The sequence below is a fragment of the Gobio gobio genome (assembly GCF_949357685.1).
Source record: "Gobio gobio genome assembly, chromosome: 14".
Taxonomy (NCBI): domain Eukaryota; kingdom Metazoa; phylum Chordata; class Actinopteri; order Cypriniformes; family Gobionidae; genus Gobio; species Gobio gobio.
In genome coordinates this window covers 46,209,943-46,323,166 of record NC_137107.1, presented here as the reverse complement: position 1 = coordinate 46,323,166, position 113,224 = coordinate 46,209,943, and the positions used below count along the sequence as shown (strand labels likewise).

At 39.9% G+C, this 113,224-nt stretch overlaps 3 protein-coding genes across 3 annotated transcripts; all 3 read right to left on the bottom strand.

The window, feature by feature from the left end:
• Positions 1–16,310: 16,310 nt before the first annotated feature.
• On the bottom strand, positions 16,311–37,878 carry LOC307137130 (uncharacterized protein; the record flags this gene model as incomplete). Its single annotated transcript, XM_079834612.1, has 11 exons — positions 16,311–17,452; positions 18,530–18,641; positions 18,962–19,015; positions 20,302–20,376; positions 21,631–21,738; positions 24,887–25,165; positions 25,379–25,732; positions 30,543–30,634; positions 33,605–33,662; positions 37,652–37,705; positions 37,791–37,878. The coding sequence occupies 11 exons, from the start codon at positions 37,876–37,878 to the stop codon at positions 16,954–16,956; spliced, it is 1,773 nt and encodes a 590-aa protein (XP_079690738.1). The 3' UTR covers positions 16,311–16,953.
• A 13,933-nt stretch (positions 37,879–51,811) lies between these two features.
• Positions 51,812–56,784, bottom strand: LOC307137176 (uncharacterized protein). The gene is made up of 5 exons (XM_079834674.1): positions 56,579–56,784; positions 55,100–56,359; positions 52,930–53,043; positions 52,642–52,702; positions 51,812–52,569 (listed from the first exon to the last, which is right to left on the bottom strand). The coding sequence occupies exons 1-4, from the start codon at positions 56,601–56,603 to the stop codon at positions 52,686–52,688; spliced, it is 1,416 nt and encodes a 471-aa protein (XP_079690800.1). The 5' UTR covers positions 56,604–56,784; the 3' UTR covers positions 51,812–52,569; positions 52,642–52,685.
• An 11,687-nt stretch (positions 56,785–68,471) lies between these two features.
• LOC307137422 (uncharacterized protein) lies at positions 68,472–89,867 on the bottom strand. Its single transcript, XM_079835056.1, has 3 exons — positions 88,844–89,867; positions 74,917–74,994; positions 68,472–68,551 (listed from the first exon to the last, which is right to left on the bottom strand). Exons 1-2 carry the CDS (start codon positions 89,859–89,861, stop codon positions 74,945–74,947), a joined length of 1,068 nt encoding a protein of 355 aa, XP_079691182.1. The 5' UTR covers positions 89,862–89,867; the 3' UTR covers positions 68,472–68,551; positions 74,917–74,944.
• Positions 89,868–113,224: the final 23,357 nt, after the last annotated feature.

Below are 113,224 nucleotides of genomic sequence, written 5' to 3'. Positions count from 1 at the left end.
ATATCAAATTATAGACACAAATGTTTATTGCCAGCATACAGAAGTTATTACACGACCATTAACAAGGACAACTTCAGCCGAAGCTGTCAAAAGGCTACATCATGAAGAACATGTTTATGTTGTTAGAATAATGATGAAATTGATTCTTTTATTCCCAATATATATCCAGGGATAAGGCCTAATATAAAGAGGTCTTACTCCCAATATGTAACCAAGAATAATGCCAAATGTAAAGAGGCATATGTTAACCACACAAGTATGTTATGCATGGTTTTATGATGTTGAAACTATATAGAAAATATAGTGGAGGTTTTATAGAGAACCTTTATGTCAGACTTTATAAGAGTCTTACAGAAAATATAGTGGAGGTTTTATAGAGAACCTTTATCGTGGACTTTATAAGAGCCACAAGTAGAATAGAAATAGCAAAGTGAAGTAAAGAGTTGTTTATGTGGCCGAGAAACTTTTATAAGAAGTTTTTATTTTTCACAACTTTTATGTATTAGCTGTTTATAAGGCCGAAAAGCCTAAAGAAGGTTTTTCTTATACAACTTTCATAAATGACTTTGTAAGCATGGGAAAACACAGAAACATAATGTTGTACAAATGTTTAGCTTTGGTTCAAGTGAATACATGACACAAGATTCTGTAAAAATGTTTTATTTGGTTTTATAGTAAAGACACGGAAGCAAAGACTTTTTCTAAAAATGCTTTATTTGGTTTTATAGTAAAAGCTCAAGAGACATTGTTTGGTAAAAAGTATTTTATTAGGGTTGGTGTAAAAACCACACTAAGACATGTTTTGTAAAATATGTTTTATTGAAGAGATAAAGAAAGACAGTGAGCCATATGTATGAAGGTCATTTATTCATGTAAAAAGAACAAGCAAATGAAATGTAACCTGTATAAGCATGCAAGCATGTAACAAAGTATTAAACGAAGAAATAGGTTTTACCCAGGATGATATCTTGCAGACAAGACGAAGGAGGAGATTAAGGATCCAAGCCAGAAGAAGAAGAATGAAAGAGTACAGAGCATTATATACTAAAATGTTGAAGGAATTCAGGGAGTTGACAATGGTTCAAAATCTGGGATTGGATGAACTGTACCTATGTGATTGAATATGTAATGAAGAGGTGTGATGATTAAAAAGTATATAAGGTCATGATCTCTGTATGACCATCAGAAGCTGAGAGCGACAAGCTGCTTCTCCATTGCTTGATGATGCGAGCCTAACATCTGCTGGTGACTTTTGTGTACTGACATTTTGAAACTTAAAACTTTTCTTTTTGTTACTTTTATTGATTGTATGTAAAACTTTTGTTAATGGAAAAATAAATCTACTTATAATTGATTTATAAAAGAAAACGTTTGCCACGTCTCTGCTTTCTAAACGAGTTGATCTGAACCAGACACGGAGGGGGTCTGTTCTTCTAGAGAGTAAGTAGGCCTATAAATTTATATTTATGATCTAGTTAAGGATTTGACCTGCTTTACCTAGCCTGAGAATATAAACTAAAACTAGGTAGAAGGTGTGTGGGATCTAGATAGATTGTACACCGAATAACAATGTATACTTATCATCTCTATGAGGCACATTCAGTTCTGTCCCCTTTTGAAAAATACTGTTCAATAGAACTGCTTGTGCTTGGTTTGTTACCACAGTTATCTGCGTGCTTCCTCAGCGATGAAGTTCCACATTTGCGGCTATCTTTTCTTCAACTCCTCAGGATCTCGACGACGGCAGTGCAGGCAGATCGTGCAGGCGCGATTGTGATTCTCCTGGGAGGGCGCGCGTGCGCCGCGCAGGCACAAATAAACTGATATGGATTTTAAATTATTTTATCAACTTGAAATACAGGCAAGGCATATTTTTGTAGATGTGTTCCTAAAAATATGCATATATATTTTAGGAACACATCTACAATATACATGCATATATTTTTATACATATTTGTTTGCACGTGACTGTTTTAAACCCGTGTTTAGACCCGTGCTTCTCCCTTGTTCGACCCGACCCGCACCTGTATCCGACACAGATAGGATGTTTTTCACCCGTTTCAGCAATATTTTACCCAATGGGTGACCTGCGGGTACCCGCACCCGTGCAGGACTCTGCTTTGAGCAACATCACACACTAACTAAAGTTAAAAAAGTGAAATCATAATAAACCACCGGATGCGGACACAACTGATAAGGACACATAACCATGTTCTTCATGATGTAGCCTTTTACAGCTTCGGCTGAAGTTATCCTTGTTAATGGTCGTGTAATAACTTCTGTATGCTGGCAATAAACATTTGTGTCTATAATGTGATATGCTAAACTGATTTTATTTCGGGTGCGGGTCTGGTGTCGGTTCTATTTTAAGCGGGTCGGGTGTGGATTTTAATTAGTGCTGCTGTCGGAAAACGGGTCGGATGCGGTTTTAAGCACTGCGGGTACGGGCAGGTGCGGATTTACAAAATCGTAGCTTCACGGAACTTCACGGAGCGGCGCCAGGCAAGCAGTAAATCATGCACTCTTTAGATGCAAGGTTCACATTTTTCGATTTGATTTCACCCTGCAACTCAGGCTGGAAACCTGTACATTCATTTCTACTGCTTCTGTTACACTTTTGCGGGAACCAATCACAGACTGGCTTATCCACCGGGCGCGCTATTGGCGGGTTTAAAGGGATAGTTCACCCAAAAATGAAAATTAGCCCATAATTTCCTCACCCTCAAGTCATCCTAGGTGTATATGACATTCTTCTTTCAGACGAATAAAATCTGAGTTATATTACAAAAGTCCAGGCTAATACAAGCATTAGAATTGCAGTAATAGTTGCTCTGTTTTTGAAGTCCATAAAAAGTGCATCTGTCCGTCAAATAACTGCTCCACGCGGCTCCGGGGTGTTAAAAAAGGCCTTCTGAAGCGAATCGATGCGTTTGTGTAAGAAAAATATCCATATTTAAAACTTTATCAAGAAACCTTTTTATGGACTTCAAAAACAGAGCAACTATGAATCAAATTCTAATGCTTGGATTAGCCTGGACTTGCAATATAACTCCAGTTTTATTTGTCTGAAAGAAGAATGTCATATACACCTATGATGACTTGAGGGTGAGGAAATTATGGGCTAATTTTAATTTTTGGGTGAACTATCCCTTTAAGGTGGGCTGTTGCCTGTTGATCACGCCTCTTGTGGTCTGATTGGTTGAAGAAGTATCCAATTGCGTAGAGAGTCATTTAATTTATGCTCGTTTATCACATCTTGTGCAGTAGTCTTGTGCAGTAGAAAATACAGAGCAGACTCGCCAGACCAATGTTCAATCTTAAATTGATCTTGGTCTGGTGATAGCCAGACAGCTCCTCTGTAATATATTTTGAAAATCAGCCCGTGGGGGCGTTGACGCTTAATGTTTACATGGACGGTCCTTTAGCGTTTAATTTAACCCTTTCCTCTCTGGTGTATTTATTGCAAAAACAAGTTCAGAACATGAATCTTGAGTGTTTTAGCTTTCAAATGATGCATAGTTTGTGATAGTTGATTGAATATTTTGTATAAAACAAAAGTAAATAAAAGTACACACACGCCCACTTCCGTCAACCCCCCCGCCCACGATCCGATGCGGGTTAAGAAGTTAAGACATAGTGGATATGTATTAATCTAAAGGATCTTTAGAAATATATATATTCTAAAATGCAAGAAAATTTTTAATTTACACAAAACAATTTAGGCTATGTGTGAGAGATCTCAGATCTGTTCAAAGAGAACTTTGGTGATGTAGGTGCACTGTTCAACCACGAGATGGCAGCAGCGCACGATACATCTACTGTACGTCACAGTTTTTCTCAGTCGCTTTGGTACATTTCTCAGATCAGAATTGAAATTCTCAAAACCACCTGTTCAGTCTTCACATCATTGTGTCACTTTTTCTCATTTCTTTGAACAAGTTGCAAATGCTTTGGTACATCCATGCAAATGATTATGTACAATTCTCTGCTGTTCAATTATGTGTTATACTGGGTCTCTGTTGAATAGTCTCACCCCCCACAACATTTACATTTACATTTATGCATTTGGCAGACGCTTTTATCCAAAGCGACTTACAGTGCCCTTATTACAGGGACAATCCCCCTGGAGCAACATGGAGTAAAGTGCCTTGCTCAAGGCACTTTACTCCACTTTACTCCACTTTACTCCATGATGATGCCTAATCATTTAGGCATTAGTTCATAGCATAAGTCTTTACATGCAAAATGGTTGAACATAATATGTCAAGCATATTTCTATACATTTCCAGTAGACTTTTTTTCTAAAGATATTTGTTGTGATGTGGATGAGAATTTGTGGCCCAAAAGACAGGAACGTCAGGAAGACTGAACTGTAATTCCTACAGCACTGCATGTACAGGTTTCCTTAAAGGGTTAGTTCACCCAAAAATGAAAATTCTGTCTTTAATTACTTACCCTCATGTCGGTCGACACCCGTAAGACCTCCGTTCATCTTCGGAACACAAATGAAGATATTTTAGTTGAAATCTGATGGCTCTGAAAGGCCTCCATTGGCACACTTTACACTCTCAAGACCCTTAAAAGGTACTAAAGACGTCGTTACAAAGTCCATCTCACTACAGTGGTTCTAAAATAACTTTATGAATCGGCGACAATAGTTTTTGTGCGCAAAAAAAACCCTAAATAACGACTTACATAGTGATGACGATTTCAAAACAAGGCATCATGAAGCTTCGAAGCGTTATGAATCAGCGAGGCGAATCAGCGGTTTGAATCGCCAAATTTCAGCAGTTTGGCGGTTTGACACGCGATCCGAATCATGAATCGACTCACTGATTCATAACGCTTCGAAGCTTCATGATGCCTTGTTTTGAAATCGTCATCACTCTGTAAGTCGTTATTTAGGGTTTTTTTGCGCACAAAAACTATTGTCGCCGATTCATAAAGTTATTTTAGAACCACTGTAGTGAGATGGACTTTGTAACGACGTCTTTAGTGCCTTTTATGGGTCTTGAGAGTGTAAAGTGCCATTGTGCCAATGGAGGCCTTTCAGAGCCATCAGATTTCAACTAAAATATCTTCATTTCTGTTCCGAAGATGAACGGAGGTCTGACGGGTGTCGAACTACATGAGGGTAAGTAATTAATGACAGAATTTTAATTTTTGGGTGAACTAACCCTTTAAGGAGACTGTCCTATGTTCACTTTTCTACTTTAGTTTTTTTCTTTGTTTTCTTGGTGCTATGCAGTGCTGTCTTTCCCTTTCTGTATCGCAATGACATGGTCTGTCAATAAATTACAGTACAAACAGTAAATGTGAATCTTGCCCAGTCTCTTGCAATCAAACTCCCACACACACTAAAGTGTAACCAACAATTTACAATAATTGTCATCAAAACTTTCGCCCATGGTTTACATCAAAACATCCCTCCAGAGTACACGGTTATATTGACAACATGACTAAGTAATATGACTGTGTTATCCGTACACAATGACACAAGCACTTGTCATTCTGATGGCACTGACATGTTCATTGACACTCATTTTACTTTTGATTTTGAGTAAGAGACTGGCGTTTGCAGGTAATCCATGGGGTTTTGCTATTTGTACGAATTGTTTTGAGAAATGCACTTACTGTTTTGCCAAAATCGAGGATGATTTGAGAAATGCGCCAAAGCGACTGAGAAAAACTGGTGAAGCGTCAGAGCAGCTTTTTTATATTACAAACAGTATTTAATGTGGAAACGGAAAACTAGCTCACAGAAAAGTCGCTGTATGTATGAATTGCATTTTTTTTGTGGATAAACTAAATCAGCTTCACACCATTGCCCCATGCATGTTCTCTGTGTAGTTCTGTGCACCTATGATTTTAAGCACGTGCTGTCTTGTTTTGTTTATTCACTTCCTTCTCTGAATGTTTATGATTATACAGTATAGAGAGGAAGATAAAACATGTCCCACTTCCTGTGTTCTCGCAGGAGAGAGGGAGGAAGTCAATCGCTTTCCCTTTTATTGAGTAGAAAGGCATACAATGGGGTCCAAAAGTCTGAAGTGTTTTTATCTTGCTGCCTTACAATATGTTTGTGACAAATTATATGACTATCCTGTTTTTGTGTGCTTTAGTGACAGCAGCCCTCAAGCCTTGAATAGAACAGAACAATAAACAGGACAATAAATAGATATTATTTCTTAAAAGTTCACCAGGAAGTGAAGAGATAACCTCAGGGAGGTTTCCAGGCAGCAGCACTTTTATGATCACCTTCAAATTAGTGTTGGTCAGTTTCCTTGTTCCTTGTTTATTCACTCAAAGGATCAGCCCCATCGGCAGAGCTGTATACCAAGCTCATTTTTGACTTTGTAATAGTTTGAGAAGGGCTGGACATATTTCTCATAAACAGGACATTAATCTTCCTCATTAAGACAAAGTGTTTATGATCCTTTAGTGAACATGAGCTCTGCTGGGAAAATTTCCTCTAATCCTCCCTCTATCAAAGCATGACTAGGCGTTTTGGGACAAAAACAACTTACAAAATGAGTTGAGTGTGTATATATATACATAATAATTATACACAGTACACACACATACATGTATATTATGTAAGCACAAACTTTTCTTTTGAACGTGATTAATCACGATTCATCGGTTTGACAGCACTAATATGTAATATGTACTGGAGATGCATTTCTCTCTTTACTTTTAAGTATATTCCTTTGAATGCATTTGAACATTTTAATACACACATCTACACTATATTTCCAAAGGTTTTGGGACGCCTGCCTTTATATGCACATAAACTTTAATAACATCCCATTCTTAATCCGTAGGGTTTAATATGGAGTTGGCCCACCCTTTGCAGCTATAACAGCTTCAGCTCTTCTGGGAAGGCTTTCCACAAGGTTTAGGGGTGTGTTTCTGGGAATCTTTGACCATTCTTCTAGAAGCGCATTTGTGAGGTCAGGCACTGATGTTGGACGAGAAGGCCTGGCTCTCAGTCTCCGCTCTAATTCATCCCAAAGGTGTTCAATCGGGTTGAGCTCAGGACTCTGTGCAGGCCAGTCAAGTTCCTCCACACCAAACTCGCTCATCCATGTCTTCATGCTGGTCATGCTGGAACAGGAAGGCCATCCCCAAACTGTTCCCACAAAGTTGGGAGCATGAAATTGTCCAAAATGTCTTGGTATGCTGAAGCATTAAGAGTTCCTTTCACTGGAACTAAGGAGCGAAGCCCAACCCCTGAAAAACAACCCCCACACCATAATCACCCCTCCACCAAACTTTACACTTGGCACAATGCAGTCAAGCAAGTACCGTTCTCCTGGCAACCGCCAAACCCAGACTCGTCTATGGAATTGCCAGACAGAGAAGCGTGATTGGTCACTCCAGAGAACACGTCTCCACTGCTCTAGAGTCCAGTGGCGGCGTGCTTTACCCCACTGCATCCCACGCTTTGCATTGCACTTGGTGATGTAAGGCTTGGATGAGCTGCTCGGCCATGGAAACCCATTCATGAAGCTCTACACACTGTTCTTGAGCTAATCTGAAGACCACACAAAGTTTGGAGGTCTGTAGCTATTGACTTGGCGACTTCTGCACATTGTGACCCTCAGCATGCGCTGACCCCGCTCTGTGGTTTTACGAGTTGCTGTTGTTCCCAATTGCTTCCATATATACCACTAACAGTTGACCGTGGAATATTTAGTAGTGAGGAAATTTCACGAATGGACTTATGGCAAGCCCCGGACAGCACGCCTAATACTCTTTTACTCTGTCTAATCATTTGTACGCGTGAACTTGTGGATCTAATCGCAATTCGTGTCTTTATCCTGCGTGCTGAAATGCTTCACTGTTTGCATTGCATTACTGCAGCCGCCTGTCCTGCAAAAAAACTCCTTGTGTTAAATAATGCATGGAAATACAAGTACATGTGTGTCGTGTGGATCATTTCCAATCAAGCTGTAATTTTGCCAAATTATGCAAGAAGTGTGAAAATATTATTAAATCATGCATATGGAGTGTGACTTTCAGAAAAAATAGAATCTTTATGTGATGTATGAATGTCCACTGTTGGGGATTGGCAGTTGGTTAATAAAACTAGTGCAAACTAGTTTCAGTTTGAAAAGATTTTCTAAAAGTCCACACTGCCAAAAGTGGCCCTTTTGAAGAAACAGTTATGTTTTTAATTCCCCCTTGTGAACGTGTCTGTGGTCTGTGTGTCCAGCAGAGGTTACCAGAGGTCAGAATCGAGTCTGGAAAGCACCGTTCTGTCCAGTCTGGCTGTAAACAGGCCTGAGGTTATACATGTGTGACCACTGAGTACTTTAAGCACACACATAGATGTTGGCCAGCAATAGCTTCACAAAAATCGAATTCAAGTGTAGATGTGAGGCGGCGAGAAAGAAGGAAGTGGACTGAAGAAATAGAAATAGCACATTCTTATCTGCAAATTCATCAACAACGATGACTCATTTTACATTTAATATGAAAGTAAACACATTGAACGATTAACTTTGGCTCAATGCATTTGTTATCTGTGTGTTTAAACATGTTCTCTATTCTTTTTACAGGACTGACAGCTGCATTTTACAAATGAATCTGCTACCAACAAAATGCACGACCTGGAGTCACTCCTGAATTCTGTACACACACAATTTAATTGTCAATCCTAAAAGTTTGCATGCAGAAAATCTTATATCACAATATGGGTAATTTTATTTCATGATAGTTATATATAGATCACAATATAGTTATTTTTGCTTGAAATAAGGTTTGCATGGGATGCAAAGAATGCACGGTTGCATTTAGACAAATCTGCTGAAACATTCATTCAGTTAATAACTCTGTGAGTTTGGGAGATTTATCCATTGCGAACCTCTGCAGCATATAATGTGGTTTTAGGATAGCATAGCTTGAATCAGAAAGAACAACAAAAGCAGAATTCGTTCCTTTTTTTGGTCTTGTTTTTTAAGTCTCATTGAAATAGGAATAAGGAAATACCAGTGTTTAGGAGCCACGGGGAATCACTCGGTGCCCACACACTTCTGTCTTGCGTAATCCAGTTTGGTTGTATTGCATTGTTTGTCACGTAAGCCTGAAATATGCTTTAAGTGGTAACATCTAAACGACTTGAGTCAAAGGATAATGTAATATGACTGAATAGGCCTAACTACATTAGGTTACAGCTTTTAGGGTCAGATCAGGTAGATATTACAGTGAACAGATCCTTAAAAACTATCCTGGATGTGACGTTACATTCAAACCATCTTTGTTAATAATGACATTTGACACTTAATCCCACGACTGTCCTGATAACATAACACAGTCTGTTTTGTTCCGCAACATGCCTAGGGGAGTGAAAATGTAGATGTAGATGTAGATGTAGTTGTCTGTCCTTACAATAACAGACCTGTATGCAATTCATTCAAGTGTAAAAGTTTACGTTGTCCAAGTTTATATGGCAAAAAAAGTGCACATACTTTTTGAAATCCAGCGTTTAGTTGATCCTGATAAGCGCTCATTGTCACAGTTGTAAACACAACGGCTTCTTTTTTCCATAAGGGGGTTTGGCATCATGACGGCTTTGTTTCCAGACGGACGGTTAAAGACAGCGACGCACATGTCTCCCGGAAATCAGATGACGACTTCGAAAGTGTTTCCCATTTTGTGTGCCTTATGTATCAGACGTTCAGCCAACAGTGTGTAGGTGTTACAGCTGAGACTGAGAACAGTAATGCACAATATGTATATACCAGTGGCGGCTACTGGTCTGTCAGAGAGGGGAAGCTCATTTTCGGCCTACATCATAAAATTGTCTATTTATTTAAAAGTAAATTCTGCCCTACGTTCCTTTTCAAGAAAATGATCTGTGACCCTGTCGTACCAACTAGGAGTCTTTTCAAGTGACTTGACCAGTGTCCTCTCAATGGCCAGCAGAGCTAGGCTGCTTAAACGGCCTTGGCCCATTGTGTTTCGGGTGTAGGACTTGAGTCGCTTTAAACAGGAGAAGCTCCTTTCTACACCTGCAGATGTAGCTCCAATTGTTGCCACTAATGAGAACAGTTTGTAAAGCTGAGGCATTGCACAGTCCAACTCCATGTCTTTAAGGAACACCAAGTAATCACACAGCTTTCCCGTTACCCTGAAAGTCCTGATCTGAATACAGGACTTGAAGTTCTACTAACGTTATATGAATGAATGAATGAATGAATGAACGATCTAAAAAAAAATATTAATAGCGAAAATACGAATAGCTTCAGTGATTCCTTATAGTACAGAATCGCTGTCAGTCAAAAGGAGATGCAGTCTTTCGACAGACCCTCCAATCATCACGCAGAAGCTCGGAGTCTGGGCCAGCCCACTCCCCATTCACCCCCAGAGACGCTGAGCGTCCGTGGGCGGGACATAATCGCAGCGTTTATCCAATGACCGTCTAGTTTCGAAGCGCTGAAAAAAAACGTTCAAAGCAGCCCCATTGAAGTCAATGGACGCTGGGCTTCAATAGGGAAATGCACTGTGACGCTGCGGGAATGTATGAGAAGGAAATCGAGTCAGCCGACCTGCTATATGTAACTGATTCTGAACGAACTCGTCTTTGAGATGAACGTTTTCTAACGCATTTTTAGTCAATAAAATGTTAATACAATAGTACATATTTGACCATTAATTTTGTGACATTATAAGGGAAGCCGAGCTTCCCTTGCAGTCTTAAAGAAATCGCCACTGGTATATACACTATATTGCCAAAAGTATTGGGACACCCCTCCAAATCATCGTTTCAATCACTTCCATGGCCACAGGTGTATAAATCAAGCACTAGGCATGCAGACGCTTCTACAAACATCTGTGAAAGAATGGGCCGCTCTCAGGAGCTCAGTGAACTCAAGCTTGGTACCGTGATAGATACAATAAGTCCATTCGTGAAATGTCCCCACGCTCAACTATTAGTGGTGTTATAACAAAGTGGAAGCAATTGGGAACAACAGCAACTCAGCCATGAAGTGGTAGGCCACGTAAAATCACAGAGCGGGGTCAGCGCATGCGGGTCACAGTGTGCAGAAGTCGCCAACTTTCTGCAGAGTCAATAGCTACAGACCTCCAAACTTCGTGTGGTCTTCAGATTAGCTCAAGAACAGTGTGTAGAGCTTCATGAATGGGTTTCCATGGCCGAGCAGCTCATCCAAGCCTTACATCACCAAGTGCAATGCAAAGCGTGGGATGCAGTGGGGTAAAGCACGCCGCCACTGGACTCTAAAGCAGTGGAGATCCCACTTCTCTGTCTGGCAATCCCATGGACGAGCCTGGGTTTGGTGAAAGGTTTTTAATGCTTCAGCATACTAAGACATTTTGGACAATTTCATGCTCCCAACTTTGTGGGAACAGTTCCAACCTGACTGCGCACCAGTGCACAAAGCGTCGGTCCATAAAGACATGGATGAGTAAGTTTGGTGTGGATGAACTTGAGTCCTGACCTCAACCCAATAGAAGACCTTTGTGATGAATTAGAGATCAGCTTTTATTACGTATATATTTCATGACTGAACTTAATGACCATCCAAAACAATGCTGTATTCTAGGCTAAATGCGCTCATTATTTGTGCATCAGCTGAGAACTTGTGAAGAGATTATAAAATGTGTAAAGGAGTCAAAACAGCGGCAGGAATCCCTCCGTCACACACACACAAACGAGGATCTGCTGCGAGGAGACGCGGTTCTGATGCCTGTACCGAACTGTGATGGGCAAACTCGCGACTATCCGTGAGCATTCTGTCCTTTTTAGGGTCTCATCTTCCTTCTTGTCTTTGGTCCACGTTGCATTTATATTTCAATCGAACCGCACAAGAGTTGGTTTGGAAGCGGACAGACACCCATCTTTTCAGTGGTCTCGGTCTACTTGTTTTGCAGTAACAGAAAAGTGCTTTCACACCTGAGCATTTGTTTCGAAACCTGGTGAGTTTTCCCCCGTGGGTCGGTTCGTATAGGCATATGTGAACACGGCAATCTTGCTCGGATCCACACCAAAACAATCACTCTGAGGGTGCGTTCACACTTGTCATGTTTGGTTGGATTGAAACGAACCCTGGTGCGATTGCTCGGTTAGTGCGGTTCATTTGAACATATGTGAACGCTGCCATACGAACCCTGGTGCGCACCAAACAAGCGGACCGAGACGCTAAAAACATGAGTCTCTGTCCGCTTCCAAACCAACTCTGGTGCGGTTCGACTGATATATGAGCGCAACGCAGACCAAAGACATGTAAACAAACCAAAAACAGGACGTGATGTCACAAGATGCAACGCTACAAGTCAGCTGATTTGACGACGTGGAACGATCAGTGTATCCAAAGTGAGTAGAGGGCAAACGTGGAGCAACGAGGAGGTAAAGTGCCTCAGATCTTCGTTTCTGCACAACGGAGGAAATCCTGCTGCTGTTTTGAATGTTTTGAACGTTTTATGAGCTCTTCGTGAGTTCTCAGCAGGTAAAAATAAAACCATATGTACATAAAATGATGGCGTTTAATCCAGCACACAGCACTGTTTTGAATGTTCGGTAAGCGAGCTCCGTCGCGAAATATATATGTCATAAAAGCTGACCAATCAGGTTGTGACCGTATCGCTATGCCTTTGGTTCGGTAACTTTAGGCTCGCTGTTAAAAATGCCAGTGTGAACGCTAAGCGGACTTGGGGGCGTATTACAGAAACATCTTAACTTTAGAATCCAATCTTATCTGTTTGGTAACCATGGCAGTTTCAGTTAGGACCACATTTAGGACAAACGCTATTACAGAATGACACTTCTTAAGTGCATAATCTTATCTTAACTATGGACATTTGCATTTACATTTTACATTTAGTCATTTAGCAGACGCTTTTATCCAAAGCGACTTTCAAATGAGGGCAATAGAAGCAACTAGAACAGTCAAGGGCAACAATATGCAAGTGCTGTAACAAGTCTCAGTTAATCTAGCACAGAACAGAATTTTTTTTTTTTTTTTATAAATTAGACAGACAGACAGACAATGAATAGAATGATAAGTGCTATTCTTGATTGGTCAGGTGCTGCTGGAAGAGATGTGTCTTTAGATGTTTTTTGAAAATGGCTACAGACTCGGCCACACAAATTGAGATAGGCAGGTCATTCCACCAGGTGGGAACGATTTCATTCCTCTCTGGTATGGCACCACAAGGCGTCGTTCACTGGCAGAACGTAAGCTCCTGGAGGGTGTGTAAGTCTGAACAAGCGAGTTTAGGTATATTGGTGCAGAGCCAGTGGTTGCTTTGAAGGCGAGCACCAGTGCCTTGAATTTGATGCGAGCGGCTATTGGCAGCCAGTGCAGACTGATGAAGAGAGGCGTGACGTGCGCTCTCTTCGGCTCATTAAAGACCAACCTCGCCGCTGCATTCTGGATCAGTTGCAGGGGTTTTATAGTGCATGCCGGAAGGCCCGCTAGAAGAGCATTACAGTAGTCCAGTCTGGAGAGAACAAGAGCTTGGACCAGGAGTTGTGTGGCCTGCTCTGATAGGAAGGGTCTAATCTTCCTAATGTTGAATAGTGCAAATCTGCAGGACCGGTTTGTTGCAGTAATGTGGTCAGTGAATTTTAGCTGATCATCAATCACAACCCCAAGGTTCCTGGCTGTCCTGGACGGAGTTATGGTTGATGAACCTAGCTGAATGGAGAGATTGTGATGAAGTGCTGGGTTGGCTGAGACCACAAGCAGTTCTGGAATTAAAACTATGAATAGAAAACGGTAACAGTAAAAAATCCTTTTTCGAGAGAGCATTACATTTAATAATGATATAAGATGAAGAGCAGCGACATTTGAGGGTGGAGAGACCTTTGGAGACCGTGCTGTGCTTTGATGATAAAATATTTGTAAATGAATACAGACTCCCACGACACAATTTTGCAGTTAGTTGATTAATTGCGACCAACATTACAGAGGCCAACGAGCCGTCACGGAGCATTACCGGTCGTTCTTCACTGGCATAAAGTTGGTTCGGCGATGGAAGTTCGATAGGCTTTGCGCAAATTTAGGGACCGTCAGAAACAAAAATTTTGATAAGCTCCGTTGAAAAGTGAAAGCCTGTTTTATAAATCGCCTTTGGCACACAAAAAAAGGCGCTTGGTGTTATTAGACGTTCGATATGCGAAAATTTAAGGACCGTCTCTAAAGTTACATACGACATTGGAACCTACACATTTCTAACTTCAATAGCATTTGAACGGAATATGTAAAATGTGTTTATCATAGCGGACACCTAGATGAACACTTTACAGTTGATACTATAAATCATTCCGTTCAAATGCTATTGAAGTTAGAAATGTGTATACCAATGTCGTATGTAACTTTAGAGACGGTCCTTAAATGTGCGCATATTGAACGTCTAATAACACCAAACGCTTTTTTTTTTTTGCAAAAGGCGATTTATAAAACAGGCTTTAACTTTTCAACGGAGCTTATCAAAATATAAATTTCTGCCGCGCTGGAATTAAAAGCACGCCGTTGTTTCTCCATTTTGATTTTAGGTTTACCTCAGAAGCAGTTTGCACGTTGTTGGTTGCTTGGTAACAGACCCGACAGTTGATTACCGAACTCGATGGAACGGTTTCAGATTTCCCAACTTCAGATAAGATGAGATTTTGTAAGATAGGATAAGAATCCTAAATCAAGTTAAGATTTGCTTCTGTAATACGAAATTGTGAAAAATCCTAAATGAACTTATTAACTTAGACCTAGGATTGAACAGTAATACGTAATACGACCCCAGGACTATATGTTTTGTTTTTGTTTTTTGGTCCGGACCAAATTAACCAAACTAGAAGTGTGAACGCACCCTGAAGGTCTGTTCACACCGGGACGATTTTCGCACGTGTTTATCGCCGACGTTTAACGCCTCGGGACTAAACAAAGGGCGCCAATGTGATTGTGCACACCGACGCGCAAAACGGCAGGCGTAAAAGCGTCATAAAAAAAAAAACGCCTCGGGTTTGTTTTTTTATTTTGACGCGGCGCGTTAAAAACTGGCCAACCAATGAGATCGGCGCTTTTGTTCACGTGCCTGGAGCTGCTGAAGTGACATTAAAACACTCAAGCACAAAACGGTCTCGCCGAGCACACATTGATACAACGAAGAAGTAGTAAGTAGACAAAGAAGAATATGAGCTGCTAATGCTTCTTGCCAGTTAGTAAAAAGTGTGTGAATGGTTTTGGCAAGCACGTAAATACTGTCTCTCTTCTTCTCCTGCGTGACAAGCGAGTGTCAGAAGCGTAAAGTGCCGCAGCACCACCTTGTGTACCGGGAGCACTATCTACTGAATGTGCACGTTCACTCTGCGCATCGCCAGTGAAAATCGCTTGGGTGTGAACACTCAAGACGCGCCGAAAAACGTCATGAAAAACGCTGGCGATAAGCGCGCCCGATATTCGTCCCGGTGTGTACAGGCCTTGAGACCGCCTGAACGAGGTGGTATCGGCCCAATTGCAAACAAACTCTGGGGCGGTTCGCTTGAGGTGTGAGAGCAATCCGACCCAACGGACCAACAAACCAAATAGTATAATAATTTGTAACTATGTGCTATTAAATTGTGTCGGATTCTGTGAGCGAGCACATTAGTAATCACAGTTGAAAACCAAAAGAGTCCCTCTTCATCTTAAAATACTGTGTAATTGTGCTTCTATTTGCGCGTGTCTTGAAACACAATAAGCTCATGGAGCGAACCTGTCAATCATCTTGACAGATATAAGAGGACAGTTGTACTTACATAAACATTTTGATACGCTTTGAAAGGTTGCCTTGTGAAAGCGGAAGAAAATGCTAAATTAAATCCCTGTTCCGGAACAAAACAAAAGATCTACAGGTGTGAAAACACCCTAACAGAACAATCGCAACAAGGTTTGTTTTAATCAAGCCAAACATGCCAAGTGTGAAGTACACCTCAGCCTCAGGTGATTTTTGCATTCATTACATTTGTAACGGAATTTTCCCTGTCTGTTCATCTAATGCTGTTACAAAAGCGTTAAATGTTGCTCAATTAAATGCTTCCATAATGTTGTCATAGTAGTTCAAAATGTTTGGCGTCCTGCACTAGTGCAATAGCTGAAAGTGCATCCAGATGACCTTCAGGCATTTTTTTATAGCCTCCCTTTGCGGGAAACATGCACTTCTCTTTTTTGCCGCTGCCAGTTAAGACGGAGTGCATTTTCTCAGAAATGGAAGTTAAGCCTGTCAAAGCATAACGAAAGTGAAAGGAACAACGCTGTGTGTGTGTGTGTGTGTGTGTGTGTGAGAAAAAGCTTTCTGTGAAGCTGAAAGAGTATAAAAAAAAGTCGTTTTTTACTCATTTCACATCAATAAATGAAACTATAACATACAACATATAGCTAACACAGTACAAAATATGACTCTATATAAACAAAATAAACAAGTATAATAGTGCAACTGTTGTTATGGAAAGTTTGAAGACTAACAGAGAAGTTGTTCTTGCACAATCAGCTTTTGATCTAATGATCCGACAGATAAAACAGTAGTTATGGTTAGTTTGTAATTATATTTTGTTGAAAACATACAAATCAGATCTGCTTTCCTCCTGTAACGGTTAAACCACATGTATACATGCCCCAGACATGGAGCAGAGATACACTGGCAAAATCTAAATTAACTGGTTTTATCCAAGCCAAAAATGATATTAAACAGCACTGAATCAACTGAAAACATTAATTTATGCGAAGAAATCAGCTCAGGATAACTTTATTATCGTGATCCCATTTCTCTTTTCCTGTACTTGGTCTTTGTAAATATAACTGAATTCAAGTATTGCGAAACGGTTTGATCTCCAGCCAGAGTCTTTACCAAAAGTCTGAGGGAAAAAAAAAAGAAACGTTTCCAGAGAAGCGAAAGGCAGATCCATCATCCGGGACAATGCTGTAACATGAAATTGCAGGATCACTGTCAATGCTAATATGAAATGTACCCGATTTCCTCCAGACTCTCCCGGTCTGTGAATGAGTTGAGCAACACTGTCCTAACGGTTTTCTCCAGGGCTGGACATTGTCCTGGACGCGACGTCACTAACACCCTGCACGCCTGCCGCTCTGTTAGAAACCCCTCGAGAGTTTCATCCAAGTCCTTATTTCCCTCCTGATAACCGTCCAGGATGAGCAAACAATCCGCCGGCCCCAGAAGCGTCTCTCTGAGGTCAGACACGTCCAATGGTTTTTCATAATTAACGCTGGACTCTACCACCTGGAAAAAGTCTCCTTCCGCTCCGCTGCAGTCCACCAGCACGATCAGATGGAGCGGGGGAATGTTGAAGGTGTCTGCCGTAATGCCTCGAGCCCAGCAGGACGATAGGATTTGGGCCACGGTGGTTTTCCCGCTGCCTGGTTCTCCAAGCAGAAGGATCGTTTGCCTCTTGTCGGGCAGGACGGAGCTGATGTTTAGCGACTGGCCATCTCTGGGATTGAGAGGAAGAGATGACATGGATTAAAAATGGAAATCAATGAGAAATGTGTGTTTGTTGTGGTACAGTGCTGTGTTTTTCAGCAGTTCACTGGAAACAGTTACGCCTTCCCTCACATTTTTTCTTCAGTTTTTCTTTTTTTTTTATACAAATAAAAATCAACACAATTCCTCGACCCTCACCAACCATTAAAAGATGGAATATTGGGGGAAGATAATTCAATTAATAAATTAATTTTAACATACACATACATATACATATATATATATCTACATACACAATAAATAATTTATAAAAATAAAATAATAAATTGATAAGTCAAAGAAAAATGTATTAATCAATTAATTAATACATAAAATATAAATAATTTAAAATGTAAATGCTTAAATACTAAAAAGATAAATATTTAAAATGTTAAAGAAAGAAAGAAAACAAAATGTAAAATATATACTGCATATAAATATATTATAATGTGTATATAAAACATCTACAGTATTTAACAGTTTATCAGAGATACTCTGTCAATAATAAGGCTTTTTTTTTACAACAATCAATAATTTTCGGAGGTTAGAGGAAACTCTCATAGGTTGCTCTCTCAGAGTTCTCGGTTAAGTTTCACTTAAAGGAACAGCGTAATAAAAAGTTATTTACACTACTATTTGTTATGTATGATCTTTGTCTCAGATGCATTTTTAGCTCTATATAAGGGACATTAAGAGGTCTATAGCAGCTCGGATCATTCGATATGTGAGATGAAGCTGAGATCTGAGAGACACGTGAGACTTTCCTCAGGAGAAACCATGTTATCACATTGCTATAATAAATGCCAATGTCATTTTGCTTCTATGTATCTTGATTCATGAGTGTTTTTACAGTAAAATACGAAAATAAGACTTTCTGTGCAAGTTCATTAATCAGGGTGTGTGTGTGTGCGCGTGTCCTTAAGAACAATAATTTGCCGATGTTTCTAAGGACGTGTCCTGTCATGTTGTGACTAAGCAGAAACACACGAGTAACTCTCTGCATGGTTCACTGAGTCAGACTCTTATTTCCCTCACATCAATCACTCACTTGCTGTGAAGTGCATATGACTCAAGTCTCTTTTCCATCTCCGTGTGTGTGTCGAGCTGTGAATACTGTTGTGTTAGTACAGCTCTCAGAGATGGAGGTTTTTCTGCAGGTTCTGCACAAATCAGAGTCACAAGATCAGCTCAATGATGGACATTTTCCCTTTAGACTAATGCTCACATCAGCTGAACTCATTACAGGCTTCAGCGATTCACAATCACATGAGAACTGCAGATGTGCTTCACAATGTGATATGGACACTTTTATAAGCTGTTTACAGTAACAAACGAGTGAGCGTTACAGTGTGCTGCCGCAGTCGGGGGTAAAAGGCTCAAGGGTAATAGTCTTATTTCCATATTTACTGAACTTGAACATGAATCAGCAGTTTAACTATTAACTCCTGATCATCATTTTTTTATAAAGAACATGCTTTACCTTCTGCGGTTATGGCACATGTTTGTGGTCTGTTCTCGTTCACTGTCAGTAACGCTGGGAATGAAAGACATTAATGCATATGAGAAATACTGTTCAATAAAATGAATAGAGAGTTTATTGTGTGGAGGTTCAATAAAAATACATTTCTTAAAGGAATTCTGCAGGATTAAAATGTACAGTAAAATTATATGTAAAATATATGCTTATAAATATATAAAAGTATGAATATTGTTATATGCGGGTTAAGGAAATTTAAATATATTAAGTTTAAACCTTAAAATGCCTAAACATATTACACAATTTACTTCAAGGAGCAAGAGCATATTTCCAATCTTAAAATACAGTTGTATTTATAAAATATATTTTGAACAATATAATTATATTTTGATAAAAAACTATATTCATATATTTATTTATATAAAAGGTAATATATTTAAATGTTTTAAGTCATGTTGATGTATACAGTATATATAAGTAAGTACATAAATAAATTATTGATAATATATATAAGATATATATTGTTTATATATAAATTATTATAATATTATAATAAAATTGTAATATATGTCATGTTGATATACTGTATTTTATATATTATCAATAATATATTTATACATTTTAAACTGTACTATATATATATATATATATATATATATATTATTTATATACAAATTATTATAATATATAAAATACAGTATATCAACATGACTTATATATTATCAATAATATATATATATATATATATATATATTTTTTTTTTTAACTGCACTATATATTATTTATTTATATATAGAAATATGACATTATAAAGTCATATATGTGTGTGTGTGTGTGTGTGTATGTATATATATAATATATATTACTTATATATATATATATATATATATATATATATATATATATATATATATATATATATATATATATATATATAAATATTTATTTATATATAAATATTTATATTATAATATATCAGTCATGTGGATATATTTTTTATATATTATCACTGATAAATGGATATGTTTTAAAATGTACATATATACATATATACATATATATATATATATATATATATATATATATATATATATATATATATATATATATATATATATATATATAAAATATAAAATAATATTTTAATATAGTCATGTTGATATATTTATATTTTTAAATGTACTTTAGATACAAATATATACATTTATACTACATATGTATTGCATGCTCTCAACGTCGACAGGTAACATGTTGTTTACAGTCATTTTACAGTGACCTTCATATCATCACAAGCACAAATACTTTCTGTGCTGGAAATGATGATGTAAATGTGAAAAACTCACAATCAGTGGTGGCAGAGGACGAGTGCGGGAACGGGAAAGCACATTTAGATGATTCACTTCTTCTGTTCTTCTGACCTGGGAATAGAGAGAGAGAGACACAAGGTCACGTACACACGTTTATTATTTATTGGAATTCACCCATGGCTGCACATTAAAAGAGGATGTGAAATTAAAATTTTTGCATAGCAATGATTTCATATCTTCTGATTATGAGATAAAAGTTCAGCATTCAGCTCATGATCATGAAATGGACAAATGTTTTTGCCAGAGTCAGGATTATTTCGGGAAAACATGTTTTTTCAGGAAAATAAACGTGCTTCTTCTTCAAGGTCCGATCAGGTTTAAACCTCACAGAAACAACAGCACATGTTCAGTGTACGTGATTCTGTTCCGAAAAGACAAATAAAGCCTTTTGGTGAATGTTTCGTATGGAGGAACAGGTTCACGTGACAGACGGAAGCGGGATTCACCTGTGATGTAACCTGATTGTTTTTCCTGCAGAAATTGAAGACTAACAAACTAGGGACTCTCATCATGCGTCACATGATGCTGACTCACAAGACATCAACCATGGGCTATTTTGGGATGGAATACTATCTATTAAAAATAGAACGTGAATCAGTTGGCAACATTGCACAATAACTGGTTTGAAAATAATACTTAATTGCTGTGGTCATGTGACAAAAACCTGTTACATTGATGTCACATGACCACAGGAATAAAGTGAGAGGTGTCCAAAAACTGCACATACACGCCACAGTATGCACTATATATACTGCAGGAATAATATGAATATGTTTTATGAACATAACCTGAGGTTAGTTAAGGGTAATTTACCGGGTCATTCCTGTTCCTGCAGGTTTCGGTTTCATAATGTCACAAAGTGCATGTACAAAATGTAATTTAAAAATAATATAAATGTAATATATATATATATATATTTTTTTTTTTTTTCAAAAGCATCCAGTAATACATAGCATGTGAATGACTAATGAGTTGTTAACCTTTGTCAGCTGACAAAACCCGAGTTTCTGTTTCCTGAAAAAACAGGGGATTCCTTCTTTAAGCTGTTTAATATCATGTGCATGACTTGCATGATTTCTCTCTCATACAAACAATAAATCAATCAAGCAAATCTATAGTGGCTACACCTAAAACTTCACCATATCTGATCGAGATGCCAGCGCACGTGCCAAATGACACGTTTTAATGGACTGGATCTTCAAATAATACCATGGTACATGTCTAATTGTCATGGTACTACTATGGTCAAAAACTAGCTATATGACGGTATGTTATTAAGAAGAATGTGTAATGTTATCAAAGTACCATTTTTTTTCCTCCGCAGAATGATGAAGATGAAGGCAATGGCTAAAAGCACGACGAACACGGCTCCAATCCACACGTACTGAGCAGAACACTCATGAAGGATTTCATCTGTGGAAACAAGAAATGCTGCCGTTAAACAGCGCTCAATAACCGTCTCTCAAAATAAACACATGAGGGATTTTTCAGAAGCTGACAAAAACCATCTGACCACTGTGAAGAGAATAACACTGACTGATCATTTTGTCCTCAGAGTTGATGTGTTAGAAGTAGGAAAAATGGACAAGCGTAAGGATTTGAGCAAGTTTGACAAGGGTCAAATTGTGATGGCTAGATCTCTAAAACTGCAGCTCTTGTGGGCTGTTCCCGGTCTGCAGTGGTCAGTCTCTATCAAAAGTGCTCCAAGGAAGGAACAGTGGAGAACTGGCCACAGGGTCATGGACGGCCAATGCTCATTGATGCACGTGGGATGTGCTGAACAAACAAGTTCGATCCGTGGAGGCCCCACCTCGCATCTTACAGGACTTAAAGGATCTGCTGCTAACATCTTGGTGCCAGATACCACAGCACACCTTCAGGGGACTAGTGGAGTCCATGCCTCGACGGGTCAGGGCTGTTTTTGCAGTAAAAGGACCAACACAATATTCATAATGTTATGCCTGATCGATGTATATGTTATTTTACAACCTTCACTTTAAACCAGTTATTTTTGTATATTTGATATTCTATTATTAATTTTTTAAATGTGTTGAATTTTGTTGAATTTTTTTATAATTTCCATTTTTTTTTAGTTAAAGTAATATTAATTTAGTTGTGTTTTTGTCATTTTTATACATATTTTTTTAATTTGCCTGTTGTTTTAGTTTACTTAATTTTAGTAATTCAACTTAAACTAAATGAAAATGAGAAATTATGCCTTGAAAAGTAGTTTGTTTATTATATTTTATTTTATTTAAATTAATGTTCATTTTATTTCACGTAATGAAGATTTGATATGCTATTTTACAACAACTTTGAACCACTGTTATTTTAGAGCATTTGATGTTTTATTATAGTTGTTTTGTTAATATTTAGAATTTATATATATATATATATATATATATATATATATATATATATATATATATATATATATATATATATATATATATATATATATATATATATATATATATATATATATATATATATACACTTTGTTGTGTGTTTTTGTCATATTTATTAGTTTTTTTGTGTAGTTTATTTAATTTTTTGTTATTATTGTTTTAATTTGCAGTGGAAACTAGCAGAAATAAAATTAATTTACATCTTTTATTTAATTTCAGTTTGTGTTTATTTTAAGTAATGACGTTTCATGGTTTTTGTTTTAGTTAACGATTATAAGCCTGATTCGAATGTGGCTCAGCCAATCAGAGCTACGTATCTGACAATAAACTAATTAAATTAAAGATAATCGCAGTACTACTCTGAATACTACATTTTTTCCCCCTGTATTATTATTTTTTATTAGTATTCATAATCATTTGTAATCATTATATTTTGTATTGAAAATGGGAATGTGTGTGGTGACAGTTTCGATGCATATGTTGACTGAACGATCCGCTTTACATTCTGTTTTAATGGAAACCTTATGTTCTTCTGGGTGCATAAAACTCAGCTTCTTTGTCCAGAAAATGGAAGCTGGGTATGTTACATAAAACAGTCTTTCTCTCCCATGCTGACATATAAAAACAAAAGAGATCTCTTGGCAAAATAACTGGTGTCCGGTCCAGTGAATTAAACAACAGAGTTCAATAAAAAGTCTACATACTCTATCATCACCTATAATGAATGTGATCATGCAGTGAACGCAATAAACGTGTAACTCTGTTACATAACAGAAGAGATTTCCTTACAGACTTCGAAAGGTCAAACATCAGACCGTATTTACGTCACAATGAGACTACTGTCTGCTGGAAAAAACGGCAACAAAGGCCCTCCTCCATATTTATCGGAAACATGTCTGTTTTTTATGTGCGTGTGTGTCTTTATCTGCGAATTTCATTTCATCCGCCCCCTCATCTCAGAAACACATCAAGGAAAATCTGCTTCACACAGGTCATAAGCGATTGAAAACACAGGCAACTTTCACATCTGTAGGTTGATACTGATTCCTACAGAGACAAACCAACTGACTCTTTTTCCTGAAAGGTATCATTTGAAGTGCTACACAATACAGCTACTGTTGTTACTAACATGCCCTTTAAATAACACAAATCCTGCGCCATTGACTTTAGACCAGGTTTGGTGGTCAATAGCGCAGTCGTTTTCAGTTCCTCAAAATAGCAACGCGCTAACAATGCGCCTGAACACACCTTGTTTTCAGACCAGCATGCCCATGGGCGAACAGAAGTGCATTTGCTATTTAAACAACGTGGGTGCTGGATGTGAAAATGAGAACTGCGTCAGCCTGAAACTAGCAAAAAACACTTTGTGCTGTGTGTATGATAGGGCCTTTAAAGGAACACTCCACTTTTAAAAAAAAAAAATAGTCTCATTTTCCAACTCCCCTAGAGTTAAACAGTTGAGTTTTACCATTTTCGAATCCATTCAGCCGATCTCCGGGTCTGGCGGTAGCACTTTTAGCATAGCTTAGCATAGATCATTGAATCTGATTAGACCGTTAGCATCTCGCTCAAAAATGACCAAAGACATTCAATATTTTTCCTATCTAAAACTTGACTCTTCTGTAGTTACATCCTGTACTAAGACCGACGGGAAATTAAAAATTGCGATTTTCTATGCCGATATGGCTAGGAACTATGCTCTCATTCCTGTGTAATAATCAAGGAACTTTGAGCCGTACCATGAGTTCAGCGGCGCAATGATATTACACAGCGCCTGAAAATCGTCCCCAGCGCTCCCTGTGTAAGTAGGTTGTCACGTTGGTTATGTTGACGGAAGTTAGCCTATTTTCAGGCGCTGCGTAATATCATTGCGCCGCTGAACTCATCGTCATTTTTTAAAGGAGCTGCTAACGGTCTAATCAGATTCAATGATCTATGCTAAGCTATGCTAAAAGTGCTACCGGAGATCGGCTGAATGGATTCGAAAACGGTTCTACTCAACTCTAGGGGAGTTGGTAAATGAGCCTATTTTCAAAAAAAAAGTGGAGTGTTCCTTTAGCATCCCAAGTCATTTTGCTTCTCAAGTAAACGTTGTCTGTCACTTGAAATACTCAAGCTCTTTAAAGCAGGATGGATTCTGATTGTTAACACACCTGGGGTGCTGAAGGTGGCCGCCTGCTGGACTTCCCCCTTGGAGAGGAAAGAGCAGGTGTAGTTGTTCACGAGATCCCGCTTGACCGTCAGCTTGCTGATGACTCTGATGAGACCTTCGTCTGTACGGTGCGCTGAGATGTTGGACGTCTCCGTGAGGTTTTCGTTCTGACCGTCGCTCCAGATGACCTGAGCCGACGGGAATCCCTGAGACTCACAGGAGAGCTCTACTTCATCCTGACCCGTTTTCCTGACCAGTTTCTTTATGGGAGTATAAGGAGCTGGAAACCATAAACGTAATACATACTAAAGTTAGAAGCAAGAAACATATGAAGAGGTGTTAAAATAGTCATTTAGTATCCAATACCACACATAGCTAGTGTCATCAGTAGAAAGAGTGTCCCATAATGCATTGTTAACCAATCAGATGACTCCTTAAAAATGTTGGCAGCTATCAAATGTTACTTTTAAGAAGTGTGTGTTTTTTAAGGCACCTGTAACATTGAGTGTGACTTGCTTGTAGTCTCCCTCATTTCCCTCTCTCACGATACACCGGTATGTTCCCGAATCTTGTATCCGGAGCTCTTTCAAGTGCAATACCGCTTTGTTTTCATGCAGACGTTCTCGGATGAGCTGTGCCCGCTTTATGAACGCAGAACCGGTGTAATTGTGGTTTTCTCTGCCCCTCTCGAGCCGATACACGTCCACGTCAGGCTTCGGGTTGACGCGGCTCCATATGACGGTGAGGTCGGAAAGTATTTTAACCGTGGAGAACACGCACACCAGTTCGACGTCCCCATGGAGCTCTGCCTCGTAAGCGCTCTTCTGTACATTCACTGTAAACAGGGCTGGAGGAAGACAGGATGAAAATGCATGAGACATCTTTTCTTTAAGGGGGACCTATTATTCCCCTTTTTTAAAAACATTATATGACATTGTTGCACCTCCTCTCTTCCCAATCTGTCAATAGCCTGGTTTCCATTAACCGATGTTATGCAACTACAACCATTTTTTTTCCCTCTCGCTATAAGTCATTCCAAAAATAATAGTGATGGATGGTGGTAGGTACACGTATATCAAAGCCACTGCACAAGCCATTATTCTTAATCAAAGGAGACGTAGGTGTGTTTTCCAAGCATTAATGGCAAGGAAAGCCCCTTTTACTTGGGAGCGGCTGTATGAGGTGTTTCTGGGAGGTTATAGACGGCAACAACATAAACAAACATTACTGCGCAATTCTTATGCGCAATCATCTTTCATTTAAATTGGGCAACATTATCTTAATTTACATGTTTTTATTGTTTCAGCATGTTTATTATAAATAATCTCCCATTTCTGTCTGCAATATAGAGAGGGGGAAACGCCCCCCTTAAAGGGTTAGTTCACCCAAAACTGAAAATCCTGTTATTAATTACTCACCCTCATGTCGACCCCAACCCGTAAGACCGCAGAGAAGAAGAAAAATATCTTAATTTGTGTTCCGAAGATGAACAAATGTCTTACAGGTTTGGAACGACATTAGGGAGAGTAATAATGACAGAATTAAAATGTTTGGGTGAACTAACCCTTTAAGGACCGTGTAATGCCGTTTTCTGTACAGTATAAATGCTTGCGCGCTCGCCTTCAATCATGCAATGCACTGAAATAACATGTTTCTTTGTTTCATAACATAAGATTAATGTTGGGAAAGTTTTCTATTTGAGATTGATTGTATATGAATGCATCACAAAAAATCCCGTGCTCTATGGGCACTGCCATTAATAGAAGCGAAAGTTGTTTTGCACTCCGTGATAAAGGCACATTTAAATATTTTGTGGGAAACATAAATCCGATCCGTTATCCAGATGGCGACCACTTGATGTGAACAAATGTAAACTCGCCGTGTCCTGATTGACTGATGATCACGGTGATCGCATGTTAATGCCAAGTGTAAATGCAGCCAGAATAAGTTACCTCTAGAGTAGATTATTTCTGATAACAAGCAAAATAAATAACAAGTAAATTACATTAGACATACAGTCTAAATTACATTAGACGCTGCTCTCGAATGACTGGATATTTATGAAGCATTTAAGGCTTTTTGGTGAGTCGCACACACTGTTTTTGCGCTGGTGTCATATTCTCTCTGCTTGATCGTTAATATTTATATCATGTTATCCAAGAATAGTACGTCAAAAATGTGTTTCTACTGAGTAGTGCGCCATACCATCCCCTTGCCAGACCGATAAACAAACACAGACCGGAAGTTAACTTCGGGCCAGGCGCGTAACCGTGGCAACGCACGTGCGTCCGATGAAACCGTCTATAGTAGCCTACACGATTTGCGAAATATTCAGATTTCGAATGCCTGAAAAACCACCTCCCGCGAGCGTAAGAAGTTTTTCTGATATTGGCGTGTTTCCATTGGGCATATTTTGTCTGTCTCTATGAAGCCCCTCCCCAAGTGTGTTGTGATTGGTCCATTGCTTTCAGCGTGTTTGGAACTGTCCCGCCCCTTACCATAACCACCAGTTTCAACCAAGCGGCAACCTCCCACAGTTTCTCTTGAAGCCAATATGGAAGTGACTTAAACTGCAATTCATCGACTGGCCGCTAGGGACAGGCTCCAGAAGGGGCAGAATCTCATTGAGCTCATGTTAAAATGCCCAACTTTACAGCAGAAAAAACATGTTTACAGTCTGGTACAAATTGTGTTTTTTTTGTCTATACGGCTAATTTTGCCCTTCATGACGACTGTAAGGGGGTGAATTTTTTTTATAACTCATTGGTTTACATTATATAAAGCATTAAAGTTCTGCATAATTAAGGGCGTGGCCACTTTGAGTGACAGGTGGATTGCCGTTTGTCTGCTGTCTGTTAGTCATCGTGTCACCTCAGCTCTGCCCACGTCCCGCCTCTTTGCCCATTTTCTGTTATCCGAGTGTGACGCGTGGTGATGCGTTGCCAAGATGGCAACGGCCAGCTCGACCCTACTTTACGCTTCAAAAATGCTCTTCAGAATCCTATGGGTGACGTCACGGACACTACGTCCATATTTTTTTTACAGTCTATGGTTTCAACACACTACTACTAAGGGGCTGTTTACACTACATAGTTTTAACTTTTTATGCTTTTTGGCCATTCATTTACAAGGCAATGGTGTTTTGGTGGCCTTAAAATGCAAGTGCAAGTTTTTGAAAACGATAACCTACCGTTATCTCCTCAGTGTAAACTACAAAAACGTGAATCTGAGAAAACGGTGACGTATTATGGGTTTAGTCTTGGCATGGCCGTTTGAATGCATATGTGTGCAGGCGCAAAGTCTTTCTTTACAAAAGTACTTCACAAGTTCACACTTACATCAAATTAAATAGGGTAAATATTAGGGCTGTAATCTCCCAGTCGATTAGTCGATTATTAGTCGATACGTTCTGGCTCGACCAAAATTCTGATTGGTCGATTTTTTGCCGCGTTCATTTCATTAGTTTTGCTGCGTTCATTTAATCAGTTTTGCCCCGCCGCGTTCATTTCATCAGGTGGAAAGCACTAATTGCTAATGGGGGTGTTTTGAGAGCACCCCTGTTTCACAGGTAACAGTCTGTCTTTAGAACACCCCCATTGTTTTCACTTCTTTTGGATTAGCCCAACCCACTGGAGAAGAGAAGTCTCTCGCGGGTCCTTTGTTCATTCCCGCTGGCTCAAACGCACACCCACAGCGGTAAACTTTAGGAACGCCCATCAACATACACATGAGGGGAAGCGTCACAACACCGCACTAAGTGGATCTGTACTGTCAGTTTTGTCGCGTTCATTTCATCAGTTTTGCCGCGCCGCGTTCATTTCATCAGGTGGAAAGCACTAATTGCTAATGGGGGTGTTTTCAGAGCACCCCTGTTTCACAGGTATCAGTCTGTCTTCAGAACACCCCCATTGTTTTCACTTCTTTTGGATTAGCCCAACCCACTGGAGAAGAGAGACAGATTGAAGAAGGCTAGTTTTCTTGTATATTATTTATTTAATTGTGAGCGTTTTTTCTGCTCTTGATCTGGCTTGTTTAATAAATATTCATTTTTTATTAAAGTGGACGTGCCTTTTGTGTTTAAGAGTAAAAGCTTTAAGTTAATAGTCTATTCGTGTCGTGAAATGATACTGCTGTCAGTTATTATAATACATATGACAAAATCAATTGTCTAAATTATGTTGCATATTCCTCAAAAGTTCTTGTGATGATATCTAGTTGACAGCACATAGTACTATATTCTCGGAAGTCATAGGCTATGATATTGCGCAGGTGCACGTGATGCAATGCTGTCAGAGCCGACAGACTCGTGTGTCAGACTCATTTCAGTGCAAAATAATCAGCTCAAAAACGATTTAATATTCTGCAAATAGCCTACTAGTTTTTTATGTTTATTTATAATTAATTTAGGCAGACAACAAGGCTACCAAGTACTGCGCACAGTGCGCAGCTAATTCATTTAACGTTTTTTTTTTCCTAACGTCAGTTTAGTCGATTTTTAGTCGAAAATTTCAGGACTTCAGTCGACCAAGATTTTCTTTGGTTGATTACAGCCCTAGTAAATATTATGCGTATTTGGCGTGCTGTCCGGGGGAGGGCTCCGGGCTCTGAATTTTGCCCGAACCCAGAGTACCCCCCCCCCCCCCCCCCGTGATGGAAATAGTCTAAAACTAGACTACATATATTAATTTGATGTCTTATGTGAGTTTAATTAAGTGAGGAGAAGGGGTGGTGGAGGGATGCTAAGAAACAGTCAACGACAGGAAGGTAAATCGGCAGTCTATATACACCTCCTATCGTTGATTTTTTAATGAGCTCCTCTTGTGTTCAATTAGGTTTAATTATCTGGGTCTGCTCCACTTAACAGTTTTAATTTCCTGAATGTGCTCCTCCTGAACTTTGTTTATAAAACATCAATTGTCTGGCATGCATAATACAGCGTTTTATGCTAGTCGTTTTCGCGGATCCATATGAACGGGGATCGTTTTGATAATGTTATCATCTGTACGAAGAAAAACGTTTCCATTTTTAGTACATCAATGTCGTGTAAACGTACTGTAACGCAACCAGTCCCCACCCCTTTATTTAGCATATGCATTGGGTGGGTTTTATTAAAATGAGGAATATTGTGACGTGTTCATCCCCTGAAGAAAACTCAAGACTACAATGGAGGCTTTTCAGAGAGTTCAGAAACAGGGACACGGATATAGAGAATTACTCCCGCAGGAGGGAGACTTTCAGAGCTTTTTAATGCTCAAACAACAATATAAAAAAGTGTGAAAAGCATAAGAGAAGCCCTTTAAAGCACAAGATATATGAGACAACTTCATCAGTATTCAGAACTGGAAGTGAAATGCTCAACGGTACATTTTCCTGCTCAAATGTGGCACTTTCATAGCTCATGAGACATACTGGAGTTCTCGTTTGAGTTTTAAGTATGAACTTTTTAAGTATGAAGAGAAATGTTTGGTAAAATCTCTGACTATCCTGGCAAATCTAAGCACAGTTTGTGACTCTTCCGAATCTCTTAAGCTTTTCAGCTGAAACTTTAGTTTGCTACATTAATGTCTAGAAGAACCCAGAGAGGTTCTCTCTTATTAGCTGTTTCAAGATTTTAAAACAGAAAACAGACAGATATGTGTAATGTATATCAGTCATACCTGAAACGGAGATGGCAGGCCATAGCAGAGCCTGAAATATGACGACCAGCATTCCCCTCATTGACCCCTGCAGGCAAAGACAACACACCAGTCTGAAATCACATACAAAATCCTCTTGATCTGAAGCCCAAACTGAGCTATGAAGAGTGTCTATGAGCGCGTGGGTCTATGGGCAGGACTGGTCACTGATGTCATGTACCACAATGAATCAGCAGCTATTCACTTCTTGATTTACAAACAATACTGACTGAACCAACAAAGTCTGCATTAATAAGAGTTACACATCAGTTTTTTGTTGTTGTTCAATTGTCATGTGACCCAAAACACGAGTCAGCTCTGGGGCATCGGCGTGTGACTAGGTGATTCAGCACGCATTCACATGCGGGACAAAACCTAAAGAGTCCCAGGTAGATTATCTCACACAGACAGAGAAATACAGGCACGGTTCTTCCTCAAAAAGCTCCATCTCTTTCTAAATGAAGCTCATCTGTCTTACTCATATTTTCCCACTGTTATTAATCGACAGCAATTTCCATAATAGCAACGCTAACGCAGATAGACCAATATATAACACACACACACACACACACACACACACACACACACACACACACACACACACTAAGATTAATTGTGTTACTTGTCGTTTCTTTGCTATTATTTGTAAAATATGAGTAAAAATTGTCCTACACCAAATTTTATTTTAAACCCCCTTTGGATGACCTGACCAGCAACTTGAGTCAACCTCATTCTCCATTTCTTAGTAAGTACCTTCCGTAAATAGGTATTTTATCTCTACTTCAGGCAGTCATAGTGATACTGAGAGGAATGGTGATGTTATCAAGCACTTTACTCATCTGCTGGCGCTCACTTGCTGATTAATTGTGAACATGAGCAGGAAACTAGTGACTTCTAACTTAGATTCCCCAGGTTATTCTAGTTCACGTCACAGGAAAACAATGGTGAGATATAGTGAGGAAAAAATTCAAAAACAACACCCACATGGATACACTCACTCATAAAAATAGGGAGAGTTAATAACCCAAACAAACTCTACTTACTCTAGGAAGTCCCCTTTTCATTTTTTTGTTTTTTGTTGAGTTTCAACCAACAGCCTTTGGGATACCAACCCGCTACTCTGCCGCAAAAAGTTAAAATCACACAGATGGGTTTTCTAAAGATTATGAGGAAATTCACAGCTTAACCCTTGACCAGAAGTATAAACCTTCTAACTAAAATCAGTCTTTAGGGATACTCTGTATGTTCCTGTTGAGACCTACTCAGTGTTGGGGAAAGTTACGTTGAAAAGTAATGCAGTTCTAACTAATTGCGTTACTTAGTTACTTTTTAAGAAAACAAACTTTTCGGTTATTTTTGCGCTACTTTTCCTCCCCTATAATGACCCAAATGTGTTCGCCTGAAAGCCTTTTATACACACTTAAAGGGATAGTTCACCCAAAAATAAAAATTCTGTCATCATTTACTCATCCACAAGTTATATGAGTTTCTTTGTTCTGCTGAACACAAAAGAAGATATTTAGAAGAATGTGTGTAACCAAGCAGAGAGAGCAACCATAGACTACCATAGTAGGGAAAAAAATACTATGGTAGTCAATGGTTGCTCTCTCTGCTTTGTTACACACATTCTTCTAAATATCTTATTTTGTGTTCAGCAGAACAAAGAACTTCATACAGGTTTGGAACAACTTGAGGGTGAGTAAATGAGGACAGAATTTGTATTTTTGGGTGAACTATCCCTTTAACTGCAGATACCGAAATGACATACACTGTGTGGTACAGTAGAAATATTTTGAGTGTCCCTTATTCTGTCCCTTATTTTCCTATAAAGAACCACAATTGTCCCTTATTTTCCTATAAAGAACCACGATTGTCCCTTATTTACTTTTCCAGAAGTTGGCAACCTTAGCCGGTGAACATGTCAAACTAACAATCAAACAGTTCAGATTTTAGCCTAGGATCAGAGGAATCTTTTAGGATTTGCAAAATTTGACTCAGACGGCCAAAATCGCACAGTGTGGACCCGGCTTTAAATAAACAAGTTCAGTCCCATAACTATAACAATGTAGATGCAAGATATTCTTCACAGTGCTGAATCCACTAAACCCAAGACCATTGAGGCACTTTCATACCAATGATTTACTGTATAAATCATTTTATAGAGATTACAGGGGAGGATTTCCATTTGTATGTCACGACAGGTACAAAAACAACATTTGTATAAAAGCCTTAAAAAAGAAGATTGTTAAGACTGTCTTAAGAACCCTTCTGACCAACTAGCAGTTAGAAAGACTAACCCTAACCAAAAGTTATGACTAGTCTTAAAGAAAAATATTAGATGACTTGTAATATTAGAAAATGACTTGTAAAATTACGCATTTTTTTGCAACTGGTCCTTGAATGTAACTCAGTGGACTTACCCACATTAAAAAAATGCTATAGTATATTATAGTAAAATTACTCTAGTAAATACTATAGTGTTTTTGAACCGTACTATAGTAAATATACTACAGTATATTAACAAAGTGTAGTAAATACTATAATATACTACAATATAGGCTACTACAATTTACTGTAGCATCTTTACTATAGTATGGTTCAAAAACATTATAGTATTTACTAGAGTAATTTTACTGTCATTTTACTATAATAGGCCTATACTAAAGTATTTTTTTTCATGTGGATAGAGCCTCCACATACAGCATAACCAGAAAAATGTATATATTAACTATAAACATTTCCATTATTATATTTTTTTTTACATTACTACCATGACATTTCCATGACACTTTACCCAATTTCTATGTGCACAAAACTCTTTTGAAGTGCATCATATTGCAGAAATATTGCAGCAACCCCCCTTCCACAAAACCACAGGATGTCAAATTGGGTTAACTACACAATGTAAACAAACAGCTTGAAACGTATGACTTTAAAATGACAAATTAAACATAAAATAGTAAATCAATAACTCTAAATCATGATAATTGTATAGCCATGCTCTAATTATTAGCTAGTAGGGATACACGAGATGTCTTACTTACTTAATGTTGTGTGTCACGCATGAGCAGAGCCTGTGACCTGTGGCTGTGTGTTGTGTTTCTGCGGGATTGTGGAGAGGAAGGAACAGCTGTAAAGGCTTTTCAAGCGCCACTCGCGCTGCTCATTGGTTGCGTGATGACGTAAAGTTTCGAGAAAGTCGTGTCTCGTATGAAAAAAATCCTGAATATTTCAGCAGCTCAGCTTCCCTCCGGACACGGAGACCGAGACCGAGACCGCGATGACAGGAACGTTAAATCATCACAGAATCCGGTAAACCATCACTGGAATCAACTGTTCATTCACTGACATCACAAAGTCTCGTTTCCCACCTGAATCAAATAGATAGATAGATAGATAGATAGATAGATAGATAGATAGATAGATAGATAGATAGATAGATAGATAGATAGATAGATAGATAGATAGATAGATAGATAGATAGATAGATAGATAGATAGATAGATAGATAGATAGATAGATAGATAGATAGATAGATAGATAGATAGATAGATAGATAGATGCAGATGCAGAGACTTGAAAAGAATTTCGTATCATTTTCAACCCACATGAAAAAATACTATAGTATATTATAGTAAAATTACTCTAGTAAATACTATAGTGTTTTTGAACCATACTATAGTAAATATACTACAGTATATTAACAAAGTGTAGTAAATACTATAATATAGGCTACTACAATTTACTGTAGTAGCCTATCTTTACTATAGTATGGTTCAAAAACACTATAGTATTTACTAGAGTAATTTTACTGTACTTTTACTATAATATACTAAAGTATAGTATAGTTTAGTTTATAAGTATAGTTTTTGATGTGGGAAGGAATCCTCTTCAGAAGAAAAGAATAATAATAATCAGAAAATGTTTCACCAGAGACACACTGCCCTTGAATAGAAATTAAGATCACCACCATCATTTACTGACATCTCACATGAGTCTTTCTTCCTTCCTTCCTTCCTTTTCACGTAATGAAAGTAGATTACTGAGTATGTGAAGCTTCACAATGACAAAAAAAGACTTTACAAACAAGGTTCCATTTGTTAACATTAGTTAACTACATTAGTTAACAATAAATTACTTCTAAAGCATTTATTAATCTTAGATCATGTCAATTTCAACATTTACTAATACATTACATACAAGTTGTATCTGTTCATATTTAATGGACCCCATTTAGATTAGTTTCATTTTGTGTTTGTCCAGCATGCAGAGACTTGAAAGGAATGTCGTATCATTTTCCAAGAATCCTCCTCAGATTAAAGAAATTATAATAATCAGAAAATGTTTCACTGCCTTTTAATAAAAATTATCACCCACCATCATTTACTGACATCTCGCATGACTCTGTCTTCCTTCCTTTTCGTAATGAAAGTAAATGAATACTGAGTGAAGACTGAGTCTGTGAAGCTTCACAATAACAAAAAAAAAGACTTTGCAAACAAGGTTCCATTTGTTAACATTAGTTAACTACATTAGTTAACAATAAATTACTTCTAAAGCATTTATTAATCTTAGTTCATGTCAATTTCAACATTTACTAATACATTACATACAAGTTGTATCTGTTAATATTTAATGGACACCATTTAGACGGATGTATGGATAGATGGATCATGGATGGATGGATGGACAGACAGACAGATGATGGATGGATGGATGGATGGATGGATGGATGGATGGATGGATGGATGGATGGATGGATGGATGGATGGATGGATGGATGGATGGATGGATGGATGGATGGATGGATGGATGGATGGATGGATAGATAGATAGATAGATAGATAGATAGATAGATAGATAGATAGATAGATAGATAGATAGATAGATAGATAGATAGATAGATAGATAGATAGATAGATAGATAGATGGTTGGTTATTGTTAGTTAATGCAAGAGGCTGAGTAAAATAAATGAGAAGGATTTTAATATTCGGTGGAATTATTCATTGAAAGTTCAATAATAAAGATTCATTTCTGATATATGTAATAGTGGCGTAGACTACTGTAATACTACTTGTGTTTTTGACTTGGATAAAACATCCTGTGACAGTAAAGAATATCAGGGGTTTTTGTTTATATTGCTCAAGGTGAAGTCATCTCATTTCAACAGCACTAAAGGTGCTCATGTAATCACAGGGCATTCTGGATCTCGTGTTACTGGAACATTTTTGGATGTGATCATCTTCCTGCTGGTAGCAGACCAATCGAATGGCATCATCATGGTATGAGTTATATAGTCTGGGTTTCCCATCTTAATCCAGGGGACTCGTTTACATGTATGATGGAATTTCCACCGACGCCACACTGATCTGAAGAATATTAATATTAATATTTGTATTGTGTTTTTCCTTTTCCTTCACGGAAAGACACCTGATATGATGAAGATTACCGTGTCTTGTGTTTTTTTTTCAGGCTAGACCCGTTTGGTGGGCTCATGTTACCTGTAAAACTGCGTGACATGGGAAAAAACTTTTTAACACACACGATCAGGGCAAAACACAACAAATACAAGCAATGAGGTTCAGAAGCCGACACTGAATTTAAACTAGGAAATGATTTCCGAGGATAAAAAAAAACAAAGTAATCTACATCATATTACCAAAAATTTGGGACGCCTGTCTTTACATGCACATGAACTTTAATGACATCCCATTCTTAATCCGTAGGGTTTAATATGGAGTTGGCCCACCCTTTGCAGCTACAACAGCTTCAGCTCTTCTGGGAAGGCTTTCCACAAGGTTTAGGAGTGTGTTTATGGAAATTTTTGACCATTCTTCTAGAAGCGCATTTGTGAGGTCAGGCACTGATGTTGGACGAGAAGGCCTGGCTCTCAGTCTCCGCTCTAATTCATCCCAAAGGTGTTCTATCGGGTTGAGGTCAGGACTCTGTGCAGGCCAGTCAAGTTCCTCCACACCAAACTCGCTCATCCATGTCTTTATGGACCGACGCTTTGTGCACTGGAGTGCAGTCATGCTGGAACAGGAAGGGGCCGTTCCCAAACCGCTCCCACAAAGTTGGGAGCATGAAATTGTCCAAAATGTCTCGTTATGCTGAAGCATTAAGAGTTCCTTTCACTGTGTTACGTCTCATGTTGGCATTGAGGTATAATGACGCACATAATATAAATGTCAATACTTTTATTCTGGTCTCTGGGGAGTAACTGAGGAGGAATAAAACAAGGATAAACTAGGTAGCGGTAACTATAAGTGGTTCGCTTTATTTACACAGACAGATCATTTTATAACAAGGAAAAACTAAAACCAACCCATATTTACAGTTATATACAACCAAGCAGAAAGAAACAAAAGAAAAACAAGATAATCATAAATTAAACCAGACCAAAGAGAGAAGGAAAACGAGCAGGGCTAAATTAACAAAACAACAAAACCAAAGCCCATCACTAACCAATCCTCGCCCTCTACACTAACTGAAAACAAAACGACAACAAAAAGAAATCTTCCGCATTCAACACGACATAACTAAAACTTCACTGACTAAAAGAAAACATACAAGGAGTTGCACCCGCTCCTTACCTAATGTGTTTAAAGCTACACTGTGTGATATTTTCCCCCATCTAGCGGTGAAAAGGTATATAACCATCCAGTGAATATTAGTTTCTCTTCCTCTCAATTCCGATTTCGTTTTAACTCCTACGGTGGCCGATTTAGTCCAAGATTAACATGGCTTTCAGTTCGACCTCGTCCACATTCGACACGGTGCCATCGAGTGTTAAAACGCGAAAGGCAAAGCTTGAATTTATGGATATGTCCCTCTTTGGCTAATGTACTTTCAAGATGGAGGGACAACATGGCGACCCGCATTCGAACCCCTCACCCGTATGTATTTTCAATGGCATATTATAAACTTACGAGAATACTTTATTACTTGAAAGAAGTAAATATACATTAATGAGCACGTATATTTTTGAAAGAACTAAGTGCTTTTAGCTAAGAATAAACTAAAAAAGTTACACAGTGTAGCTTTAACAGAGAACTCTACGTGTATGTAAGATGTAGGTCCCGTGATGTACTTCCCTTTTCTCTACTCTCCGGGCTGGCAAAGTATCGAACAGGTACGACGTTCTCTGAGAAGAAAACAACACAACAAGCAAAGCAAACCACCACTAAGTCAGTAACAGCGAAAACAACTGGCACAGCCAACAAACACACTCCAAGCTCCGCCACGCCCCTTCCGTTCCATCAGGTGGCCTTTATCTGAAGCACAGTTGATGATTGGTTGCTTCTCGAGATCATTCATCGTGATGGACCTGGAAATTGACCAATCACAGCACCTACAACTGAGCGACAGGGGAGAGCAGGAAAACAAGACAACCAAAACATAGCAAAGGGGAGAAACACAGCAACCAATAACAAAAGGGAGAGGGAAACCAACTGAATCACGTAACACACTGGAACTAAGGGGCGAAGCCCAACCCCCTGAAAAACAACCCCCACACCATACTCCCCCCTCCACCAAACTTTACTCTTGGCACAGGCAAGTCCCGTTCTCCTGGCAACCGTCAAACCCAGACTCATCCATCGGATTGCCAGACAGAGAAGCGTGATTGGTCAGTCCAGAGAACACGTCTCCACTGCTCTAGAGTCCAGTGGCGGCGTGCTTCTATCTATCTATCTATCTATCTATCTAGCATTGGAAAATTTACATCTCCACCCTTGTGTATAAAAATGTTTTTAAAAATGTGTTTTTGTAAGTATATTACATTGTACTTGGAGTCGATTGTTTTATTTGTAAGTAAGTAAGTAAGTAAGTAAAATTTTATTTATATAGCACTTTTAACGCTACAATGCACAAAGTGCTTTACACAGTAATAACAATAAAAACAATCATTTAAACACATAATGAAGAGCTATACATAATGAAACAAAATATAATATAAGGTATCAAACCCAAACTACACAAGGACATCATTGAATACTAAAAGCACGTCTATACAAATAAGTTTTCAGACGACATTTAAAAACAGACACACATTCAGATGTTCTAATATCCATTGGCAAACTATTCCATAATTTTGGAGCTCTCACGGCAAATGCTCTATCTCCTTTTGTTTTAAATCTAGTTCTTGGAACATCCAGCAGCTTCTTAACAGACGACCTCAGACATCTCCCTGCTTCATAAGGTCTCAGGAGCTCAGTTAAATATATAGGTGCCAGACCATTTAATGCTTTGTATGTCAACAATAAAATCTTAAACTCAACCCTTGAATAAACAGGTAACCAATGTAAAGACGCTAAAACAGGTGTAATATGTTGAGATCTCTTTGTTCGTGTCAGTAATCTGGCTGCAGCATTTTGCACCAATTGTAAACGAGATAAAGTGCGATTGTTCAAAGACGAAAACAAAACATTACAATAATCAAGGCGGGAGGATATAAAAGCATGAATAAGCTTCTCTGTATCATTAAAATGTAAAAACTGCCTCACCTTGGAAATGTTTCTTAACTGATAAAAACAGGACTGAATCAGCTTCTTAACATGAAATTCAAAATTTAGATTAGAATCAAAATAAACACCCAAATTTCTAACTACCTGCTTAATATTTGGAAAAACCCCATTTAGAGCAAGCTCAATCTGATTTTTCCTTAAGCTCTGACCAATTATCACAACTTCAGTTTTATCTGTATTTAACTGCAGAAAATGTAAGGCCATCCAATTTCTTATGTCAGTTAAGCAGGTCAAGAAAATATGATCATATAACACCAATTTTATCATCTCTACACTGGTTACCTATTAAGTTCCGTATCAATTACAAAGTATTGCTACTGACCTATAAAGCCCTAAATGGTTTAGCTCCAGTGTATTTAACTGATCTTTTATCGCCCTACAATCCATCGCGCTCTTTAAGATCACTAAACTCGAGGCTTCTGGTCATTCCTAGGATATCTAAGTCCACTAAAGGAGGGAGGGCATTTTCACATTTAGCTCCTAAACTCTGGAATAGTCTTCCGGATATTGTTCGAGGTTCAGACTCGCTGTCCCAGTTTAAAACTAGATTAAAGACGCATCTCTTTAGCCAAGCATTCACATTATAAATAAGTTTTATACTACAGTTAAATCGCACCAACAGCATTAATATTCTGAACAGCAGCTATGCTAATTATTTCCCATCTGCTTTTCTGTTGTTATCTCGGGACACTAGTCCCGAGGTAACTAGTTCATCAGCTCCAGTTTGTATCCAGCCTCTCATGGAGACTTCAGATGCCCCTGTGATGAGACGACTCGACGCCTGTGAAGAGACGACTCAACGCCAGCGTTGTTATGGCCTAAAATAATACATGATTGATTAACTTATCCTAACATTTTTCTTTAACATTCTCTTTCTAACATTTTTCAATGTACATTTATGAAATGCACTTTCTGTGAAGCTGCTTTGAAACAATGTGTATTGTGAAAAGCGCTATACAAATAAATTTGAATTGAATTGAATTGAATTGAATTGAAGCAAGCTTGGAGGACATCCAGACTATTTAGATCCTTAGAACTCAATGAAAAGTATAACTCTAGGTCATCTGCATAACAATGAAAATTTATATTATGTTTCCTGATTACTGCACCTAATGGCAGCATGTAAATTGAGAACAAGATTGGTCCTAAAAGTGAACCCTGCGGAACTCCACATATAAGTTCAGAGCGTTGGGAAACTTCCTCTCCTACTGACACTACAAATGTCCTGTTTGACAAATAAGATACAAACCAATCCAATGCCCTCCCCGAAACCCCGACCCATGTTTTTAATGTTTTAATTAAAATGGAATGATCCACTGTATCAAAAGCTGCTGTCAAATCTAATAGAACTAAAACTGAACATTCACCAGCATCCTCTGCCATCAATAAATCATTAGTAACTCGTAAAAGTGCAGTTTCGGCACTGTGACCTGCTCTAAAACCTGACTGGAATTTCTCAAAAATATTATTTTCATTTACAACCTTCAATAATTGATTGGCTACTGCCTTTTCTAATACTTTTGAAATAAAAGGTAGTTTTGAGATGGGTCTATAATTATTTACAACTGCAGGATCTAAGGAAGGCTTCTTCAGGAGCGGTTGTACTGTCGCCATCTTTAGATCCTCAGGAACACATCCAGAGACAAGAGAGCTATTCACTATAGACAGTACAATGGGACTTATAGTTCCAATCACTTCCTTGAACAGTCTAGCAGGAACCACATCATTAAGATAACTCGAAGGTTTCAAATGTTTCACAATCTCAGAAATATCTTGCTCGGATACAGGTGAAAAGGAATCCAACAATACCATTCTACGAGATAAATTATCCTCATTTTGAACCAAAGGCGGCGAAATTGAAGCCCTTATATTTGCGACCTTCTCCACAAAAAAATTTCATAAAAGACCTACAGTCTATAGGACTCAAGGTAATGCTAGGCCGCGGGTTAGTCAGTTCATTTATTATATTAAATAAAAACTTGGAATTGTGACGGTTATTATCTATCAATTTAGAAAAATAATCAGATCTCGCAACTTTAACCGTCTTATTAAAAAGCAAGAGTGAAACCTTCCAGTGCTCAAAATTAACATGAAGTCTAGTTGATTTCCAAATTCGTTCAGCTTTCCTGCACTTTCTCTTTAATATACGAATATCATCATTTATCCATGGTACTTGATTTGCTAGAGACTTGGTTTTTATTTTAACTGGGGCCACTGAGTCTAATATTGAGGAACAAAGACTGTTAAAATCATTCAGCTGATCAACTGTAGTTGCATCATAAGCCCAGTCAACTGTTGAAGCATAAAAACTTGCTGAGAATCTATCAGCAACTTCTGGGTTTATAACACGAGATAAATAAGTACCGCTTGTCTTAATGTTATTTCGTTCTACAGCCAATTGAATATCAAATATAATGTTTTTATGATCAGATATCGCACTCTCTTCTATTAAAAAATTATTTGGTGCTAATCCAAAAGTAAAAACTAAATCTAAAGTATGGCCATGGCTATGCGTAGAGCCTGACACATGTTGTTCTAAATTGAAATATTGAGTGATTTTTAAAAATTCATCAACTGCATAATCATTTACCCTATCAACATGAATATTAAAATCTCCAACAATAATCATCTTGTCATAATATAAAACTAAATCAGAAAGCATTTCAGCAAATTCATTTTTAAAACTAGCATTAGAATTAGGTGGACGATAAATCACACAACAGAGAATAGGATCTTTCCCCAATATCTTAAACTGCAAAACTTCAAAAGCAGAAAAAACTGAAACAGTTTGCTCAGAACACATAAAACAATCTTTAAAAATAGCATTATTATTTTTAATAATATAAATTGTCACATTATTGTGACAATAATGCAATGAAACATGGCAAATTGTGCATCATTTTTAGCCAGGCTGTCATAAAAAGAAATTATGAACACATGCGAAAACAAGAGAGAACCAATTGAATATTAATAACTGATTTTGTTGAAGTCAATTTATGCTTTTTCCTGTTTATTTTTATTTTTTGCACTATAAAATAAAACCTGTCCTTTGCCCTTTTTTTCCAATATAATGTTGCCAAATAACAACCAAGTTTAGTGTTTTGTTCTTCCCTCATATTTAACTCCACAAGGTCATTAAAAACAAATATCCCATTCAGATATCACTTTTGACCAATACTGATAATACAAAGGAATTGCTGATAATATCATTTCTCGTAAAATGATAAAAATGCAACAATTTTCACTAATGCTCTCAGACTTTTAGACTTCAATTTCTGATCCGTTTTGCATGGCATGAAATCATTTCCTAATCAAATGTAGGCTATGTTGCAAACTTTGGTTTCACCAGCATCCAATGAAGCCAAGCAGTTTGAGACAGCAAACAAGAGTTTTGGTGTCCGATTCTCAGAGATGTGCTAAGAAAAAACAAGGAAGTTACACTGACAATATGACTAATATTTACTGTTAAGAATGAACAAAAACACAGAATGACAAACGGTGCATGGACTGAATAACTGATGCTCGCTGTTAGTTTAGTCATTCAAGATGCTTGGTGTGAAGTTTGTTTGACTCTGTCATTTGATCGTGTTGATAAAGCGCTTTAGATTTCATGGTAACTGATAATCACTTCTCTTTCTGTGCTTTCAGTCAACTCAGCGTTTCTTTGACTCATTTGACCATTCATCAGGTTACACATGAGTTTGACCACTAGACAGAGTGCTTCAAATGTTACTCCCCGGCCACTTTATTATGTAGACCTGTTCAACTGCTGGTTAACCCAAATATTTATCCAGCCAATCACATGGCAGCAACTCAATGCATTTTGACATGTTGACATGATCAAGACCGTCTTCTGAAGTTCAAACTAAGCATCAGAATGGGGAAAAAGGTGATTTGAACAAGGCATGATTGTTGAGGATTTCATAAACTGCTGATCTACTGGGATTTTCACACACAACCATAGGGTTTACAGAGAATGGTCTGAAAAAGAGAAAATATCCAGTGAGCGGCAGTTCTGAGGGTCAGAGGAGAATGACCAGACTGGTTCCAGCTGATAGGAAGGCAACACTAAACTCAAATAAGCAACCGAGGTCTGCAGAAGAGCGTCTCTGAACGCACAACACTATCTATCTTCTCTATGCGCGTGACGTCACCATCGTCCAAAAGTGGCAAAAAGACTGAGCGGCAGCACTGGTTTTCAGCGGGAATGCCGTGAAAAACAAACAAAACACATTTAAAACAGGGAAAGAGCTTTGAGATTGACTGTACAAATAGATTTGACAAGATATCGGAGGTATATTTTTACAGAATGACGAAAGCTACAGAAAAGAGAAGCAAATGGATCGCTGCAATTCACAGACATAACTGAACTCCAGGCAATTTAAAGTTATCATTTTGTGTCAGTATGTTGAATTTTGGGGCAAAATCATACCCTACATATTGTATTGACAACTCATTGTGGCGAGGTTGGCGAGCGAGAGACGTGGGAGGAGCGAGCGAGACCGGTGCGTGAATGAGAATGGTCTCGAGTCCTCTCATGAGGGAGCCCGGAGGCATAAGGACGAGCGACACCAGTGAAGGACGAGAGAGGACCAGGCCTGGACTTTACATTGTGTTTTGTTTATGGTTTTTTATGTCTGTGTGTTTTTACGTTCCTTTTGTTTATTATTTATTAAAGTCTGTTAAACGTTCGCCGGTTCCCGCCTCCTTCTTCCCATAACAACGAACCATGTTACATTCATCAATTAAATGTTTAACATATTATATTCTGCATGATTGGATGTATTTAAATAAACACTGACAAAAACTATAAAATTGTTAGGGCTGGACGATATGAAAATATATATCTCAGTGGGATTAATGAGCGCTGAACGTCCGGTGATCAACTGGATCTCATAACTCCAAAAACATCAGATCAAATTTTTCAAATAGGCATCTCTTTATAAATAAACCCCCGATTTAAGCTTTAAACAACTATTCTCGCCTGAAAAACTCTTTAAACTACATATTGTGACACAATAACAGTAGTATTTTATTTTAATATTATAAAAATGGCGTCTCTTGTGCTGACATTCCCCTTGTAGCACATGCAAGTGATGATTCTCTGTCAACCAAACAACGTTCTGCAGTGAGACTTGCTCCACCCTTTAGTACCGAACTACTGTGCAAGGTACCCAATGGAAGGGTGCCAAAAAAGTGGTACGGTATGGTTCGGAATTAGGGTACCATTCACAACTTTTGACAATGGAAACAGCAAAACTTGTGTACCAACTGTACTGAACCGTACCGCTCAGTGGAAACAAGCCATAAAAGTCAGGAAACATGCTTTCTGGCTGCATGTCAATATCCATGGATCACTGGATCTTTGGTATAGTTGTAAGGAACACTATTGAGTCCAAACTTTTGTTTAATCTGATAATCGTTGTTTTACTGGTGTTTTTGCAGTTCCCCCAATTAACCCATAAGAACCCACAGTGACACGGGTGTCACAAACACTGGTGATTATCTGGAAAGGTCTTTTTAAAGCAATATCCCTAAATTTCAACTCAGGAAGTCCCTAAGTGACATATAAGGAACACCCAGGTTCAGTCATGTGACAATTTGTGCATTTTTTGTTGCCATGGCAAGATTTCCAAAATGGTGGCCTGTCTGGTTAGCACATGTTGCAATGTCAGCAATTTTTTTAAAACGCTTGTTTTTGTTACTAAAGGTATGTTTCAACCCATGCAACAATTCTAACATTTTAATAATCTTATCATAGATTACACTTAACCTGATTTTAATAAATTTCTTAAACAAATTGATATAAAACAAGTTACGAAAATATTGTGGTGACATAAATGTCACATCGGGCTGTTAAACTTAACACAGTTGGGGGAATTTTGATGTGATGTATTTGTCATATTAAGAAAAATATTAATGAGCTGCTCAATTAATTTAGCTGATTCAATCATTTTTTTAAATGTGTTATATACTTTGTGTTATATAAAATCTGGGACTCAGAAAAATGTTAACAGCAAATGATCTGCGCATGATCTGCACCAAATGCCAGGAAATCATGCATACTTGGGAAAATGACAAAATGACATACCATGGTGGCTGACAATATGTTACGCAACTGTTTTCAGACTCTACTAGCATGTCTACATTTCCCTGACAACAATGATTCTTAAAATCAGCAAGCAGGGGATAAGTGTTGGAATATCCGCCCATGTCTTGATATGTTTTGTTAATAATTTTGAATAATATGCATAATTTTGATACATGTTGTGGAAAAGAAAAGAAACAGCAAAAAAATATATATACGAACATAATGTAACATAATGTGACAATGTAACATATATGTAACATAAAAAATGTATCATAAATGCCCAATGTCACATATATGTAACATTACGGCCCGGTTTCACAGACAGGGCTTAGACTAAGCCAGGATTAGGCCTTAGTTCAATTAGGACATTTAAGTAACTTTTATAAACGTGCCCAAGAAAAAAACATTACTGGTGTGCATCTTGAGACAAAACAATGCCACTGACATATTTTAAGATTTGTCAGTGCAAGATTCTTTCAGTTAAAATAGCTCAAACATGCATTTTAGTCTAGGATTAGCTTAAGCATTGTCTGTGAAACCGGGGGTACATGTCTTTCACAAGGAGGGCTTGTATTTCAAAAACAACTGCAGAAACATGTTACAAGTGGTCCATTAAGCCTGTTTTATATGCCCAGTGATGCCAGTAACTCTAATCTGACTACTTTTTTCCAGTAATCTGGAAAAAAGTATTTTTACTATTTCCAAACCAGTAATCAGATTAAAGTAATTTATCCAAGTCACAGTGAGCTACTATTTTAGTCATTTTCCTTAGTAAAAATATATTTTTTTGCTTTCTTCTTGCGTCTGGGAGAGTATTTATGTTAAGTGAAGTCAAGAAAGACTGTCTTTATTACATTTTTTATTAAAACATGTTTTTTTTTTCAGGAAGTATTTTTAAATTTCAACTTAAAATGTCACATAGATACATTGTTGAAGTTATTGTTAAAAATGCACTTCCAATAAAGTGAGTGTTGGCAAAAACGGTTGTCATTTCTATGTTGAGGCGGCAGGGGTGTTGTCGGCAGCTGCTGAATGTAACTAATAAAGTAACTTGTAATCAAACTTAGTTACTTTTAAAATCAAGTAATCTGTAAAGTAACTAAGTTACTTTTTAAAGGAGTAATCAGAAATCAGATTACTTTTTCAAAGTAACTGTGGCAACACTGAATATGCCCCATCATTTTCCTATAAGGATAAATTGGTCCGGGTTCTTATGGGTTAAATCCGTTCATGCAGCAGATCTGTTGACACTCAATGTGACATCAATGCATACCCTATCTAACCAACATTGAAGCAGACAGGCTACAGCAGCAGAAGACACACCGGTGAACAACATGAAAGCATGGATCCATCCTGCCTGTGTCAGTGGTTCAGGCTGCTGGTGCTGTAATGGTGTGGAGGATATTTTCTTGGCACACTTTGGGCCCCTTTGTACCAATTGAGCATCCACACCACAGCCGACCTGAGGATTGTTGCTGACCATGTCCATCCCTTTATGACCACAGTGTATCATCTTCTGATGGCTACTTCCAGCAGGATAACACACCATGTAACAATGCTCAAATCATCTCAAACTGGTACCTTGAACATGACGATAAGTTCACCAAACTCAAACGGCCTCAACAGTCTCCAGATCTCGATCCAGTAGAGCAGCTTTGGGATGAGCTGGAACGGGAGATTTGCATCATGGATGTGTAGTCGATAAATCTGCTTGTCAAAATGGACCAACATTTCTGAACAATGTTTCCAGCACCTTGTTGAATCTCTGCCTTGAAGAATTAAGGCAGTTCTGAAGGCAAAAAGTGATCCTAATTGGCCGGAGAGTGTAGCCTGGATGCCAGCCGAATTTAGCCCCGCCCACAAAATGTTTTGCTCGGGCAATTCGGTTTGGACTCGCTCCATAGAGGAGGAATTATGCCCGAACAGAAACTGTTCGGACCAATGAAATTGTCAGGGCGGGCTTTAGACGATGATGGACAGATGATAAACAGTAACGTAATCATCCACGTCATCGAAGGCTCTTGGGTTGAATTTGCTCTAATCCTAAACAGAGAACTTGTTCGTATATGCGTTCACCTTTACTATTTCTCTCAGAAACGATGATCGTGTTGGTAAGTACTCTGTGTATCCTTAAATTATTTTATTACTGCCAAAGATCGTTTACACTCATGTTTTTCTTGTAACGTTACTTAATCATGCGTGCGTGCAGACAGGGTTTCCAAGTGTTTTTGCAATGTCGCGCACAATTGCTACTCAAAACGTTTGGTTGGCAAAATATGTTATTTTGGCAAGGTTGCCTGCTAAAATTCGCATTCCTGGGTTTATATAATCACATAATTGGGGTCGCTTCAACCCGCGGACATGGAGAAAAACACGGACTTGGTAACAGTGCAGTTGAGTTCTGTTGACATTTGACAACTAACGTTACGCGTCGCTCCGTTGCTCTGATTGGTTGTGGGTCTATCCAATTGAGGTCTTTCCTGGCTCGGTTGAAACACGCCCCATAATCAAAGCTCAATGGAGCGGTACCAGACTCATATTCTGACTAGAATTGAGTATGGCCACGCCAGGCTACGGAGAGTGTACTTTCTTGGCAGATTCTGAGGAACGATAAAACCATTTGATAATTACACTATAACATGCAACGAAAGATACAGATCAAGAGGAAAACCAAATACAAGAACATTACGTTTGACATTTATTCATTTCCCAGATGCTTTGTGGCAAATGATGAAAAACAGAAGTATTGATCCTAAAAGAGGCAACAACATTAGCAGTGCCATAACACCATCTCAAGAGTAAGCCAGAATACAGCACAACAAGAGAAGTGAAACTGCAGAACAGAAGAGGAAAATAAGCAATTCTAAATTTCTTAGTATATTTTGTAAAAATGTACCTTTATTCGCACAGGTTTTTGCTGTTAAATGCACACACTATGAGGAGGTCAAATTAAAAAGAGGTCCATGTGAAAGTCACTGACATGATGCTGGAGTGCTTAGGTGGTTGCTAGGGAGTTGTCAGTTGCCAGGGCATTATGGGTTGTTTTGATTTCATTTTAATAGTTTTATTGGAAACTGTGTGTCCTTTTAGAACACTTCCTTTTAGAATTCTACAGAACAAAGAGAGTCATGCAGGTTTGCAACAACATAATGGTGTGTGTGTGTGTGTGTGAGCAAATTTGATATCTTATTAAATGACTCGTTTTAATGTAATATTGATTTTCAGTAGATTGTAACATTAGACCTAAAAATGGGTAACATTTCTGAGTGTGTAAGGTTGACACTTTTATCAGGTCTGCCCTGATCATAAAATTACAGTTAACTTGCAATTGCGTCACTGGATTATTTCCTTTAAAGATCAGAATCTATGTTTTACTTTCAGTGTACTGTAGTCTTAATGTAATACTGTATATTCTCACTAGATGGCCACATTGCATTACACAGTTTTTAACCTCCCAGGGCCAACATCATTCATTATATTTAGCATGAAATACCATCAAAAGTGTGTTGACAAGAATGTTTTTTAATTAGCTATTTCCCCACCAGCTTGTTTTTTTGCTTTTTTGACCATTTTCACAAAAATGTCATGGTACTTTGAGTACTTTGTTGTTTGAATATCTGAACATGCAACATATCAAAAGAAAGAACATACTCTCTGTTTTTAAATAAAAAAAATATTTTATTCTAGCTTCTTGCATTCCTTTTTTATCAACACTTGAACGTGGGTTCATTTGTAAAAAGCAACATTTTGAGTAAATCACATTTTTGTCAAAAATTAAGTCTGGATCAGATTCAGAACACTGATCAAAACACAGATGGAGTCCATCAACACCCCAAAGCTTCACAGTCCTGTAGCTCATCCAGGGTCAAAATTTAATTCAAGAACATTAGGCAGTTTCAGGGTATATATTGAACTACACGCAGCTAAAAGTCAAAGTAACAATTATACATGCAACCCCTGACAACTGTAGACATGTACAAATGTATCTGAGTGCATTTTTAGGAACTGTTCTGTGTTAACCAGTGTTGGGCACGTTACTTTAAAAAAGTAATTAGTTATAGTTACTAGTTACTTCTTACAAATAGTAACTGAGTTAGTAACTGAGTTACATCATTATAAAAGTAACTAATTACCAGGGAAAGTAACTAATGTGTTACTTTTTTTTTCTTCAAATGTTCAAATATGTCAAATAACTTGGATGCCCCCAATATTAAATATGTTAAATGAATGAATTGGACACTAAATAGAATAATTATTATTATAAAACATTGTACATTAATGTACACTATTGTAATGTTGCTGTGGGACAATGTGAGACACCTATCAAATTCAATATATTATTGTAAATATTATCAGTAGACCTACTATAGTGTACATATTGTGTAAATATTATCAGTAGACCTACTATAGTTTAAATATTGTGTAAATAGTATCAGTACTACTCCTCTGGTAGTGGAGCTCACGTTATCACCTGGGTTTTTAGCCACTAATATTGTCGTGTGATGACGTGAGGCTTCATTAGATTAGAAATAGAATTACTTGCCACCGACGTGGAGAGACTCTTTCTCCCTGGGCATAAGCTTCACGTTACATTTATGTAATGTTTATATGTTTATAAACATTCTTACCGTTCACCTCAACGAGGGAAAAGTAGCGCTTATACTTCCAGTTTGCGAAAGCTACCTTTGAAGTCGTTGGACTGCCATCGCTGACTGTGCATATGCGTGTGCGTCAAAGGTGTGTGTGTGTGAACTCAACCTATCAACCTCAACCTTGTCTCCCACCCACCAATCATCATCAGTTGTGTACCACCCAACCCAACCCCCAACACGCATGGGTAGCGCGCGCGCGCGCGCACACACACACACACACACACGCGCGCGCGCGCTGCAGGTCTGACTGACAGAGAGCCTGTTCGGATGAAAACCGCTTCAATGAGCTCAATTATAGTAACGCCGCGTTTTTTTCCTCAGTAACGCTAACGGCGTTGTAACGGAAGAAACAGTAATTCGTTTGATTACTCGTTACTGAAAAAAGTAATTCCGTTAGTAACGCCGTTTATCTATAACGCCGTTATTCCCAACACTGGTGTTAACATACTTTTACCGATTTATGCCGTCCTACCGCGACTATTTTTGGCCAGGGACACGACGTTGCCGCCGGATCAATGTTTGCTGGGATGTTGATGGTCGCGATATTTTACATATGCATCAGCTTACATATGATGTCGCTTGTTTCTGCATCTTCACCTGTTTTGATCGGATCAGGAGATTCAGGCCCCGTTTACACTAGTGCGTTTTCATTTTAAAACGGCGTTTCCTCGTCAGTGGCTTGAGCCCCTGCCCCTTTGAAAGTGAAAGTGAAAGTGCCCTTTTCGATCGCACTGCAGTGCCCACGCCAACGCGATTCCTAATTTCTACCGGAGGTGATTTAACCACCATCTCCTATCACTATGTAAATTACAGAATATTTATTTTGCTTGAACAATTTCATTTATTATGTGTTGTTTTAATATAATACTTCTCTTTTTCACCAAATGGTAGGCTATTTGATCATATGACAGTGATATTTACCCTCCCATGGCACTAAGAATAGCCTAAAGTCAAGATGCTTTTATCACTGATTACAACATTATAATCATATTATAATGCATATCAAATAATGCACATTTTCCTTTAACACTATTATTATATGACATTACTGTCAGTCTATATATTAGCAGGTGTGCTGTTCCAATAAACAGAAGTAATTTGAAAGAAAGAGCTACTGATTAATACAACAGCACACTTGCAGCTTTAAAAAAAAAGTGGTATGAATGTTCAGTTTAGCTCGAGGTTCAAAACTCAAATATTTCAAATATATATGAATACTGTACACTCTCAGAAAAAAAGGTACAGTGGAGGTACAATTTTGTTCTATGAGGAACAAAACTTATAACTGTACCTTTAAAGGTACACAATTGGTCATTAGGGTACAATTATACCATAGTTTTCCTCTTATAGCAGGGGTAGACAAGTTCGGTCCTAGAGAGTCACTGTCCTAAAGAGTTTGGCTCCAATCCTGAAAGACATCTATAGAAGCTCTTATTGAGAATTAACAGAGGTTTAGATGTTGATGTTTTATTGAAAATGTTTGGTCACCATTATGGTGATCAATGTTTCATTTAGTTGGCCAGCTTGACTCTTGGCTTTTTATGTGAGCTTGTGGTTTTTGTTACAGTGTTAACAAAGCACACAATCTGTTCAAATCAAAAGAAGCCTTAAACAAAAATTGTCATGAAGAAAAATGTTTGATTAAACTCGTCACTGACTAAAAATGTGAATAAATAATATTCACCAACAATACTTTCTTGCCACAGATCAGACATTCTGAATTCTGATTTTTTAATTCATTCTAGGGGGGAAAAAGTTTATACGCAGACAGATATCAACAATCAGCGTATGAACAATGGTGACATACTTAATGCTGCAATGCATGCTGGGAGCCATGAGCTCTCTAGGACCTAACTTGCCAACCCCTGACTTAGAGGTACAAAAATTTACCCTTAAGGGTACCAGTGACAGCTACTTGTCCCTTAAAATGTACAATTTTGTAAAAAAAAAAAAAAAATTTGAGTGTGTAATTGAGATGTTTTAAATAGTTATTATTTATTTATTTACACCATGTCAGCAACAAGGTTATTTTCTGTCAGGAATCAGAGACGGATTGAACAATAGGAAAGTTTATTCCAACTCAAAACAGTAATGCAAACTATGGTGGTCAGAGTCGGTGGGCAGTCGGTGCTGAGTCTCCAGGCAGCGCATGGACGCAATGGGCAACCCAATCCGTAGAAGGACGTGAGAAGATGAACCTCAGGAACCAACAGGAACCAGCAGGAACAATGAATCTCCAGAGAACAAGAACGGAAGCTGATCACTGGCAATCAGTAACCACGCCTCCACGCATACACACTGACATCCACACAGAGAGAACAAGTCATTGAATTCACGAACGGTGACAATTTTCATGTCGAAAACTGAATAAACAACATAATTCATACAATTAACAAAAAACTATACAAGACATTTCAGGTAATACAAGACATAAATTCTAAAATACATTCAGGTGATTTTAAACTTCTTAAAGAACAAGATTAAAATGTTTTATGTAAAGCTATCAAAATAAATGAAGAAAACAGGAATACATCGATAATTATTATATACATTTCTTGTCATCTCAACACAATATTTTTGCCATACATGCTGTTTATTAATGCAGATACACATCTAAACATTTTTCACTTAAAGCACAATGTTATGCATAAAAATAAATTTGACAGAATCAACAGAATCTCGTGTTGTGTGGTTTTCACAGTAAGGACAGAATTGTGTTCTGTGTATATGCAGATGCAGCCTGAATGGGAAATAAACTACATTAGTTCAAGTAAACTTGAAGGAAGGAGAACTTGAAAATCTTAAAACTCACCTCAGTGCAATTACATCCACGATGAGAATATTCAGACTTTATATTCAGAGAATGGCATACACTAAAGATGTGGAACAATCAATATATTAATGTATAATTATGAAATACTATATTATTTCAGACATCACTGCCAGTTCATTATTTTAGGGAATATTCACATAACATTTTAAAGCATGGTATAGGCCCACAGGGTCTGCATTTCATTATTAAATAAACTAATCTTGTGACAAATTTAGCATGCAATAAATTGCAATAGATGAAAGACAAAACAAATCATAGATTTCTTACTACTAGGTGGATCTAATCCGTCTCGTCTCACACGTTCAAAGTTATCATCCTGTTGTGATTCACTGACTTGTGAAATGTCCTCTGCTTCTCCCCTTTTTTCATTGAGTTCAGATGCTTTGAATAAAAAAAAAAAAATCAGCATATCACAGTGTTTTTGAGTGGTATTAAACCGAAAGTATACTTTTTTTTTTCTTACGTAGCCTATGCTAACTAAAGCCGCCTTTCTACTATCTCCGACAAGCGACAGACCGGAAGTCATTCATTTCCAATGGAGAGTAGTAGGGGTGTTCGATTCCAGGTTTTTTGGAGTCGACACCGAATCGACTCCTCGGCTCCATTTACTTTACATCAAAACAGGGTCAGAAATAAGACAAGATGGCAGTCGTTACACACTTATGGTGCGTTCACACCGGACGCGAATGACGCGAATAAATCGCGCGAAGTCGGATGCTTGAACATTTTGAGTTTACTCGCTTCATTTGCGCGTGAAATTCGCTTCATTCGCGCGTGACATTCTCTTCACAACAAACACAAATTTGCGTCATGGGAGGGGCTTCTGCCAGCCGGCTTGTCTCGTTGAGAAATGGCAGACATGGGCTGTGTTTACACGTCTTTTTTGTTAAAATACTATTGTTAATGTGTGACAAAACGTAGTTTTAAGACTTTTTCAGGCAATAATGTAGTTGTTTAAAGCTCAAATTTGTGGTTTATTTATAAAAACAGCGCCTATTTGAACATTTTATCTGCCGTTTTCGGAGTTATGAGCTCCAGTGGATCAGCGGCGCTCCGCGCTCGTTTACCCTGGCGAGAGCAGCTGTAAAGGCCATCAGAGTAGTTAAGTATTATTTTGATTATAGCTACGCTATATGGTTTTATTATTACGGTATCAGGCTTTTATTTTGATAACCAAAGAAACCGGAAGTATGGTGACGGAAATTTACCTGGCGATCAGCGAAAAGACGAAAGGAAAGTCGGAAAAGGTTCACGGTTAAAAACAATTAAAACTACAAGGTTTAGCTTCAGTCAATTGGAGAACAAGGTTTGTAAAGAAATATATTTGAGCTATTTGAAATGTTTATCATAAAATGTATAACTTTGTAATGCTATCGGATTGAAACTAATGTAATGAGCGGTGTAATGTTCGAAATGTGATGGTAATGCATGGTTTATTTGTTTTTACTCAGCTCTTACGTTGGTTAATGACAAGGACGGCAATAAAATTCACTTAACCATCAGTTCTGGCCTTCTCAATATTGATTGGATGCTACAGCAGCCTTTCCTCGGCTAGTCCTTCTGCCGTCTGCCGCTGGCTCTGATGTCTCTGTGGTGTCTCGAGCTATAACGGCTATAATTCGTCTTGTGTATATGTAACGGCCGATCTTTGGTCTCATGGATCTATAATTTGTTCCCTGGCAAATCGTTTAGGCTGAGGGCAAAGTGAAGTTTCATTACTTTATTTTTATTTTTATGCTATTTAACTTAACGTTACCGTTGTAGCCGACTAGCACTAAATTTTACTTATACTTTTGTATTATTGATCATGCATAAACTTGCATTTAACAAGAGACTAGGTTGTGTTTCATGTCATTTAATATTATCACAGTGATTATCACATGCACACTTGTCTGAACCAGAAATTAATATACAGATTTTCTCCTCATTGTTGTTACTACTAGAGTAAGCTCCTGATTGGTTGACGCGGCGTGAATATCCGCCAAAGTTCAGATTTTTCAACTCGGGCCGATTCGCGCAAATCACGCATCAAACGCTCAATTCGTATCTTTGCATTGACTTAACATGTAAATCATGTAAATAGTTTGTTGTTGTTTTTGTTCTTTGTCTTCCATTTCTTTTCTGACTGTGAAACCACGGTCTGGGCCAGTGTTGTCACCGCGTGGACAAAGTAATTAGTGACGAAAAATCAAAGCGCATTTGCGAGATGCGCGTACATTATATGTAAAGGCTGATTTATACAGACCTGTGCTGTAGCCTCTACAACGTAAACTACGCGTCGGTTTTGGACGAAATTTGCATATTAAGTTCTAACAACCATCCGATAATTACGGTTAAAAAATTAAAGCTTTACACTTTTATGCATCTAACTATTTTGTTAAAATACTTTGTTTTGGTTTTTTTTTTGCAAATTGAATTTCCAGATGACAATACTTACCACAAAGGGAATAAACTGCTGTGAAAGTATAATGCCCATGTTGTGATCCAGTGGATAGAGTTACTGTCTGCAGCGGTTTTCTTTCTCTGTCGTCCAGTTCCATCTCTCTTCTATCCAAAGCTCTTGGCCTGTCGTACTGTTCTTGTGCTTTGGCCGGTAGTTCTTTTTCATCCTGTATTATGTTGCATTCTTGTATTTTTGGGATCAGAAATGCTTCTTTATCCTTTGCTTCCTGATTATTTTCTAGCTTTTTCTCATTAGCTGTGAGTTGCTCCACTTTTCTTTGAAGCCCCTCATTGTCAGATATTAGCTGACTTTCTCTCTCATTGGAAGCGGACAGTTTTTCATTTAACTGATTATTACGATACCCGAGGGCAGACAGCTCCTCCTTCAAGTCATTTTTTGTCTTTTTGAGAGCATCCATCTGTTGGCTTAACTGAATCTCTCTTCTTCTGGAAGCATCTAATTCTTTCCTCAACTGATTCTCTCTGGCTCTATGAGCATCTAGTTCTTCACACAGATCTTGTACTTCTTCTTTATTTTGTTTTTCCAATTCTGAAAATTTTGTTTTCATTTCTGCCGAATCTGCTCTCAGGCTGCTCTCCCTCTCCTCAAATTTAGCATCAAATTCCCTCTTGAAATAGGTTTCTGCTTTGTCCAGCAAGTCAAGATCCTTTGTAAAAAAGTTAGCTTTTCTCTGTTTTATCATTGTTTCAGTAGCATCATGGAATAGCTTTAAAACATTGTCCTCATTTTTCTTTAAAACGTGGAACCTTTTTCTGCACTTTCTGACACAACGGTTCCTGCCTATATCCCTGTCCCTGTATTCATGAATAAATAACACCATACTGTAGTCCAATGCCTCCTGCCCAAACACTTCACTGAGGGCATGTAGAAGATAATGCTCTTTCCCAGAGTTACGCACATCTCCAAGCACTAACAGAAACGCATGAGGCCCAGGAAAGACCAGTGAGTAACAAAACTCCATGTCCCTTTTCATAGATCTGACTCCTTTGCTGAAGGAGAGGTACGTTTTTAGGTGTTCCAGCCAATAAGTGGGTGCTTTTACTACAGAGACATGCCGTCCGCGGACACAGGTCTCTTTAAACTCACATGTACCATGTTTGGTGGTTTTATCTGTTGACCCAATAATGATATCACAAGCTTCATTCATCAGAACCTCATCGCTTCCGAGCACCACAAATCTAATGCTTTTAATGGAGTCTGTGGATTGCTTTGCTTCATCTGAAAATGTTCCATCTGTTACAAAGAAAACAATAACATCAGGTAATATTTTAATGCATTTGTGGTCTGAAGGATAACTGTAAATATGATCTAAAATCTGCATCAGTGGTTTAATCCGTGATGCCTCAGCAGACTGATATCCAATAATTTGCTTTCAGAAACTCAGAAATCAAAATAAAATGTAATCTTCATTTTACCTCAGAAAAATGCGAAAAGTCAAAACGAAAGCATTACCTCTTTTTTGTAGTATCTGCGCCATGTTGAATGTGGAAAAGATTCTGATAAAATGTCTGATAAGGCACTTGATGAGTTAATTTTAGTTAAATATAAAAAACTGAAAGAGCAAAATGAGCACTCTTCCATCCAAATGCTATTAAGACAAAAGTTATGAAAATTAAACCACGCTCAGACTGCAGACTGAAACAACACTTGAGCAAAGGATGTGGTTTGGAGCAAATGTACAGACTTCAAACCGAGAAGAAGCAGGAAGCATTATTGTGTGGCATCAAGAAAGTTTCATCTTCTTCAGGGATGGGGGACGTTGATCCTGGAGGGCCACTGTCTTGCAGAGTTTAGCTCCAACGCTGAAAAAAACACTCACCTGCCTGTAACTTTAGTAATCCTGGAGACCGTGATTAGCTTCAGGTGTATTTTATTAGAGTTGGAGCTAAACTCTGCAAGAGAGATGCCCTCCAGGATCAACCCCTGATTTACTTTTACTTTTGCTGTTTAATACTACATTGTATGTCTTAAATAAGTTGTGAATGTCTCCATGTTTTTAAAGGTCCCATGGCATGGCATTTTTCTATTATTTTATAATGTTTCCCGAGGTGTACTTATATTGTTAGTATGATTTTTACATCATAAAATGTCATAATTTAGAAATAAAAGGCATTTTTTCAATACTGATGTTTGCCCTGTGGCTGAATGCCCTGTTTCAAGAGGCGTGTCTGCTGTGAGACTTCAGTAAAAACGCCCACTGTTGTGATTGGCTGACATCTTTGCATTTGAAATGAGTGGAGGGGGCGTGGTTTAACGAGGTCTACGACACACGAGCTGCTGCCAGAGAGATGGATGGACCTGAGTTCACTTCACATCAGTTCTCAGCATGTCTCAGTTCAGTGAACTGTTGTAGTTACTAGAATATACTTCAGGTTATTAGTTTATTTCTAGTCGGAGGGGCTGTCACTCATGTCAGAAAGTTAGTAACTTTAGTAAATTATGGATCAGCGCTGACTCGAGACGCGAACCGTTTAGAACGATTCAGTCCGATTTGGTGAACTGGTTCGGTTCACTAAAAAGAACCGATTCAAAAGAATGATTCGTTGACCGGACATCACGGAGACGGAGCGATTGCTAACAAAGTTATTTATAGTAACTACTGAGTTATGAGAGCGCTGTCTGTCAGCGCGAGTTTATTGTGTTTGTATCGGAGAGTTCTGAATAAACACGAGTCCCAGTCAAGCCGAGTCCGTCTTCATCATTATTCTACCAACTTTGTAACACATGCAATGTACCATTAAAGCTGACGAGATGAACGAGTTACGAGTAAGTGTTGATTATAGCATTATTTTTAGATATGTTCCAATCATATGAAAAGCGTCAGTGATGCGCATTGAGTACACAGCGCAAACAAAGACATAACAGCAGTAATCGAATTTAATCCAGTTTATTGTGGGGATAGCTGGCTAGCCTAGCCGGATACCCTCACACTTACCCCCCTTCTGCTTAATCTCGCGCCGCGTTTGGTGCCTCCGCTGTGGGCCAGATGCAGTACTGGGGGTCGGTGATGTTGAAGGCCGACCGGTCAGTGCAGCCCGAGCTTCGGCGTGTGTGAGGTTTATCTCTAAAGAGATGTGAGTCTGCCGATGTTGAGCAGAAACTCATGACTGTATGCACATTGTAGAACAGATAGACGCGACAAGGACGTACAAAAACACTGACTCACAAGATAGAAAACACGGAAACACCGTTCTGTCTGGAGAGAGAGAAGCCGCTGCGTGTGCACGAATAATAAATAATTAGCTACACATAAGAAATCACTGATCACAGATCAGAAGGAACTGACAAAAGACTTCTGTTTTCATTTGTACATCCAAACACTGAGAAACTGCCAGCATTCACTCGTTCACAAGCAATGATCTGACTTGAGCGTTTGCATGGGCGTGCCAGATTCTCTGGGCGGAGGAAAGGGAGGTAACGGTTCCTGTGTGGACGTCAAACCAGGAGACTTCAGGATTGGCTAGTCTGGCCTGTCATTTTCTCAAAGGCAGAGAAAGACAGCCAGAACTCGGTTTTACACCGATCAACATTTCTATCCACTTGGGGACAATATTCAGGCTAGGGGAACTCATATTAATGTTGAAATACCTCATAAAATGAAAAATTCATGCCATGGGACCTTTAAAGGCACATTAAAGATGTTGTGAAGCAGTGATTTTCCATTTTCTTTTCTTTGGTATAACAGTTGAAATCAGGGTGGCCAAGTCGGCATTTTGTCCGTAGAATTGGGTTAACTTTTCTGCGGGTTGAATTTCACCCAGCAGGTTAAAGGTTTAACATGTAGCATAAATTATGTTTGACTGAAATGCTTGTATTTAAATATTTCATATTCTACCATTGATGAAACTGAGCTAGATGTCAAGTTTTGTGAAGGTGGGCCACAGGTATGGAGCCTTCGAGCTGTGTTCATCATGCAGTGGTTTTCATTTTGCAGTAACTCTATGGGTATGGGAATGGCATATTTTGTTTTTGATATTTGGATGGTCATTGGGTTAGTTTTGTTTTATGATACCTGGTAACCCTGGTTGAAATCATGCTGGTCCAGTCTGGACTGATTGTGAATAATTGATATTTAAGTACAATATGGTATTGACAACATTTAAATGTAAACATTATTACATATATACAACTTTCCCTTTTACCATTTTACAGATCAATTCCTGATCCCTAAACCCAGGGGTGTCAAACTCAGCTCCTGGAGGGCGACAGCTCAAGTTCACTCAAAAGGGAACATTTCAGGATACAACTGTAACCATGGTTCCCTGACACTGCGTCCCCTTGCCATACTTCCCGCATGACTCGGAGTGGCTTGCCTGTCAGAGGCTGACACTGAAGTTTTGCCGGCTTCCCTTTGTAGCTTCCGTGGTACGCCGCCACACATCACAAGTTGATGCAGCACCTATCAGAATTGGACTAGTTGCACACATGCTTTAAACGCAGCCATGCAGAAGCGTTCCCCATAGTGTCGTCATTGGATGCAGCGTCTCGTTCCCCTCTCAGGGAACCATGGTTACAGTCATAACCTGAGACATTTTTCTTCATCTAATTCAATTGAATGGTGCTAACCATAGAGCATTTTTGATGGTCCAAAATCCATATTTAGACATCTTCAAAGTAATCCACATGTCCTGGCTGACAAATAAGGGTCTTCTCTAGTGAAACGATTAGTCATTTTCAGGAAAATATAAAAATTATATACTTTTTAACTACAAAGTCCTGCCTTGGTCAAGCTCTGTTTAATTTACGATGTATGCACATTGGAAGGATCACGCGTGACTTTTTTTTTTTTTTTAGAAATATGACAAAAATTACATATCCCATAGAGAGATAGCATTGTCAGATAGCTTTGGAATATTCACACAAGTTATACACATAAAAACAGAATATCAGAATTTTTTTGTTGTTGTTGATAAAACGACTTCCCATACTCAGACACATTGCTGACTTGCATGCATCTCACATTGATCGGTTCTGTGCAGATTTTGTTAATCTCAAAACGAGCCTTAACATTTCAATAACAACATCATTCTTCAGGAAGTGACATTACTTTGATGGAAAAACCGTGGTACAAACCATGGTAAGTATTAGCAATGTACTTGATGATTTCTGTGATATTTGTCAGTGTTGTAGTACTCGAGACTCGGACTCTGTCTTGACCTCGGTCTCGAGGCCATATTTTAATGGTCTTGGACTTGTGTGTATTGTGACTTGGTATTGACTCGTACTCAAACCGATTAGGAATTGGACTTATTCCCGAGTCCACTGGAGTCCCATTCAAAATATTTCATGACCATTACTGTATGTTAATATTGCTTTAAATTGATGTTCGATTGATACGTCCAATGACTGGTGATTTTCTTGTGCGCAACTGCGCATGACTTGAGACTAACGTTAGTGCAAAGACTCCCGCCAGGTTCTCTCCCACACCTGTGATCTGCCCGCTCTCGCTTCTATTTTACACTGTGTCCACCTGCCATCAACCTGTAGCCAAAAGTGTTGTCACCCCTGAAATTTTTCCAGAAAATGAAGTATTTCTCACAGAAAAGTTACACGTTTTGCTCTACACATGTTTATTTCCTTTGTGTGTATTGGAACTCCAAAACTCCAAAAATGGGCCAGACAAAATTATTGGCACCCTTTCATAATTGTGGATAAGTTTGTTTCAAGCATGTGATGCTTCTTTAAACTCACCTGGGGCAAGTAACAGGTGTGGGCAATATAAAAATCACACCTGAAAGCAGATAAAAAGGAAAGTTGACTCAGTCTTTGCATTGTGTTTCTGTGTGTGCCACACAAAGCATGGAGAACAGAAAGAGGAGAAGAGAACTGTCTGAGGACTTGAGAACCAAAATTGTGGGAAAAAATCAAAAATTCCAAGGTTACAGGTCCATCTCTAGAGATCTAGATGTTCCTTTGTCCACAGTGCGCAGCATGATCAAGAAGTTTGCAACCCATGGCACTGCAGCCAATCTCCCTGGACATGGACGGAAGAGAAAAATTGATGAAAGGTTGCAACGCAGGATAGTCCGGATGGTGGATAAGCAGCCCCAAACAAGTTCCAAAGAAATGCAAGCTGTCCTGCAGGCTCAGGGAGCATCAGTGTCAGCGCGAACTATACGTCGACATTTGAATGAAATGAAACACTATGGCAGGAGACCCAGGAGGACCCCACTGCTGACACAGAGACATAAAAAAAGCAAGACTGCAGTTTGCCAAAATGCACGTGAGCCAAAATCCTTCTGTGAAAACGTCTTGTGGACAGATGAGACCAAGATAGAGCTTTTTGGTAAAGCACATCATTCTACTGTTTTCCGAAAACAGAATGAAGCCTACAAAGAAAAGAACACAGTACCTACAGTCAAATATGGTGGAGGTTCAAATATGTTTTGGGGTTGTTTTGCTGCCACTTGACTGTGTGCAAGGCATCATGAAATCTGAGGATTACCAAAGGATTTTGGGTTGCAATGTAGGGCCCAGTGTCAGAAAGCTGGGTTTGGGTCCAAGATCATGGGTCTTCCAGCAGGACAATGACCCCAAACATACAGAAATGGATGGCAACAAAGCGCTGATGAGTGCCAACACTTTTGGCCATGACTGTATTTGTCTCAACTGTGTTATTTTAATATATTATACATCTCAACACTTAGCATCTCCCCCAAAAAATGTCTGACAGAAGGCCGCCCGCCCTCTCTCCCTCCGGCACATTCACACTTTTACATTAAAAAGGCAACAATTTTTCGGCAGTCACTCTTTTGCACGCCCTCCTTAACTAAAAAGTTAATCAAATTGAGTTCAAATGTTGTTTGTGGATTTTCTCTGGTCTCTGTCTCGACTTGGACTCAACTCTGAACTCAGTCTTGACTTAGAATGAGCTGGTCTCGACTATAACACTGATATTTGTGCTATTAGTTGGTTTGTGTCAAAATATTTACAAATAAATAAATACATAGACATGAAAATATATGGTCTGAGTTGAAATTATTTTATTATCTTACATCTTTTGCAAATAGTCCAATGCACATAGAAATCAGCTTGGCAACAAGAAACTGCAACAAACAGTAACTTTTTAAAAATAAATTCTAACAATGCCTGAGAACTCGATATCTCTGCAAACTCCATCTCTGCAAGTGCTGTGGGTTTGAGTTGCTTTTAACATGCATCAGAAGATGCAACATATGCCAATCTATGTAAAAGCGGCTGCCCTTCCGGCGCACTCAGTGTCTGAATTCACTCACTCGTTTTCATTTACTACCATTAGTGGAGTAATGTAGGGAATAGTGAAAGAGGATGGGGCGCGATTTCAAGAGAATAGAACAAAGGCAAGCAGGGACTAAACACATTGGAACTGAACACAGGCAAATTAAGACAAAAACATCAAAATAAAAGACACAGACACAAAGAATTTGTATTAGAACAAAGTATTTTGTCTGGTTAATAAGGTCTTGTTCATATCACAAGTTGTTTGTGGTTCACTTACTTGAGTCCCTAATCATGCAGATTTTGGCTACATGATCTGAGTACTGTTCAGTAAGAAAGTTATTTCCCATACACCGGAAATTAACATTTCTTAGAATTAATAAGTAATAATAGTGCTCTAATTCTGCTACATTGAGTTAATTCTATTAGCAGATCCAAATATTTATAATTATATAAAATGTATAATTAATAAAACATTAGAATTAAACTAAATAGAAGTTTTAAAAGAGAAGTTTCCCTGTTGGTTTTCACCAAAATAAAAGTTCTATAGTTCAACGTTTGAAAGCAAAGATATTACTGCAATTGTACTGTTATAATAACAAAAGTAAAATTATTATTATTAAACACTTTACAATTCAATAGTATTATAGTTACAAACTGCTCTGAGGCTCAAAATGGTTTGTAGATCCAAACGCAGCTTTATTAGAGGGACAATCCAGATACGTAATCCAAATGTACAGGCAACAGGTAAAAACACAGGCAGGCAGTCCAAACAAACACACAAGGCTGGGAACAAAGGCAAACGGGTACTCCAAAGACCAAGAGACATGAACCAGGAATACGCTCAGAGATACAGTGTAACAACCAGTGTTGCCAGTGTATTAGTTACATTCATCAGTTGCCGACAAGACCTCTGCAGCCTCAACATAAAAATGACAACCGTTTTTGCCAACACTCTATTGGAAGTGCATTTTTAACAGTAACATCAGCAATGTATCTCCTGAAATTGTATCTCCAAAAAAATCTTTTGACTAATTTTATAAAATATAAACATGTTAATGAAAAGGTACAAATATATAAATGTAAATAATTATATGGGCCTATAATGTAAAATTACAAGATTTATAGTTTATTGTAAACATAATGTGCAGCACTGTAAAGGGACAACAAATATATTGTAGATACTCATAGAAAATATAAATAGATACTTGAGAACAATATATTTTTTAATAATCTTTAAGTGCACAAAACTATGAAAATATATGAAACGCTTCAAAACAGAGCGGCAACAAAGTGCTTAAATGCGCATCCCGGGTGCAGAATAATGCACTTAAAGCAACATGGATTCATAGGGCACAGTGCAGCGCGAGTGCACATTGAAAAGTTCACAGCATAAAGAGAAGATGAGCGTTGAGGCCTAGTCTACAAATCCTAGTCTACTATGTATATCGGTCCAAACATTCACTGATTATTTGTTTCTTCATACAGTTTTAAATTCAGGTTATTTTGCGTGTGATGCTAATAGTCCTTGTGTTGTCACCTAGCGAGCACAACATCTTTCAGAAACCGCTAGATAAACTCGAGGATGATAAAACATTTTTTATCAACATATCAAGTATTATAACGGGAATATATCATATTGGAGTGAGCTTTACCGTGCTGCTGACTAATACTAATATTAGTATAGCATATACTAATAATGATTGCTGAAGGATAATGTGACTATATATTTCTGATTATCACGACATGCCTAATCTGAGTAAGTGACTGCCTGTCTTGAGTTTTGTCGACAGACGGAGGCGGCACGAAATTTGACGGAGGCGGCCGCCTCGTAATTCTCTATGCAGGAAAAACCCTACTGAGACTTAACAAGAAAGCAAAAATATATATTTTTACTAAGGAAAATGACAGAAATAGTAACTCACAGTGACTTGGATAAATTACTTTAATCTGATTACTGGTTTGGAAATAGTAACGCGTTAGATTACTCGTTACTGGAAAAAAGTAGTCAAATTAGAGTAACGCGTTACTGGCATCACTGGTAACAACATTCAAAACCTTACAGTGAATGACAAAGTGAACATGGTTTACATAGGCTGGGACTAAGAAGTTAGTGATACACAGCTGTAGACAATGATGGCTGATTATTCCGGGTAGTGGGTTATGGGTAATGAAGTGCTTAATAGAGTGGAAATTGCCAGCAGTGGGTACTCCACCCCACATTATCAAAGGCACTATAGCAGGTGGACTGTGACAGAAGCTTCCAGACACTCCTAACATAGCTGTCCAGGAGGGAGGCGGAGCAGAGGCGAAACAGGGGGCGGGATGGAGGGCCAGGTCCATGAAGTGGAAGAGGGCCAGAAGACTGAGGCAGAGAAGACGGCCAGGGCAGAGCAGATGGCCAGAGCGGAGCAGGCCGAACAGAAGACTAGGTCATCTCAGACTGAGCAGGTGCCCAGGCAGACAGGCTTGAAGTCTCCCATGGCGAGCAGACGACCACCACAGCAGTTTATATGTTACAAGGCTGCAAAAATACTGGGACTGGAGCAACCGTTGGAGTGGACTCATGGACTGAAGTGGGCTCTGAAATGAACTCATGAGCTGGAGAGAAGTATATGGCCCAAACACACAGAATAGCCATCACCGTAACAGGGCGCACTGACGACAGAGGGACCACCTCAGAGTCCCCCAGATTTGGCATTACTGCAGCAGCTGCTCGCACCAATGTCAGCGGTGTGTCCTCCAGACTTGAAGCCAGTCTCAAGAGCCTAGGGAAAGCCTTAAATGTCTTAATGTGCATCGCTCATGACGATCGGGAACACTGATGTGACGTCCATGACAGCTGAAGACTCTAGTAAAAGGCACTAGTAAAAGCTGGAGACTCTGGCGTAGTGTCCCTGAGGGCTGAAGGTTCTAGCGTGGCAGCCATGATGGCTGGAGGCTCTGGCATAGTGGGAATCTTGTCTGAAAACACAGGCGTAGCGGCCATCTTGGGCTGACATAACGTGACGTGACTCTGGTGTGGTTGCCATGACGGGACCAAACTCTGGAATGGCTGATGACTCTGGGGTGGCAGCCATGTTGGCTGAAGATGGCGGCCATCTTGAAAACAGGCTCTGGTGTGGAAACCACAGGATGGAAAGGTGCTGAAAGGACGGGAGTGGTGAGCCGTATAACTGGACATGCTGGTGGCCATGATGGGCCAAGCTCTGTGGCCATCAGAGCTTGATTTATGGTGCCCCCGGTCAAAAAACTTTTAGGCAAGAGTCCTCCTCAACCTGACCAACAGTGAAGGAGGAACCAGCCAATAACAGAGCATAATCCATAAATTCAATGAGTGAACCTCAAGGACCATCACGAATGAGTCTTGCTTGATCAGACTGATAGAGTCCATAACAATAAAAGTCAATGAGTGCAAAATCCAAAGGAAATCCAAAGAAAATCCAAGAAATCCAAAACCCAAAAGACATGAACCAGGAAAATGCTGAGCGATGCAGTGTAACAACATACAAAACCTTGCAGTGAATGATGGAGTGAACATGGTTTATGGGTAATGAAGTCCTGAATAGAGTACTAGCAGGTGAATGTGACAATTATAGTGACATTTCTATTGTTTTAAGTTTCATAAATGAATAAATAATACAAATTATTAATAATAAATTGCAATTAGAAATATATGAAAATAATATAAAAAATATAATACTGAATATGGCTAATAATACAATCCCATAAAGTGAATATGAAAAAAGCAGCAAATAGCAGAAGTAGTTTTAACATATAGAGCCGGGATGATGTAGTTATTACCAGAGCTTCTCAGTGATTTTAGTCCTGTCCGAATGTGCTATCTCAGTAATCATTACGGACAATGTCAGAAAAGATTACGGTCTTTTTACCTTCTGTAAAATGGTCAGAAAAAATTACCTCAGGTAATACTAATCCCGCACGAATAGACCCGCTGTAAATATACTATTCCGTCATTTTCCCGTTTAAAAGTAGTTTTCCATTTTTTCAAGTAGGCTATGGAGGTGCTTGAAAAAACATTCAGTTGTGTTCTAGGTGATAGGACAAGTCTCAAGTGTTTTCTGCTTACCATTCAGAATCCAATCAGGATTTAATTAATAAAGCGTTCGAACGGAACTAACTGTTATATAGGTTATATAGATTATATGTGTTTGTGCATGTGATATAAGGAAGCAACTTAATACTCACATGACAACAAGAGAGGAGACAGCGGTGTGTAAATCGAGTCACTCCTCCCACTTCTGCTAGTTTTACTGAGATTTCGTATCCCATGCGAATATTACAGACGTCCTGTGATAAAATTACATTACTCCATCTACCCATGTAAAACTAATCCTGTCCGAATAGGGCTCTAGATTTCATAAAATAATACTATAATACTAATTAAACTATAATATAATTATAATTACTATAATTATAATACTAACCACCCGTAAACACACAATATATTTTGAATGAATGAATGAATAATTTTCCCTTCAAGGTTGAGTTTTTTCTGGACCTCGCTGGAACAGAATAGGAAAAATACATCCACACAGAACAAACTCAAGCTGATATAAACTTCTACATATGAATCATTGTCCCAATTATGGGGTCAAATTTGCATCAAAAGTAATGTGGTCACAGATCAGTGCGATTTCAAAATGTAAAAATACACAAAATATATTGCACAAAATGAAAAAAATAATAATAATAATAATAATTGCACATAGCATTATTATAAGCGTGAATCAAAAAAATGTAAGCGCATTTAAAAAATACAGAGCATGAATCTAAATTTTAAACACATTAAAAATGATATTGCATAAAACGTAAACTTATGTAATGTGTTCTTAAAAATAGTTTTCCTTGGTTTTATTACTCTGTATTTTGTGCTCTCTTACATTTTCTGCTCACATTACTTTTTTGTATGCTTGTGCTGTTTTTCCTTTGCTCATCTTTCCATGTTCTGCTCTTGTTCTACCAAATCTTGCAATTCGAGATCAAATTGTTATCTTCCCCTGTAAGAGTGAGCATCAATAGCCCTGAGTCGCACTGGAGTGATGTCAACTCCCCTCTTCGATTGATTGGCTAGCGCAGGAGCTGTCAATCTAGAACTAGTGGACCAATGGTGACGCTTAAGCCCGCCCTAATTTACATGAAACTCTAACTGCAAGATTTGGAAAAACAAGAACAAAACACGGAAAGAAGAGCAAAGAGAAAAACAGCACAAGCATACAAACAAATTTAATGTGACCATAAAATGTAACAACAAAATACAGAGTAATAAAACCAAGGAAAACATAGGTTTTTTTAACAACAATTACATAAGTTTAAGTTTTGTGCAATATAATTTTTTTATGTGTTTAAAGTTTTGATTCATGCTCTTAATTTTTTTTTAATGCTTATAATGATTACACTCTAAAAAATGCTGGGTTAAAAATAACCCAAGTTGGGTTGAAAATGGACAAACCCAGCAATTGGGTTGTTTTAAGCAAACATTTAACCCAACCACCTGGTTAAAACAACCCAATTGCTGGGTTAGTCCATTTTCAACCCAACTTGGCATTTTTTTAGAGTGTACATTTGCATTATTTTTTTCATTTTATGCAATATATTTGACTTGTGTTTTTCAATTTTGAAATCACGCTTATTGTTTTTTTGATCCGTGACCACATTTCTTTTGCCGTAAATTTGACCCCATACCCACATTTCAACATGAATAATAACAAAAACCAAACTGAAAACTCTTTCTATAAAATGTCACTTTTGAATACTTCAATCAAATAAACGAATTACAAAACAAGGGCATATTAATTCTCTGGAAAATAAGCTAACACTGTTTTAAGTCAGACCTTCAGTCATCTCGCAGATACCAAACTACAGACATAAAATTAATGCCAACATAAATGCAATGGATTTAAGAATACCATGATTCCCTATTCGGTATACAAGAGGAGGGGGATTGTAAAGTCTGAACTTGTAATATTGATGATTTCACAAGAAGAAAAAAACATGCAGGTCTACATTTACATACAACTATGATTCACATTTTACATTTAGCTAGAAGATTATTTCATGGACAGTTAGGTAATCATGTTAAAAGGTTTACAATACAAATCAACGATCAATTAATCAGTTGTACTCAACCTTCACTGGAAACCTGGAAAATCTTGCTTCAGTGTCCATTGCAGAGAGTAGCTGGAGGTTTGTTCTCACTTTCAGACACTAATGGAAATGGACAGACAGACATTTAAGTGGACATTAGTGGACATTTGAAAGTAAATTGTATCAAGAGAGAGAGAAAACCTCCCTGTTTGACTCAAAGTATTGCATATATTTGCGTTTACATGGACCCTAATAATCCGATTGTAATCGGATTGACGGCTCATTTGGACTGAAAAGCCTTTATGTAAACATCTTAATCGATCCGACTGAGCTCGATCTGAATGAAACAGATTGGAAGGGGTGGTTTAAACCTTTTCTAACCCGATTGAGGGAGCATGTAAACACTTCAGACTGAAAACCGAAACTGGAAAGGACTGTGCATGTGCAATGACGTAAAGACGAACAGAATGAGGTGCAGTTGTTGTTGAATAAAGCGTCATAATGACTGTCAAGTCATTCTAAAATTCTCTTTCCAACCATCGTCTGTGATGTGGAGTAGGACAACATCCCACCTATCCTTGTTTCGGACTCTCATCCACAGACGCTTTGTTTTGGGCGCGGACTGCAGTGTTTTTACTGTTTGACATAAATATAAGCCGCCGTAATGGTTCATGTGCTTGTCGTCTCCTAATCAGGACCCGAAATAGATTAAGTCTGCTCTTTAACGCCTTCAGGTCTGAGCCAGTTTTGGGGCCCATTAAAAGTTTTGACATGCTCTGACATTTGTGCTTTTTTCAGTTGATTATAAAAATATTAATGGCAAAAGTTTATTTACAGTGTATTCAGCACAAACTGGGCTACCATAATATGTGAGCAACATATTTCTGAAAAAAAAAGACTTTTGACTGATGGGTGTTGTTGCCTAGAGTTCCCTTTCGTTCAGTCACTACGACGTAACGTTAGTGACTAACGAATGGGGGTTTCGCTTAGAAGCCTATCAACTTCGAGTTTAGAGAAAATGCCCAATGGCGTGCCAATGCCATGGGGCATGCGGAATTTGCATACGTAACTCCGCCTCACTCCGTGAGTATATAAGGAAGTACGAGGCAATATCGCATTATGTTTCTGCTTTCGGAGCCAAGAGTACCTACCTCTTCACTCCTACAGCCTTCTGAGACTCTGTCAGCTTCTTCGAGACGAGCAGCTTTCCAGTCGGTGTTGGTGTGACGGCACGTTCCAGTGATCGCATACTTCCTGCCTGCTGATCTGTGCAGTGGTCCGCCTGACAGCTGGTGTGTGTTTCCCTGGGCGCTTCGGCATCGACTGCAAAAGTTTCCTCTCACAAAAAGAGCTTGCATGTGACACGTCCTTTTCAGGATGTTTCGTCCGTGCACTTCTGGGTGCGGTAGATCCCTTTTTTCTTTCGACGGGCATGAGCGCTGCGTGACGTGTTTGGGCTTTCAGCACGCTCAGGCAGCGCTTGTGGATGACTCATGTTCCCTCTGCGGGAACCTGGCCATCTCGGTGCTTCGATCAAGACTCCGTGAGTTTCGTGCTGATGCCGGAACGAGAGTCCCCTCTGCCACCCCCCAATCTGCGGTCTCCCCCGGAGGCGGCACTTTGGCTGGTGGCCAGGGTGATCTGAGGGTGACGGTGTGGAACAAAGCTCCGACGCTAGTTCCTCGGCCCACACCCCCCTCTCAAGCACCTGACCCGGCCCGTGCTCAGGCGTCTACATCGGGGCCGGCTCCTGCTGTCCCGACTGTGGCGCTTGGCACGGCGGAAGAGGAAGTGATGTCTATCGCCGCATCACAAGGTGGGCTGGAGTCATCTGGGGATGATGATTCGGCTGCGCTGCCACCTTCAGGTGCGCCAGCATTGCCCGAGTCGGACCCAGAATTGACAGCCATGCTGTCTCGGGCCACCGCAGCGCTTGGACTGGAGTGGAACCCTCCGCCTCAGCCCGAGCGTTCGCGGTTGGATGATTGGTTTTTGGGGGCGGCGCGCCCGGACACCCGTCCGGCCGCTCCTCCAATACCTTTCTTCCCCGAGGTGCATGAAGAGGTCGCGCGTTCCTGGAAGTCCCCGTTGTCTTCCCGTGAACGTTTGGCGAACTCTTCCGCCTTCACCTCCCTCGATGGAGCCGCGGCTCATGGGTACACTGGGGTCCCCCCAGTCGAACGTTCTGTTGTGATGCAACTGTGTCCACAGAGCGCTTCGTCCTGGCGTGGTGACCCAAAGCACCCCTCCAAAGCCTGTAGGTTTTCGTCATCCCTGGTGGCGAAGTCCTATAGAGCTGCGGGGCAGGCCGCCGCTTCTTTGCATACCATGGCAACTCTTCAGGCTTACCAAGCCAAGTTGCTGTGTGATATGCACGAGGGGGGGGCTGATCCATGACTCAGCAATGAGTTGCGTGCCGCCACCGACCTCGCTCTCCGGGCGACGAAGGTGACCGCACGCTCCCAGGGTCAGGTGATGTCCACAAATGTGGTCCAGGAGCGACACCTATGGCTCACCCTGGCCGATATGCGCGACGCTGAGCGAACCCGTTTCCTCAACGCCCCCATATCCCAGGATGGGCTATTCGGCGGAGCGGTCGAGAGCTTCGCCCAACAGTTCTCGGCCGCTCAGAAGCAGACTGAGGCTATAAAACATATCCTGCCCCGGCGGTCAGCTGCTGCCTCCACCCAACCGCCCGCGCAGGTGCCTCAGCCTGCTCGCCGCCGAGGACGCCCTCCTGCGGCTCCCTCTACCTCTGCGCCACCCAAGCAGCAGCCTCCACCCGGGAAGTCTCCTTGAAGACCTTGAAGTCTCCCATGGCGAGCAGACGACCACCACAGCAGTTTATATGTTACAAGGCTGCAAAAATACTGGGACTGGAGCAACCGTTGGAGTGGACTCATGGACTGAAGTGGGCTCTGAAATGAACTCATGAGCTGGAGAGAAGTATATGGCCCAAACACACAGAATAGCCATCACCGTAACAGGGCGCACTGACGACAGAGGGACCACCTCAGAGTCCCCCAGATTTGGCATTACTGCAGCAGCTGCTCGCACCAATGTCAGCGGTGTGTCCTCCAGACTTGAAGCCAGTCTCAAGAGCCTAGGGAAAGCCTTAAATGTCTTAATGTGCATCGCTCATGACGATCGGGAACACTGATGTGACGTCCATGACAGCTGAAGACTCTAGTAAAAGGCACTAGTAAAAGCTGGAGACTCTGGCGTAGTGTCCCTGAGGGCTGAAGGTTCTAGCGTGGCAGCCATGATGGCTGGAGGCTCTGGCATAGTGGGAATCTTGTCTGAAAACACAGGCGTAGCGGCCATCTTGGGCTGACATAACGTGACGTGACTCTGGTGTGGTTGCCATGACGGGACCAAACTCTGGAATGGCTGATGACTCTGGGGTGGCAGCCATGTTGGCTGAAGATGGCGGCCATCTTGAAAACAGGCTCTGGTGTGGAAACCACAGGATGGAAAGGTGCTGAAAGGACGGGAGTGGTGAGCCGTATAACTGGACATGCTGGTGGCCATGATGGGCCAAGCTCTGTGGCCATCAGAGCTTGATTTATGGTGCCCCCGGTCAAAAAACTTTTAGGCAAGAGTCCTCCTCAACCTGACCAACAGTGAAGGAGGAACCAGCCAATAACAGAGCATAATCCATAAATTCAATGAGTGAACCTCAAGGACCATCACGAATGAGTCTTGCTTGATCAGACTGATAGAGTCCATAACAATAAAAGTCAATGAGTGCAAAATCCAAAGGAAATCCAAAGAAAATCCAAGAAATCCAAAACCCAAAAGACATGAACCAGGAAAATGCTGAGCGATGCAGTGTAACAACATACAAAACCTTGCAGTGAATGATGGAGTGAACATGGTTTATGGGTAATGAAGTCCTGAATAGAGTACTAGCAGGTGAATGTGACAATTATAGTGACATTTCTATTGTTTTAAGTTTCATAAATGAATAAATAATACAAATTATTAATAATAAATTGCAATTAGAAATATATGAAAATAATATAAAAAATATAATACTGAATATGGCTAATAATACAATCCCATAAAGTGAATATGAAAAAAGCAGCAAATAGCAGAAGTAGTTTTAACATATAGAGCCGGGATGATGTAGTTATTACCAGAGCTTCTCAGTGATTTTAGTCCTGTCCGAATGTGCTATCTCAGTAATCATTACGGACAATGTCAGAAAAGATTACGGTCTTTTTACCTTCTGTAAAATGGTCAGAAAAAATTACCTCAGGTAATACTAATCCCGCACGAATAGACCCGCTGTAAATATACTATTCCGTCATTTTCCCGTTTAAAAGTAGTTTTCCATTTTTTCAAGTAGGCTATGGAGGTGCTTGAAAAAACATTCAGTTGTGTTCTAGGTGATAGGACAAGTCTCAAGTGTTTTCTGCTTACCATTCAGAATCCAATCAGGATTTAATTAATAAAGCGTTCGAACGGAACTAACTGTTATATAGGTTATATAGATTATATGTGTTTGTGCATGTGATATAAGGAAGCAACTTAATACTCACATGACAACAAGAGAGGAGACAGCGGTGTGTAAATCGAGTCACTCCTCCCACTTCTGCTAGTTTTACTGAGATTTCGTATCCCATGCGAATATTACAGACGTCCTGTGATAAAATTACATTACTCCATCTACCCATGTAAAACTAATCCTGTCCGAATAGGGCTCTAGATTTCATAAAATAATACTATAATACTAATTAAACTATAATATAATTATAATTACTATAATTATAATACTAACCACCCGTAAACACACAATATATTTTGAATGAATGAATGAATAATTTTCCCTTCAAGGTTGAGTTTTTTCTGGACCTCGCTGGAACAGAATAGGAAAAATACATCCACACAGAACAAACTCAAGCTGATATAAACTTCTACATATGAATCATTGTCCCAATTATGGGGTCAAATTTGCATCAAAAGTAATGTGGTCACAGATCAGTGCGATTTCAAAATGTAAAAATACACAAAATATATTGCACAAAATGAAAAAAATAATAATAATAATAATAATTGCACATAGCATTATTATAAGCGTGAATCAAAAAAATGTAAGCGCATTTAAAAAATACAGAGCATGAATCTAAATTTTAAACACATTAAAAATGATATTGCATAAAACGTAAACTTATGTAATGTGTTCTTAAAAATAGTTTTCCTTGGTTTTATTACTCTGTATTTTGTGCTCTCTTACATTTTCTGCTCACATTACTTTTTTGTATGCTTGTGCTGTTTTTCCTTTGCTCATCTTTCCATGTTCTGCTCTTGTTCTACCAAATCTTGCAATTCGAGATCAAATTGTTATCTTCCCCTGTAAGAGTGAGCATCAATAGCCCTGAGTCGCACTGGAGTGATGTCAACTCCCCTCTTCGATTGATTGGCTAGCGCAGGAGCTGTCAATCTAGAACTAGTGGACCAATGGTGACGCTTAAGCCCGCCCTAATTTACATGAAACTCTAACTGCAAGATTTGGAAAAACAAGAACAAAACACGGAAAGAAGAGCAAAGAGAAAAACAGCACAAGCATACAAACAAATTTAATGTGACCATAAAATGTAACAACAAAATACAGAGTAATAAAACCAAGGAAAACATAGGTTTTTTTAACAACAATTACATAAGTTTAAGTTTTGTGCAATATAATTTTTTTATGTGTTTAAAGTTTTGATTCATGCTCTTAATTTTTTTTTAATGCTTATAATGATTACACTCTAAAAAATGCTGGGTTAAAAATAACCCAAGTTGGGTTGAAAATGGACAAACCCAGCAATTGGGTTGTTTTAAGCAAACATTTAACCCAACCACCTGGTTAAAACAACCCAATTGCTGGGTTAGTCCATTTTCAACCCAACTTGGCATTTTTTTAGAGTGTACATTTGCATTATTTTTTTCATTTTATGCAATATATTTGACTTGTGTTTTTCAATTTTGAAATCACGCTTATTGTTTTTTTGATCCGTGACCACATTTCTTTTGCCGTAAATTTGACCCCATACCCACATTTCAACATGAATAATAACAAAAACCAAACTGAAAACTCTTTCTATAAAATGTCACTTTTGAATACTTCAATCAAATAAACGAATTACAAAACAAGGGCATATTAATTCTCTGGAAAATAAGCTAACACTGTTTTAAGTCAGACCTTCAGTCATCTCGCAGATACCAAACTACAGACATAAAATTAATGCCAACATAAATGCAATGGATTTAAGAATACCATGATTCCCTATTCGGTATACAAGAGGAGGGGGATTGTAAAGTCTGAACTTGTAATATTGATGATTTCACAAGAAGAAAAAAACATGCAGGTCTACATTTACATACAACTATGATTCACATTTTACATTTAGCTAGAAGATTATTTCATGGACAGTTAGGTAATCATGTTAAAAGGTTTACAATACAAATCAACGATCAATTAATCAGTTGTACTCAACCTTCACTGGAAACCTGGAAAATCTTGCTTCAGTGTCCATTGCAGAGAGTAGCTGGAGGTTTGTTCTCACTTTCAGACACTAATGGAAATGGACAGACAGACATTTAAGTGGACATTAGTGGACATTTGAAAGTAAATTGTATCAAGAGAGAGAGAAAACCTCCCTGTTTGACTCAAAGTATTGCATATATTTGCGTTTACATGGACCCTAATAATCCGATTGTAATCGGATTGACGGCTCATTTGGACTGAAAAGCCTTTATGTAAACATCTTAATCGATCCGACTGAGCTCGATCTGAATGAAACAGATTGGAAGGGGTGGTTTAAACCTTTTCTAACCCGATTGAGGGAGCATGTAAACACTTCAGACTGAAAACCGAAACTGGAAAGGACTGTGCATGTGCAATGACGTAAAGACGAACAGAATGAGGTGCAGTTGTTGTTGAATAAAGCGTCATAATGACTGTCAAGTCATTCTAAAATTCTCTTTCCAACCATCGTCTGTGATGTGGAGTAGGACAACATCCCACCTATCCTTGTTTCGGACTCTCATCCACAGACGCTTTGTTTTGGGCGCGGACTGCAGTGTTTTTACTGTTTGACATAAATATAAGCCGCCGTAATGGTTCATGTGCTTGTCGTCTCCTAATCAGGACCCGAAATAGATTAAGTCTGCTCTTTAACGCCTTCAGGTCTGAGCCAGTTTTGGGGCCCATTAAAAGTTTTGACATGCTCTGACATTTGTGCTTTTTTCAGTTGATTATAAAAATATTAATGGCAAAAGTTTATTTACAGTGTATTCAGCACAAACTGGGCTACCATAATATGTGAGCAACATATTTCTGAAAAAAAAAGACTTTTGACTGATGGGTGTTGTTGCCTAGAGTTCCCTTTCGTTCAGTCACTACGACGTAACGTTAGTGACTAACGAATGGGGGTTTCGCTTAGAAGCCTATCAACTTCGAGTTTAGAGAAAATGCCCAATGGCGTGCCAATGCCATGGGGCATGCGGAATTTGCATACGTAACTCCGCCTCACTCCGTGAGTATATAAGGAAGTACGAGGCAATATCGCATTATGTTTCTGCTTTCGGAGCCAAGAGTACCTACCTCTTCACTCCTACAGCCTTCTGAGACTCTGTCAGCTTCTTCGAGACGAGCAGCTTTCCAGTCGGTGTTGGTGTGACGGCACGTTCCAGTGATCGCATACTTCCTGCCTGCTGATCTGTGCAGTGGTCCGCCTGACAGCTGGTGTGTGTTTCCCTGGGCGCTTCGGCATCGACTGCAAAAGTTTCCTCTCACAAAAAGAGCTTGCATGTGACACGTCCTTTTCAGGATGTTTCGTCCGTGCACTTCTGGGTGCGGTAGATCCCTTTTTTCTTTCGACGGGCATGAGCGCTGCGTGACGTGTTTGGGCTTTCAGCACGCTCAGGCAGCGCTTGTGGATGACTCATGTTCCCTCTGCGGGAACCTGGCCATCTCGGTGCTTCGATCAAGACTCCGTGAGTTTCGTGCTGATGCCGGAACGAGAGTCCCCTCTGCCACCCCCCAATCTGCGGTCTCCCCCGGAGGCGGCACTTTGGCTGGTGGCCAGGGTGATCTGAGGGTGACGGTGTGGAACAAAGCTCCGACGCTAGTTCCTCGGCCCACACCCCCCTCTCAAGCACCTGACCCGGCCCGTGCTCAGGCGTCTACATCGGGGCCGGCTCCTGCTGTCCCGACTGTGGCGCTTGGCACGGCGGAAGAGGAAGTGATGTCTATCGCCGCATCACAAGGTGGGCTGGAGTCATCTGGGGATGATGATTCGGCTGCGCTGCCACCTTCAGGTGCGCCAGCATTGCCCGAGTCGGACCCAGAATTGACAGCCATGCTGTCTCGGGCCACCGCAGCGCTTGGACTGGAGTGGAACCCTCCGCCTCAGCCCGAGCGTTCGCGGTTGGATGATTGGTTTTTGGGGGCGGCGCGCCCGGACACCCGTCCGGCCGCTCCTCCAATACCTTTCTTCCCCGAGGTGCATGAAGAGGTCGCGCGTTCCTGGAAGTCCCCGTTGTCTTCCCGTGAACGTTTGGCGAACTCTTCCGCCTTCACCTCCCTCGATGGAGCCGCGGCTCATGGGTACACTGGGGTCCCCCCAGTCGAACGTTCTGTTGTGATGCAACTGTGTCCACAGAGCGCTTCGTCCTGGCGTGGTGACCCAAAGCACCCCTCCAAAGCCTGTAGGTTTTCGTCATCCCTGGTGGCGAAGTCCTATAGAGCTGCGGGGCAGGCCGCCGCTTCTTTGCATACCATGGCAACTCTTCAGGCTTACCAAGCCAAGTTGCTGTGTGATATGCACGAGGGGGGGGCTGATCCATGACTCAGCAATGAGTTGCGTGCCGCCACCGACCTCGCTCTCCGGGCGACGAAGGTGACCGCACGCTCCCAGGGTCAGGTGATGTCCACAAATGTGGTCCAGGAGCGACACCTATGGCTCACCCTGGCCGATATGCGCGACGCTGAGCGAACCCGTTTCCTCAACGCCCCCATATCCCAGGATGGGCTATTCGGCGGAGCGGTCGAGAGCTTCGCCCAACAGTTCTCGGCCGCTCAGAAGCAGACTGAGGCTATAAAACATATCCTGCCCCGGCGGTCAGCTGCTGCCTCCACCCAACCGCCCGCGCAGGTGCCTCAGCCTGCTCGCCGCCGAGGACGCCCTCCTGCGGCTCCCTCTACCTCTGCGCCACCCAAGCAGCAGCCTCCACCCGGGCCGCGCAGAGGCAGCCGCAGGAAGGCGTCCCCGTCCGCTCCAGCCCCGCAGCCCGCGAAGAAACGCCAGGCTAAGCGGCGCTCCTGATGCGGACGGCTCAGGGATGGGCAGTTCTTTCCAGGAGACGGCGGCAGGGCCGCTCCTTCCCCCGGTGGAGGGCCGGGGGAGAATCTTTTGTTCAGCTGCTGGCCCCCGGGTCAGCAGCACCCTAATGTGGTTAAAGAAAGAACTGACAATCCCATCCCTGAGCCCCCAGAGATCGGTGACGGCAGTGTGCGCCACCCTCGGGTCTCGCCACTCTCGTCCCTCTCTGTCGCCAGCCCCCTGGCAGAGCAGACAGATTTTGTATAGGCCTATTATATTTTAAATTATCAAAAGATTTGACGCATTGCTATTTTTAATGTTTTTGAAAGAAGTCTCATGCTCACAAAGATCAAAAATAGAGGAAAAAACAGTAATATTGTGAAATATTATTACAATTTAAATAATGGTTTTCTATTTCAATATACTTTAAAATATAATCTATTTCTGTGATGTAAAACTTAATTTTCATCAGCCATTACTCCAGTCTTCAGTGTCACATGATCCTCCAAAAATCATTCTAATATGCTGATTATATCAGCTTTGCATCACATAAATAAATGATATTTACAGTATATTAAAATATACTGTTTTTTTGGTCAAATAAATTCATGCTTTTTGAGCATAAGAGACTTCAAAAACATTCATTCAAATAGTAGTGTGTCCAAATTTTGACTAGTACTGTATTTATAGCATCTGAGCAGAAATTTGCGAACAAAAGCTTTATTGATGCGACACTAGGCTATTTTACAGTAAACACTTCATAATCTATCCTAACAGGCCAAAGAAATATTGTCTAAACAGTCTTACGTTTATGACATTTTATGTAGTTTTATTTCAGTATTTATTACATATTTTATTTGGAAAAAGCCAATATGGTGTTTACTACTGTAAGCATGTGTTGTAAACTAACCACGCATCAGCTCCATTCATTCCCACAGAACATGCAGGATTAATTTTTAAACTGTCTTTTTGCGGTTCAATATTCACTGACACTAGATATATAGCGATTAGAATAAAGAAAGGCCCGTCACAATCCTCGGCTGGATCCGTTGCCCTCTAAATGAAACTAGCTCTTCTTCTGAGGTAAATTATTCCAGGATTATTCCTCACCGCATCTCAAAACGATGTAAAGTACATGAATCTCTCTAAACTTGAGAGTACTTGCATGGACCGCGTCAGAATTTGCCTTTGAATAGAACGCTCTCTCCGTGGGCGTGGCCGCATTAGCAGATAATGAGGCGCTCGATTACATAAACAGAAAATACTTGTTCTCGATTTGATTTACACGATTTAAAACCTGACATTTCAACGTTTCTTTAGACATATGTCTCATGTTTGTTTGTGACGAGTATTGGCTAAGTTACAGTTCATTTTCTGACAAGTATCAGAATGGACTTAATTGAGAGAGAGGTGGCAGATCATCATATCATCAGACGCATCATATTGTTTTGCAAAAAGCACAACATTTTGTGCAACATTTTTGTTTTTGTTGTGAGTATACACAAATAAAAGTTTATAATGATATATTATATGAATGACAAAAATGAGTATTTTGAGTCTATTTCGCACTGATAAGAAAAAAAGCAAGGTGGTATCGCAGACGCAACCTTTGACCTCCAGGGGTTAAAACAAAGAAAATAAGCAATGTAGGAGAATACTATGCACAAACAGCGGAAAACTCTGAGGGAGCACCAGGTGTATGATAGGACGCCAGGCATGACGCAAATGTTTTTTGCTAGTTTCAGCCCGACGCAGTTATCATTTTCAATATCAAATGCACTCACGCCATCTGTGTTCAGCAGCATTGTTGGTGCATTGCTATTTTGAGGCAACTGAATTCGACTGTGCCATTGACCAACAAAAACCTGGTCTAAAGTAAATAGCGCAGTATATTTTGTGTTATTTAAAGGGCGCGTTAGTAATATGTGCCTATAGGGGGGTGCACAATAGTGTTGTAAAAAGTACAGAATGTATTAAAAATGTGACACTTTGAGCGCTGTTGAGTGGAATCGTAAACACCTCTGACTGGCCATTGTGCTCACGCACTCATCAAATATGTCTGTGATTGGCTACTATAACCAGCGCTTTCCAAACAGATACACACAGATGCTTTCAAACTCTCCTGTGTGTTGATCATTGTAGCCAATCACAGACATATTTGCTGAGCGCGTTAGCACAATGACCAGTCAGAGGTGTTTATGATTCCAGCTCAACAGCGCTTGAAGCATCACATTTAAAAAATTTCAGTACCGAATTGGTATCGCGTCGGTACTTTTAACAACACTAGTGCACAATGAGCATACACTCTGCTTATTACACACAGCAGCACACATTTTTAAATATTAAAAATAAAAGGATTCCTCTCTGGAGAAGCGTTCAGTCTTTCCGCTTGCAAATTCCGCCATGTAAATAGCGAATCCGCCATGCAAGCGCAACTGGCTTTTAAAGGAAATGAGAGAAGAGACTCTGATTGGTTTATTGCATGATATGCCCCAAACACACCCATGACTCATTAAGAGACTAGGTACAACCTTTTTATCTTTGGAGGCCCAGTGTGTGGTCTGGGCCCGTATTTATCAAGCCTCTGAGAATTACTCACAAGTACACTGTTAAGAATTTATTTAAGATTTTAAAAATTCTTGGCTCAAAGCTGCGCTTAAAAGTAAGTTATCAAGCATCTCAGTCGTAATTTAAGTGAAGTGTAGGACTAAATCTTAAGTGTCAGTCTTAGAGATGATTCATGACACTTTACTGTGCCACAAACGGGATCTTGGATGACAACATGGGCATGGACCAATCACTGAATAGATTTCCTTATTTAAGAATATTCTTAGATAAATTTACATTGAATAGTGAAATTCCTAAGAGGAGTTTAGAATCAACACACAAGAGAATACATTATGATATACTGGAAATGAAAGATAAACATGTTTTCCACCATGTCTTAATTACACATTTTAAACCTGTGGGCTGTTAACTGACCTGCCTATATATAGCCTAGATTTTATGATATAATCAGCCACCATGGATTCCAAAAGAAAACCGAACTGGCGGGAGGAAGAAGTGCTACTGCTTGCTGAATTGGTCGAACAGCGGAAACGTTATAAAAGGCAAGTTCAGCCCAACATTATCCAGCACTGACAAAGATGATGCCTGCTCTGTCCAAATGATACCGTTTGATTAACTGCTCGTCATCAAACATTTCAAAAACATTCTTCCTCTCTTGAAAGATTCATGCATGTCTCTGGGCCCTATTTTAACGATCTGAAACGCAAGTGTCAAAGCGCGAACCGCAAGTAACTTTGTGGGCGGGTCTCGGCGCTGTTGCTATTTTCCCGGCGGGATAAATGGCTCTTGCGCCCGGCGCAAATCTAAAATGGGTTGGTCTGAAGTAGCTTCATTATTCATAGGTGTGGTTTGGGCGTAACGTGAATAAACCAATCCGAGCGTCATCCAACATTCCCTTTAAAAGCAGGTGCGCAAGTTCCATTATGGATTGCTATTATTATGGCGTATTTACCAGGCGCACGCCAGGAGCGGTTCACAGCCGAGGAGACTGATGTTCTTGTAAGAGCAGTGAAAGACAGAGAAGTGAAGTTGTAATGTTGTACATTATGGTAAAGGTGATTTCACAGTCTTTTTTTTTCTTTCAGTTTTTTCAGTTTTTCAGTCGATTTTTTTTCCTGGTTCTTGACGGACAAACCAATTTGTCAGATGTCCTTATATACATATATGTCTTGCCAATATTGGGCAAACAGGTCTTATCCTTAATTATTACAATTAGCCTGAATCATTTGTAAGCTAGATTTATGCCTATTTTTTCACATCTTCGTGGCACACCACAATGATTTCAGTCATCTCATGTGTTAATATTTTTTTAGTGTAACAATTTATGATTTGCAAAAATAACTGTTGCATCTGTGTAGATTACATGAGCAAAGTGTATGCGCGTTGTGCACGCTATACATTATGGTCAAGCATGCGCCCTTAAAATAGCATAATGAACAACGCGCAACGCGCCACTGACTTTAGACTAGGTTTTTTCTGGTCAGTGGCGCAATTGTTTAATGGAACAGCAAAATAGCACCAGGGATTGTTTGCGCCGGAACAAGCCTCCTTTTTTGCGCTGAACCGCCCAGGTAGCGCAAGTTCATTCACTAGTTTAGCGACGTGCTTCTGTGGAGGGAAAAGCGCGCTTTGCGCGGGTGCAAAATAGGAATGACACATGCGTCGGTGTACAAAGTCAATTGCGCTGGGTGCAAGATAGGGCCCACAGTCTCCTCAGTGCCATCATAAGCCCCTAATGGCAACTCCAAACCACTTGAGAGACCTCTCGAGCTGTCGAGATAACTGGGAGAGTAAGAGTGATCCTTAGCTTTAAAGGGTCATGAAACCCCCTGTTTCAGCAGCCGTCAGTTCTCACCACAGTTTTGAAAAATGCTGTAAAAGTGGGCGTGTAAAAGTTAAGCTGTGGAGTGGAGGGGGACCAGGGGAGACTGACTGACTCTCAGTAAAAGCATCAATGCTTCACAAAAAATTGCACGCTGCAAAATATCATTACGTAACACAATATACACATGGTTTTGTAAGCTCACCTTAAATAACACAAATATATAAAATACATATCCTATGACAGCTATGTATTGCATAAATAAATGCACAGCCATTCGCATGTTCTCTGTATAGAAAATATATACGAACACGCTGTTGCATCATTGATAACTTTTGAGGCTTGTTTTGCAGTGTTTTATGAGCCATTTGATCGGTTAATGGGCCGTAAAGAGAGTTACACTCACAGTGTGGATGAATCGTGTTTGTGTGAAGACTTAGGATCTACTGAAGAGAACTTATGCGACGCAGAAACTAATACAAAGCAAAAATAATCACTCGTTTTGGATCCAATAATGCGTCTCTCACTCACTGAATGCGATCTCACTGTTTGAAGCGCCTGTCAATCAACGCATGCTGCTGTGTTAAGCGAGGCATCTTCTCATAGGAAAAGGACACGCAGTCTAATGAATAATTAAGTGAGGCCTCTTCTCATAGGATAAGGACACGCAGACTCATGAATAATTATGAGACATCGATGAGTCATCGCAAAGCGTCACATTCTGTGACGTTGATACAAAGATAAATTTAAACCCGGAAGTTGAATATAGTGCAACATTTTTTAAAAATAACTAGTTTTGCGGAATTTGCATACGTAACTCGGCCCCACTGCGTGGGTATAAATAGGAAGTACGTGGCAATATCGCATTATGATTTTGCTTCAGAGCCAAGAGTACCTACCTCTTCACTCCTTACAGCCTTCTGAGACTCTGTCAGCTTCTTCGAGACGAGTAGCTTTCCAGTCGGTGTTGGTATGACGGCGCGTTCCAGTGATCGCATACTTCCTGCCTGCTGATCTGTGCAGTGGTCTGCATCCAGCTGGTGTGTGTTTCCCTGGGCGCTTCGGCATCGACTGCGAAGTTTCCTCTCACAAAAAGAGCTTGCACGTGGCACGTCCTTTTCAGGATGTCTCGCCCGTGCACTTCTGGGTGCGGACGGTTTCTCTCGCCCTCTGATGGGCACGAGCGCTGTGTGACGTGTTTGGGCTTTCAGCACGCTCAGGCAGCGCTTGTGGATGGTTCATATTCCCACTGCGGGAACATGATCATCTAGGTGTTACAGTCGAGACTCCGTGACCTCCGTGCTGATGCTGGAGCGAGAGTCCCCTCTGCCATACCCCAATCTGCGGTCTCCATGAGAGGCGGCACTTTGACTGGTGGCCAGGGTGACCTGAGGGTGATGGTGTGGAATCAAGCTCCGACGCTCATGCCTCGGCCCACACCCTCCTCTAATGCACCGAACCCGCCAAGCGTTCAGGCGTGTACATCGGGGCCGGCTCCTGCTGTCCCGACTGTCACATTTGGCACCGCGGAGGACGAAGAAATGTCGATCGCCGCATCACAAGGTGGGCTGGAGTCATCTGAAGATGATTATTCGGCTGTGCTGCTGCCTTCGGGTGTGCCAGCATTACTCGAGTCGGACCCAGAATTGACAGCCATGCTATCTCGGGCAGCCACAACGCTTGGGTTGGAGTGGAACCCTCCGCCCCGACCTGAGCACTCGCGGTTGGATGATTGGTTTTTGGGGGCGGCGCGTCCGGACACCCGCACGGCCACCCCTCCAATACCTTTCTTTCCCGAGGTACATGAGGAGGTTGCGCGGTCCTGGAAGAACCCGTTGTCTTCCCGTGACCGTTCGGCGACCTCCTCCGCCTTCTCCGCCCTCGATGGAGCCCCGGTCAAAGGGTACACTGGGGTCCCCCCAGTCGAACGCTCTGTTGCGATGCAACTGTGTCCTCAGAGTGCTTCGACCAGTCGCGGTGACCCAAAGCACCCCTCCAAAGCCTGTAGGGTTTCGTCGTCCCTGGAGGCGAAGACCTATAGAGCTGCGGGGCAGGCCACCGCTTCTTTGCACGCCATGGCAACTCTTCAGGCTTACCAAGCCCAGTTGCTGTGTGACCTGCACGAGGGCCGAGCTGATCCATGACTCAGCAATGAGTTGCGTGCCGCCACCGACCTCGCTCTCTGGGCGACGAAGGTGACCACACGCTCCCTGGGTCAGTTGATGTCCACAAACGTGGACCAGGAGAGACACCTATGGCTCACCCTGGCTGATATGCGTGACGGCGAGCGAACCCGTTTCCTCGACGCCCCCTTATCCCAGGATGGGCTATTCCGCGGCGCGGTTGAGAGCTTCGCCCAACAGTTCTCAGCCGCCCAGAAGCAGACGGAGGCGATCAAACACATCCTGCCCCGGCGGTCAGCTGCTGTCCCACCCCACCGCCCGCCCTGGTGCCTCAGTCTGCTCGCCGCCGAGGGGGCCCTCCCGCGGTTCCCTCTTCCTCTGCGCCACCCAAGCAGCAGCCTCCACCCGGGCCGCGCAGAGGAAACCGCAGGAAGGCGTCCCAGTCCGCTACAGCCCCGCAGCCTGCGAAAAAACGCCAGGCCAAGCGCCGCTCCTGACGCGGACAGCTCAGGGATGGGCAGTTCTTTCCAGGAGATGGCAGCAGGGCCACTCCTTCCCCCGGTGGAGGGCCGGGGGAGAATCCTTTGTTCAGTAATGTAACCCTAATGTGGTTAAAGAAAGAACTGATACCCCCATCCCTGAGCACCCAGAGATCGGTGATGACAGTGTGCGCCACCCCCGGGTCCCGCCACTCGCATCCCTCTCTGTCGCCAGCCTCCTCTCAGAGCAGATCCCAGTGGAACGCACGTCCTTCCCTGGTCTCCTCTGTCAGAACGCAGCCGTTAACCGTGCACCCACACCAGGACGCTACGCCTCCCATGTCCGGGCTGGTAACGCTGCCTTGCTGCCCCACACTGGGTACGTCTGTGGTCCGAATGACCCCGCTGGTGCAGTTCCTGGGAGCCTGGCTTCAGCTTCCAGGACTGTCCCGCTGGGTCGCGAAGACTGTCAGACTCGGCTGCGCGATTCAGTTTGCGCAGGTTCCTCCCCGCTTCAGGGGAGTCCGCCATACCATGGTCGGGGCCAACGCCCCCGTCATGCGTGCGGAGGATGCCACCCTGCTGGTGAAGGGTGCGATCGAGCCTGTCCCTCCGGCCGAGATGGAGTCCGGCTTCTACAGCCCCTACTTCATTGTACCCAAGAAAACCGGTGGGTTACGGCTAATCCTGGACCTGCGCATTTTGAACCGATCCCTTCACAGGCTTCCGTTCAAAATGTTGACAGCGAAACGCCTTTTCGAATGCGTTCGTCCAGCCGATTGGTTTGCAGCGATCGACCTGAAGGACGCCTACTTCCATGTCTCCATCCTTCCTCGACAGACCGTTCCTACGGTTTGCTTTCGTGGTCCTCCCATTAGGGCTATCTCTGTCCCCTCGCGTCTTCACGAAGATTGTCGAGGCAGCCCTTGCGCCACTCCGGCAGCACGGGGTTCGCATTCTCAACTACCTCGACGACTGGCTCATACTGGGCCACTCTCGAGCGTTGGTGTGCGAACACAGAGATCTGGTGCTCCAACACTTAGCCCGTCTGGGCCTTCGGGTCAACTGGGAGAAGAGCAAACTCTGCCCAGTGCAGAGGATCTCTTTTCCCGGTATGGACATCGACTTGGTTGCCATGTTCGCGCAGCTTTGGAGCGCTCGCGCGCAGTCTCTGCTGACTTGCCTCCGTCAAATCGAGAGCAAGAGTGCGGTTCCACTGAAACTGTTTCAGAGGCTCCTGGGGCATATGGCATCTGCAGCCACGGTAACGCCGCTCGGATTGCTTCATATGAGACCGCTTCAGCATTGGCTTCGCGACCGAGTCCTGAGATGGGCATGGCAGTCTGGCACGCTCCGGGTCCAAATAACCCGGGCCTGCCTCCAGACACTCACCCCGTGGTCGAACCTCAGCTTTCTACGGGCCGGTGTACCCTTAGAACGAGTTTCCAGGCATGTTGTCATATCGACGGATGCCTCTACCACGGGTTGGGGTGCCATGTGCATTGGACAAGCAGCCGCGGGCTCCTTGTACCCTCTTGGGACCTCTCAGTAGTTTTAGATGCTCTGCAGAGGTCCCCCTTTGAGCCTTTGCGGTCGGTCGATATTAAGTTCTTGTCTATTAAGACAGCGCTACTGACCGCATTGGCCTCCATCAAGAGGGTAGGGGACCTGCAAGCATTTTCGGTTGACGAAGCGTTCCTGGAATTCGGGCCGGCCAACTCTCACGTGATCCTGAGACCCCGGCTCGGATGTGCCCAAGGTTCCCACCACTCCGTTCAGAGATCAGATGGTGAACCTGCAAGCGCTGCCTTTGGAGGAGGCAGACCCAGCCTTGGCACTGCTTTGTCCAGTACGCGCTCTCCACGCTTACGTAGACAGGACGCAGTGTTTCAGGACCTCAAACCAGCTCTTTGTCTGTTATGGTGGAGAGCGGAAGGGAAGAGCTCTCTCGAAACAGAGGCTGTCTCACTGGATAGTGGACACCATTGTTTTGGCTTACCAGCAGAAAGGTCGACTGTGTCCCCTTGGGGTTCCTCTTGGGCTCTAGCGCACGGTGCCTTGCTAACAGACATCTGCAGAGCTGCAGGCTGGGCAACACCCAACACATTTGCCAGATTCTACAATCTCCGAGTGGAGCCAGTGTCCGACTATGTACTCGCCTCTACTAGTGGCCGGTAATGGACCAGGCTCAGGTGTCTTCGCTTGCTCGCCATTCCACTCCGCGGACTGGATACGTGCGTTTATTCTCCTCAGGTGAGCTTCCCGAAAGCCCTGAGTTCCTCCAGCACTGTCTACACTGACGCCAGTTCAGTCTGCCCTCTCTCGAGCCCAGACCCTCGTGTTCGGCCAGGTGCCCCGTGTGCATGTTTCCTTCCGGCGACCCCCACACGTGTATTTCCACCGTAAGCCTCCTCTGTGAGCAGGTGTCTTTCCATTGGTAAGTCTCTGCCACCCCTGGGGTTAAAAATCCACCTTCGGCTGGTACCCCAGAGTTCTTCCATATGCAGCCCTTCCAGGGTACTGGAAGACAGCTGAGTGGCGTGATTATATTGGGACCCCAATTCGTTAGTCACTAACGTTATGTCGTAGTGACTGAATGAAAGGGAACGTCTCAGTTACGGATATAACCCTTGTTCCCTGAGGAGGGAACGGACACGTAATGTCCCTTTGCCACATCCGCTGTGCTTGCTGGAACGGGAGTTCAGTCTTGGCTCATCAGCAGGTAACGTAATGCGATATTGCCACATACTTCCTATATATAACCATGCAGTGGGGCGGAGTTAAGTATGCAAATTCCGCATGCCCATGGCATTGGCACTGCCATTGGGCGTTTTCTAAGATCTCGAAGATGATAGGCTTCTAAGCGAAACCCCCATTCGTTAGTCACTAACGTGATGTCTCCGTTCCCTCCTCAGGGAACGAGGGTTACATCCGTAACCGAGAAGATCTTTGACTCTTCACTATTTTTTGCTGTTATTAGAGGAAGCTTTTTCCATTTAAGATCTATTGCAAAATTGAAGCATCTCCTTTCAACCAAAGATTTAGAAGTTGTGATTCATGCTCTTGTAACATCACGATTAGATTATTGCAAATCTCTTTATTCCGGTCTCCCTCAGTCTTCATTATCCAAATGCGGCTGCTAGACTGCTGACTGGGTCTAAAAAGAGGGACCACATCTCCCCTGTTTTATCATCTCTTCACTGGCTTCCCATTAAATTTAGAGCTGATTTTAAAATCCTTATGTTTATATTTAAGGCGTTGTCTGGCCATGCAGTCGTGGCCTAATGGTTAGAGAGTCGGACTTGCAACCGAGTCTCTGGTCCAGCAGGAATTGTCGGTGGGGGGTGTGAATACCAGCCCTCTCCTCCACCCTCAATACCACGACTGAGGTAACCCTTGAGCAAGGCACCGAACCCCCAATTGCTCCCTGGGCGCCGGAGCATTATGGCTGCCCACTGCTCCGGGTGTGTGTTCACGGTGTGTGCGTTCACTACTGTGTGTGTGCACTTGGATGGGTTAAATGCAGAGCACAAATTCCAAGTATGGGTCACCATACTTGGCCACACGTCACTTCACTTTCACTTTCACTTTCACCAAGGGATATAAGTGATCTTCTTGTGCCACACTGTCCCGCTAGGGCACTTAGATCTTCTACTCACTTGCTTTTAATTGTGCCTCGTGTCGCTATAAATCAAAGGGTGATCTTCTGCCCAAGCTTTGGAATGGCCTCCCCTATCATGTGAGGTCTGCTCCGTCATTGGACATTTTTAAATCTACTCTTAAATCGTATTGTTATTCTTAACGTTTGAAAACCTGTAACTATTTTTGTGTAGATTTGCTTTGTACTCTGTACAGCACTTTGGATCAATCCATATTGTGTTTAAATGTGCTTTATAAATAAATGTTGTTGTTGTTGTTGTAGCACTTAAGACTAAAACGGTACTTTGAGAAGCTTGATAAATATGGGCACTGGGCTCAAAATGAAAGTCAAGTTTAGTGTATCGTGCGAAATTATAATAATTTTATGATCGTCTATCATCACGTGCATCAATCAAAATGTGAATAAATAACGTTACTGAAAATAACGTTAAGAATAAAATTCTTACTGTTAGGATGCTCTAACTCATTGCTGTTACTTCGCACAGGATTAAGTTCTCCAGCCCTTCTCTTCAGTTCTCTCTCTCTTTCCTCCAGTTCTTCCTCCCTTCTCTTCAGTTCTTTCTCTTTAAGTTCTCCAGCCCTTCTCTCCAATTCGCTCTCTCTTCTCTCCAGTTTTTTCTCTCTTTCCAGTTTTCTCTCTCTTCCCTCCAGTTCTTCCTCCTTTCTCTTCAGTTCTTTCTCTTTAAGTTCTCCAGCCCTTCTCTCCAATTCGCTCTCTCTTCTCTCCAGTTCTTCGTCCCTTCTCTTTAGTTCTTTCTCTCCTCCATCTTCTAAACTCCAGGACCATTGAATTATATCCCGGTCCATCAGTCTTCTCTCCAGATCTGTCTCTCTATAGTCATGTTCCATCTCTCTTCTCTCCAGTTCTCTCTCTCTGACATCTGGTTCTTTCTCTCTTCTCTCCAGTTCTCTCTCTTTACTATCCGGTTCTTTTTCTCTACCATCCGGTTCTTTGTCTCTTCTCTCCAGTTCGCTCTCTCTGACATCCGGTCCTTTCTCTCTTCTCTCCAGTTCTCTCTCTTTATTATCCGGTTCTTTTTCTCTTCTCTCCATTTCTCTCTCTCTACTATCCAGTTCTTTTTCTCTTCTCTCCATTTCTCTCTCTCTAATATCCGGTTCTTTTTCTCTTCTCTCCATTTCTCTCTCTCTAATATCTGGTTCTTTCTCTCGCTCTCTTATATCCAGATCCATCACTTTTCTATCCAGTTCTATTGCTCTAGCATCTCTTACATAATAGGTAAATGGTCTTAGATGCATGTCCATCAATCTTTTATTCAGTAATATCTCTCTGATATTTGGTTTGATCACTCTTTTCTCCATTTCTCTCTCTCTAATATCCAGTTCCATCGCTCTTCTATCCAGCTCCATATACAGGATCATCTCTTTTCTCTCCAGTTCTCTCTCTCTTATATCCAGTTTTCTCTCTCTTATATCCAGTTCTCTCTCTCTAATATCTGGTTCCATCACTCTTTTCCCCAGTGCCATCTCTCTCATAAACCAGCACATGGGTGGTCTAGGCAGGTCCATCAGCCTTTCATCCAGTTCTTTCTCTCTTCTCTCCAGGTCTCTCTCTCTAATATCTGGATCCAAAATGCTTTTATCCAGTTCCATCATGCTTTTATCCAGTTCCATCGTTCTTTTATCCAGTTCCATCGTGCCTTTATCCAGTTCCATCGTGCTTTTATCCAGTTCCGTCGTGCTTTTATCAGGTTTCGTCAGGTTTTTATCCAGTTCCATCATGCTTTTATCCAGTTTCGTCACGCGTTTATCCAGTTCCATTACTCTTCTCATATGTTCCATGGCTATTTTATTCGGTTCTCTGTCTCTTACTTCAAATAGAGTTCTTGAATGTGGCTGTTTGGCGCTTGACTGTATGATGATACAATGATTACAATTGTATTTTTACAAGCTTTTTTTATACTCTGCTTCTCACAGATTCTTTTACATTTACACTCATTAATAATTATTATTAATAATAAATCATGCTTTTATCCAAAGTGACTTTAGAGTAAATTTAATGTATATATTTGTATCTGTTTGTGTGTTCCCGGAAACAAACAATTTGAACATGTCATTGTCACCCCAATTTGAGCATCGCTCCATTGCCTTTCGATCCATTTTAGGATCCAGTTTAAAATTCTGCTGTTTTTGAAGCTCTTAATGATCAAGCCCCTTCTTATCTAAAATATCTTCTTATCCCACATTCATCCAGCAGATCTTTAATCTTTTGCATGTCTTTCGATCATGTCTAAAAACCAAGGGTGATAGAGCTTTTTCAGTCCCTCGCTTATGGAATCAGTTGCCACAGGATATCCGCCTGGCACCTTCTTCTGCTTAAAATCATATATTTTCTCCTGTGCGTTTTAATCTAATTTTCACTAGTTTGTTTACCCATATACTCTTTAGCTAATGCAGTTTAAGCTTAATTGGCTTACTGTCCGTGGTGGAGGAGCTCGAGGAAGTAGCTTCTACTCGAGCTTAGATTTACCCCCCAGGGACTACTAGTGCTAGGAAGAGGAGTATGGTAAACGAGATGCCTAAATTTATGTTGGTGGTGGGGTCAATATTAACCAACTGCAGAACCGCAGAACCCATATACGTCACTCACAACAGTCTGAGGACAACAGCGCCACACCTCAGTCTCATGCCGGAAGTGGGCGGAGAAGCAGCCTCAGATCGGAAGTGGGCGGAGTTAACGAAAACTAAACAGTCGGCATGGCGGAAGAAGAGAACACGGTAAACAGTGTTTTTGTGTTGTGGTTTTTATCTATCAAGTTTATTTGTGTTGTGTAGTTGATCCATCGTTGTTGTATTAGCACTTTATACAGCACGTGGCTCTAATCTTTTTTTAAACAAGCTTTATGATGTCTCTCGCGTCTGTTGATATGGTCTTGCTTTAAGTTACATATTCATTGTTTGTGATTTTACTTTGTTGTTGGAACTGTATTTTTTATTTACTAACCTTTTCTGATACTGACCAATGTTTTATGTGGATTTTTTCCCAATTTATAGAGGCACAATACGATTTGGAGAGGCTCAGCTTTACTTCATTTTCATCAATGCAAGACATTCTGCAACAGTTTTCACTGCCCAGTGTTTTTAAACTGACCAGATGGCACTAGTTGAATGCATGCACACCTCAAATTCACTTCAAAAAGCAGCTGTCCTTGAAGGTATAAATGTTTTGAGTTATTTGTTTATATACAGTGGCAAGAAATAGTATTTATTTGTTATCTCTTTGGAATTAGTTGGTTTTCTGCATGATTTGGTCAAAAATGTCATCTCATCTTCAAAGTTTCAACTAGATATATTTATATATAAGAACAATGTGCTTAAGCTAACAAAATACAAACAGTATTTCATGTGTCTGAATATGTCCTATTAAAATCAAATCAAATACACAACCAAACATGGGATATGTATTGCCAAATATAGATATTGTTCAGTTGGATGACGTTCTGAAAGTTTATTTTATATTCTGAATTTGCAGTAAGTGGTAATTTTTGCTTGAGAACAATGAAACTTGGCTCTCTTGTACAATTTTTATGGTTACATTATATATAATATATTTCTGTTTGATTTTGTTGCAGTAAATTGACAAGCAGACTCACCCCAGCACAGGACAATGGAAGCTGATCAAAAACAAGGTTAGTTTTAAAAGGCTCTCATAAAGACATAAGCTATTATACAGATAGTGTGTTGTTATATCTGTCACATCTTTTCCAGGAATAACTTAATAATGTTCTATTGTTTAGACTGTTCCACAACAGTTGGTCGGCTCTATTGACTGTGGGATATTCATTTTAATGGTAAGAATTAAAAAAATAATAATAATAATAATAAGAGCTTCTCTTCACTAGGATGAAAAACATGAGGGCTTTTCACACTTGAAATAGTAAACCCCGGGTATACAGAATCCTGGGTTATCTTGTTTCACGTTTCACACTGTACTTTACTTAACCATGGGATAACATCCTTATTTGCAGTGTCACTGATTGGACGAACACCGCACACAATATGTTTACATAAATGCTCAAGCTTTGTTTGCATGTCCTCGTATTACAAGTTTATCCTGAATGGACATTTCAGACTATAAAATAATTCAAATGGTCTCTTCTTCACTGCAATTGTTGCCCAATCAGTCTGTCAGCATTTGACGTTTTCCTCTCCAACGCTGAATTTATTATTTATATAGAATGCACAGTGTTTCGGTGACTGTCCAAAGCATGCAAATATAAAAGTGTGAAATGTTACTTTACCCGGGGTTAAAAGTGTGTTTAGAACGACGATAAGCTCAGTGTGAAAAGCTTGCCTTTGATTTCTGTATACATTTTGAACTGAAAATGGTTAATTAATTTGATTTGTGACAGGGTATGATTTATGTCACAAATATAGACATGAGGGAAATTTAAAAAAAAATGTTTGTACCCTTCTCTCATGAAGGAGCCACGGATCACAGAAGACCTCTGCACTGCAGTTGAACTACCAAACGTTTTCAGAGGTTTCGTGGAGGAGCCATGCTTTCTGAAATTGAAAGAGGAAGACCAGGAAAAAGCCCTTCAACTTTCACAGGCTGAAATGGTTGACCAACAACTTGCCAAAGAGCCTTTAGTGTTTAGTAAGTGTTTAGTGTTTGGACAAAAGGAGTCTCAGAATTAATTGCATGTTTATGGTTTATTTCATTTGATTTAATTTGTCATGTACCTGCTGTGCATTAAATTTGACCCTAGTTCAATATATTCTCTTTGGTCTGATTGTGTATTTTTTTTAAAGCAAACCCCAGCTGGTATATGATGCCTTTGGGGAAGTACATTTATTAAAATTAAATACTTTTTGTGTGTTGTTTTGGTATTTGATTAATCTGAATCTGCTTGAATTATGCATTCCAGTGTAGAATTGTGTAATGTGTATTATGTACTATGAAAAAAGGTTCATTCTGAAATGCTTGAGTAAAAAATATTTTGTCATATAAATAAATGTTCAAATGCTCAATCTTTGTTTTCATTTTTAGTGTTTTAAGCTTTATGTTCAATTGATCTAATATAATCTTTTAAGACATAATACAAATAGCAACTTTTTACTTTAAAAATCCTTAACAAAACGTTGCAATGGGGTTTTATGTATATATATATATATATATATATATATATATATATATATATATATATATATATAAACTTACATTTTATATATATTAACTTACATTATATATATATATATATATATATATATATATATATATATATATATATATATATATATATATATATATATATATATACATATATATTAACTTACATTTTATATATATATTCAATGTGTAATGTGTGTATTTTTATGATTTAACTATGTACTATTAATGAAAAGTGAGTATTTCTATCTATCTATATCTCTCTTCAATTAGAACGTATTAATAAAATACTTGACATTAACATGGTTTTAAACTTGGGTTTGAAACGCTTCAAATGGAGCAATGTATACGAAGAAAAATCAGCTCCGCCCACTTCCGGCATGAGACTGAGGTGTGGCGCTGTTGTCCTCAGACTGTTGTGAGTGACGTATATGGGTTCTGCGGTTCTGCAGTTAGACCTATCTCAGTGGGGTTGGGGAGGTGTAGGGATGCAAAAACAGCTGATGCCAGAAGGAGGTAGGTAGCTGCTTATATGCTTTGGCAGTTAATTGAAAGATTAGATTCCCTCCTCCCAAACTTGAGCCCCTGCCCCTTTGAAAGTGAATGTGTCCTTTTCGATCTCACTGCCCCGTGAACACAATTTCTAGCAAGGGGGTTATATCTTCTAATTCTGTCCATTTTCTTAACAGTTTATTATTTTCCTCACATTAGGCATCAGATTCTTAAAATATGTTTCGCTTTTCTGAAACACTCCAAATGTTTTGTGTGAAGAAAAAGAAACTTGTTTTAAATTTGATTTTGATGGGATGTGACATGCTGTTTGCATCTGACAAAGACATGGTGCTAGACTTATTCCATATTTTCAATGTTTGAGTATTGCATACTTCATTAAGTATGAACCCAAACCTCAAATGCAGCCATTATGTCACCAGCAATGAAGGATGAATTCAGATAAATTGAGCTCCTTTTTTGACATTGAAAAGACTGTCAAAAGTGTCTCAATTTACCTGAATTCCCTCTACATAAGTAACTTTAAAAATGTAGTAGTATATATTTACACATAATCCTCATTTGAAAGTCACATTGGATCAAAGCATCAGCTTAATGAACAAATGTAAAAGCATCATCAATTAATGTGAATTACTTAATAAGCTCATAATGCTCAATATGGTAAACTGCATCAAAAGTTTAAATTTTATATATATATATATATATATATATATATATATATATATATATATATATATATATATATATATATATATATATATATATATATATATATATATATATATATATATATATAAATTTAAGACTCACCTCTGCTCCCCCCATTTTCACCTGCAAGTAAAAATATGTCATGTTACAGTCCATTCAGTTGAGAAGGATAATTATAATAATAAAAGATCATTGGTTTTTCCAAGATTTTTTCCACAAGTATGAAACAACACTTTACATTATACATAGGCTGTATACAGGGCCGGCCCTGACCAATTTGCTGCCCTAGGCAAGATTTTATTGGTGCCCCTTGTATCAAGGTTGGTTTAGCACTACATGTTTTCAGTCTAAGTTGCGGAAACACTGGTACTGTTTTATTTTTTTAATGCATTGATGTTTTTTAATTTTTATTGTTGTTGTTTTATATGATGTCCAGTCCATTCTACCCCGTCATTATGTTCATGATATTATTATTATTTAATTTTTTTAAAAGGCTGATGATAGTTAAACAACACAAAAATGGCACCTATGCCACATTACAGCCTAAACACAAATAACAAGTATTTGCATCTAGCATTCATGCACAAACTATTGAGAACTAGCAAAAGTGTTTGCTTTCCAGTAGATGGCAGCAAACTTCCACTAATATGCACATTCATGTTTTCACCATGAATTAAACTGAGAAATTTAGATATTTAATGTGAAATGTACATAAAATTTTGCTATTTTAAATAAACCTGTATATAAATATCATTACAAATTTCGGCAAATACATTTTAAAATGTCCATATGTCCCCTTAAAACTGCACAACTGTAGAAAAACATTAGGCTATTAAAAAAGTGATATTACATGCGTTTAAAAAAACAGATATGATTTCTTTTTTTACAAAATACACTGTCTGTGGCCACTGGAGAACCCAGAACAGCTGCTTGCATATAGTTTAAGGTAAAACTGGAATTAATTAGCGTACATTAGTATTTTACTACTATGCAAATTAAATAAACTGTTCATTCATTACATCACTTTACCTCTGTCTTTACACTGCAAAAAATGCTCTTCTTATTTAGTAATTTTTTCTTGTGTCCAGTCCAAACATAAAAAAAAATCTTAAATCAAGATGTATTTACTAGAAAAAAATTACATTAGATAATTTTTTCCTTGTTATCTGGGGGGTCTAAATGAAGTAGTTTTAGCTTAAAACTAGCACAATTATCTGCCAAATGGGGTGAGAAAAATTATCTTATCTCTGTTTGGGACAGAAACAAGAAACAAGATTTCAATCAGAAACAAGATTATTTTTCTCACCCCATTGGCAGATAATTTAGCTTGTTTTAAGCATAAACTCACTTAAGAAAAAATACAATTTTACTTATCTAGTAAATGCATCTTGGTTTAAGAATTTTTTGATATTTAAACTAGAAACAAGACAAAAATACATAAAAGTTTTTTATGACACTACAATTCGGCAATCCGTCATAAATTATCAGGAAACTTTCACCGTGTCTACACCTGGAGCGAGCGGCCAAGCACCCTAAAAAATGAAAGCAATCCTGTCTACGTTAGATGCGGCGAGAGGCGACGCGACACAACAAATTCCCAACATTAAGGCTTGTACACACCGGGACGAATATCGCATGCGCTTTTCGCCAGCGTTTTTCATGACGTTTTTCGGCGCGTCTTTAGTGTTCACACACAAGCGATTTCCACTGGCGATGCACCGAGTGAACGTGCACATTCAGTAGATGGCGCTCCCGGTACACAAGGTGGTGCTGCGGCACTTTACGCTTCTGACACTCGCTTGTCACACAGAAGGAGAAGAGAGACAGTATTTACGTGCTTGCCAAAACCATAGACATATTATGTATATGGCCAAAACCATTCACACACTTTTTACTAACTGGCAAGCAGCATTAGCAGCTCATCTTCTTCTTTGTCTACTTACTACTTCTTCGTTGTATCAATGTGTGCTCGGCAAAACCGTTTTGTGCTTCAGCGCCACCAAGTCGTGTTTTACTGTCACTTCAGAAGCTCCAGGCACGTGAACAAAAGCTCCGATCTCATTGGTCGGCCAGTTTTTTACGCGCCGCGTCAAAATAAAAAAACGAACCCGAGGCGTTTTTTTAAAAATGACGCTTTTACGCCTGCCGTTTTGCGCGTCGGTGTGCACACTCACATTGGTGCCCTTTGTTTAGTCCCGAGGCGTTAAACGTCGGCGATAAACGCGTGCGAAAATCGTCCCGGTGTGAACAGGCCTTTAAACTGATCACGTGTTATATTTCTGAAGCAATTCAAGTGGCTCGGCGGGGGAGATTGATGAGGCAGACCGGGAAGATGCGGGAATTTAGTTACGTTTTTTTGTGCTTTATTTGGTAATATTTCAAATTAATATGAATAAAATAGTATCAGTAATACATTTTGGCGCCCCTATGGATGAGTGGCGCCCCTAGCATTTGCCTATTCTGCCTATGCCACGGGCCGGTGTTGTGCCGAAATTCGACTGCCTGCCAGAATCAGGCTGCCCTCCGCGTGCGCGCGCATGACGTCATTCGTTGACATCGGTGCAGCCAATGAATTTAATATGTTTGTGTTGCCCTTTCATTTTCATTTAATTGTATTTATTGTATGTAGTTATTGCGTCCTTGTGCTGATAAACATTGTTTGTTAAATGTCTTGAGAACATACTGAATTGTTTTGTATTTTTGAAATCCAATTAAAATACTGTAAAAATTTATAAAAATGTCCTCTTCAAAGCTTCGTGTAACCAAATTTTCCACCCAAGTTAAACCATCAACATCAAACGTTCAAAAAAATCATTAAGAAATAGTGAAAAGTAAAGTTGAACTGAAATGAATACTCCACTTGGGGTTTGGTGTTGTTGTTGTAGTATATTGGGTTTATCAACACAAAGTATAAGGGAATGTGTGAATTAACCCTACATCTTTCTGACATTTTTGTGTTTTCTTTTATTTTTTATTTTCCCCATGTTAGTGCCTACTGCATACATTTTGGCAGAAGTGTGTATTTTTATTGGAATTTTAATATTTCACCCTTATATCCTTTCCTAAATATTTGACGCTATGTAAACACAGTTACACTAGTAGGGCCTTAATGACAAAATGTCCCCATTGAAACCCTTAAAACAGCAGTTTTTAACCGAAGGCCATTTAACTATAAAATTATGCAGTCTTTGTTAAGCTTCAAAATCAAATGTTATATAGCCTACTGTAGCTTCATTAAATTATGCAGCTATAATTGTGTGGGTAGGCTTTGTTGGTGCAGATGTCAGAGTGTGGTTATGTGTGTACTAAAAATTGTGTGCATGTAATATTTGAGAAATAATACTGTACTGCAAATAACTAATCTCAAATGTGTACCAGTCGAGCTTTGCTGGCATCTAATGTAAAAGGTTTGGTACTGCGCCCAAATAAAATCTTACTGAAAGCTCACTTTTTGAGATATCAACCTCAAATGTATAGCACAATTTGTTTAGATGTATGGCTTTGATTTTCTAGCAGTTTTTGAGTTCAACATGTTTTATAAAGTACATATTTTATATAAAAAATTGTTCATAAACAATTTTCATAAGCTCGATTTCTATTAGTGCAATATAATCCCATGTGCAATCAATTCTGCTTAGTTCTGTACATTAATTATTCTCATTTCTGCTGCCTATTCCCCTGCCATATTATATCAAATATAATATCAATTTTAAAACAGTGCACAATCATCACACTCATGCTGGTGATTTCTGCAATGGAGTGTGTATGCTGGGAAGACTGTGACTGTAGAAGGCAAGAGGTTTCCAGTATTATTTAGTCAGTATTAAAAAAATGGACCTGCCAAAAGTATTCTGCCCTCTACACCTCTAGACATTTCTGGCTGGGAAGTGTGTTTGATGAGAAGATAAATATATTTACAAAATAATACATATTGTAAAATATTATTACAATTCAAAATAATATCATATTTTAATATACTTCAGATGTAAATTATTCCTGTGATCAAAACTGATTTTATCATCATTACCCCAGTCTTCAGTCACATGATTCTTTTAGAAATCATTCTCATATGAGGATTTGATGATCAACAAACATTTATGATCATTATTAATGTATTTTTGTGGAAACCATATTACATTTGTCTTCCATGACTCTTTGAATAGAAATGTCTCTTTTTTTAAAGAATGTTAATGTAACAGCTGTCACTTATGATCAATGCAATGTATCAATTTTATTTAAATGTGTATAACAAACATATCACATGAAATACTGTAGACCCATTACTCAAGTTTTAAAGATGACTTTTCTTCACTGTGTTCGGTTATTTTTACTTATATTGGATAGGCCTACACATATTTTCTGTTATTTACAGGCAAATAGGCCTTACAAGATTACATTTGTTTATCAAAAAATGAGATTTGAAAGTTTGTCGTGACGTGGTGTAACTTGGGAGGAAACAATTTGGTTACAAAAAGCTTTGAATAGCAAACAGTGCAGAATTTTATTTATTTATTTAATTTATTCGTATTTTTTTTTATTGGATTTAAAAAAATACAAAACAATTCAGTATGTTCTCAAGACATTTAACAAACAATGTTTATCAGCATAAGGACGCCATAACTATACAATAAATAAAATCAAATAGTCAAACAGTCGAATTTCGGCACAACACCGTACGTATATCTCTCTCATAATTGTCTAATAGCTCTCAAAATTGACCAGTGCACGAATAAGCTAAACAATGTTTTTGCCTGTAGTGTCTTGCCTTAAATATAATTATTGAAATATATTATTTGGCCTGAATTGATGCAGTCTGTTTCCATATGCTCATAAATGACTAAGCATTAGCCTCTTTCTCTAATTCATAACACGCCCCTCTCAATAACTCTTGCAAGATCTGTCAAAACTGCGCTTCGGATCATTTTGTTGTGAACAAACTATGTGACCAAGAATAATAATAATAATAAAAAAGGCTAGAGAAACTATCGATATAGTCATAACAACACCCGAGACATAAGTCAGCATCCCTTCGAAAGTGAAAGTAAATTATGTTCTTGCCTGTTCTGACGGACACCGGGATCCCGAGCAGCAGCCTGGTTGAATGTAATGTTTATCTTATTTTAACTACAGTGTAATATATATATATGTCTGTGTGTTCAATGCCCATCAAACTCTCTCGGTGCACGACTTTCCCTGACAACCAATAGTATCCAGCTGCAGCCCTCCGAGTGCAGGTGCACGCGCATTACGTCAGTTGATGACATCAGTGCGGCTAAATGTATTTATGCTTGTTGTCCCACATTATATCATGTCTCCTGAAGGTCTGGGAGTCTCCCGCTGCCCGCATATTGATAAAGACTCCCTGCAAATACACACAAAATCCTGAAAAGCGAGCAAACGAGAGAGAAAGTCCGTTTTCAACTGATATTAAGATGTGGACGATCAAGTGGTCAGCTAAGACGCATTGCCGAGGTATTAGGCTCGTTTGAGATGCGCCTCGCCTGGAATTCAGCCGAGATATGCGGCTGCAGTGAGGGGAGGAGTGAAAAAAGTGCAGGCAAGCCGGACAGTTCTCTCTTCACGTAGTGAGACACCTGCGAGATCAAAGGCGGATCTCACGGGATTCACACTCGTGCACTTTGTTGCTGATGAACTGGATGTAATTTAAATTCTGTTACTTTTATATGAAAATAAATATTATGAACAAGACACCCAAAGTGTTTGTTATTTCCATTCGAAAGACGTGTTTATCAATCATTTTTACTTTAATTACATCCGTTTTTATATATGTTTTTATAAATATTCGGCTACAACAATCACATAGGCTAACCACCAGAGAGATCGCACTGTCCGACAGTTTGGGAATATTCACACATAAAAACATGATATCAGAGTTTTAAAATCAAACATTTAAAAAAAGAACCATACACGGTTGTTTAAACCAATAAGTATTAAGCTGTGTTGTCAGCAAGTCGTTTCCAAGGGGCTAATCCAGCACCCGTGTACCTTCCATAGGGGCAGCCATTGCTAACCAAGCCATCACCTGCTGTTAGCATCCCATTGACTCCCATTCATTTTGGCGTCACTTTGACAGCGAATAACTTTACATCTGAGGCGTTTAAAGGCTCCATTTGTCCATTGTTTATTTCTAAAGAAACACGACAATGTATAAAAGGCTCCATTACCTTGTAGCTTACACTATCGACCCGTAGAAGCCGTTTTTGTAAAAAATAGGCTAACGATTGCGTCATATTCACGCGACAACCGACGTGCAGTAGAGAAAATACCGTAGAAACCTGAGGAGAAGCTCGCAGGCAATCTTTTACTGTCTATGAGGCAATCGAGGGGACGTGGAGGCATAAAGTCTGATAAAGTCAAGGGAGAAGCATGGGGAGAAGCCCATAGAGAGCCAAAAGCAGCGGGACAATTTATTTCAACAACGTGATTCAGATTTGACTTTGCACAACTACTAGAAGACTTGCCACTGTCAGACTGGTTGCTCACGTCACATCTACGTCGTCAAGCTCAGTCTGAGGCTGCGCAGTACATCAGCCATCAGGAAGTGAGTTCTTCTACTTGACTTCACTTTTTCTCCGTGAAGTCTATGGGGTCGCTGTGTCCATTTCTTGTACTGTCTATAGTCGTTTCCCATCATGCTTTTGATCAGCGTAGTCGGTGGAGAGGAACTGCGCCCGACTGCAGAATCCGACATGTCCGCTTTGCCATCGCGAGAGTTTTTTGACACACGTCAGCATGACATCAGAGCAAGTCGGACCACGTTCTGACACATTTCTAACCGGCATGCATCTCGCGGTGATCACCGGTGATCGGTTCTGCGCAGATTTTGCTCATCTCAAACGAGCCTATTAACATGCTTTTCACATGCGTCTCCTGTAACCACTTGCGTGCCATTTTTGTGGAGAGTTGGGGGGGATTTCGTCCATAGCATTTCCCCGCACATTTGCTTAGGAATAATTCTGATATAGCCAAACTTTTAAAAATAAGTCCACGTTTAACAGCAATTTTAATTGCATTATATCTGTGTTTGATGATTCTGGTCATATTTTAACTTATGACCTGTTTATGAATCTCCATGTCTTTCCAGTTCCTTTTAATTTAAAGTCACCTTATGTTTAGTGAGGGGAACATTACATTTTCTGAAGTGCAACAACAAACATATTCACAAGATCTTTCAAATGAAACAAAAGGGGTAAATTCGTCACTGCGTTATTTCCTTTATCATTATTATTGGGCTATTATACATTAATGTCACTATAGATTAGCAGCCAATATTGTGCTGATCCAATGAACAGAAGTCATTTGAAAGCATGAAGAAAGAAAGAAAGAAAGAAAGAAAGAAAGAAAGAAAGAAAGCAACTCATACACAATAAAATAACATTTGCAGTTTTCAAAAACTTAATATTGCCATTGTCAGTTTAAGAAACACTCCATGGCTGTAGCTCAAAATGCATTTAAAAACGTTGTAATGCTACAATAAAGTAGTATGAATTTTCAGTTTAGTTCCAAGGTTCAAGACTCAAATATTTAAAAATGTGAATACTGTAATTGAGATGTTTTAAAGAACAAAGATAAAAACTAGACATTTTTTATGTAAACATATAGAGAAAGTATACACAGATATTTATCATTCATCATTTCTTGTCATTCCAAAACAATATTGCTGTTCACCAATGTGGCTAAACATCTGAAATGCTTGTAATGTAAAAAAACAACAAAAACACGTTATGCATAAAAACAAATATTAACATAAATTTTGACAATCACTTAGGTTACTACAGGTCCTACCTTTGTCGCTTTGATAAATGCAATGAAAAATGCTGTCTCATTAGATACATGTAAAATGTTCTACTGTATTATTACTGTATGAGCAACAAGGATTGGATGTAAAAATCAATGAACATGACCATGATAAAATTACCTTAACTTTTCCCACCCTTTTTCGAAAGCAGTGTTGGTGGTAACACATTACCTACAGTATTATACACCTATATGCAAACTTGTTTCAGCCACAGAATTTCTCGCAATTCAGAAATGTGAGATATAAAGTCACAATTGTGAGATATAAAGTCGCAATTATGAGATATAAAGTCAGAATTGCAAGTTTTAAAGGGGTGGTAAACCACGATTTCACTATTCTAACTTTAGCTAGCGTGTAATGTTGCTGCTTGAGGATAAACAACATCTGCAAAGTTACAACGTTCAAAGTTTAAAGCAAAGGTAGATATTTGCTTTTAAAGAAATCCATTTCTAAGGACTACAGCAAACGGCCAGCAGGCGACTACACACATTCCTCCAGGGTTGGTGACATCACTAGGCTCAATATTTACATAAACCCCTCCTCCGAGAATATTAAATAGGGGGGGGTGAGGCCATTTTGTGTCGCGGCGCTGTTGTGGTATAGTTAGGCTGGAGTGTTGTTGCCGCGATGCAGAGGAAACGCTGTTATTTTCATCCGGATTGCAGGTCTGGGGTACTTGCTCTGTTCAGCCTTCATAGGGACAGGGGTGCGTTGCAGAGCGTTTAACATACAACATGTTATATGCACGTGTGTATGAGACAGAAGGGAACAGGCGCGTGCGGGGCTCCCGCAGCACATCTCACGGAGGGAAACTTTCACAATGTTCGCGAGTTCAACACCGGATTTGCACAACGTCAGCTGCATAAGACAAACACTGCCAGTGTGTGAATGCAGGACGCGCGCGGGGCTCCCTCCCGCAGCACATTTCACGGAGGAAAACTTTCACAATGTTCGCGAGTTCAATACAGGATATGCACAACGGCTTGACCTGAAAGCTGGATTTACAAACAGAAGCTGTTTACGGGCCACAACCTGTAAGTCTGATTTATATGTGTTTTCCTGTAATAGGTTGTACATTGTAGCAAGGAAGTAAACCGATGACAACACTGTTCTGCAAACCAGTCTGTTAAATGCTTATTCATACTTAACGTTATCCGACGAACACCTATCGTTACAAACACTAACGTTAAAATCTCAACAGCGAACTTGGCATTAGTGTAAATGATTCTTTGATTAGAGCTTTTATGTATTATTTATCTACAGGCTTGCTAAACATGGTTCTGTGTGTGATTTGGCTACTATAGTAAAGCCAGTGTTTAGTGTTTTGGGTTAGTTCTTGCGACAGATATTTGGCTATAATCGTTCTAAAAATACAAAAGTTAAAGTGCCATTCAGTAGCGATCACTATAGATCCGCAGTCTTTACTCTTGAGGACTGAACAGGTTCTGCTCGATCATCTTCACTCAAATGTTCTGGGTCTGATTCGGGCTCAGATTGGTGTGGTTTTATTGACGCCATTGTTTCTAATACTGACCAAAGCACAGTCTACCGGTAAAGGTAAGGGGCGTGACGTTTCCGACAAACGTGCACTGCGGTTAGCGAATCACAACACACTGGGCCAGCTGACCAATCAGAGCCCACTGCGTATTTTTGAGGGACTGGCTTCATACAACCCGGAAAGCATCAAACCGTTTTACAAGGAGGGACAGAGCAGTGTAGAATAAATGTCAAATATATGAAAAATAATGCTTTTTTTTTAAAAAACGAAGCATGAACACATGTTACAGTGCACCCCACAAACACAATCAAGCCTTCAAAACAATGTGTTTTACCACCCCTTTAAAGTCAGAATTGTGAGATATAAAGTCAGAATTGAGATATAAAGTCAGAATTGCAAGTTTTAAAGTCAGAATTGCGAGTTTTAAAGTCAGAATTGTGAGATAAAGTCAGAATTGAGTGATAAAGTCAGAATTGAGAGATATAAAGTCAGAATTGTGAGTTATAAAGTCAGAATTTATAGATAAAGTCAGAATTGAGAGATAAAGTCAGAATTGAGAGATATAAAGTCAGAATTGTGAGTTTTAAAGTCAGAATTGTGAGTATAGATAAAGTCAGAATTTATAGATAAAGTCAGAATTGAGAGATATAAAGTCAGAATTGTGAGTTTTAAAGTCAGAATTGTGAGTTTTAAAGTCAGAATTGAGAGATAAAGTCAGAATTGAGAGATAAAGTCAGAATTTTGAGTTATAAAGTCAGAATTGTGAGATATAAAGTCAGAATTGAGAGATATGAAGTCAGAATTGAGAGATATGAAGTCAGAATTGAGAGATAAAGTCAGAATTGTGAATTTATTATCTCACATATTTTGCAAATAGTCCAATGCATATAGAAATCAGCTTGGCAACAAGAAACTGCAACAAACAGGGCCAGTTTACCAGTAACTTTTTAAAAATAAATTCTAACAATGCCTGAGAACTCGATATCTCTGCAAACTCCATCTCTGCAAGTGCTGTGGGTTTGAGTTGCTTTTAACATGCATTAGAAAATGCAACATATGCCAATCTATGTAAAAGCGGCTGCCCTTCCGGCGCACTCAGTGTCCGAATTCACTCACTCGTTATCATTTACTCCCATTAGTGGAGTAATGTAGGGAATAGTGAAAGAGGATGGGGCGCGATTTCAAGAGAATAGAACAAAGGCAAGCAGGGACTAAACACATTGGAACTGAACACAGGCAAATTAAGACAAAAACATCAAAATAAAAGACACAGACACAAAGAATTTGTATTAGAACAAAGTATTTTGTCTAGTTAATAAGGTCTTGTTCATATCACAAGTTGTTTGTGGTTTATGCTCACTTACTTGAGTCCCTAATCATGCAGATTTTGGCTACATGATCTGAGTACTGTTCAGTAAGAAAGTTATTTCCCATACACCGGAAATTAACATTTCTTAGAATTAATAAGTAATAATAGTGCTCTAATTCTGCTACATTGAGTTAATTCTATTAGCTGATCCAAATATTTATAATTATACAAAATGTATAATTAATAAAAAATTATCATTAAACTAAATAGAAGTTTTAAAAGAGAAGTTTCCCTGTTGGTTTTCACCAAAATAAAAGTTCTATTAGTTCAACGTCTGAAAGCAAAGATATTACTGCAATTGTACTGTTATAATAACAAAAGTAAAATTATTATTATTAAACACTTTACAATTCAATAGTATTATAGTTACAAACTGCTCTGAGACTCAAAATGGTTTGTAGATCCAAACGCAGCTTTATTAGAGGGACAATCCAGATACGTAATCCAAATGTACAGGCAACAGGTCAAAACACAGGCAGGCAGTCCAAACAAACACACAAGGCTGGGAACAAAGGCAAACGGGTACTCCAAAGACCAAGAGACATGAACCAGGAATACGCTCAGAGATACAGTGTAACAACATACAAAACCTTACAGTGAATGACAGAGTGAACATGGTTTATATAGGCTGGGACTAAGAAGTTAGTGATACACAGCTGTAGACAATGATGGCTGATTATTCCGGGTAGTGGGTTATGGGTAATGAAGTGCTTAATAGAGTGGAAAAACACAGGTGGACTGTGACATAAGCTTCCAGACGCTCCTAACATAGCTAGAAAAGTCCAGGAGGGAGGCGGAGCAGAGGCGAAACAGGGAGCGGGATGGAGGGCCAGGTCCATGAAGTGGAAGAGGGCCAGAAGACTGAGGCAGAGAAGACGGCCAGGGCAGAGCAGAAGACTAGGGTGTCTCAGACTGAGCAGGTGGCCAGGCATACAGGCTTGAAATCTCCCATGGCGAGCAGACGACCACCACAGCAGTTCATATGTTACAAGGCTGGGTTCTGGGACTGAAGCAACTGCTGGAGTGGACTCATGGACTGAAGTGGGCTCTGAAATGAACTCATGAGCTGGAGAGAAGTATATGGCCCAAACACACAGAATAGCCATCACCGTAACAGGGCGCACTGACGACAGAGGGACCACCTCAGAGTCCCCCAGATTTGGCATTACTGCAGCAGCTGCTCGCACCAATGTCAGCGGTGTGTCCTCCAGACTTGAAGCCAGTCTCAAGAGCCTAGGGAAAGCCTTAAATGTCTTAATGTGCATCGCTCATGATGATCGGGAACACAGATGTGACGTCCATGATGGCTGAATACTCTAGCGAGGCACTAGTAAAAGCTGGAGACTCTGGCGTAGTGTCCCTGAGGGCTAAAGGTTCTAGCGTGGCAGCCATGATGGCTGGAGGCTCTGGCATAGCGGGAATCTTGTCTGAAAACACAGGCATAGCTAGCCTGACGTCGTCATACTCAATTCTAGTCAGAATTTGAGTCTGATACTGCTTCGTTGGGCTGTGATTATGGGGCGTGTTTTAACCGAACCAGGAAAGACCTCAATTGGATAGACCCACAACCAATCAGAGCAACGGAGCGACGCATAATATTAGTTGTCAAATGTCAACAGAACTCAACTGCACAGTGTTGCCAAGTCCGCAGGAGTGCAAATTTGAGCAGGCAGCCCTGCCAAAATAACACATATTTTACCCCCCAAATGACCTTTTTTTCCCGGAGAACCCCCCTGGAAAGCTATTGGGCTTGTTTTTGGCTAGTTTTCAGGAACGTTAGCAATTGGGCGGGTTTTGTTGTAAAAACTTGGCAACCCTGTCTGCATGCACGCTGGAATAAGTTAGAAGAAAAAGATGAGTGTAAACGATCTTTGCTGGTGTTGTAAAAAAGAATTTAAGGATACACAGAGCACTTACCAACACGATCATCATTTCTGAGAGAAATAGTAAAGGTGAAAGCATATACGATCAAGTTCTCCGTTTAGGATTAGAACAAATTCAACCCAAGCGCCTTTGATGACGTGGATGATTACATTACTGTTTATCATCTGTCCATCATCGTCTAAAGCCCGCCCTGACAATTTCATTGGTCCGAACAGTTTCTGTTCGGGCATAATTACTTCTCTACCGATCAAGTCCAGACCGAACTGCCCGAGTTAAAATGTTGTGGGCGGGGCTAAATTCGGCTGGCATAGGGCTAAGGCATAGCAGCCATCTTGTCTGAAAACACAGGCGTAGCGGCCATCTTGTTATAAGGCTTGGTCGACATGACGTGACGTGACTCTGGTGTGGTTGCCATGACGGGACCAAACTCTGGAATGGCTGATGACTCTGGGGTGGCAGCCATGTCGGCTGAAGATGGCGGCCATCTTGAAAACAGGTTCTGGTGTGGAAACCACAGAATGGAAAGGTGCTGAAAGGACGGGAGTGGTGAGCCATATAACTGGACATGCTGGTGGCCATGATGGGCCAAGCTCTGTGGCCATCAGAGCTTGATTTATGGTGCCCCCGGTCAAAAAACTTTTAGGCAAGAGTCCTCCTCAACCTGACCAACAGTGAAGGAGGAACCAGCCAATAACAGAGCATAATCCATAAATTCAATGAGTGAACCTCAAGGACCATCACGAATGAGTCTTGCTTGATCAGACTGATAGAGTCCATAACAATAAAAGTCAATGAGTGCAAAATCCAAAGGGAATCCAAAGAAAATCCAAGAAATCCAAAACCCAAGAGACATGAACCAGGAAAATGCTGAGCGATGCAGTGTAACAACATACAAAACCTTGCAGTGAATGATGGAGTGAACATGGTTTATGGGTAATGAAGTCCTGAATAGAGTGCTAGCAGGTGACTGTGACAATTATAGTGACATTTCTATTGATTTAAGTTTCATGAATAAATAAATAATACAAATTAATAATAATAAATTGCAATCAGAAATATATGAAAATAATAAAAAAAAATATAATACTGAATATGGCTAATAGGGCTTGGGCGTCGTGACGTCATTACTTGGCGTGGCGGCCATGTTGATGGCCTCCTTTACTGCTACTCGGACTACTGCGCATTGTTTACAGACGTACTCCCTCTCAGTCGCGTGTCTTAATTTGATTAATTTGGCGTCGAAAATGGATTATCTTTCCACCGCTTTCCTGCTTGGAGGCGCAACCACGCAGACCAAGTATCCGAGGTAACAAAGAGTCGTCGGCTTTCACAAAAGGACGCTGTCAGCTGGATGCAAGAGATGTGGAGAGCTCAAGAAAAAATGCCCACCTCCGAATTCACGTGGAAAGGGACAAGTACACTATTTTGTCAGATAAAGTACCGATTCACATGGTGTTGCCATGCAAGGATGAAGACATGACATTCCTCGAATAGATTGTGTCTGTATGTTGTGCTCTGACAAACATGAGCCCTAGTGTTGTCCTGAAATAAATGTGCATTAAATACAGCCATAAGTGTCTGTTGCATCCATACCCACAATCTTCACAATAAATATACTTAAATTAAATGCATGTGTCTTATAAACAAGACGCAATAACAGGATAATGTGCAAAAGCAAGAAGTGTCACACAATCAGATGTTTTTCAGTGTTTATTTGCAAGTAGTGCAACCTGAGAACACCGAAGAGAACACAGGTGCAGTGCAGTTGTAATGCTTCAAGGTAAAAGGTTAACGTTACATAGGCTTCATGATCTGCAGCTCCTGAACCCATCCATTTGTGAACTGCACATTGCATATGGATCCAAACCGTTAATAGTTCCGATTTTGTCCATATACTGGTCCCTGGCTTCCCTTTTTATTGTATCCCAGTAAATTCCACATCTTTTTGGGAATTTAACGTAGTTTTTCTTTCTCCCAACTCTGCTTCTCCTCGTTCGATTTGCTGTATGTTTACATTCGCAAGGCCATTAACATGGCCGCCACGTCCCAGAATGCAACGCGATGCCCAAGCCCTATAATGCAATCCTATAAAGTGAATATGAAAAAAGCAGCAAATAGCAGAAGTATTTTACAGCTCATTAGTCACAATCCCTATTCGGACGGGTTTAGTTTAACATAGAGAGGCGGGATGAAGTAGTTATTACCAGAGCTTCTCAGTGATTTTAGTCCCGTCCGAATGTGTTATCTCAGTAATCATTACGGACAATAACCCTATTTGGACGGGATTAGTTTAACATGGGGAGGTGGGGGTAAAGTAATTATTACCAGAGCTTCTCAGTGATTTTAGTCCCGTCCGAATGTGTTATCTCAGTAATCATTACGGACAATAGCCCTATTTGGACGGGATTAGTTTAACATGGGGAGGTGGGGGTAAAGTAATTATTACCAGAGCTTCTCAGTGATTTTAGTCCCGTCCGAATGTGTTATCTCAGTAATCATTACGGACAATAACCCTATTTGGACGGGATTAGTTTAACATGGGGAGGTGGGGGTAAAGTAATTATTACCAGAGGTTCTCTGTGATTTTAGTCCCGTTCGAATGTGCCATCTCGGTAATCATTACGGACAATGTCAGTAAAGATTACGGAGACTTTTACCTTCTGTAAAAAGGTCCGGAAAAAGGACCTCGGGTAATACTAATCCCGTTCGAATAGACCCGCTGTAAAAATGTACGGTAAAATTCCGTCATTTACTGTTTAAAAGTAGTTTTTGGCGCGTTTTGCAAGCATGGAGCCGCTTCAAACAGCACTCGGTTGCGTTGTAGGTGGTGGGACAACTCTGTGGCAAACCTCCACTATTTTCCGCATACCATTTAAACCAAAAAGAAGATTGAAAACACTTATTAGAGGCACAACACTTCTTTTAGCATTACATTAGAATATTTTTTAATATTAATATAATATAAAAATGTTATTTAAGATTTTTTTTATATTCCGAGATTAAACACAGCGTTTCCTCCCTGCTCCAGTTTCGCGTTTTTCTTGTTGGCGTGTTTGCTCACGTGATAACAGGAAGAACGTCATACGACAAGGAGGTTACTGTGGTGCATAAAGCGAGTTACCCCTCCCACTTCTGCTAGTTTTACTGAGATGTCTTATCCCGTGCAAATTGGCCATTAACATTACAGACGTCCTGAGGTAAAATTACTTTACCCCCACCTCCCCATGTTAAACTAATCCCGTCCGAATAGGGCTAATGTCAGAAAAGATTGTAAAATGGTCAGAAAAAATTACCTCAAGTAATACTAATCCCGCTCGAATAGACCCGCTGTAAATAAACTATTCAGTCATTTCCCCGTTTAAAAGTAGTTTTCCATTTTTTCAAGTAGGCTATGGAGGTGCTTGAAAAAACATTCAGTTGTGTTCTAGGTGGTAGGACAAGTCTCAAGTGTTTTCTGCTTACCATTCAGAATCCAATCAGGATTTAATTAATAAAGCGTTCCAACGGACCTAACTGTTATATATAGATTATATGTGTTTGTGCATGTGATATATGGAAGCAACTAAATACTCACATGACAACAAGAGAGGTGACAGCGGTGTGTAAGGATAACACACCATGGGCCCTATTTTAACGATCTGAAACGCAAGTGTCAAAGCGCGAAGCGCAAGTAACTTTGTGGGCGGGTCTCGGCGCTGTTGCTATTTTCCCGGCGGGATAAATGGCTCTTGCGCCCGGCGCAAATCTAAAATGGGTTGGTCTGAAGTAGCTTCATTATTCATAGGTGTGGTTTGGGCGTAACGTGAATAAACCAATCAGAGCGTCATCTAACATTCCCAGTAAAAGCAGGTGCGCAAGTTCCATTATGGATTGCTATTATTATGGCGTATTTACCAGGCGCACGCCAGGAGCGGTTCACAGCCGAGGAGACTGATGTTCTTGTAAGAGCAGTGAAAGACAGAGAAGTTGTGTTGTATGGGGATGGGAGAAACCCACCCAAAATAGCGTCGGTTAAACAGGCGTGGGAGGAAATAGCCACAATTGTTTCATCAGCTGGCATCCCCAGGACGTCGCACCAGTGCCGCAAGCGCTACAATGACATCAGAAGACGGGGAAAGTCCAAGCTTGCCAGCATCAATCGGGCACGCCGTGTAACGGGAGGTGGATCTGCCTCTACTCAGGACCTGACGCCAGCAGAGGACATCGCTGCGTCCACCCTGACCGATTTTTTTTCCTGGTTCTTGACGGACAAACCAATTTGTTAGATGTCCTTATATACATATATGTCTTGCCAGAAGTTGCCACTATTGGGCAAACAGGTCTCCTTAATTATTAGACTACAATTAGCCTGAATAATTTGTAAGCTAGATTTATGCCTATTTTTTCACATCTTCGTGGCACACCACAATGATTTCCGTCATCTCATGTGTTAATATTTTTTTAGTGTAACAATTTATGATTTGCAAAAATAACTGTTGCATCTGTGTAGATTACATGAGCAAAGTGTATGCGCGTTGTGCACGCTATACATTATGGTCAAGCATGCGCCCTTAAAATAGCATAATGAACAACGCGCAACGCGCCACTGACTTTAGACTAGGTTTTTTCTGGTCAGTGGCGCAATTGTTTAATGGAACAGCAAAATAGCACCAGGGATTGTTTGCGCCGGAACACGCCTCCTTTTTTGCGCTGAACCGCCCAGGTAGCGCAAGTTCATTCACTAGTTTAGCGACGTGCTTCTGTGGAGGGAAAAGCGCGCTTTGCGCGGGTGCAAAATAGGAATGACACATGCGTCGGTGTACAAAGTCAATTGCGCTGGGTGCAAGATAGGGCCCCATGTCACAATGCTCAAATCATCTCAAACTGGTACCTTGAACATGACGATAAGTTCACTAAACTCAAACGGCCTCCACAGTCTCCAGATCTCAATCCAGTAGAGCAGCTTTGGGATGAGCTGGAACGGGAGATAGGCTATGCATCATGGATGTGTAGTCGACAAATCCTTGAATCTCTGCCTTGAAGAATTAAGGCAGTTCTGAAGTCATAAGGTGATCCTAATTGGCCGGATAGTGAACTTTCTTGGCAGATTCTGCGGAACGATCAAACCATTTGATAATTACACTATAACATGCAACGAAAGATACAGATCAAGAGGAAAACCAAATACAAGAACATTACGTTTGACATTCATTCATTTCCCAGATGCTTTGTGGCAAATGATGAAAAACAGAAGTATTGATCCTAAAAGAGGCAACAGCATTAGCAGTGCCATAACACCATCCCAAGAGTAAGCCAGAATACAGCACAACAAGAGAAGTGAAACTGCAGAACAGAAGAGGAAAATAAGCAAGTCTAAATTTCTTAGTATATTTTGTAAAAAAGTAGCCTACCTTTATTCGCACAGGTTTTTGCTGTTAAATGCACACACTATGAAGAGGTCAAATTAAAAAGAGGTCCATGTGAAAGTTACTGACATGATGCTGGAGTGCTTAGGTGGTTGCCAGGGCATTATGGGTTGTTTTGATTTAATTTGAATAGTTTTACTGGAAACTGTGTGTCCTTTTAGAACACTTCCTTTAGAATTCTACAGAACAAAGAGAGTCATGCAGGTTTGGAACAACATAATGGTGTGTGTGAGCAAATTTGATATCTTATTATATGACTCATTTTAATGTAATATTGATTTTCAGTAGATTGTAACATTAGACCTAAAAAAGGGTAACATTTCTGAGTGTGTAAGGTTGACACTTTTATCAGGTCTGCCCTGATCATAAAATTACAGTTAACTTGCAATTGCATCACTGGATTATTTCCTTTAAAGATCAGAATCTATGATTTACTTTCATTGAACTGTAGTCTTAATGTAATACTGTACATTCTCACTAGATGGCCACATTGCATTACACAG

Bases quoted from the DNA above. Each gene is read 5' to 3' on its own strand.
- LOC307137176 (XM_079834674.1), bottom strand. From the start codon at position 56,603: ATGGCGCAGATACTACAAAAAAGAG. The intron at 56,360-56,578 runs GTAATGCTTTCG...TCTTTGTAACAG, and splicing joins GCAGATACTACAAAAAAGAG to ATGGAACATTTTCAGATGAA. The intron at 53,044-55,099 runs GTAAGTATTGTC...TTTTATTCAAAG, and splicing joins AGCAGTTTATTCCCTTTGTG to CATCTGAACTCAATGAAAAA.
- LOC307137422 (XM_079835056.1), bottom strand. From the start codon at position 89,861: ATGGAACCAGATATTAGAGAGAGAGAACTGGATATAAGAGAGAGAAAA. The intron at 74,995-88,843 runs GTAAGAATTTTA...CATTTCCATTAG, and splicing joins TGAGTTAGAGCATCCTAACA to TGTCTGAAAGTGAGAACAAA.